At 32.8% G+C, this 144179-nt stretch overlaps 1 protein-coding gene and 1 pseudogene across 1 annotated transcript; one reads left to right on the top strand and one right to left on the bottom strand.

Moving 5' to 3' along the window:
- The first annotated feature begins 24548 nt into the window (after positions 1-24548).
- LOC108203888 (probable alpha,alpha-trehalose-phosphate synthase [UDP-forming] 9) lies at positions 24549-104439 on the top strand (annotated as a pseudogene).
- A 13009-nt stretch (positions 104440-117448) lies between these two features.
- LOC135149528 (uncharacterized) lies at positions 117449-119448 on the bottom strand. The gene is made up of 3 exons (XM_064085256.1): positions 118532-119448; positions 117902-118443; positions 117449-117837 (listed from the first exon to the last, which is right to left on the bottom strand). Exons 1-3 carry the CDS (start codon positions 119446-119448, stop codon positions 117449-117451), a joined length of 1848 nt encoding a protein of 615 aa, XP_063941326.1.
- Positions 119449-144179: the final 24731 nt, after the last annotated feature.

Here is a 144179-nt window from a genome sequence, read left to right as displayed (position 1 = left end):
AGGATGGAGGACTCCAAGTCTCCAAGAATTTGCAGTCTCCACTGAACTTAAACCATATATATATATATATCTATATATATATATAGAGAGAGAGAGAGAGAGAGTTAAGTTCTATGAAGTACATAAAAACATTGGAGTATTGGAGTACAAATCATAATTTTTAGTTTGATCCTATATAATATCTTTGATTATCCAAATTTTGATATAATCTATCATTTATGAGTTGTCTTGCACATAATTGTCAATTAATCATTAATATCTTTCAACTTTAATAAGTATTAAGATTATTGTTCTGCTTATTAGTTATATTGCAGAACATAGAGTCCTATGATTTATAAAAGTAATTATTCTATCATTTGATCACGATGTTTATGTTGCAGAACATAATGTGCAGGTTGTCAAATATTTACAAATATTATTGGACAAAAAAATTTGAAATTTAGATGACTAGATTACATTTTATCAAACTTTGTACTCCAATACTCCAATTTTTTTGTACTCCATAGAACTTAACTCTATATATATATAACATAATATTGCTCGTATAAATATCTTAGATTTCTTCAAAGACGTATAATGGTCAAAATGTACAACAATGGCCTGCAAAATGGAGGCTTTTTTAATTATTTTTTTTAATATATGAAAAACCCATGGACAAGATTATTTTAGGATAAACTTTTAAGGGAATTTATCAAAATTACCTATATTTGACATTTTAATTGTAGATATACCGTTCTTCAGCTTTTATTGCAAATATACTGTCACTTTATTAAATCAATACAAAAAGTTTGCACAAATACGGTAGTTTGTTAAAGTTGTACAGATGGCTTCCATTTGCTTCTTTTTCACGTTTCACCTCCTCTCCCCATCTCTCCCCGCTTTCTCTTTCTTTCTCTCCATCTCTCTCCTGAATTTCTCTCGATTTCTCTCCATTTTTTTTCTCCATCTTTCAACATGCTGCCCACCACCAGATCCATTCCCTCCCTTTCTTCTTCGCGACAGATCGTTTCCCTTTCTTCTTCGCGGCGCTCAGTCACCGTCAGTGGCCGCAACTCTCCGACCATAGCCTCCAACCATCAATCAATAGCCCACAAATCATGAACACTCATTATCAATCCCCTCCGACGAAACTCCGCCACTGGTACAACACCACACGACATTAATAACCAATGTTTTAAACATTTGTTATTTTATGTGTATTTAATCGGTTGCTTTTAGTTGATTTCATACCTACTTTGAGTTGATTTCATGGTTGCTTTTGTGATATTAGCATTGGCCCCTAGGGGTATTCATTTTCACGATTCGCAACCAGTTGCAACTTATTATGCAACTAACTGTAATTTTTGATAAATATTTTTAAAGTTGCATTTGTGGTTGCATATATGGTTTCTACAGTTGCAGATAAGGTTGCATATGCAACCACGGTATTTTTGCAATTTTTTTTGAAAGATAGTATTTTTGCAATTTGTTTTTAAAAAAATGATAGTATTTTTGCAAAAAAAAATTTTAAGCTTAGGAATTTATGAGAAAAGCCCAACTCTTAATGCACAGTGCCACTTAATTTTGCTAACTTATAAGAATTATAGTCCATCCTAAACCTCCTTCTTTAAGCAACCACAATCCCCTCTTGCTATGAAGAGATTGTTCATGGCACAACCTCTTCTTTCTCTTTTTTGGAGAGTACAATTATTGGGTCACATGACACCAAAAATGTAATGACGAACACAAGAGAGTTTAAGATCGAAGTGACCGAGTGCATTCAATTTCTTATGTCTTATATTGAAATCAATTAAATAATAACATTTTAAAAATTTATTTGAAAGAAAATTTATTTTTAAAATCTAATGAAATTTAATTAACTCCAAAAGTTGAATTTATAGATTATTAAAGCTTTTCTAAAAGGCTTTAAATTACCCAACAAAAATAATACTAGTCATCACAAATAAAATTTAATTTTTAAAAACAAAGTAGGAAAAAAAATAAGATAATGAATGATATGTTAATATTAATAAACACCAAATACACGTGGTAAAAAAATATAGTAAAATTCAATATCCGAACATATAAAAAAAAGAGTGCAAATTTTATAAGAGCCAAAATTGAAAAATAAAATAACTTTTTATCTAAAATATTACTAAGGGAAATCCTCAATTTGTAAAAACAAGTGCACTCAATCAAAATATATTCCAAATATGAAATTTGTAAAATCATATATAATTATTTTTCTAGTTATCAGACTGAATTCGCACTCATTAAAATTTAAATTACTGCACTCACAATCATCGGATCTCATATCTCCGATAATTAAAATTTTCTCAAAATAATTATGCTCTATTCACAAAATCTTGTATCTCAAAATTTAATCACCCAAACTTTTATTCAAATAATAAAAATAACTAAATTATGACTCTATTTACTATAAGAAATTTTTGTTGTTTACAACCAACTAAGAACCTAGATTTTATACAACATTCATAGTCCACCTCTCGTCCAACCATCTCTAATTTATAATTTCGTTTCATTAAAATGTCGTTTGAATCCATCTTTCTACTTTTTTAAGCAATTCATTATCCAACATTGATATACGAGTCTTCTTTTTTCGACAATAAACGGTCGAATATTTTTATTTTCGACCTTCTGCAACTATTCGAAATTAAACATGTCAAAAATAAATAAATAAACCTGTGACTTAAGTACGGTATACCTTGATTCAAGTAATTTGCAGGCTATTACGTGAACTCGTGGGTTTACCCAGTGCGCACCCGAAGGGTAGCGGCTGCGGGTTCCTACGTTAATAAATGAATAAATAAATAAATGATCGAACTTAATTAATTCCGACCGAATTATTAGACCGGGTAATTTCGACCACATACGATCATGATTAGCATTTTGAATTTTTCAGCCCAAAAAATTATTTCAGGCAAAAAATGTAATTTCCCACCCAGAATTAGAAAAAAATGCAAAATTGATTGAACATACATATTAATTTCGACCAATTAGAGTTAAACATACTTGGTCGAATTTAATTGGTCAATCTTTATTTTTGATCGAATTTAATTGAACAATAGCATTAATCATGTGGTCGAAATTAATATATCATTCTTTTTTGTAGTCGAATTTAGATATTCGAATGAAATCGAATCGCCTCCAATAATATCACATAAATCGTTTTGAATTTTTTTTAGAACAATGGTGGGAAAATTTTCACTCGGGAATTAATTCCGAGCGCTATCTTTTCAACCAATATAGTGGGAGGAAAAACTTTCTCCATGAGATATTTTCGACCAGTCATATCCAATCCCCGGTGGAACTTATATATGTTTTGGACCAGTTATTTTTTATCAAAGTTATTTTCAACCTCTTTTAGTCGTAGTTCTTATTTTCGACCATTTATATTATTCCGTATTTATTTTCGATCATTTATATTCGACTGCCTTTATTTTCAAATTTATGTTAATTAATTTGTGTAACTCCTATAATAATGAGTCAAGATTAATTTGTTCATTACTGTGTAGGTTACAAATTATTTAAATTGGGGTTAGAGAATTAATTTATTGGGTTACAATTTTAATTAGCTTGGGGGTTACATTTTTTTCCCCTATAAATTGAGCCCATTGCTTCATTGTTTGACACACAGAACAATATACAACTCTCTCGTATTTTCTTGTATTCATCTTAGAGTTTTAGGTTCTAACTTTCCGCCAGATAAAAGCACTGTTTGTTCAGTTCGGAGGAGGCGGGTTTGTAAGTACTTTCAAAACACATATATTTGTTATATTCTGGAAGACAAAACACATATATTCGTTATATTCGGGAAGACAGAAAGGTAAAACATGCACGTTCCATTACCACAAGGAAGGAGTTTATCTGTTTTAAGTACAACATGGTTTTCACGTGCCTGGGAACTCACAAGGAAGGAGTTTATCTGTTTTAAGTACAACATGGTTTTCACGTGCCTGGGGAACTTGTTTGGTATTTTGGTGTTGATTATTTGATGCGAGGTACTTTCTTATATAATATTTTTACACAATTATTATAATAATCATGTATTCAGACAGCTGATATTGAAGGTTTTGGGCAAGTTGATATTCTGTTGACTTGAAGACGGGGCAAACCTCCTGATCAGTACTGCTATCACAGACAAGAATTGGTAAGGATTTGCTATAAATTGCACTAAAATCTTGACTTCCCTTGTGTTCCTTCTCGTGCTTGTTCTTTATTTAATTTTTGAATCTGTACATAGTATTACAATCTTGCATGTCACTCTCCTCTTACTTGTAATTTTTGTTTATAATAATCTTAATATTATTTATGAGTATTTAATTATATTTCAGATTTTCACAACTATTTACTTACACGCTAATGTTTATTCCCTTAAATTTGTTAATTCTTTCTATAATTTTAGTGATTTTAAATTAGTTTAGTTTATTATATAAAAAAAAACTGGAGACATTTTTTTGCCAAAGACACTTATTAACTAGCCGTTTATTATTTGTTACTGTCATTATAAGATAATAAAAAGTCCTTTCCTAACGCCAGCATGCTTTCGTTCATGTAAAGCCCGATATCCGTGCATCAGATACATCTAAGTGTAGCCTTGTCTTCTTTCTCTTTTCTTCTTTTTCTGGAAATCGTCACTGCGTCAATAACATTACTCACTAATGATTACTTACTATTCCAAATCATCTGATTACAAATGCACCATAACCACTCAACATATCACCTAAATATTTTTATCATGACGTCTTCCAATTTTATCTAAAAAAATTTGGAAGTAAGAATTAAAACACAACATCACTTTCTCAAATTTGTTAACACCATGCCTCTCCCTGAAAACTTGAGCACAAAGGACATGAAATTAATAAATGAAGAAATTGTCTCGTTATCTTTCTTACAAATTGGACACAATTCCTCAAATGGTACTCTTTTTCTAAAACAGCTTCACCATTTACAAGAATACACTATGTAGTTGCCTCCAAATAAAGTTCTTCGTTTTTGATGGTATTTTTAAACTCCATATTTTCTTTAAAAATTTAGGATATGCTAAATATAATCAATTATTTTTTTTCTCAAATACCTAAAAATCTACATCTTTCTCGGTTATTTTTTTCAACTTTTTTCCTTTATAGTTTTACTCTACACTAACCCTTATATAATATGTCAAAGTAAAGAAGGTGGAGAAAATAAAGAAATTAAGATTTATTTTGTATAATTCTAGGTGAATAAGAAGGTGAGAATTATTGGGAAATTAATACGCATCTTCTATATGTGTAACTAATCCCAAAAAACAGATATGGGGTCACTTACCATCGACTTACCTAGTGTTGGATCGATCTAACAGGATGGTCCGCTGTTTGAGGTTTACTTCTAAAGGTTCCCATAAAAAATTTAAAAAATCAAATTTCGTCAAACATGCAAGTAAGCATATGTGGTCGTCTCTGCTGATGAACATGATGCTGGAAAAATAGTATCATAACTATTCGTGCAAATGTGTAACATGTGTTCGACCTCACGTATATAGACCATGGGTATTCAACTTTTTTTCTATTCTAAACATTTTGATACTTGTATGTTGTAAAATGATGTACGAGAGACCTTTACCTTATTACTAACCGGAGTTCATGTAAAATGAATTTAATTAATATTTTTATGGGGATTTTTGCATTCTTTATATATTATATGAAAATACTATAATCTTGGAATAAGTTTAATTATTATTTAAATACATACAGAGTAAAGTGAATTATATGTACTTGCACTTTAAGCACAACACCATTTACAATATCAACTTTTAATAAGTGTCACATGCAATACTCAAGTTTCGAAATTTTTACAAAGTGTGTCTCTCCGTTAATTTAGGCCAACAACCTTAATTTTATTAAGGACTTTTCCTACAATTCTCGTTTTAATAGTTATATTGAACCAAATCAACTTAAATCACGGTCACTTCTTTACATCATTTCATCAAACAGATGATGTGCTATTTAATCATTGTTCAAATCAAATTAAAAAGCTAATTAAGGTTAGTAATCCTCTGGAATTTGCATAAATATATACTCATTGAATATCTATGCAGAAACAAGTGAAGGAATCAAAACATGCCTAATCAAAATGGGATTTTATACAATACAATATCCTTTAGAACTTTTTTTATGAGGGAGTGCATTCAGTTGAATCACCATTTTTCATGCACGGGAAATTAGCTGAGTTTGGTAATCTTATTATGTTGAGCCTCATGGTCTGTCTTTTCATGTTGGAAAGGTGGATCGGGTCTTGCTACAGTAATGAAATTGAGTCAAACTAGTTAAATGTCAAGAACAGAATGTTGACCCCAAATTCAGTAAAACCCGCTGGCGGAAATCTATTAGGATATACATATTCCCAAATTAATTTAAAATCCTTAAAAATGCAAAGAGCTAAGCATGGTTTGCACGGGTACGTCCAAAGTCAACAACACGAAGAGCAAAATTTACTTCTTGATGGTGATCCGCTAAACCCGAGGTAAATATCAAAGATATATTCTTGACGGGGAAATGAAAATCAGTGAAGTTTATCCAGCACCTCATATGATATTTTAAAAAATTGGCTGCTCCTAATGTTGGTCACATAGACGAAAGGTCTCCGTCAGCTCAAGAAGGTGGATTCGGTGGTTGAAGAAGCTTGCAAAATTAAGGTTTCAAACAGTAATGCCATCAAAATTGGGGTGTAGCTTTCATTACTGAGGTCAAGTTACGAGATAACCCGTAACTTTATAACGACGTTAGAGTGATATATAAACGGAACAACAACAATCTATGATGGGTTCTGAACTACAATCACTAAAAAAAACCAGGACAAAACCGACCGACCTAAAAAAAGTGTCAACTCTTAAAACCGACCGGCAATATTCGGTCGGTTATACGACACCACGACGTCGTTTTGCCTTGCTGGCAAGACCCGACATATATTAACCGACCGTCGGCGGCACGGTCGGTTTTTACTGCTGACGTGTCCGGGTTATAACCGACCAGGGGCGACGGTCGGGTAGGTATTTCGGCAAATTACATTAAGTGTTAAAATAAATTATAAGACGCCGGCGTTTTAACACAGAAAAACAAACCCCGACCGACGGCGGTCGGTTTTAAACGTATGATATACATATAAATTTTTATTTAATTGGAAATGAATTTTATCTACTCGTCACAGCAGAGGGTTATGGACGTCCGTTTTATTTTTTTTAAAACACATAATCGACCGGGTGACCGATCAAATTTTAAATTATATATTACATGTGGTGTTTTTTAAAGTGAATAGTGCAAGTGGGTGTCCAGCTTAAAGTGCAGGTACATAAAATACACTATACTCATAAATATATAATTTAGACCATTGTATTTTCATTTATGGAGATTTTTTAACTATAACTTATTTTTTAATTCAATGGTCGTAACTTCAATATACAAAGAATGTTTTGTGCAAACTAAATAACTAATAACATTTAACCTTTTCCGTAAAATTAATCAAATATGGCATTATTTAAATGAGTGTTATTGAGTGTAATAAATACAACTAACATAAGTAAAAGTAACATAAGTATATATTAATTTCTTTGAAAAAACTAATTATGGTATTATGTAAGCAAATTAATAACTACACTTAATAATCCGAGTGTAATAAATATATTAAATAGTAACATTTTGTAATTATGAGTTAAGTAGGCGTGTATTCGACATTTGACAATTATTTGTCTTCTTCTTATATCCTTAAATGTCTTTATGTATATATAAGGTGATAAGTAGTAAGCAGATATAAAGAAACATCATCAATAATATAATCATTGTGGGAATTGCCTTTCTCGATGATATCATATGGTATTTTCGACATACTCGTAGTACACCTTTATTTTTTTATCGTTAATGAAAGGTATATGTTTAGCCTATTTGTAATTAAAGAGGTACCAGCTCAACTCTGATAAGAAAGCAAGTAAATAGCAAGTACTGATGAAGGAATTCGTACGAAGAACGTCAAGTAATTTATTGAAATTATATGTCTGAAGAATTTCAGGATGCTGCTGCACACCAGTACTGGAAGAAGTTCATTAATATGTTCAAGCCTCAGTGTACAAATAATCTTTTGTAGCACGTCCAGAAGGTATAAAGTTTTAATACTTTATTTATTCAGAAGATTCCATACTATTGTTACTTATGAAGAAGAACTACGAAGACATAGACTCGACGAACAAGCCTCGTTTCAAATGTTTATTTGATAAAGAATATTTAATTCAGCTAGATACAGATGAACCAGACAGTACATTTGTGTGTCAGCTACTCAGATTAAGTGTTCTGCATCAACTACAAGTGGGCGTTCGATCAAGACAAATATCTACAAAGTTTAATCAAGCCTGAAGTCTGCTGCTGATGAAAGAAATACAATTTTATAAGTATTTATTTAATTATCTCACTAATCAAAATAATTAAATTAGTTGTATAATTTATTTATTAAATTGATTCACCTTCGAATTAATTTAATTTATGAATTTATATATTTAATATAATTAAGTGAGCAATTATCTAATATTTATATAATTGTTTTAAACTGATATTGCATTAAAAGACTCGGTGTTGACATTATCAGATAATGTCATACCGTGCCCTTGTATGCGACATTCCTTGAAATGACTTGAAAAAATCATTCTGATGACATTTCAGTGTATATTTCATTCGGTTATGACTTTCTAATAAAAGTCATACCGCTTGCATTCATCAGACTTACACTGGTATGACATAATAATGTCATACCGTGTCTCTGATTCAGGCATTCTCTGATTGTGTGTATGACTTGCTTATAAATGAATTAAAAGTCATGCAAAGCTCAACCGAATGACTTTCTTTGGTTATGTCATGCCAAATGAAGAGTAGTGACCAAGAAATTAAGTAGTGACCAAGGAAATTAAGTCATACCGCCCCTGGCAGTATGACATTCCATTTAAATGTCATTCCTTCTTTGTTTTATGGCATGGCTTTGTGTAATAATGTCATATCTTCCATTGTAATGTCATTCCTAAGCTAGAAGTCATTCCTTTCTTTGTCATACCTAGATCCAAGTGATTTGCCTATAAATATGGCTTCACTTCTTCATTTGTAGGTGTTCAAGCATTGTAAAAGCTTTCAAGTTGTTTGTAACTTGCAATTGTATATGCACAGTTTACTGTTGCTTTGATCACTCGGTTGTTTTAATCACTAAACTAGGATACATCCTGTCGAATTTATTCTACGAACTTTAGTGGACATTAAAACGAACTTATTAATTATATAACGACCTTAAAACATTGTTATATTAATTAATTAAAATCTGATTAACAAGTTTAATTCAAATCTGATTATTCCGCCGCGATTTTTAGTGACGATTGTATTCAACCCCCCCTTCTACAATCGTTTCAGGACCTAACAATTGGCATCAGAGCGGTTGATACAATTTTTCGGTATCAGATCCTATACACACTCTATAACGTCCAAATATTTTTTATTCGAATTAATTTTATTCCAAAAATTAATTCTGATTTAAAATATTTTTCTTTCAAAATCCAAATCTCATCCAAACACTATTCACTTCAAATCCTTAAACATGAGTACACAGAAAATCAGTAGCATCAAAATCCCACCGTTCAGCAAGGAACACTTTAGCCTATGGAAGAGGCACATGTTATTATTCCTCCGCACGGCCAACAGAAAATATATCGGGATATTAAACAAGGGTGTTTCTATTCCGATGAAAGTCATATTAGCACATGAAGAAGATGGTGTGTTAATACCTCATCAGACTATTCCGAAAGAACTTCATGAGTACACAGATGAAGAGGGTGAACAGATGAACTTAGATGACGCTCTTCAACTAATTTTGGTGGAATCTCTAGATCCAGTAATGTACAATGCTGTTGTTAATTGTACAAACGCCAAGCAAATCTGGGATACGTTAGAGATCATCAATGAAGGCTCAGATGAAGTTAGAGAAAACAAGAAAGAGATACTGATGGCTCAGTATGAACAGTTTGGTTCCAATCCCGGAGAAGGGATTTCAGAAGTGTTTATCAGACTTAATAATCTGATTAATAATCTAAATTTAAATGGGAAATACTACGACAAGAAAGAGGTCAACATGAAATTCCTCTTACACTTCCTAAACATCTGGAACACAGAATCACTGCCATCAGGGAAAGCAGAGATCTGAATGAGATATCTCTGGAGAGACTCTACGGAGTGTTGAAAACTTATGAACTTGAACAAGTTTAAAGTAAACAGAGATATGGCTGGGGTAAAACACTGAACCATTCGAGAGCTCTAGTTGTTGAGTCACCTGTACCGGAAGAGAAGAAGGATGTTGTTGTTCCTTCTAAAACCACTCAGGAATTTGTTGTACCTGAGATGGGTCAGACTGCTTCTTCCAGTGGTGACGAAGAGTTCTATACAATGGAAGAGCTAGAACAGTTAGAAGATCAATCTCTATCACTGTTTGCCAAGAAGTTTGGAAACATGAGATTCAGAAAGAACCCCTCCTACAAGTACAAACCTACTGTCAACAGGTTTCAAAAAGGAGGTTATTCATCTTCTACGAGCAAAGGAGGATACAAGACTGGGATGGTGGATAGAAGCAAGTTCAAATGCTTTAACTGTGGTGAACCAGGACACTTTGCAACTGAATGCAAACAACCCAAGGTTCAAGGAAAGAGAAAAGATTCCTACGACGAGCTGAAGCAGAAGTATGATGCACTAGTGAGAAAGCATCAGGGTACTTCTGGAAATCAAAGTTTTAAAAGCAAGTCTTATCTGGCAGAAGGGAAAAGCTGGGATGATACAGATAGTGATGAAGAGGAGCAGCTAGGGAATGTTGCTCTTATGGCTAATGCTGGATCATCTTCACCTCCTCCTGCTGGAAGCTTTCAGGTAGATCCTACATGCCCCAAACTTTTTATGCAATTAGGACTCGAAAGAGATGATGCTATTAAAAAGTTGAAAGCTACCAATCTTAAAATTGATACACTAGTCTTAGATAATCATGCTTATAAAATGAATGAGATGAACGTATTAAAACCTAAAATTGAACAACTGACATTGGATTTAGGATTACAAGTTGCTAAAGTCAGAGTTCTAGAAAAAGGTGAGATTGCTTTAAGACTTCAGCTAGACGAAGAGAAAGTGAAATATAAAGCCTTCAAGGATGCCTCCACTATAGTCAAAGAACTTAATGATAAACAAGAGATCAAGAGAACTGTTGGAATAGGTTTTGATTATAACAAATCTGTAGGAAAGGCTAGTAACATTACTCCCTTTAAGAAGAGTGCTGAGGAGAGAGGAATTCCTTTTGTTTTGAAAGATTCCCCTCAACCCCTGTTCAAATCCTCAGAAGCTGAACCTCTGTTAGAAACTCCTGTTGTCATTAAATATGAACTTAAACAGGAAGACCTTAAAATGAAAGAGAGTAATGAAAAGAGAGATGAGATCCTGACATCACTGAAACCAATCAAAGTGAAAGGCAATGTTAGGTTGCCTAAAGCTGGTTTAGGTGTCAACTCTGAGAGAACTAAATTCAACAAGCCTAATAACTTTGTGAATAGTAAGAACAAGAACAATAGATGTCATTCTACTGAGAACTTTAAATCTGTTAACAAGGTTAGAATAGAATCTATTCATGTTCCTACTTCTGTGACTGATATTCCTGTTGTTCCTGTTTTTGATGCATGTAATAAATGTTGTGGTGTTGATAATTGCATGACTTGTGCTTTCAATATGATGTCTGCTTATTTTAGAAATTTGCATGCTAAAAATGAAAACACATCACCTAGGCAACACACAAACAATAAGCATGCTAGATCAAAGACTGCTAGTCCTCCTCGTGTTAGGAAGGAGACTTATGTTCCAAAGCCTAAAACCAAGGTTTATAAGGCTGTTGTTAAGGAAGTAAGTTCAGTCAAAGCAGAACCAAGTATCAGTCCAAGAGGCTCTGTTGTATTACCTGATAGAAATCAATTCTTTAAGTTTGCTGGACCCAATCAAGTATGGGTCCCAAAGAAGGTTTAATCAAGTTGTCTTTTGCAGGGTGCCAGTGGAATTGTACGAGTTACTTGGGTGTTGACAGTGGAGCGTCAATGCACATGACTGGCAACAGATCCCTGCTGGAAGACATAAGAGAAGGAGTTGGCCCAACAGTTAGTTTTGCTGATAATAGCAAAGGTCGTACTGTGGGATATGGCAAGTACAAAATTGGAAGGATCATCATAGAAGATATTGCAATAGTTGAAGGACTTCAACATAATCTCCTGAGTGTCAGTCAATTTTGTGACAAGGGATATTATGTTCATTTTGAAAAGGAGATATGTATCATTAAACATATCAAGGATAAGCGTCCTTCACTATGTGGCATAAGAAAAGGCAATATATTCGTAGCTGATTTGTCTTCAGGACCAGGAAACGAAGTTCACTGTTTCTACGCCAAAGCGTCTGCTGAAGATAGTTGGTTATGGCATAAGAAGCTCTCACGCCTCAACTTCAAAACCATGAACTCTCTAGTCAAGAGAGATCTAGTGAGAGGTTTGCCTTCCCTGGAATTCTCAACTGATGATCTCTGTGAAGCTTGTCAGAAAGGAAAAGCAAAGAGAGCATCTCACAAAGGCAAGACCATCAATACCATTACAAGTCCACTTCACTTACTACATATGGATTTGTTTGGCCCCGTGAATGTTGCATCAATTGATGGAGGAAGATATGCCTTGGTTATTGTGGATGACTTCTCAAAATTTACTTGGGTTTACTTCCTGGCTTCTAAGGATGAAACCCCGATGACAGTGATTGATCATATTAAGTCAGTTGAATTGGATCAAGGTGTGCCAGTGAAGCTTGTAAGGTCAGATAATGGCACGAAATTCAAGAATCAAACTCTAATCAACTTTTACTCTGAAAAGGGAATTAGAAGGCAGTATTCAGCACCAAGGACTCCACAGCAGAATGGAGTCGTCGAAAGAAAGAATCGTACACTGATTGAAGCTGCAAGGGCTATGATTGCTGAATCAAAGTTTCCACTATACTTTTGGGCTGAAGTTGTGTCTACTGCCTGCTATACCCAGAATAGAACTTTGATCAACAAGGATCATATGAAAACTCCATTTCATCTGTATAAAAACAAGAAACCATATGTCAAACATCTTCATGTCTTTGGAGCCAAGTGTTATGTTCTCAAGGATGGTGAAGAGAACTTGAACAAGTTTGAGCCAAAGGCATCTGAAGCAATTTTTGTTGGTTATACAAATAATGCTTATAGAGTTTTTGTAATTGATACTCTGTCAGTGAAAGTTAGTGTCAATGTAACATTTGATGACACTAAACTCCCAAGTTTACAATCTGCTGATCCATATGAATCTCTGAAGTTTGACAACTATCCAGATTCTGATTCAGATGATGATGTGCCACCTGAGGTTGCAACAGGTAATGACAACAATGATAATGATCCAGGCAATGGTCGAGGAAATGGCAATAATGCTGGAGATTCCACTGATGCTAGTGGTGGATCATCAAGTCAACCTGGCAACAACTCAGGGGGAGCTGGTGGATCAACTAGTCATACACATCAGCCTAATGATAATACTGCTGAATCATCAAGGACACAACTTCCAAGAGAAAGGATTTGGAGCAGAGATCATCCTTTTGATCTGATTATTGGTGATCCTGATGTTGGTGTAAGGACTAGAAGTGTTACATCTAACGAATGTTTATTTTCTGGATTTCTATCTCAACTAGAACCAAAGAAAATAGATGAAGCACTTGCTGATCCTGATTGGGTTCTTGCCATGCAAGAAGAACTCAATCAATTTGAGAGACAAGAAGTCTGGGCCCTGGTTCCAAGACCAAAAGGAAAGTCTACAATTGGAGCTAGATGGGTCTTCCGTAACAAGTTAGATGGTGATGGCATTGTTGTGAGAAACAAAGCCAGACTGGTTGCAAAAGGTTATTCTCAGGAAGAAGGAATTGATTATGATGAAACCTATGCTCCAGTTGCTCGTCTTGAAGCCATCAGAATATTCCTTGCATTTGCTGCACACTCCAACTTCAAAGTTTATCAGATGGATGTGAAAAGTGCATTTCTGAATGGAAAGCTGGAAGAAGAAGTATATCTGGAACAGCCCCTGGCTTTGAAAATCCAAAATTTGCTGATTTTGTGTAGTTCCTATTCAAAGCTGTCTATGGACTCAAGCAGTCACCAAGGACATGGTATGACACCCTCTCTGAATTTTTAATTGAAAATAAATTTACTAGAGGTGTCATAGACAAAACTCTCTTTTACAAATTGCATGATAATGATATGATATTTGTTCAAATATATGTTGATGATATTATATTTGGTTCTACTAACGATAACTTGTGCAAGAGATTTGCTAAGTTAATGCAGAGTAATTATGAAATGAGTATGATGGGTGAGCTATCCTACTTTCTTGGTCTTCAAGTAAGCCAAAAGGAAGATGGGATCTTTATTTGCCAGTCTAAGTATGTCAGAGATCTTCTAAGAAAGTACAATCTAGAAGACTGTTCACCGGCAAAGACACCCATGGCCACTGCCACTAAGCTTGACCTGGATAAATCTGGTAAGAAAGTTGATATCTCAAGCTATCGAGGTATGATTGGCTCATTACTCTATCTCACTGCTAGTAGACCAGATATTATGTTTGCAACATGTTTGTGTGCTAGGTTTCAGGCTGATCCTAAAGAATCACATCTTATAGCTGTCAAAAGAATCTTTAGATATCTTAAGGGTACACCTGGTTTAGGTATTTGGTACCCTAAGAATACTGGTTTTGACTTAACCGGCTATACAGATTCTGATTATGCTGGTTGCAGGATTGATAGAAAGAGTACGTCTGGAAGTTGTCAATTTCCAGGACGTCGATTGGTTTCCTGGTACAGCAAGAAGCAACACTCAGTGTCCACTTTTACTGCTGAAGCTGAGTACATAGCTGCTGGAAGTTGCTGTGCTCAGATTCTCTGGATTAGGAATCAATTAAATGATTATGGTATTTCTGTCGACAAAATTCCAATATTTTGTGACAACACCAGTGCCATAGCCATTTCAAACAGTCCAGTGCAACACTCCAGGACCAAGCACATAGATATCAGGTATCATTTCATTCGAGAACATGTCATGAATGGTACTGTGGTGTTACATTTTGTACCCATGGCTGATCAGATTGCCGACATCTTCACGAAACCACTTGATGAATCCACTTTCTCTAAGTTGGTTTGTGAACTAGGGATGTTAAATATGCCATGATTCTCTTTGTATATATTTTATATGTATTTTATATATTATTATATAGTTTTGTGAATTTTCTGTGTAATTATATCTATTTTATTAGATTTTATATAATTGTTTGTAAATTATCTGATAATTTTCTGTGTAATTATGCATGTTCATATGTGTCTCTATAATTTTCTAAGTGCTGCATACTCCCTTGTAATATTCTCTATGCATTTAGATAATTATATGTATTTATTTTGTATTTTTCAATATTAATTAAGCATAAATATTTGATTTTAAGTTAATTCATTTTAATGAATTAAAGTTAAATTCATAAGTATTTATATTTAATTAAAGTTGAAATTTACAAAACATATGTGTAATATATTATATATTATGTGTATTAGATTTTTGATTATATGTGCAAAAGGTTTTAATTGTTTTTAATAATCAAAAATCCTAATATTCTATTTTATTTTAGTATAATTCTGCTTTAAGAGCTCGGTATGACTTTTTCAGTTAAAGTCATACCGCATCTGGCTTCCCTGGTACGCTCGTGAACTCAGTATGACTTTCCTTAAGAAAGTCATATCGTTTTCTTTCACCTTCCCCCCGTTTACACATCGGTATGACATTATTTAGAAAAGCCATACCGAGAGCACGAGAATGACTTTCTCAAGTGCTCGGTATGACTTTCCCTAATAAAGTCATACCGACTTCTAAACTAATATGACTTATCATATCAAAGTCATACCTCATTCTTATCATCTTCTCCGCATATACACAATACACACACTCGACCTCCATTGCTGTAGCTTCGTTTTTTCAAGTTTTTGGATCAAAAACTTGCTGGTTACTCTCAATCAAGTCTAAACACTTGCTGGTTACTTATTTTATCCCAAATTAAGTCGAATTGCTGTCGGATTTTCACTGAGTTTCTAACCCTGTTCGCGAGTTGGACTGAGTCGAACGAGTTGCACGATTTTTCACCGATTCTGGACGATTCTGACCGAGTTTGTGACCGTTTTGTGCTCCTGTGACTCTAAATCGTTGGTTCTAATGAGTTTGTGGTGGATTGATTTTATTGATTTCAAAACCCTTGTTCTTGGATTTCGAATTTTAGGGTTTTTGGAGCATAATTGGGGATTTTTGGACAATTTGGAGATTAAGGCCTTGTTTGGAGTTTAACTAAGCCATTTTAAGATTAATTAAGTTTTAATTCGAATTTACACAATTAATTCGAATTATTAATTAATTAATTATTTGATTTTTATTATTAATTGAAATTTGTGAGAAATTTGAAAATTAATATTTTATTTGAAAAATTCTCACTTAATTCAATTTTTTATTTTAAAAAATGGCCGGTCGCTTTGTTATCGAGGAGACTAATTTAAAAGGATTCTTCGACCCGGAAGCAAGTCTGGCTCGTTTTAGACCATGGGTCCATTTTCTGAATAGCCAGTCGCTCGTCAGCACGGCTATTACAGCTCATGTAGAACTCCAGATACAGCCAATTCAGGACTTCTACTCGACAGCCCTGAACACTACTTTATTGGATAATTATCGAGTTTCTGGAGATATACATGGATGACGTACCATTCATATCAACTCTAAGGATGTGAATAGGATACTGGGATTCCCGAGTGAGAATTTTGCTTAACTCCCTACTGAAGATGAGGTCACCCAATTCTTTCAGACAATATTATATCAGGCTGAAATAAACTTACCTAGGATGTTGAAAAGCAATTTGAAGCCCGAGTGGGACCTTTTCTTCGACACTTTGGCTAGAGTGTTTGCTCCTACCACTCGTAAAAACTTCAATGTTATAACTTCCTTGCTTCAGAAGATTGGATTCTGCATTGCTTTTAATCGTCCGATCAACTTTGGTAAGCTCATACTTCAATCCATTCTTACCAAGTTGGGACCACTAAGGAATAGATCTGTTGAGCAGAATGCCAAAGGCTCATGCTTTTATCCTCGATTTATCATGCTGTTTCTGAATGATAAGTTGACTAACGCTGAGAAGGAACATTACTCCAACTCTCCTGTGGCACCAGTTCCTCGTGCCTGTTCCAAGTTGATGACTAGTTGGACAATAAGAACAAATTTGCAGCTGTTCCACTAATCACCACTCCTCACATGCTACAGATGTTCAACACTCCACTGCAGCCCTATCAACTTCCTGTGGCTCCTCCACCTCAACCTCAGCAACAACAGCAACAGCAACAGCAACCACAAGAACCTCAACCCCTGCAAATTCAACAACCTGCACAACAACATCAACAACAAGTTCTACAACAACAACAATAGCAGCATTCAACTCAACAATCTCAAGAAGCACAGTCTTCACACCATTCATCCAACCAATCACCATATCACTCCCCTACTCATCAACAACAACAACCTATCCATTCATTTGAAGATCAAACTTTGGACTATGATCTCTTCGAGAATCAACCATCTTCATCTGAACCGCTCCCATACCAAACACAATCCCAAATCATACCATAAACACAATCTACCTCACAACCCCTTCACTCTGACTCTCCTATCAACCAGGAGCTGCAGTCCTTCCGTCAGGACCTACAGGTAGCTCAGGTACTTTCTAACTTATCATCTAATTTTAATGTTGATACGTCAGATTATGGTTGTGATCTTGTTTGTGACCTTGATTTTGGTTTCCAGCCTACCAGCAATGAACCTGACAACACACAGGTTCATAACCTAGCTGATGATTCACTTCAACAAACTCTCGTTTCTCCAAACACATCAACCAACACTACAATGCAACCTGTTCGTAAAGTTGCAAGGAAACGGAGTACGAGTAGTTTACTGAGTCAACCCACAGCTCTGTCTCCCTCCAAGAAGCAAAGGGTGGAAGCCTTGGAGACACCTGTAGCCTCATCTTTGCCTTCCCAACAAGGCTCAGATTTTGAAATGGCAGATAAACAGTCTCTGGACCCATTCTCTCTACAGGATGAGGCCATTGAAATTGACCGTCCGACCGCGGTAACTTGTACAGAGTCAAGCACTGCGCTAGCACTCACGCTAGTGCAAGCCCAGACAGATACACAGGTTACTATGTTTACTGAGTGCACAGATTTTCAAAATCAATGTATTATATATGAAAACTTTGCTGATCACACTTTCTTTTCTGATCAGGCGGAACTTGGCAGCGTGCAAGTTAATCTGCCCTCACAGGCTTCCGGAGTACAATTTGTTCCTCCACTACCTTTGAACCCATCTCAGGGGACATTGGTAGTATATACAGGTACAACAGGAAGAGTGAATGAACAGAGTGATGTAAGGCAAACACCGAGCGATACGCATGCACGTGAGGCTAGTGAAACAGCTTTGAGTGTACGTGAGGTGAGTGCACACACTGACCCTGCTCTGTTTGAGGAACAAATGGCAAAGCTAAGAGCTGAGCTTGCCAGAATGATAGCTGAGAATGAAAAGTTGAAGGGTGCACAGTTGGTGACCCTAGCAGAAAAAGCTGAGGAGAGGCCATCCAGCTCTTACAGGGATGAGCTTAAAGAGGAAATCCATGAGTTAGCTGTTGAGATGAGATCCAATCATGAGCTTTACATGTCTAAATTTGAGACCATCGACAGCAAATTAGATCAACTCCTCAGAAACTCCAACAAGTCTGATGATCAACCTTCCGGAGAGGATCCCTCAACTAAGGGGGAGAATAGAGAAGACAAAGTTGACAGGGATGATAGAGGCAATAGCTCAAATCAAAGCAACAAGGGAAATACCACTTCTGGATCTGCCCCTGACAAAGAATCTGATAAATTTAAAGGCAAAGAACCGTTACATCAGTCCGACAATGTCTTCAACTCTGATAGTTATGATGACTATCCAAATGATATTGATGATGATGACATCTTCGATGCTACCTATCGTCAGGCAGAAGAAGAAGGTAAATTTGATGAGAGTTATTTGTTTCAGGATGAAGAACCTGTTGACCTAGAGCATGAGGAGAATGTCCGGAAGTTTAAAGCTGAAAATGAAGCTAGGAAGCGTAAGCTTCGAGATTTCCAAAAACTTCTAGAGGACAAGTTGATCACAGAAGAGCAAATCAAGATCGAGAAACAGAAAATCTATGATGTTGCGTGCAAGCAGAAGAATCTTGATATTAAACGAAAGTCGGAAAAAGCTGGGACATTGCAAAGAGGATATTCAATGGACCTCAAAGGGAACCTTTCAATGACAAGAAGTTCTTATCTCTGATCTATGATCTTCGAGAGGTAAACCCTGAAGAGGATGTTTTTATGCATGCCTTTGCTTTGGAATTGAATTATTTGACTGTGGGAGTCAACAATCTGTTAGAAGAATGGGAGCTAATTGTCTATACACAGAGGAATGGTTCCTTCAGACTATCTGTCGAATCTTTGAAATCATTCTCTGTATCTGAGCTCTGGGTGCTTCGGAACAAGGTAAAGCGCAGCTCCAACCTGAACGAACTCCTTCGTGACAAACTGCTGGAATGTGCTGTATTCAACAGTCCTCCGGTTGTCAGGAATCCGTACTGTGTTAAGTTCGTTCACAAGGAGATCTTCAGCACTGTCTATCTCAACGAAGAAGCCTTGCCAAAGTATCCCGCTAAGCAACTTGCTCTTGCCTCCACTCTCTTAAGAACCAAGGGCTTCGCTTCTAAAGCTAAGTCTGATGCTGATGATGTGATTCTTGCTTACTACACTCGAAAGAATGTTGCTCAGTACTTTCGAAGGATGAAAAATGTTACAAAATCTCAGCCATCAGACTTCCGCGAAGACCCTGTGGAATTAGAAGTACTACACCAACTGGCTCTGGCAAGGGAACGAAAGAAGCGTGGTGAATCCACTACATCTGAAGTGCCAACCAGGGAAGAACCGTCAACTCCTATCCTTCACACTTCTGATATCGAAGAAGGAGAAGTTGATCTTTAGATTCATTAGGGATTTGTAATATATGTTCAATAAGAACATCCTTTTGTAATCTAATGTAATATTTTGAATTCTGGTGAATGTTTAATGAAATACCAGAAACTTTTTGCTAATTACAATTCATGTATAATCCTTTGTCTTATCAGTTAGTTGAGTTATCCTCTCGATAATTTGCATGTTATGTTAACAAACAAATAGGGGGAGATTGAAAGGCATATGTTTAGCCTATTTGTAATTAAAGAGGTACCAACTCAACTCTGATAAGAAAGCAAGGTAAATAGCAAGTACTGATGAAGGAATCCGTACGAAGAACGTCAAGTGATTTATTGAAATTATATATCTGGAGAATTTTAGGATGCTGCTGCACACCACTGGAAGAAGTTCATTAATATGTTCAAGCCTCAGTGTACAGATAATCTTGTGTAGCACGTCCAGAAGTCCAGAAGGTATAAAGTTTTAATACTTTATTTATTCAGAAGATTCCATACTATTGTTACTTATGAAGAAGAACTACGACGACATAGACTCGACGAACAAGCCTCGTTTCAAATGTTTATTTGATAAAGAATATTTAATTCAGCTAGATACAGATGAACCAGACAGTATATTTGTGTGTCAGCTACTCAGATTAAGTGTTCTGCATCAACTACAAGTGGCCGTTCGATCAAGACAAATATCTACAAAGTTTAATCAAGCCTGAAGTCTCTGCTGATGAAGAAATACAATTTTATAAGTATTTATTTAATTATCTCACTAATCAAGATAATTAAATTAGTTGTATAATTTATTTATTAAATTGATTCACCTTCGAATTAATTTAATTTATGAATTTATATAATTAATATAATTAAGTGAGCAATTATCTAATATTTATATAATTGTTTTAAACTGATTTTTGCATTAAAAGACTCGGTCTGACATTATCAGATAATGTCATACTGTGCCCTTGTATGCGACATTCCTTGAACTGACTTGAAAAAGTCATTCTGATGACATTTCAGTGTATATTTCATTCGGTATGACTTTCTGATTAAAAGTCATACCGCTTGCATTCATCAGACTTACACTGGTATGATGTGTATGACTTGCTTATAAATGACTTAAAAAGTCATACAAAGCTCAACCGAATGACTTTCTTTGGTTATGTCATGCCAAATGAAGAGTAGTGACCAAGAAATTAAGTCATACCGCCCCTGGCAGTATGACATTCCATTTAAATGTCATTCCTTCTTTGTTTTATGGCATGACTTTGTGTAATAATGTCATATCTTCCATTGTAATGTCATTCCTAAGCTAGAAAGTCATTCCTTTCTTTGTCATACCTAGATCCAAGTGATTTGCCTATAAATATGGCTTCACTTCTTCATTTGTAGGTGTTCAAGCATTGTAAAAGCTTTCAAGTTGTTTGTAACTTGCAATTGTTATATCCACAGTTTTCTGTGCTTTGATCACTCGGTTGTTTTAATCACTAAACTAGAATACATCCTGTCGAATTTATTCTACGAACTTTAGTGGACATTAAAACGAACCTTATTAATTATATAACGACTTAAAACATTGTTATATTAATTATTTAAAATCTGATTAACAAGTTTAATTCAAATCAGATTATTCCCGCGATTTTTAGTGACGATTGTATTCAACCCCCCTTCTACAATCGTTTCAGGACCTAACAGTTAATCTCAATATAAATATATTCAATATTATTGCTCTTGTGAAGACAAAAAATTTCCAATACTCACAGTAATGCAAATCAACAATCTTTGATATTCTTAGTTGCAGAAATCAAATAAGACAATGTATTGAAAAATAGTATCAATGCAAAAATTTGAAAGGACAATAGTGCCATTAAAATTATTCAAATATCTCAATCTACATAATAAATGGGTTAAATATCAAAGTGTTCACTGAAGTGGAGGTCATATATCATTTTGCTCACTGATCTTAACGACATATCATTTCAATCATTAAAGTCACAATAAATATCAATCAAGTACCTCCAAATTATAGTTCAAGGAGTAAAAATATTATTTATAAAGTTTAACACTTTATTTTTGAATACTAACAGAACCAAGTACAAGGTTATAACTTCTAGTATTTATAATAATATATTTAGATTTTATATAGTTTATTTACTATTTATTTTTAGTATATATTTATTTTTTCTTTTAATTATAAATAAATAGTAAACAAAATTGATAAAATCTAAATATATTGTTATAATTACTAGAAGTCATAACCTTTTACTTTGATTATGGTAACATTCAAGAACAATGTGTAACTCTATAAATAATATTTTTACTTCTTGAACTAAAATTTTGAAGTACTTGATTGATATTTGTCATGACTTTAATGATTGAAATGATATTCTGTTAGGATCAGTGAGCCAAGTGATATATGACCTCCACTTCAGTGACGGCTTTAATATTTAACCCTATACTAAATAAATTAGTTTAATAATATTTAAAGATGATTGAATATAATTTGTTTACATATATAATTATGAAAATTAAAATAAAAAGACTCGTAAATAATACAATACAATAGTTTACTTCACTCAAACTAAAACAGAAAACATAAGATAAGAGGACAAGATGTAAGTTATCTAATAAGATTTTTTAAGTAAACTCAAAAGTCTCTATAGTATAAAGATTATGACGTTAAACATTAAATATAACTAAAAGAGCAAAGAGGTTTGATTCCCTTTGTCTAACCATCACTTTTTAGTTATGTGTCTATGGATTCTAATCTTATTAATAATGATGACCATGCATAAAAATTTACACTAATCATATCTCCCGACTAGTTAAAAATAGTTGTTAGTATGTGCACATGAGCACACACTAGAAAGACTCTTAAAAATAACATTATTCTAGATTCTGTTATGCATTCTATTGTGAATTTATAATATTTCTTATTAATAATTTGGATGAGTTTGGATGTTAGATTTACTATATTAAGTTTAATTGGCGTTTAACTATAGTATTATAATCTTAACAAATCATTTTTTATGAAAGATAAAGTGTTATGATAGTGTTCTATATTGTTATTTTTAAAGTATTCTTTGTGGAATGCAATCCATATATACACACACATATCCACACACATTTACTTTACGTGTACATTAAATTAATATATGATATTTGTGTGTATCAATCGATTACTTTTTAGTTGGCAAGGACATTTAAATTTTGTTCACATTTGTATCATGTCACTCGAGACGGAATACGTAATCGAAAACGATAACAATATGTCACAAAATTGACTTTTTATAACCATTATGTTTGTGAATTTGTTGAAATTAAACCTTATTTTCAAATGTACACTTTTAAAATGTTCAGATTCAAATGAATATACATATTTAATTATTTATATATTTGATTTTCACGGGAAAAAAATCTCATGTATATAATAGATATGGATTAGATTTAAGAGGATTAAAATAGTTTGTTTCAAGTGCAAAGTATACACAATAAATGAGAAATTTCTTCCCATTCTATCTGTTACATGCGTCACTATTTAGTTGAGAGTCTTACAGCTCAAATCTACATTTAATTCTCTCTACAGCTGAAATCCTAATTATCTCTACAGCTGAAATCTACCTTGGCTTTTAATTCTTTCTACAACTGAAATCTACATTGGCTTTTAATTCTCTCTACAACTGAAATCTACATTGGCTTTTAATTCTCTCTACAACTGAAATCTACCTTGGTTTTTAATGCTCTCGGCTTTTCATCACAATCTATAGTATTTTCAAACTCACATCACTTTAGCAGAATCGTAATAAACTCGAAAACTAAGGGCAACTAGACTAAGCAAGCAGCTCAGAAAGTGTATAAAAGGACCCCCACCCCCTCAAGTTCTAACCAACGAAAACACATTTTATACTTTAAGATATTTGATATACCTCTAGCTAGTTCAGCTATTTAAATACCGGTGTACAATATTAAACTAGTGGTTTTCTAGCTTGTTTAAGCGGCTGAGATTTAGTGATCATGATCATATTATTACAAATTTTTATGATTCGATTATTGAATTCATAACTATTGATTATGTTTACATGATTGATCATGTTTCCTTATAAGTATATATATATATATATATATATATATATATATATATATATATATATATATATATATATCAATTGTATCTGCAAGAAGTTGTGATTATAAGTATAGAGCATATCATCATCAATTATCATGGCCTATAGTATAATAATCTTGTCTGTTTTCAATTATCTGTGGAGTAATTTCTCTTCAAGCCATTAGATTTACTTGTCTAACTTTGGGGAGCTCTTGTGTTTTCTTTTACAGAATATAATCAGATCAGATTATATTTTTGTTTGAAAATAAATCGAACATGGATACAAGTTCATGTATGAATTTTACAAACTTGGCTTTCGGGGACCTGAACAGGACTAATCCTTGTATCAAATATGTGGATTCAGATGGTACCTCATCTACAACTGTCAGAATTATCATCTTGTCAAACATGTTGCCCCTTCATGCACAGAAGGATGGGAAAACAGAGGGCTTTAGCTTTATATACGATGAATCACCTCTATGGCAACTAAAAGATGGATTTTCACCTGATACAATGGTTTTTTATGTTGGTTCACTAAATGCCGATATAGATGTTAATGTACAGGAGGAGGTTGTTGAGAGACTGATGGATGATTTCAATTGCGTTCACACTTTTCTTGCGAATGAACTCTTCTCTGAATTCTATCATGATTTCTGCAAGCACCATCTATGGCCTATATTCCATTACATGCTCCCAATGTGCGGAAAGCATGGTGACCAATTTGATCAGGGACTGTGGCAGGCTTATATCTCTGCAAATAAAATATTAGCAAACAAAGAATTAGAAGTGGCAAATCCCGAGATTAATTATATTTTGATTCATGACTATCACCTCATGGCGGTCCTTGTGTTCTTGAGAAATAAGCGCTACAGGGCCAAACTCGGATTCTTTCTCCAAAGTCCATTCCTTGCATCTGCAGAGATCTATCGAACACTTCCTGTAAGTGCAGACATTCTGAGGATTTTGTTGAACTGCGATCTCATCGGGTTTCATACTTTCGATTTAGCTTGCCACCACTGGACTATGAGTCCAAACGAGGACAAATTGGGCTGGATTATAGTGGTCGCACGGTGTATATCAAGATTCTGCCTTTAGGAATTCATTTGGGAAAAGTTGAAAATGTTCTGAATATTCCTTCTACATCAATGAAAGTCATGGAAATTGAAGGGAAGTTCAAGGGGAAGCATGTAATTCTTGCCGTAGACGACATGAACTTATTCAAGGCAATTAGTCTGAAGTTATTAGCATTTGAACAACTATTGAGGAAGTATGAAACTTGCGGGATATTGTGGTTCTTGTTCAAATTATCAATCCTGAAAGAAGCTCAGGAGAAGACATGGAGGAAGTGAGAAGGGAGACGTATGGAACTGCTAACAGGATTAATCAGATTAACAACTGTGCTAATTATTTATGAATATGTTGGATGTTCTCCATCTCCGAGTGGAGCAATCAGAATAAATTCATGGGATATTAGTTCTTTAGCTGAGGCTATGCGTTCTGCGGTCTCCATGGATGATTCTTTAAGGCAATTAAGACATGAGCAGAACTATAGTTACGTTCAGTCTCATGATGTGGCATATTGTGCTCGCAGTTTCCTGCATAGCATCACGAGAGCATGTCTTGATCACTATAATTATCAATGCTGGGGTTTGGGCTTCAGTTTCACATTCAAAGTTGCTGCCCTCTCCCTAGGTTTTCAAAAATTATTTTCTAAAAGCATAGTTCCTGCATATAACAGGACAAATAGGAGGGCAATATTTCTAGACTTTGATGGCACCCTTGTTCCTCATTCCTCGACCAAGAAAAATCTCAGTAGTGAACTTGTCACTACTCTTAATTAACACTATGTGTGATGATCCTAAGAACACTGTGTTTATCGTTAGTGGAAGAGGTATAAGTTCCTTAACCGAGTGGCTGGCTCCATGTGAAGGTCTAGGACTAGCTACTGAACACGGGTACTTCATATGGTATTTTTCTTCAAAAACTTCTTAGAGACCTTTTCTAGTGGCACTTCTAATTAAATTGCCTTTGGTTTGCACGTGGAAGAAAACTTCTGAATGGCAATCCAGTTTGGTTGTGGATCTCGAGTGGAAGGTGGCAGTGGAGCGTATAATGAATCTGTATGCAGAAGCCACGGATGGTTCCACCATCGAAGTCAAAGAAAGTGTTTTGGTTTGGCACCTTCAAGATGCAGATCATGATTTTGGATCCTTGTAGGCAAAGGATTTACCGGATCATTTGAAACACGTCATTGCTAATGAACATGCAGTAGTTGCAAAAGGAAAAAATATTGTTGAGGTTAAACCACAGGTATATGTCTCTCGTCTCCCTCTTTCGGTCTTCCCTGTGCATTGTACAGTAATTTACTTAACTAGCAACCTAATATATTTAGGATGCAAGCAAAGGCTTGGTCACAGAAAAGGTAATCGCGACAATGGTTGGCAATGGCGAGATCCCTGATTTCATCCTCTGCATTGGAGATGACAGATTAGATGAAGACATGTACGACGGTACTTTGAAAATTGTTTCATCTGTGGTGGTCCCTGCTGTTCCGGAAATCTTTTTCTGCACTGTGGAGCAAAAGCCTAGCAAGGCCAAGTACTTTGTTGATGATACTTTTGAAGTTCAGAAGCTACTCCAGTGGTTTGCTAATGTTTCGAGTACGCAGCCAAGCTCCGCTGTAAATCCGCCAAGTATTCCTTGACAACTGACAAGCATAGTGTTCGTGAACATTGGTATAGGAGCATATATAAATGTAATATAGCAAGTTCTTTTTTGTATAGTCAGCATCAGATCTACTACTATGTATTAATGCTTGTAAATTTGTATTTGGCCGAAAGCAGAACATGTAAATGTATAGCCCACTTTAAATGGATATTTTAAAAAACAGTCCCAGCATAATAAAGATATTGTATATTAAACCTCATTGAATTAATAATCTTGTTAAATTAATAAAATTTATCATTTTTGAGACTATTAACTCTCAGATAATTTACTATATTATATAGGTATACTTACACAAGTTTCATGTTATATTTACTATACGAATTGAGGATGTTATATATCTTTTTCCCATTTAAGAATGGGACTGCATAAGAAATGCTTGTTCAGGAAGTAAAAAAAGTTTGGATTTCTAATGCCAACATTAGAACCTTGAGCAATGTCGTACAAGCAAATCTTATTCACGTTTACAAATGCTGGAGAAAGGTCTCTAAATACAAACAATACTTCAGAGTTCAGATATTCGAAGTAAGAGTGACAATATAATATGGTATACTGCATTAGAGAAGCTTGTCGCCTTTACTCTCAATGCTCATGACAGTACTGGAACTGTTCCTGACTAGTGAGGCAGCGTCATTGATTCTGTCTGCTTAAAGAAATGAATTAAATTACATTGTATCTTTTTTTTTCGACCTGGCCAATATTGTTATATGAACTATCACCTAGTTGTTCAGTCCTATAAGTCTAATCTAACAACATAGTTAAACCGGGCAATATAGGCCCAAAACCATATATCCAGTCCAAACCAAACCATTTTTTAAAATTTGGTCCAACAAAAAAATCACACATTTTATTTGGATATGGTTGGTTTTGAAATCATGTTTTTTTATCCAAAATGTGGACCCAATATATGATAACCATATTTAAAAAAAAACACTTTCATACCCCGTATAATTCAATTCATTGCTTACCACTACACTCGTACAATTAAATTCGATCTCTCTTACTTCTCTGCTGGATCCCTGCCTCCACCGACCATATCATCACCGCCGAGAAACGTCTTCTCTCTCTTATCAAGTACTCCCTCCCTCCCTCCCTCTCTCTGATTTTCGTGTCTTATCTCTTTCATTATTCATGTTTTATTGTCTCCTTGTTTTACTTGCGGATCAGTTCTGTATAGATACGCTTACGCGATTTGAATTGATTTTCATAGTGTGCCTAATCTGCTTAATGCTATCCTCTAAATCGATTATATTATGCTTAGGACAGATTTAAGCACTTGTTAATTCAAGTTAGGGCACTTATTATGGAAGCAGAGAAACAATTGAGTATCATGTGTGTATGTATTTTTCTTATTTGGGTAGTCTAATTCTAATGTGTATATTTATATTTTCGTGTTTCTTATTGGTTTAATGTAGATTTAAAGTTGTAATGGAAGAAGAACAAAGTTCGACCTCTAATAGACCTCCAAAAAGATATAAGAAATCTACATCAATAATTTGAGAATTATTTCATAAGTTTGTAGAGAATGGAACACAAAAGTCTAGATGTAAAAAATGTGATCAAGTTTATATAAGTGAACATGGTACCTCAAATATGCGAAAGCATATGATGTCAAAACTTGATCAAATTTTTTACATCTAGACTTTTCCATGTTTTGACATCATATGCTTTCACATATTTGAGGTACCATGTTCACTTATACAAATTGATCACATTTTTTACGTCTAGACTTTAGTGTTCCATTCTCCACAAACTTATCAAATAATTCCCGAATTATTGATGTAGATTTCTTATATCTTTTTGTAGGTCTATTAGAGGTCGAACTTTGTTCTTCGTCCATTACAACTTTAAATCTACATTAAACCAACAAGAAACACAAAAATACAAAAATATAAATATACACATTAGAATTAGACTACCCAAATAAGAAAAATACATAAACACATGATAATCAATTTGATGTAATTATCACATGATACTCAATTGTTTCTCTGCTGCCTTGTTTAAATAATAAGTGCCCTAACTTGAATTAGCAAGTGCTTAAATCTGTCCTAAACATAATATAATCGATTTAGAGAATAGCATTAAGCAGATTAGACACACTATGAAAATCAATTCAAATTGCGTAAGCATATCTATACAGAACAGATCCGCAAATAAAACAAGGAGACAATATAAACATGAATAATGAAAGAACTAAAACACGAAAATGAGAGAGAGAGAGAGGGAGAGAGAGAGAGAGAGAAGGAGGGAGGGAGGGAAGGAGAGAGAGAGGGAGAAGGAGGGAGGGAGAGAGAAGACGTCTCTCGGCGGCGATGATGTGGTCGGTGGAGGCACGGATCCAGCGGAGAAGCAGGAGAGATCGAATTGAATTGTACGAGTGTAGTGGTAAGCAACGGATTGAATTGTACAGGTAATGAAAGTCTTTTTTTTTTAAAAAAATATGGTTATCATATATTGTATCCATTTTTTGGTCCATATTTTGGATAAAAAACATGATTTCAAAACCAACCATATCCAAATAAAATGTGTGATTTTTTTGTTGGACCAAATTTTAAAAAATGGTTTGGTTTGGACTAGATATATGGTTTTGGGCCTATATTGCCACGTCTACTTATCAGCAAGTAAATCATATGTTCAAAGAACAAATAATAGTGCAAGTCAGTCGATTTGGCATGTTCGTCTTGGCTATCAACTGCTTCAACAAATTTCTACAAAAATCTAGTTGACGGCGTTCCTTAATTACTTCAGTAATTTAAACATAAATGCAGTGTGTGCTGGTTGTCATACGAGAAATCAAAAAGGCTTCCATTCCCAAAATCAACTAACAAGCTTCCGATGTACTTGAGCTGATTCATTCGGACTTGATGAGGCCTACCAGAACAATAAATTACAGTGGGTGTCGATATGCAATGATCTCGGTGGATGACTGCTCTCGTTTTACTTGGATTTATTTTTTAAAACATAAAAACGAAGCATTCTCTAGATTTCTTGACTTTAAGCAAAGAGTAGAGCATAAGTTTGGCCGGAATATCAAGTGTCTGCGTACTGATAACAGGGGCGAGTACGTGTTGGAAGAATTTCTTGCATATTGTGAGAAAGAAAGAATTCAATGACAATTGACATGTCAAAATACGCCTCAGCTACTTAAATACCGGTGTACAATATATATTAAACTTGTGTTCTAGCTTGTTTATGCGGATGAAGTTTAGTGATCATCATGTCATTATGAATTTATGACTTGATTATTGAAGTCATAACTATTAATCATGTTTTCCTCTGTTTTGTTTTGTAGGAGGTTGCTGATTATCGCTCAGGTGAGTTGAAATTGTTTATCTTGTGGAGTGACTGGAGTCTATTTGTTTTTGCAGGAAGTTTAATATTTTCAGTTAAATTTGCGTTGAGATTGTTTGTTACATGTATTCATAGATTACGGTTCAATCACTTGCAATTTGCACTATTAAGTACTTTTATGAAGTACTTTTATGACGGTCCTTGTGTTCTTGATAATTAAGCTCATGGAACTGTTTCTGACTAGTTGAGACAGCGCCACTGATTCTGTCTGCTTGAAGAATTGAATTAAATTACATTGTATCTTTTTTTTCAATCCGGCCAATATTGCTATATGAACTACCACCTAGTTGTTCAGTCCTATAAATCTGATCCAACAATGTAGTAGATATATCTCATAATTTCGAGTCTCGGTTAAAACTAACCAAGTCTTGGAACTGATCAGCATATATTATATTGTGCCTCCTCTTTAAGTCATTATCTATCACAGAAACATAAATCAGAGATTGCATCTCCAGCTTTATATTCCTTTTCTAAATATTTTAAACGCATGTCCTAGCTTTTTCTTTGGGGAGGTTCAAACTCAATTCGAACCCTTACTAGAACAAGGAGTAACCGAACCATCTAACATAAAATACAACGAGACTAAACACCTAAGATGGTAAAAAAGTAGATTTAAAGCAACTACTAAAACATAGCAATTACTGCATCCAACCCGTACATCATACAATAATTTTATTTATAAAAAAAGCTAAAGAATTTCTCCTTCTTTGCTTACACAATCTACGTTAATTACGGCTTATTCTATGACATTTTTCGTCCTCCTTTTGCCCTCCAAGTACCGGTTGTGGAGCTTCAATTAATCCGTACGGAGTAGCACATCCGTGCCCGGAATCTTTCGTGGCCTTCCCCAGCCTCGTTTTGCACTCTAATTAAATGCCATTTGTAGAGCAAAACCTGATCCTTGGGGAGTGGAAACATTCGTGTCCTAATTCTTTTGTGGTCTTTCTCTAACTTAAGTTTTGCACTTATAAGTGCAATTGTGGTGCATCAATTGATCATTAGGTAACATCAACATCCTCATCATGGAAAATAGACAAAGTATGCACATACATAATTCCTCCCACATGCTCCAATTGTTTTATACTTTTAAGTGTCGTCTGTGGTGCATCTTCCTCCCATGTGCTCCAAGGACTTCTTGTGCGGCGTTCTCCTGTCTCATTTTGTATTTCTTGACACTAATTGTTTAATATTTTTCTATGGTGATGCTTCATCAACAACCCGGTGTGTGCCATAACACTCTGAGTGTTGTGCCATTCCCAGCACCACAATTATTACTAAATGATGGATAGTGGATCCTTAATTGTTGGGTTTGTATGGCCATGGATCTTTTCATTCAGACCACTATATAGACAATTGTTTTGTTTCCTACCGAGCCTATTGTGCATAATTTATTATGTACAAGGGATGCGAATTTTAATATATAATTTCAAGAAGTTCAAAAATATTATCTTATAAAAGAATCCTTGGGTGTATTTTTCTTTTTAAGATATACATGTTTATTTTAGTTCTTTATTTCTATTTTAAACATATTCTATTTATCATCAGTTTTATAAATTCTACTTCATTACTCTCTCATATACCTACTCCATGAACTTACGTTCATTGTAAAGGAATTTTCAAGTTGTCTCTCATATATATACTCCATCAATTTACATTGGCGGTAAAAGAATTTTCTAAGTTTTTTTCTTGTTTTGTTGCAAGTTGATTAGTTCCATATATGTCCAGGGTTATTATTAAAAACCATTTATTAAGGTAGGCTTGTCCATGTATGCAGCTGTTTGGATCTTTTGGAGTCTTAAAAATTTTATTATTAAAAAAATATCGATTATTAAAAAAAATATCCTTCTGTCAGGAGTTGTGAGAATGTTAGGTGGATATCATAGTTTAGCTCAAGACATTTTTGTTCCACTCATATTAATAATAATTAGTCATTTATTTGTCTATATCCTTTGCCAAAGAATTGGGACAAAATTTGGGGGGTAACATTACTCTTAGTATATGCATTATTCTTATAACAAAAAGTACATTAATTGATGTATTCACAACACCCAAAAACATATTGACCATATTTATTAACACTAATATAATATTCTTATATTCACATTTTAATTTTTCTTTTTCCATTCCTCGAGAATTTTCTTGACAACTTATTCACAATTGCTTCCAGTTTATGGTGAAAAGTAGTTTCATATTCTTTTCAAGGAATCATGAAGAAAAGAAACTTTTTTCAAGGGATAACCTTTTGTATTTAAAAGGAAAAATCACATGGTCATATTCTAGTGCATTCATCATAAAAGTTACAATCTTCAATGTCCTAACATCACAACATGACCTAACATTTACTTAACTCATTATATATCATATCATACAAATAATTAAAAAAAATTCAGATTTTAGACATGTTCCGAACCTTAAAGAAGTTCAAACTTTCAAATTAATACAATTTTAATAAATAATAGGGATGACCACTTGTTACTTTTTTAAAAGAAAAATATTTAATTAATTGAATAAAGGATAAAACAAACTCAATTCAAACCCTTACTAGAACAAAGATTAATCAAACGAGGCTAACATAAAATGTAATGAGACTAAACACCTAAGACCGCAATAAATTAGATTTAAGGCAACTACTAAAATCTATCAATTACTACATCCAACCAGTACATCAAACAATAAGTTTACTTGAAAAATAAGCTAAAACTTTCTCCTTGTTTGCTTACACAACCTACGTTATTTACACCTTTCTCTATGACATTTTGCTGCCTCTTTCGACCTCTGGAGTATCATTTATGGAGTTTCAATTAATCCCTATGGTGGCCTTCTCCTGCATCATTTTGCACTCTAATTAAATACCACTTATAGAGCAAAACCTCATTCCTTAGGAAGTGGAAAAATTCATGCCCTGATGCTTTCATGGTCGTTCCGATACTTGTTTTACACTTTTAACTGCTATCTATGGTGCATCATATTAAACATTGGGCAACAACATCCCAGTCATGGTAGACAGTCAAAGTGTGAAGGTATATAACTTCCACCCACCTGCTCCAAGGCTTCTTATGCCGCCTTCCCCAGCCTCATCTTGTACATCTTTGGCTCTAGTTGTTCAATAATTATTTTCTATGGTGGTGCTTCATCAACAACCTACTATGTGCCATAACACTATGAGTGTGTCTCAATGTGTAGAACCTGTTGCACAGGTGATGTTGTAGCCAGGCCATTCCCAGCACCATAATTATTACTAATCATTTGAAACTTCACATAATTGTCGTGTTCATCACCAACAGTAGTACGAATCAACGGAATAGACGTTAGCACAAGTTGCTCCGGAATCCGAGTCATTTTTGTTCTATTAGGTCTCCAATTGTAGAGTCATTGTGTGAATCAGAGCAATAATATACAATAAATTGTTATAAATTTCTCTCATTTCAATTTTGGTTGTAAGTACTAGGCACCAACCCTCCTACATGCTCGTAGGTATTGGTAGTATGGTTAAGTGAAAGATGCATCAAAAATAAAATTTTAAATTTTGTGGGTAAACCACACTACCATGGCCACGTTTTTGTTTTCAAGACCCCAGAGTGAAGTCATAATAAGGCCAGGAAGTTCCCATCATAGTTACCATAAAATGAGCGCATTGTTAGAAGGAGAATTTTTGGTAGCATTCATAAAAGGTTTTCATTGTTAGAGATCTTGAAAAAATCATCATGGGGCTCAATTAGTCAATTATAACGTTATCTATTCTAATCATTTTATTGGGATAATACATTAAAGATTCAAATCCTTGAACATAAGGAATAATCTGTAGACAATCCTGCATTAATAATAATATCATCACTAACAATAAGTAAGGAAAGAAAATATTCATAAGAATGACAAACACATACACACATAAACAAAATAAAATAAATTTTTAGATTACTTTCATTCCGGAGCACAAACAATAATCTATCTTGGATGGTGAATCAACCGGGAATAATTTGAGAAAGATGAATTATGAATTGGCTTATGTGTGGGGTCATGGTAATTATATACACATAAAAATATAAATCTTGTAGGTAGTCTAGCGCATGTTAGTTTAAGTTTTGCAAAAAGTCATGCAATTCAAAATTTAAATTATCTGTTATTTTAATATCTTCAATAAAATGATAAATTGTATGTATTTATCTGAAGAATTTAGATGATATTTTTACAAAATTATTATGAAAAAAATATTAATATTTTGATGATATATTATGTCTATGATTAGTTTGCTAATTCTTGTATAAAAACAATCATCAACTAGAATCATCAAAGCTACTCATAGACCTAAGATATATCATCTAAATGTCAATATCCCTGCTCATAATAATTTTTCTAAAGGATCATCTAAATTATTCATATAAATTCATATATTTTTACCATTCTACAAAAGATATCTAGATAACAAAAATTTAAATTTAAATTTCACCACCATGTGCAACATTTATTATTCACACGGATATAAAGTTTCATGCCATATAAAATTATCATGACCCCTCACATAACTCAATTCATAATTCATGTTTCTCAAATCATTCCAATTTGATTTAAAGCTGAAGATAGAAAAATGTGTGTGCTCGAGAATGAAGGTAATCTCTAAATTTATTTTATTTTATTTATGTGTGTATGTGTGTGTATGTTATGCTTGTGAATATAATTAACTTTCCTTACTTATTGTTAATGATGATATTGTTATTATTGTAGGATTGTATCTTTAATATACTATCCTGATAAAATGATTAGAAAAGAAAGCCATGTACTTCAGATTAATCCCAACATAGATTATTTCAAGATCTCTGACAGTCTCCTTCTAACCGGCCCTCATTTTTATACGGAAATTATTGTGGGAACTTGTTGGGGTTGTGTTATTATGAATTTCTCCAGCGTCTTGCACACAAAAACACAAAAACCATGGTTAATGTGGCTTACTTATAAACTTATAGAAATTTTTTTGATGTGTCTTTCACTTGCCATACTCTCAAACCTATGACCAGATCTAGTTTTTGTTACTTACAACCAGAATCAAAATGAGAGAAATTTATAAAAATTTATTTTATATTATTTCTCTTATTCAAAGGTTGACTCCACAAATAGGCGATCTAAAAGAACACAAGTCACTCAGGACTCATCAAAACTTGCAATAAAATCTATTCCGCTCATTCATACAACTGTTGGTGTTGGTCATTATGATCATATGCAAGATCTTTTGTTTCAAAAGTTAGTAACAATAATGGTGATAGGAATGGCTTGGCTACCACATCACATGCGCAACAATTTCGACCTATTAAGATGCACTCAGAGTGTCAAGGCATAAAGCGGGTTGTTGATGAAGTACCACCCTAGGAAACTAATATTGAACAACTGGCATTAAGATCGAGGTACAAAATGAAGTAGGGGAAGACCGGGAAAGAAGCCCTTGAAGCGGGTGGGAAGAAGTTATCTGCACACCTTGTTTATCTCCCGTGATCGGGATGTTGTTGCCTAAGGATCAATTAATGCACCACAAAAAGCCTCTAAAAGTGTAAAACAAGTTAAGGAAATATGGTGAAAGAAAGTGGACACGAATGTTTCCACTCCCCACGGATCAGTTGTTGCTCTACAAGTGGCACTTAAGAGTGCAAAATTAGGCATGGGAAGGCCACTAAAGAATCTGGGCTCAAATGTTCGCTACTTTGCATGGATTAATTGAAACTCCAAAAAACGTACTTAGGAGGGCAAAAGGAGGGGGAAATGCCATAGAAGAAATCGTAATAACATAGATTTTGAAGCAAACATGTTCTAAACCTTCGAGAAGCTCAAACTTTTAAAATTATACAAACTTAAAAATATTAGGGTATAACACCATGTTATTTTTTCAAAAGCAAATATTTTCTTAATTAGAAAAAGGATAAAGCAAACTCAATTTAAACCTTTATTAGAACAAGGAGTAACCGCACCAGACTAGCATCAAATGCAATATGACTAAATACCTAAGACCCTATTAAATTAGATTTAAAGTGACTACCAAATTTAAGCAATTACTCCATCCTCGTACACCATACTATAAGTTCATTAACAAATAAGCTAAAACTTTCTCCTTGTTTACTTACACTACCTACGTTAGTTACAGCTTCTTTTATGACATTTTTATACCTCTTTTTTCCCTTCCCAGTACCAGTTATGGAGCTTCAATTAATCCATACGAGTAGCACATTCGTGCCCATATTCTTTGGCGGTCATCCCCTACCTTATTTTGCACTCTAATTACGTGCCACTTGTAGAGAAAAACCTCATCTTTGGAGAGTAGAAACATTCGTGCCCCAATTCTTTCTTGCTCTTACGCTAACTCATTTTACACTTTTAAGTGCCATTTTTGGTGAATCAATTAATTATTAGGTAGCAACAACATCATGATCATAGGAGATAGAGAAGGTATTCACGTAAATGACTTCTTCCCACCTATTCCAAGGGCTTCTCTTGTGGCCTTCCCATATACCATTTTGTACCTTTTGGAGCTAGTTGTTCAATAATAGTTTCCTGGGGTGGTGCTTCATCAACAACCCACTATGTGCCATAACACTCTCAGTGTGTCTCAATGTCTCTCATGGCACAGAGCAGGTTGTTGAGGAAGCACCATCCTAGGAAACTATTATTGAACAAGTGGCACAAGAGATAGAAAATGAAGCAAAGGAAGGCCACAAAAGAAGCCCTTAAAGCTGGTGGGAAGAGGTTATGTGCACACCTTGTTTATCTCCCATGATCACGATGTTGTTGTTGCCTATAGATCAATTAATGCACCACAAAAAGCCTTTAAAAGTGTAAAACAACTCACGGGAATACCTTGAAAGAATGAGGGCACGAATATTTCCACTCAATGATAGGCGGTTTCTCTACAAGTGGCACTAAAGAGTGCAAAAACAGGCTGGGGAAGGCCACCAAAGAATCTAGGCACGGATATTGCTACTCCGCAAGGATTAACTGAAACTCCACAAATGTTATAGGGAATTAAGGACAAAATAAGTCAATAAAATGTCATAGAAGAAGCGTTAATAACATAGTTTGTGGAAAGAAACAAGGAACAAGACTTTACTTATTTATTTAAAGAAACGTATAGTATGGTGTACTTCATTGATGCAATAATTGTTAAGTTTTAGTGGTTCGAATCTAATATATATTCTTAGGTGTTTAGTCTCATTTCATTTTATTCTATTGGTATGGTTTAGTCATTCCTTGTTCAAGTAAGGGTTTGAATTGAGTATATTTTATCCTTTAAAATAATTAATATGTTCTTTGAAAAATAACCTCGGATTGTTCATATATTATTTTTTAAGATTCTATTAATTTAAAAGTGGGAACTTCATTAAGGTTTGGGACATGCTTAAAATCTAAACATTTAATTAATTGAATTATATGATATAATGAGTTAAGTGTTAACTCATGTTGTGATGTTTAGACATTGAAGAAAGTAAATGATGCATGCACTAGAAAAAATAAGGATGTGATTATTGATTTGAAATACAAAACACTATTCCTTGACAAAAGTACTTCTCTTGAGGGATTTCTGTAAAAAGATAAAGCTACTTTTTACGGCAAAGGTGGAAGCAATTGTGAATGAGCTATCAAGATAATTCTCATGCAAAATAAAAAATAAAATGAGAAAACAACATATTTGTGTTAATTAATATGATCAGTATGTTTTTGCTTGATGTGATACAGTAATGTACCTTTTTCGTATAAGAATATCACATTCAAACATTGATATTTGGATTCATTTCTTTTTCTATTCTAACTCCCTAATTCTTCCATGAACCTCTTTACATTTTGTAAGCTAACAATAAATTCAATAAAGACATTATTCTATATTTGTTTGGGGCTGGGTAAAGGGTGATCCACATCCTTCTTAGAGCAATTTCTTCATTACTTTCCTCCATTTATAGTTTTAGAATAGTAGTAGATGGAATATGATAGGAGGCTTGAGGTTACAATGATTTATTAGAAATTTTTTTACATAATTGACATAAATTAATAATAAATATGGGCGTTAACATACATGAATAACGGATGTTTTATAGCAACTACATGAATGAGACTATAGCAAAATATAAATTCAAGATTTAAATAATTAAGATGGAAACATGATTACAATGCATGAACCTCACTATAATTGAAATTTGACAAGGAACTAAAAAAATGTCGAGAATAACATAATAGATAAAACAAATAAACTAAAAATAATCACTGATATATATATATGATACATGCTAACACAATTCCAATAACATAGTACATCAAAAATCAAGTAAATATTAGAATAGGCATAGTAAGTGTATATACCATGTGGTTAGCCACATTATTCAGGCTCGAAAGTTTAATTCCACAAACAAGTCCTCGTGAAAATCCTCTATATAAGCATAACAATCAATAAGACATATTATTTGCTAAAAAAATATCTAATATTATTTGTCCATCTTCTTTGTCCAATACATATATTATACAAGTTTCAGTGTTAATATTTATTAGCCCACACAATTTTCATCATTTACCATGCAAATTATGTTGACTTTAAATGAAAACGTACTAGTATTGTTGTATAACCAATGCATGACAATGATAAAAACATGTCACATTTAATATTTCTTAATATGTGTGAGTTGTGTAAATTGGACTATTAAAATGAGCAGGAGGGAGTATGTGTTAAGTGGGTTGGAAGGAGAAGAACATATCTATTCATTAAAAATATTACATAATGTAATATCATATAATCATGAACCCTATCATTTTCTCTCATAATTAGTATAATTCCAACTCACTAAAATCATGTATAAAAACAAATTAACTAGTTAAAAAAGAAGAGTTAATGAAAAAACATCAATAAAAGACTTATATAAAAACCATCTTTCGGAGCTCCCTCTAATATGAAACAATAACCATATTTATTGAAAAGTAAAACCAAGTCAAATCCATACAATGCTTAATAATAAGATGATATACATCACAAGATAGATAAAATAATCCTACCTACGTTATTTACACCTTCTTCTATGACATATTTCTGCTTCTTTTGCCCTTTGGAGTATCATTTATGGAGTTTCAATTATTCCATATGGTGTAGGACATCGGTGTCAAGATTCTTATGTGGCCTAGCCTGCATCATTTTGCACTCTAATTAAATGCCACTTATAGAGCAAAACCTCATTCCTTAGGGAGTGGAAAAATTCATGCCCGGATTCTTTCATGGTCATCCCCTCACTTGTTTTACACTTTTAAGTGCCATATGTGGTGGATCATATTAATCATTGGGCAACAACATCCCAGTCATAGTAGAGAGACAAAGTGTGAAGGTATATAACTTCCACCCACCTGCTCCAAAGGCTTGTTATGCCGCCTTCCCTAGCCTCATCTTGTACATATTGGCTCTAGTTGTTCAATAATAATTTTCTAGGATGGTGCTTCATCAACAACCTACTATGTGCCATAACACTCTGAGTGTGTCGAACGTGTTGCACAGGTGATGTTGTAGCCAGGCCATTCCCAGCATCATAATTATTACTAATCATTTGAAACTTCACATAATTGTCGTGTTCATCACCAACAGTAGTACGAATCAACAGAACAGATGTTAGCACAAGTTTCTCCAGGATCCCCATCGAGTAATTTTGGTTCTATTAGGTCTCCAATTCTAGAGTCATTGTGTGAATCAAGCAATAATATACAATAAATTGTTATAAATTTCTCTCATTTCAATTTTGGTTGTAAGTACTAGGCACCAACCCTCCTACATGCTCGCAGGTATTGGTAGTATGGTTAAGTGAAAGATGCATCAAATAATAAGGTCAGGAAGTTCCTATCATAGTTACCATAAAATGAGTGCATTGTTAGAAGAAGAATTCTTGGTAGCATTCATAAAAGGTTTTAATTGTTAGAGATCTTGAAAAAATCATCATGGGGCTCCATTAGTCAAGTATAACTTATCTATTCTAATCATTTTATTGGGATAATACATTAAACATTCAAATCCTTGAACATAGGGAATAATTTCTAGACAATCCTGCAATAATAATAATATCATCAATAACAATAAGTAAGGAAAGAAAATATTCATAAGAATGAAAAACACATACACACATACACATAAACAAAATAAAATAAATTTTTAGATTACTCTCATTCTGGAGCACAAACAATAATCTATCTTGGATGGTGAATCAACGGGAATAATTTGAGAAAGATGAATTATGAATTGGCTTATGTGTGGGGTCATGGTAATTATATACACATAAAAATATAGATCTTGTAGTCTAGTGATACTTCATGCCCATGTTAGTTTAAGTTTTGCAAAAAGGTCATGCAATTCAAAATTTAAATTATCGGTTATTTTAATATCTTCAATAAAATGATAAAATGTATGTATTTATCTGAAGAATTTAGATGATATTTTTACAAAATTATTATGAAAAAAAGATATTAATATTTTAATGATATCTTATGTATATGACTAGTTTTGATAATTCTTGTATAAAAACAATCATCAATTAGAATCAAGCTACTCATAGACCTACGATATATCATCTTAATCTCGACATCCATGTTCATAATAATTTTTCTAAAGTATCATCTAAATTATTCATATAAATTCATATATTTTTATCATTCTACAAAAGATATCTAGATAACAAATAATTTAAATTTGAATTTCACCACCATGTGCAAAATTTATTATTAACATGGCTATAAAGTTTCATGCCACTATAATTTTTATATGTACAAAATTATCATGACCCCTCACATAACTCAATTCATAATTCATGTTTCTCAAATCATTCCAATTTGATTTAACGCTGAAGATAGAAAATTGTGTGTGCTCGAGAATGAAGGTAATCTATAAATTTATTTTATTTTATTTATGTGTGTATGTGTGTGTATGTTATGCTTGTGAATATAATTACCTTTACTTACTTATTGTTAATGATGATATTGTTATTATTGTAGGATTGTATCTTTAATATACTATCCTGATAAAATGATTAGAAAAGAAAACAGATTAATCCCAATATAGATTATTTCAAGATCTCTGACAATTAGAACCTTTTATAAATGCTACCAATAAGTCTCCTTCTAACAAGCACTCATTTATACGGAAATTATTGTGGGAACTTGTTGGCCTCGTGTTAATTAAGATTGTATTAATTTAAAAGTGGGAACTTCATTAAGGTTTGGGACATGTTTAAAATCTAAACATTTAATTAGTTGAACTATATGATATAATGAGTTAAGTAAGTGTTAACTCATGTTGTGATGTTTAGACATTGAAGAATGTAAATGATACAGGCACTAGAAAAAATAAGGATGTGATTATTGATTTGAAATAACAAACACTATTCCTTGACAAAAGTTCTTCTCGATTTGAAATAACAAACACTATTCCTTGACAAAAGTTCTTCTCGCGAGGGATTTCTGTAAAAAGATAAAGCTACTTTTTACGGCAAAGGTGGAAGCAATTGTGAATGAGCTATCAAGAAAATTCTCATGCAAAATAAAAATTAAAATGAGAAAACAACATATTTGTGTTAATTAATATGAACAGTATGTTTTTACTTGATGTGATACAGTAATGTACTTTTTTCTTATAAGAATAACACATTCAAACATTGATATTTGGATTCATTTTTTTTTCTATTCTAACTCCCTAATTCTTCCATGAACCGCTTTACATTTTGTAAGCCAACAAGAAATTCAATAAAGACATTATTCTATATTTGTTTGGGGATGGATAAAGGGTGATCCACATCCTTCTTAGAGCAGTTTTTCATTACTTTCCTGCATTTATAGTTTAAGAATAGAAGTAGATGGTATATGATAGGAGGCTTGAGGTTACAATGATTTATGACATAAATTAATAATAAATATGGGCGTTAACATACATGAATAAAGGATGTTTTAAAGCAACTACATGAATGAGACTATAGCAAAATATAAATTCAAGATTTAAATAATTAAGATGGAAACATGATTACAATGCATGAACCTCACTATAATTGAAATTTGACAAGGAACTAAAAAAATGTCGAGAATAACATAATAGATAAAACAAATAAACTAAAAATAATCACTGATATATATATATGATACATGCTAACACAATTCCAATAACATAGTACATCAAAAATCAAGTAAATATTAGAATAGGCATAGTAAGTGTATATACCATGTGGTTAGCCACATTATTCAGGCTCGAAAGTTTAATTCCACAAACAAGTCCTCGTGAAAATCCTCTATATAAGCATAACAATCAATAAGACATATTATTTGCTAAAAAAATATCTAATATTATTTGTCCATCTACTTTGTCCAATACATATATTATACAAGTTTCAGTGTTAATATTTATTAGCCCACACAATTTTCATCATTTACCATGCAAATTATGTTGACTTTAAATGAAAACGTACTAGTATTGTTGTATAACCAATGCATGACAATGATAAAAACATGTCACATTTAATATTTCTTAATATGTGTGAGTTGTGTAAATTGGACTATTAAAATGAGCAGGAGGGAGTATGTGTTAAGTGGGTTGGAAGGAGAAGAACATATCTATTCATTAAAATATTACATAATGTAATATCATATAATCATGAACCCTATCATTTTCTCTCATAATTAGTATAATTCCAACTCACTAAAATCATGTATAAAAACAAATTAACTAGTTAAAAAAGAAGAGTTAATGAAAAAACATCAATAAAAGACTTATATAAAAACCATCTTTCGGAGCTCCCTCTAATATGAAACAATAACCATATTTATTGAAAAGTAAAACCAAGTCAAATCCATACAATGCTTAATAATAAGATGATATACATCACAAGATAGATAAAATAATCCTACCTACGTTATTTACACCTTCTTCTATGACATATTTCTGCTTCTTTTGCCCTTTGGAGTATCATTTATGGAGTTTCAATTATTCCATATGGTGTAGGACATCGGTGTCAAGATTCTTCTGTGGCCTAGCCTGCATCATTTTGCACTCTAATTAAATGCCACTTATAGAGCAAAACCTCATTCCTTAGGGAGTGGAAAAATTCATGCCCGGATTCTTTCATGGTCATCCCCTCACTTGTTTTACACTTTTAAGTGCCATATGTGGTGGATCATATTAATCATTGGGCAACAACATCCCAGTCATAGTAGAGAGACAAAGTGTGAAGGTATATAACTTCCACCCACCTGCTCCAAAGGCTTGTTATGCCGCCTTCCCTAGCCTCATCTTGTACATATTGGCTCTAGTTGTTCAATAATAATTTTCTAGGATGGTGCTTCATCAACAACCTACTATGTGCCATAACACTCTGAGTGTGTCGAACGTGTTGCACAGGTGATGTTGTAGCCAGGCCATTCCCAGCATCATAATTATTACTAATCATTTGAAACTTCACATAATTGTCGTGTTCATCACCAACAGTAGTACGAATCAACAGAACAGATGTTAGCACAAGTTTCTCCAGGATCCCCATGGAGTAATTTTGGTTCTATTAGGTCTCCAATTCTAGAGTCATTGTGTGAATCAAGCAATAATATACAATAAATTGTTATAAATTTCTCTCATTTCAATTTTGGTTGTAAGTACTAGGCACCAACCCTCCTACATGCTCGCAGGTATTGGTAGTATGGTTAAGTGAAAGATGCATCAAATAATAAGGTCAGGAAGTTCCTATCATAGTTACCATAAAATGAGTGCATTGTTAGAAGAAGAATTCTTGGTAGCATTCATAAAAGGTTTTAATTGTTAGAGATCTTGAAAAAATCATCATGGGGCTCCATTAGTCAAGTATAACTTATCTATTCTAATCATTTTATTGGGATAATACATTAAACATTCAAATCCTTGAACATAGGGAATAATTTCTAGACAATCCTGCAATAATAATAATATCATCAATAACAATAAGTAAGGAAAGAAAATATTCATAAGAATGAAAAACACATACACACATACACATAAACAAAATAAAATAAATTTTTAGATTACTCTCATTCTGGAGCACAAACAATAATCTATCTTGGATGGTGAATCAACGGGAATAATTTGAGAAAGATGAATTATGAATTGGCTTATGTGTGGGGTCATGGTAATTATATACACATAAAAATATAGATCTTGTAGTCTAGTGATACTTCATGCCCATGTTAGTTTAAGTTTTGCAAAAAGGTCATGCAATTCAAAATTTAAATTATCGGTTATTTTAATATCTTCAATAAAATGATAAAATGTATGTATTTATCTGAAGAATTTAGATGATATTTTTACAAAATTATTATGAAAAAAAGATATTAATATTTTAATGATATCTTATGTATATGACTAGTTTTGATAATTCTTGTATAAAAACAATCATCAATTAGAATCAAGCTACTCATAGACCTACGATATATCATCTTAATCTCGACATCCATGTTCATAATAATTTTTCTAAAGTATCATCTAAATTATTCATATAAATTCATATATTTTTATCATTCTACAAAAGATATCTAGATAACAAATAATTTAAATTTGAATTTCACCACCATGTGCAAAATTTATTATTAACATGGCTATAAAGTTTCATGCCACTATAATTTTTATATGTACAAAATTATCATGACCCCTCACATAACTCAATTCATAATTCATGTTTCTCAAATCATTCCAATTTGATTTAACGCTGAAGATAGAAAATTGTGTGTGCTCGAGAATGAAGGTAATCTATAAATTTATTTTATTTTATTTATGTGTGTATGTGTGTGTATGTTATGCTTGTGAATATAATTACCTTTACTTACTTATTGTTAATGATGATATTGTTATTATTGTAGGATTGTATCTTTAATATACTATCCTGATAAAATGATTAGAAAAGAAAACAGATTAATCCCAATATAGATTATTTCAAGATCTCTGACAATTAGAACCTTTTATAAATGCTACCAATAAGTCTCCTTCTAACAAGCACTCATTTATACGGAAATTATTGTGGGAACTTGTTGGCCTCGTGTTAATTAAGATTGTATTAATTTAAAAGTGGGAACTTCATTAAGGTTTGGGACATGTTTAAAATCTAAACATTTAATTAGTTGAACTATATGATATAATGAGTTAAGTAAGTGTTAACTCATGTTGTGATGTTTAGACATTGAAGAATGTAAATGATACCGGCACTAGAAAAAATAAGGATGTGATTATTGATTTGAAATAACAAACACTATTCCTTGACAAAAGTTCTTCTCGCGAGGGATTTCTGTAAAAAGATAAAGCTACTTTTTACGGCAAAGGTGGAAGCAATTGTGAATGAGCTATCAAGAAAATTCTCATGCAAAATAAAAATTAAAATGAGAAAACAACATATTTGTGTTAATTAATATGAACAGTATGTTTTTACTTGATGTGATACAGTAATGTACTTTTTTCTTATAAGAATAACACATTCAAACATTGATATTTGGATTCATTTTTTTTTCTATTCTAACTCCCTAATTCTTCCATGAACCGCTTTACATTTTGTAAGCCAACAAGAAATTCAATAAAGACATTATTCTATATTTGTTTGGGGATGGATAAAGGGTGATCCACATCCTTCTTAGAGCAGTTTTTTCATTACTTTCCTGCATTTATAGTTTAAGAATAGAAGTAGATGGTATATGATAGGAGGCTTGAGGTTACAATGATTTATGACATAAATTAATAATAAATATGGGCGTTAACATACATGAATAAAGGATGTTTTAAAGCAACTACATGAATGAGACTATAGCAAAATATAAATTCAAGATTTAAATAATTAAGATGGAAACATGATTACAATGCATGAACCTCACTATAATTGAAATTTGACAAGGAACTAAAAAAATGTCGAGAATAACATAATAGATAAAACAAATAAACTAAAAATAATCACTGATATATATATATGATACATGCTAACACAATTCCAATAACATAGTACATCAAAAATCAAGTAAATATTAGAATAGGCATAGTAAGTGTATATACCATGTGGTTAGCCACATTATTCAGGCTCGAAAGTTTAATTCCACAAACAAGTCCTCGTGAAAATCCTCTATATAAGCATAACAATCAATAAGACATATTATTTGCTAAAAAAATATCTAATATTATTTGTCCATCTACTTTGTCCAATACATATATTATACAAGTTTCAGTGTTAATATTTATTAGCCCACACAATTTTCATCATTTACCATGCAAATTATGTTGACTTTAAATGAAAACGTACTAGTATTGTTGTATAACCAATGCATGACAATGATAAAAACATGTCACATTTAATATTTCTTAATATGTGTGAGTTGTGTAAATTGGACTATTAAAATGAGCAGGAGGGAGTATGTGTTAAGTGGGTTGGAAGGAGAAGAACATATCTATTCATTAAAAATATTACATAATGTAATATCATATAATCATGAACCCTATCATTTTCTCTCATAATTAGTATAATTCCAACTCACTAAAATCATGTATAAAAACAAATTAACTAGTTAAAAAAGAAGAGTTAATGAAAAACATCAATAAAGACTTATATAAAAACCATCTTTCGGAGCTCCCTCTAATATGAAACAATAACCATATTTATTGAAAAGTAAAACCAAGTCAAATCCATACAATGCTTAATAATAAGATGATATACATCACAAGATAGATAAAATAATCCTACCTACGTTATTTACACCTTCTTCTATGACATATTTCTGCTTCTTTTGCCCTTTGGAGTATCATTTATGGAGTTTCAATTATTCCATATGGTGTAGGACATCGGTGTCAAGATTCTTCTGTGGCCTAGCCTGCATCATTTTGCACTCTAATTAAATGCCACTTATAGAGCAAAACCTCATTCCTTAGGGAGTGGAAAAATTCATGCCCGGATTCTTTCATGGTCATCCCCTCACTTGTTTTACACTTTTAAGTGCCATATGTGGTGGATCATATTAATCATTGGGCAACAACATCCCAGTCATAGTAGAGAGACAAAGTGTGAAGGTATATAACTTCCACCCACCTGCTCCAAAGGCTTGTTATGCCGCCTTCCCTAGCCTCATCTTGTACATATTGGCTCTAGTTGTTCAATAATAATTTTCTAGGATGGTGCTTCATCAACAACCTACTATGTGCCATAACACTCTGAGTGTGTCGAACGTGTTGCACAGGTGATGTTGTAGCCAGGCCATTCCCAGCATCATAATTATTACTAATCATTTGAAACTTCACATAATTGTCGTGTTCATCACCAACAGTAGTACGATCAACAGAACAGATGTTAGCACAAGTTTCTCCAGGATCCCATGGAGTAATTTTGGTTCTATTAGGTCTCCAATTCTAGAGTCATTGTGTGAATCAAGCAATAATATACAATAAATTGTTATAAATTTCTCTCATTTCAATTTTGGTTGTAAGTACTAGGCACCAACCCTCCTACATGCTCGCAGGTATTGGTAGTATGGTTAAGTGAAAGATGCATCAAATAATAAGGTCAGGAAGTTCCTATCATAGTTACCATAAAATGAGTGCATTGTTAGAAGAAGAATTCTTGGTAGCATTCATAAAAGGTTTTAATTGTTAGAGATCTTGAAAAAATCATCATGGGGCTCCATTAGTCAAGTATAACTTATCTATTCTAATCATTTATTGGGATAATACATTAAACATTCAAATCCTTGAACATAGGGATAATTTCTAGACAATCCTGCAATAATAATAATATCATCAATAACAATAAGTAAGGAAAGAAAATATTCATAAGAATGAAAAACACATACACACATACACATAAACAAAATAAAATAAATTTTTAGATTACTCTCATTCTGGAGCACAAACAATAATCTATCTTGGATGGTGAATCACGGGAATAATTTGAGAAAGATGAATTATGAATTGGCTTATGTGTGGGGTCATGGTAATTATATACACATAAAAATATAGATCTTGTAGTCTAGTGATACTTCATGCCCATGTTAGTTTAAGTTTTGCAAAAGGTCATGCAATTCAAAATTTAAATTATCGGTTATTTTAATATCTTCAATAAAATGATAAAATGTATGTATTTATCTGAAGAATTTAGATGATATTTTTACAAAATTATTATGAAAAAAAGATATTAATATTTTAATGATATCTTATGATATGACTAGTTTTGATAATTCTTGTATAAAAACAATCATCAATTAGAATCAAGCTACTCATAGACCTACGATATATCATCTTAATCTCGACATCCATGTTCATAATAATTTTTCTAAAGTATCATCTAAATTATTCATATAAATTCATATATTTTTATCATTCTACAAAGATATCTAGATAACAAATAATTTAAATTTGAATTTCACCACCATGTGCAAAATTTATTATTAACATGGCTATAAAGTTTCATGCCACTATAATTTTTATATGTACAAAATTATCATGACCCCTCACATAACTCAATTCATAATTCATGTTTCTCAAATCATTCCAATTTGATTTAACGCTGAAGATAGAAAATTGTGTGTGCTCGAGAATGAAGGTAATCTATAAATTTATTTTATTTTTTATGTGTGTATGTGTGTGTGTTTATGCTTGTGAATATAATTACCTTTACTTACTTATTGTTAATGATGATATTGTTATTATTGTAGGATTGTATCTTTAATATACTATCCTGATAAAATGATTAGAAAAGAAAACAGATTAATCCCATATATAGATATTTCAAGATCTCTGACAATTAGAACCTTTTATAAATGCTACCAATAAGTCTCCTTCTAACAAGCACTCATTTATACGGAAATTATTGTGGGAACTTGTTGGCCTCGTGTTAATTAAGATTGTATTAATTTAAAAGTGGGAACTTCATTAAGGTTTGGGACATGTTTAAAATCTAAACATTTAATTAGTTGAACTATATGATATAATGAGTTAAGTAAGTGTTAACTCATGTTGTGATGTTTAGACATTGAAGAATGTAAATGATACAGGCACTAGAAAAAATAAGGATGTGATTATTGATTTGAAATAACAAACACTATTCCTTGACAAAAGTTCTTCTCGCGAGGGATTTCTGTAAAAAGATAAAGCTACTTTTTACGGCAAAGGTGGAAGCAAATTGTGAATGAGCTATCAAGAAAATTCTCATGCAAAATAAAAATTAAAATGAGAAAACAACATATTTGTGTTAATTAATATGAACAGTATGTTTTTACTTGATGTGATACAGTAATGTACTTTTTTCTTATAAGAATAACACATTCAAACATTGATATTTGGATTCATTTTTTTTTCTATTCTAACTCCCTAATTCTTCCATGAACCGCTTTACATTTTGTAAGCCAACAAGAAATTCAATAAAGACATTATTCTATATTTGTTTGGGGATGGATAAAGGGTGATCCACATCCTTCTTAGAGCAGTTTTTTCATTACTTTCCTGCATTTATAGTTTAAGAATAGAAGTAGATGGTATATGATAGGAGGCTTGAGGTTACAATGATTTATGACATAAATTAATAATAAATATGGGCGTTAACATACATGAATAAAGGATGTTTAAAGCAACTACATGAATGAGACTATAGCCAAATATAAATTCAAGATTTAAATAATTAAGATGGAAACATGATTACAATGCATGAACCTCACTATAATTGAAATTTGACAAGGAACTAAAAAATGTCGAGAATAACATAATAGATAAAACAAAAAAACTAAAAATAATCACTGATATATATATATGATAAATGCCAATAGAAGAAATCGTATAACATAGATTTTGAAGCAAAACTGTGCTAAACCTTCGAGAAGCTCAAACTTTTTAAATTATACAACTTAAAAAATATTGGGGAATACACATGTTTTTTTTCAAAAGCAATATTTTTTAATTAGAAAAAGGAGAAAGCAAACTCAATTTTAAACCTTGATTAGACAGGAGTAACCGCACCCAGACTAGCTCAAATGCATATGACTAAATACCTAAGACCTATTTAAATAGATTTAAGTGACTACCAAATTTAAGCAATTACTCCATCCTCGTACACCATACTATAAGTTGCATTAACAAATAAGCTAAAACGTTCTCATTGTTTTTTACTTACACTACTACGGTAGTTACAAACAGCTGCTTTTGATGACATTTTTATACCTCTTTTTTTCCCTTCCCCATACCAGTTTATGGAGCTTCAAATTTAATCCATACGAGTACACAGTCGTGCCCATATGCTTTTGGGCGGTCATCCCCTACCTTATTTTGGCACTCGAATTCGTGCCACTTGTAGAGAAAAACCTCATCTTTGGAGAGTAGAAACAGTCGTGCCCCATCGTTCTGCGCTTACGCTAACTCATTTTACACTTTTAAGTGCCATTTTTTGGTGAATCAATATTATTAGGTACAACAACATCATGATCATAGGAGTAGAGAAGGTATTCACGTAAATGACGTCTGCCCACCTAGTTCCAAGGGCTTCTCTTTGGCCTTCCAGATACATTTTGTACCTTTTGGAGCTAGTTGTGCAAGAATAGTTCCTGGGGTGGTGTTCACACAACAACCCCACTAGTGCCATAACACTCTCATGTGTCTCAATGTCTCTCATGGCACAGAAGCAAGGTGTTGAGGAGCACCATCCTAAGGAAACTATTATTGAACAGTGGCACAAGAGATAGAAAATGAGCAAAGGAAGCCACAAAAGAAGCCCTTAAAGCTGGTGGGAAGAGTTTAGGTGTCACACCGTGTTTATCTCCCATGATCACGATTTGTGTTGTTGCCTATAGATCAATTAATGCACCACAAAAAGCCTTTTAGTGTAAAACAACTCACGGGAATACCTTGAAAGAATGAGGGCACGAAATTTCCATCAATGATATGGCGGTTTTCTCTACAAGTGGCACTAAGAGTGCAAAAACAGGCGGGGAAGGGCACCAAAGAATCTAGGCACGGATAAAAAAAAATTTGGCTACTCCGCAAGGATTAACTGAACTCCAACAAATGTTAGAGGGAATTAAGGACAAAAATAAGTCAATAAAAGGGCATAGAAGAAGCGTAAGAACTGTTTGTGGAAAGAAACAAGGAACAAGACGTTACGTATTTATTTAAAGAAACGTAATAGTATGGTGTCTTCATTGAGCAATAATTTTTAAGTTTTAGTGGTTCGAAGCTAAGATATATTCTTAGTGTTATAGTCTCATTTCATTTTATTCTATGGTATGGTTTAGTCATTCCTGTTCAAGTAAGGGTTTGAATTGAAGTAATATTTTATCCTTTAAAATTAATTAAATATGTTTCTTTGAAAATACCTCGGATGTTCATATATTTATTTTTTAAGAGTCATTATTTAAAGGGGGAACTTCCATTCAGGTTTGGGAATGCTTAATCTAAACATTTATTAATTGAATTTATGAGATAATGGTTAAGTGTTCACTCATGTTGGATGTTTAGAATTGAAGAAAGTAAATAGGCATGCCACTAGAAAAATAAGGATTGATTATGGATTTGAAATACAAAACACTATTCCTTGACAAAGTACTTCTCTTGAGGGATTTCTGTAAAAGATAAAGCTACTTTTTACGGCAAAGGTGGAAGCAATGGGATGAGCTATCAAGATAATTCTCATGAAAAAGAAAAAATAAAATGAGAAAACAACATATTTGTGTTAATTAATATGATAAGTAGGGTTTGTGCGTGATGTGATACAGTAATGTTAACTTTTGCGTATAAGAATATCAACAGGCAAACATGGATATTTGGAATTCTTTCTTTTTCTATTCGAACTCCACTAATTCTTCCATGAACCTCGTTACATTTTGTAGCTAAAATAAATTCAATAAAGACAGTATTCTATATTTGTTTGGGCTGGGTTAAAGGGTGATCCCATCCTTCTTAGAGCAATTTCTTCATTACGTTTCTCCATTTATTTAAGTTGTTTTGTTTTAGAATAGTAGTAGAGAATATGGATAGGAGCTTGAGGTACAATATTTATTAGAAATTTTTGTACATAATTGACATAATTAAATATAAATATGGGCGTTAACAGACATGAAATAACGGATGTTTTATAGCAACTACATGATGAGACTAAGCAAAATAGAAATTCAAGATTTAAATAATTAGATGGAAACAGATTACAATGCATGAACCGCACTATAATTGAAGTTGCAAGGAACTAAAAAAATGTCGAGAAATAACATAATAGAGAAAACAAATAAACTAAAAATAATCACTGATTATATAATGAGACATGCTAACACAAGTCCAATAACATAGTACATCAAAAATCAAGTAAATATTAGAATAGGCATAGTAAGTGTAATACCAGTGGTTAGCACATTATTCAGGCTCGAAAAGTTAATTCCACAAACAAGTCCTCGTGAAAATCCATCTATATAAGCATAACAATCATAAGGACATATTATTATGCTTTAAAAAAATTATCTAATATTATTTTCCATCTTCTTTGTCCATACATATATTATACATTTTCAGTGTTAATATTTATTAGCCACCAATTTTTTCATCATTTCCATGCAATTATTTACTTTAAATGAAAAACGTACTAGTAATTGTTGTATAACCAATGGCAATGACAAGGATAAAAACATGTCACATTTAATATTTCTTAATATGTGTGAGTTTGTGTAATGGACGTTAAAATGAGCAGGAGGGAGTATGTGTAAGTGTGGGGGGGGGGGTGGGGGGGGGGGTTGGAAGGGAAGAACATAGATATTCGTAAAAATATTAACATAATGTAATATCATATATCAGGAACCCTATCATGTCGCTCATAATTAGTATAATCCAACTCACTAAAATCATGTAAATAAAAAACAAGTAACTAGTAAAAAAGAAGAGTTAATGAAAAAACATCAATAAAAGACTTATTAAAAACCATCTTTCGGAGCTCCTCAATATGAAACAATAACCATATTATGGAAAAGTAAAACCAAGTCGAAATCCATACAATGCTTATAATAAGATGATATACATCACAAGATAAGATAAAATAATCCTACCTACGTTATTTACACCGTCTTCTATGACATATGTCTTGCTTCGTTTTGCCCTGGAGTATCAGTTATGGAGTTTCAATTAATTCAATATGGTGTAGGACATGGTGTCAAGATTCTTATGTGGCCTAGCCTGCATCATTTGCACTCTAATTAAATGCCACTTATAAAAAGAGGCAAAACCTCCGTCCTTAGGGAGTGGAAAAATTCATGCCCGGAATTCTTTCATGGTCATACCCCACGTTTTTACACTTTTAAGTGCCATATGTGGTGGATCAATTAATCATTGGCAACCAACATCCCAGTCATAGTAGAGAGACAAAGTGTGGGAAGGTAATATAACTTCCACCCCACCTGCTCCAAAGGCTTGGTTATGCCGCCTTCCCTAGCCTCATACTTGTACATATTGGCTCTAGGTGTTCAATAATAATTTTTCTAGGATGGTGCTTCAGCAAACACCGACTATGTGGCCTAACCCTGAGTGTGTCGAACGTGTTGCACAGGTGGATGGTTTTAGCCAGGCCATTCCGGCATCATGACGATTTAACTAATCATTTGAAACTTCACATAAGTGTCGTGTTCATCACCAACAGTAGTACGAAGCACAGAAAGATGTTAGCACAAGTTTCTCCAGATCCCCATCGATATTTTGTGGTTCTATTAGGTCTCGCAATTCTAGAGTCAGTGTTGAATAAGCAATAATATACAATAAATTGTTATAAATTGCTCTCATTTCAATTTGGTTGTAAGTACTAGGCACCAACCTCTACTGCTCGCAGGGATTGGTAGTATGGTTAAGGAAGATGCATCAATAAGAAGGTCAGGAAGTTCCTATCATATTTACCATAAAATTGAGTGCATTGTTAAGAAGAAGAATTCTTGTAGCATTCATAAAAGGTTTTAATTGTTTTAGAGATTGAAAAAATCATCATGGGGCTCCATTAGTCAGTATAACTTATCTATTCTAATCCATTTTATTGGGATAATACATTAAACATCAAATCCTTGAACAGAGGAATAATTTCTAGACAATCCTGCAATAATAATAAATCATCAAGAACATAAGTAGGAAAGAAAAATATTCATAAGAATGAAAAACACATACCACATACACATAAACAAAATAAAAGAAATTTTTAGATTACGCCTCAGTCTGGAGCCAAACAATAATCTATCTTGGATGGTGAATCAACGGGAAATAATTTGGAAAGATGAATTATTGAAGGGCGTATGTTGTGGTCATGTAATTATATACACAATAAAAATTAGAATCATTGTAGTCGAGTGATACTTCATGCCCATGTTAGTTAAGTTTTGCAAAAAGGGCATGCAATTCAAAATTTAAATATCGTTATTTGAATATCTTCAATAAATGATAAAATGTATGTATTTATCTGAAGAATTTAATATTGTTTACAAAATTTATAAAAAAGATATTCGATTTTTAATGATAGCGTATGGTTATGACTAGTTTTGATAATTCGTGTATAAAAACAATCATCAATTAGAATCAAGCTACTCATAGACATACGAATATATGCATCTTATCTCACAATCCAGGTTCATATAATTTTTCTAAGTACATCTAAATTATTCAATAAATTCATATATGTTTTATCATTCTACAAAGATATCTAGATAAAAAATAATTTAAATTTGAATTTCACCACCATGTGCAAATTTATTATTACATGGCTATAAAGTTTCATGCCACTATATTTTTATTGTACAAATTATCATGACCCCTCACATAACGCAATTCATATTCAATGTTTCCCTAAATCATTCGCAAGTTGATTTAACGGCTAAGATAGAAAAATTTGTTGGCTCGAGATGAAGGAATCTATAATTTATTTTATTTTATTTTGTGTGTATGTTGGGTGTATGTTTATGCTTGTGAATAATTACCTTTACTTACGTATTGTTAATGATGATATGTTATATTGTCGGATTTATCTTTAATATATTATCCTATAAAATGATTAGAACAGAAAACCGCTTAATCCCAATATAGATTATGTCAAGATCTCTGACAATAGAACCTTTTTAGACATTCTACCAATAAGTCTCCTTCTAACAAGCACTCAGTTATACGGAAATTATTGGTGGGAACTTGTTTGGCCTCGTGTTATTAAGATTGTATTAATTTAAAAGTGGGGAACGTCATAAGGTTTGGGACTGTTTAAAATCGAACAGTTAATTAGTTGAACTATATGATATAATAGTTAAGTAAGTGTTAACTCATGTTGTGATGTTTTAGACATTGAAGAATGTAAATGATACAGGCACTAGAAAAAATAAGGATGTGGATTATTGATTTAAATAACAAACACTATTCCGTGACAAAAGTTCTTCTCGATTTGAAATAACAAACACTATTCATTGACAAAATTTCTTCTTCGCGAGGGATGGCGGTAAAAAGATAAAGCTAACGTTTTTACGGCAAAGGATGGAAGGCAAGTGTGAATGAGCTATCAAGAAATTCCTGCAAAATAAAATAAAATGAGAAAACAACATATTTGTGTTATTAATATGAACGTATGTTTTTTACTTGATGTGGGAATACTAATTACTTTTTTCTTATAAGAATAACACATTCAAACATTGATATTTGATTCATTTTTTTTTCTATTCTAACTCCCTAATTCTTCCATGAAACGCTTTACATGTTGTAAGCCAACAAGAAATTCAATAAAGACATGATTCTATATTTGTTTGGGGATGGTAAAGGGTGATCCACATCCGTCTTAAGGCAGTTTTTTCATTACTTTCCTGCATGTATAAGTTTAAGAATAGAAGTAGATGGTATATGATAAGGGAGGCTTGAGGTTTACAATGAGTTATGACATAAATTAATATAAATATGGGCGTAACATACATGAATAAAGGATGTGTTTAAAGCAACTACATGAATGAGACTATGCAAAATATAAATTCAGATTTAAATATTAAGATGGGAAAACATGATTACAATGCATGAACCTCACTATAAGTGAAAATTTTTGACAAGGAACTAAAAAAATGTCGAAATCACATAATAGATAAAACAAATTAAAACTAAAAATAATCACTGATATATATATATGATAAATGCTAACACAATGCAATAACATAGTACAACAAAAATCAAGTAAATATTAGAATAGGCATAGTAAGTGTTATACCATGTGGTTAGCCACATTTTCAGGCTCCGAAAGTTTAATTCCACAAACAAGTCCTCGTGAAAATCCTCTAGATAAGCATAACAATCAATAAGAACTATTATTGCTAAAAAAATAGCGAATAGATTTGTCCCATCTACTTTGTCCCAATACATATATTATACAAGTTTTTGCAGTGTTAATATTTATTTAAGCCCACACAATTTTCATCATTGACCATTTGCAAAATTAGGTTGACTTATGAAAACGTACTAGTATTGTTGTATAACAATGCATGACCAATGAGAAAAACATGTCACATTTAATATTTCTTAATTATGGTGTGGTTGTGTAAATTGGACTATTAAATGAGGCAGGAGGGAGTATGGTGTTAAGTGGGTTGGAAGGAGAAAACATATCTATGCATTAAAATATTACATATGTAATAATCAGAGAATTCATGAACCCTAGCATTTTTTCCTATCATAATTAGTATAAGTCCAACTCACTAAAATCATGTATAAAACAAATGAAACTTAAAAAAGTTAAAAAAGAAGAGTTAATGAAAAAAACATCAATAGAAAGACTTATATAAAAAACATCTTTTAGAGCTCCCTCTAATATGAAACAATACCATATTTATTGAAAGTAAAACCAAGTCAATCCATACATGCTTATAAATAAGATGATATACATCACAAGATAGAGAAAATAGCCTACCACGGTATTTACACCTGCTTCTATGACATATTTCTGCTTTCTTTTGCCCGTTGGAGTAGCATTTATGGATTTTTCAATTATTCCATATGGTGTAGGACATAGGTGGCAAGATTCTTCTGGGCCTAGCACTGCATCATTTTGGCACTCTAATTAAATGCCACTTATGAGCAAAACCTCATTCCTTAAGGGAGTGGAAAAAATTCATGCCGCGGATTCTTTCAGGTTCCATCCCCTCCACTTGTTTTTTACACTTTTAAGTGCCATATGTGGGTGGATCATATTATCATTGGGCAACAACATCCCAGTCATAGTAGAGAGACAAAGTGTGAAGGTATAATAACTTCACCCACCTGCTCAAAGGCTTGTTAGGCCGGCCCTTCCCTAGCCTCCATCGGACATCTTGGCTCTAGTTGTTCAATAATATTTTCTAGAGGTGCTTCAGCCACAACCTACTATGTGCCAGAACACTCTGAGGTGTGTCGAACGTGGTGCCAGGGATTGTTGTAGCCAGGCATTCCCGCATCAGATTATTCGATGCAGTTGAAACTTCACATAATGCGTGTTCATCACCAACAGTAGTACGAATCAACAGAACAGATGTTGACAATTTCTCCAGGATCCCATGGAGTAAGTTTTTGGTCTATTAGGTCCGACCAATTTCTAAGAGTTCATTGGTGTGAATCAAGCAATAATAATACAATAAATTGTTATAAATTTCTCGCATTTCAATTTTGGTTTTAAGTATAGGCACCAACCTCCCTACATGGCTCGCAGGTATTGGTAGTAATGGGTTAAGTGGAAGATGCATCAATAATAAGGTCAGGAAGTTCCTAGCAATAGTTACAAGAAAAGAGTGCATTGTTAGAAGAAGAATTCTTGTAGCATGCATAAAAGGTTTTAATTGTTAGAGATCTTGAAAAATCAGCAGGGGCTCATTAGTCAAGTATAACTTCTAAGTCTAATCATTTTTATGGGATAAATAAATTAAACATTAAATCCTTGACATAGGGAATAATTTCTAGACAATCCTGCAATAATATAATATCATCATACAATAAGTAAGGAAATAAAATAGTCATAAGAATGAAAAACACATACACACATACACAGAAACAAATAAAAATAAATTTTTAATTACTCGCATGCGGGAGCACAAACAATAATCTATCTTGGATGGTGATCAACGGAATAATTTGAGAAAGAGGAATTATGATTGGCTTAAGGTGGGGGGTCATGGTAATTAGATACACATAAAAATATAGATCTTGTAGGCTAGTGATACTTCATGCCATGTTAGTTTAAGTTTTGCAAAAAGGTCATGCAATTTCAAAATTTAAATATCGGTTATTTTAAAAATAGCTTCAATAAAATGATAAAATGTATGTATTTAGCTGAGAATTTAGATGATATTTTTAGCAAAATTATATGAAAAAAAGATATTAAGAGTTTAATGAGATCTTATGTATATGACGAGTTTTGATAATTCTTGTATAAAACAATCATCAATTGAATCAAGCTACCATAGACCTACGATATATCATCTTAATCTCACATCCATGTTCATAATAATTTTTCTAAAGTATCATCGAAAGTATTCATATAATGCATATATTTTTTATCATGCTACATAGAGACTAGATACCAATAATTTAAGTTGAATTGCACCACCATGTGCAAAATGTATTATTAACATGGCTTATAAGTTCAATGCCACTATAAGTTTTATATGTACAAAATGATCATGACCCCTCCATAACTCAATTCATAATTCATGTTTCTCAATCATTTCCAATTTGATTAACGCTGAATATAGAAATTGTGTTGCGCGAGAATGAAGGTAATCTAAAATTGATTTTATTTATTTATGTGGTATGTGTGGGTATGTTATTGCTGTGAATATAATTACCTGTACTTACTTATTGTTAATGATGATATGGGTTATTAGTTGTAGGATTGTATCGTTAATATACTATCCTGAGAAATGATTAGAAAAAGAAACAATTTAATCCACTATAGATTATTTCAAGAATCTCTGACAATTAGAACGTTTTATAAATGCTACAAATAAGTCTCCTTCTAACAAGCACTCATTTTATACGGAAATTATTGGGAAACTTGTTGGCCTCCGTGTTAATTAAGATTGTATTAATTTAAAAGTGGGAACTTCATTAAGGTTGGGACATGGTTTAAATCTAAACATTTTTGTTTAAATGAGGTTGAACTAATGATATAATGATTAAGTAATGTGTTAACTCATGTTGTGATGTTTAGCATTGAAGAATGGAAATGATTACCGGCACTAAAAAAAAAGGATGTGATTATTGATTTGACATAACAAACACTATTCCTTACAAAAGTTCTTCTCGCGAGGGATTTCTTGTAAAAAGATAAACTACTTTTTACGGCAAAGGTGAAGCAATTGTGAATGAGCTATCAAGAAAATCTCATGGCAAATAAAAAATTAAAATGAGAAAACAACATATTTGTGTTAATTATAGAACGTATGTTTTTTACTGGATTGATACGTAAGGTCTTTTTTCTTATAAGAATAACAAATTCAAACATTGATATTTGGATTCAGTTTTTTTTCTATTCGAACGCCCTAATTCTTCCATGAACCCGCTTTTACATTTTGTAAGCCAAAAGAATTCAATAAGACATTATTTCTATATTTGTTGGGGATGATAAAGGGTGATCCACATCTTCTTAGAGCAGTTTTGTCATTACTTTCCGGCATTTATAGTTTAAGAATAGAAGTAGATGGGATAATGATAGGAAGGCTTGAGGTTACAATGATTTATGACATAATTTAATAATAAAGAGGGGCGTAACATACCTGAATAAAGGATGTTTTAAGCAACTACATGAATGAGCTATAGCAAAATATAAAATTCAAGATTTTAAATAAAGTAAGATGGAAACATGATTACAAGGCATGACCTCACTAGAATTGAATTTGACAAGGGAACAATAAAAAATGGCGAGAATAACATAAGAGATAAAACAAATAAACTAAAATAAGCACTGATTATATATTATGATACATGCTAACACAATTCCAATAACAAGTAAATCAAAAATCAAGTAAATATTAGAAATAGGCAGGAGTAAGTGTATATACCATGTGGGTTTAGCCACATATTCAGGCTCGAAGTTTTAATTCCACAAACAAGTCCTCGTGGAAAATCCTCTATATAAGCATAACAATCAAGAAGACATATTATTTGCTAAAAATATCTAATATTATTTGTCAATCTACTTTGTCCAAGCATTATTATACAGTTTTCAGTGTTGAATATTTAGTAGCCCCACACAAGTTTCATCATTTACCAGGCAAATATGTAGACTTTAAGGAAAAGTATAGTATTGTTGTATAACCAATGCAATGACAATGATAAAAACATGTACATTTTAAGATTTCTTAATATGTGTGAGTTGTGGTAAATGGACTATTAAAATGAGCAGGAGGGAGTATGTGTTTAAGTGGGTTTTGGAATGAGAAGAACATATCTATTCATTAAAAATATTACATAATGTAATATCATATAATCATGAACCCGATCTTGTTCTCTCGAATTAGTATAAGTCCAACTCACTAAAATCATGGATAAAACAAATGAACTAGTTAAAAAAGAAGAGTTAATGAAAAACATCAATAAAAACGTATATTAAAACCATCTTTCGGAGGCGCCTCTAATATGAAACAAGAACCATATTTATTGAAAAGTAAAACCAGTCAAATCCATACAATGCTTATAATAAGAGGATATACGATCACAAGATAGATAAAATAATCCTACCTACTGTTATTTACACCTTCTTCTATGACATATGGTCCTGCTTGCTTTTGCCCTTTGGAGTATCATTTAATGGATGTCAATTATTCCATATGGTCTAGGACATCGGTGTCAAGATTCTTCTGTGGCCGAGCCTGCATCATTGTGCACTCTAATTAAATCCACTTAGAGAGCAAAACCGCATTCCGTAGGATGGAAAAAATTCCACCCCCCCCCCATGCGCCCGGATTCTTTCATGGGCATCCATCAACTTGTTTTACACTTTTAAGTGCCAATATTTGGTGGATCATATTAATCATTGGGCAACAACATCCCCAGTCATAGTAGAGAGACAAAGTGTGAAGGATATAAATTCCACCCACCTGCTCAAAGGCTTTTTATTCCGCCTTCCCTAGCCTCATCTTGTACTATTGGCTCTAGTTGTTCAATAATAAGTTTCTAGGATGGTGCTTCATCAACAACCTACTATGGGCCATAACACGTCTGAGTGGGTCGAACGTGTTGCACAGGTGATGTTTTGTAGCCAGGCATTCCCAGCATCATAGTTACTAATCATTTGAAACTTCCACCATAATTGTCGTGTTCATCACCAACAGTAGTACAATCAACATAACAGAGTTAGCACAATTTTCTCCAGGATCCCCATGGAGTAATTTTGGGTTCTATTAGGTCCTCCAATTCGAGTCTTGTGTGAATCAAGCAATAATATACAATAAATTGGTTATAATTTCTCTCATTTCAATTTTGTTGTACGTACTAGGCACCAACCCTCCTACATGCTCGCAGGGTATTGGTAGTAATGGTTAAGTGAAAGATGCATCAAATAATAAGGTCAGAAGTTTCCTATCATAGTTACCATAAAAATGAGTGCATTGGTAGAAGAAGAATTCTTGGTAGCATGCATTAAAAGGTTTTAATTGTTAGAGATCTTTGAAAAATCATCATGGGGCGACCATTAGTCAAGTATACTTATCTATTCAAATCATTTTAGTGGGAATAATACATTAAACATTCAAATCCTTGAACATAGGGAAGAATTTCTAGACAATCCTGCAATAATAATAATAAAGCATACATACAATAAGTAAGGAAAAGAAAATATTCAATAACCATGAAACACAACACCTACACATAAACAAAAATAAAAAAATTTTTAGATTACTCTCATTCTGAGCACAAACAATAATCTATTCTTGGATGGTGAATCAACCGGGAATAATTTGAGAAAGATGAATTATGGAATTGGCTTATGTGGGTCATGGTAAGTATATACACATAAAAAGATAGATCTTGTATTCTAGTGATACTTCATGCCATTAGTTTAAGTTTTGCAAAAAGGTCATGCAATTCAAATTTACATTTATCGGTTATTTGAATATCTTCAATAAATGATAAAATTATGTATTTAATCTGAAGATTTAGATATATTTTTTACAAAATATTATGAAAAAAAAGATATTAATATTTGAATGATATCTATGTATATGAACTTTTGATAATTCTTGTATAAAAAACAATCATCAATTAAGAATCAAGTACTCATAGACCTACGATATCATCTAATCTCGACATCCCTGTTTCATATAAGTTTTTCTAAGTATCATCTAAAATTATTCATAGAAATTCAGATCTTTATCATTCTACAAAGATATCATAGATAACAAATAATTTAAATTTTGAATTTCACCAACATGTGCCAAATTTATTATTAAAAATGGCTATAAAGTTTCATGCCACTAGAATTTTTAGTATGTACAAATTACATGAACCTCCATACTCAATTCATAATTCATGTTCGCAAATCATTCCATTTGATTTTAACGCTGAAGATAGAAAATTGTGTGTGCTCGAGAATGAAGGTAATCTAGAAAATTTATTTTATTTTATTTATGTGTGTATGGTGTGTAGGTTATGCGTGTGAAGATAATACCTTTACTTACTTATTGTTAATGAGGATATTGTTATTATTGTGGATTTGTATCTTTATATCTATCCTGATAAAATGATTAGAAAAAGAAAACAGATTAATCCCAATATAGATTATTGCAAGATCTTCTGACAATTAGAACATTTATAAATGCGACCACTAAGTCTCCTTCTAACAAGCACTCATTATACGGAAATTATTGTGGAACCTTGTTGCCTCGTGTTAATTAAGATTGTATTATTTAAAAGGGGGAACTTCATTAAGGTTTGGGACATGTTTAAAAATCTAAAATTTTAATTAGTTTTGTTGAAACTATAGGATATAATGAGTTTAAGTAAGTGTTAACTAATGTTTTTGTGAGTTTAGACATTGAAAAAAGGAAAAAATGTAAATGATACAGGCACTAGAAAAATAGGGATGTGGATTATTGATTTGAAATACAAACACTATTCCTGACAAAAATTTCTTCTCGCGAGGATGTCTGTAAAAAAGATAAACTACGTTTTACGGGCAAGGTGGAAAGCAAGTGTGAATTAGCTTATCAAGAAAATTCTCATGCAAAATAAAAATTAAAATGAGAAACACCATATTTTGTGTTAATTACTTAACAGTATGTTTTTACTTGAGTGATAACAGTAATGTATTTTTTCTTATAAGAATAACACATTCAACCTTGATTTTGGATTCCATTTTTTTTTCTAATTCTAACTCCCTAATTCTTCCATGAACCGCTTTACATTTTTGTAAGCCAACAAGAAATTCAATAAAGACATTATCTATATTGGTTTTGGGGATGGATAAAGGGTGGTCCACATCCTTCTAGAGCAGTTTTTTCATACTGTTCTGCATTTATAGTTTTAAGAATAGAAGTAGATGGTAATATGATAGAGGCTTGAGGGTAAAATGATTTATGACAGAAATTAATAATAAAGATGGGCGTTAACATACATGAAAAAGGATGTTTTAAAGCAAACTACATGATGGACTATAGCAAATATAAATTCAAGATGTAATAATGAAGATGGAAAAAAAACATGATTCAATGCATGAACCTCACTATAATTGAAATTTGACAGGAACTAAAAAAATGTCGAGAATAACATAATAGATAAAACAAATAAACAAAAAACTCACTGATATATAATAGGATACATGCGAACACAATTCCAATAACATAGTACATCAAAATCAAGTAATATTAGAATAGCATGTAAGTTGTATATCCATGGTGGTTAGCCACATGATTCAAGGCTCGAAAGTTTAATTCCACAAACAAGTCCTCGGGAAAATCCTCTAGATAAGGCAAACATCAATAAGACATATTATTTGCTAAAAAATATCTAAGATTATTTTTTGTCCATCTACTTTGTCCAATCAGAGATTATACAAGTTGCAGTGTTATATTATTTGCCCACACAATTGTTCATCATTTACCATGCAAATTAGGTTGACTTTAAATGAAAACGTACTAGTTTGTTGTATAACCAATGCATGACATGATAAAAACAGGTCCACAATTTAATATTTCTTAAATTGTGTGAGTTGTGTAAATTGGGACGATTAGAAATGACAGGAGGAGTATGTGTTTAAGTGGGTTGGAAGGAGAAGAACATATCTATTCATTAAAAATATTACAAATGTATATCAATATAATCATGAACCCTATCATTTTCTCTCAAAGTAGTATAATTTCCAACTCCACTAAAATATGTTAAAAACAAATTAACTAGTAAAAAAGAAGAGTAATGAAAAAACATCAATAAAAGACTTTATATAAAAACCAGCTTTACGAGCTCCCTCTAATATGAAACATAACAAGATTTATTGAAAAGGAAAACCAAGTCAAATCCATACAAATGCTTAATAATAAGATGATATACATCACAAGATAGATAAAATAATCCTACCTACGTTATTTACACCTCTTCTATGAACATTTTCTGCTTCTTTTGCCTTTGGAGTTCATGTATGGAGTTCAATTTTTCCATATGGTGTAGGACATCGGTGTCAAGATCTCGTGGCCTACCGCTCATTTTGCACTCTAATTAAATGCACTAGAGAGGCAAAACCTCATTCCTTAGGGAAGTGGAAAATTCATGCACGGATTCGTTCAGGGTCATCCCCGCCACTTTTTTCACTTTTAAGTGCCAATGTGGTGGATCATATTAATCATTGGGCAACAACATCCCAGTCATAGTAGAGAGACAAAGTGTGAAGGTATATACTTCCACCCACCTGCGACAAAGGCTTGTTATGCAGCCTTCCCTAGCCTCATCTTGTACATATTGGCTCTAGTTTGTCAATAATAATTTTCTAGGATGGTGCTTCATCACAACCTACTATGTGCCATACACTCTGAGGTGTGTCGAACGTGTTGCACAGGTGATTGTTGTAGCCAGCCATCCCAGCATCATAATTATTAATAATCATTTGAAACTTCACATAATTGGCGTGTTCATACCACAGTAGTACGAATTTCAACAGCACAGATGTTAGCAACAAGTTTCTCCAGATCCCCATCGAGTAATTTATGGTTCTATTAGTCTCGCATTCTAGAGTCATTGTGTGAATCAAGCAATAATATACAATAAATGTTATAATTTCTCCTCATTTTCAATTTTGGGGTTGAAGTATAGGCACCAACCATCCTACATGCTCGCAGGTATTGGTAGTATGGGTTTTAAGTGAAAGATGCATCAAATAATAAAAGGTCAGGAAGTGCCTAGCATAGTTTTACCAGAAAATGAGTGCATTGTGTAGAAGAAGAATTCTTGGGTAGCATTCATAAAAGGTTTTAATTGTTAGAGATCTTGAAAAAATCATCATGGGGGCTCCATTAGTCAAGTATAACTTATCTATTCGAATCATTTTATTGGGATAATACATTAACATTCAAATCTTGAACATAGGGAATAATTTCTAGACAATCCTGGCAATAATAATAATATCAATCATAACATAAGTAAGGAAAGAAAATATTCATAAGAATAAAAACACATACACACATACACTAAACAAAATAAAATAATTTTAGATTACTCTCAGTCTGGAGCACAAACAATAATCTATCTTGGATGGTGAATCAACGGGAATAATTTTGAGAAAGATGAATTAATGAATTGGCTTATGGGTGGGGTCCATGGTATTATATACACATAAAAATATAGATCTTGTAGCTAGTGATACTTCATGCCCATGTTGTTTCAGTTTTGCAAAAAGGTCATGGCAATTCAGAATTTAAATTATCTGTTATTTTAATATTTCAATAAATGATAAAATGTATGTATTTATTCTGAAGGAATTTAGATGATTTTTTACAAAATTATTATAAAAAAAGATATGAAGATTGTAATGATATCTTATGTATAGGACTAGTTTTGATAATTCTTGTATAAAAACAATCATCAATGAGAAGCAAGCTACTCATAGAACTACGATATACATCTTAATCTCGACATCCATGTTCATAATAATTTTTCTAAGTAATCATCTAAATTATTCATATAAATTCATATATTTTTAATCATTCTACAAAAGATATCTAGATAACAAATAATTTAAATTTTAATTTCACATCCATGTGCAAAATTTATTAGTACATGGCTATAAGTTGCATGCCACTATAATTTTGATATGTACAAAATATCAGAACCCTCAACATACTCAATCATAATTCATGTTTCTCAATCATTCAATTTGATTTAACGCTGAAAAGAAGAAAATTGTGTGTGCTCGAGAATGAGGTAATCTAGAAATTTATTTTATTTTATTTATGTGTGTATGTGTGTGGATGTTATGCTTGTGATAGAATACCTTTACTTCTTATTGTTAATATGATATTGGTTATTATTTTGTAGGATTGTAATCTTTTTATATACGATCCTGAGTAAAATGATTGAAAAGAAAACAGATTAATCCCAAATAAGATTATTTCAAGATCTCTGACAATTTAGAACCTTTTATAAATGCTACCAATAAGTCTCTTCTAACAACACTCAGTTATACGGAAATTATTGTGGGAACGTTTGGCCTCGTTGTAATTAAGATTGTATTAATTTAAAAGTGGGACCTTCATGAAGGTTTGGGGACATGTTAAATCTAAACATTTCATTAGTTGAACATATGATATATGAGTTAAGTAAGTGTTAACTCAGTTGTGATGTTTAGACATTGAAGAATGTAAATGAGACAGGCACTAGAAAAAATAGGATGTGATTTATTGATTTGAAATAACAACATATTCTTGACAAAAGTTTTATTCTCGCGAGGATTTCTGTAAAAAGATAAAGCTACTTTTTTACGCAAAGGTGGAAGCAATTGTGAATGAGCTATCAAGAAAATTCGCAATGCAAAATAAAAATTAAAATAGAAACACTATTTGTGTTTTAATTAATAGAACAGGATGTTTTTACATATGAGGTGAGACAGTAATTACTTTTTTCTTAAAGAATAACACATTAAACATTGATATTTGGGATTCATTTTTTTTTCTATTCTAACTCCCCAGAATTCTTCAGGAACCCTTTACATGTTGTAAGCCAACAGAAATCAATAAAGACTTATTCTATAATTTTTTGGGGAGGGATAAGGGTGAGCCACATCCTTCTTGAGCAGTTTTTTCATACTTTTCCTGGCATTTATAGTTAGAATAGAAGAGATGGTATATGATAGGAGGCTTGAAGGTTACAAATGATTTATGACATAAAGTAAGAATAATATGGCGTTAACATACATGAATAAAGGATGTTGTGAAAGCAACTACATGAAATGAGACTAGAGCAAAATATAAATTCAAAGAGTTAAATAATTAAGATGGAAACAATGCTTTAAAATGCATGAACCCTCACTATAATTGAAGGTGACAAGGAACTAAAAAAATGTCGAGAAGAACTAATAGATAAAACAAATAAACAAAAATAACACGATATATATATAGATACATGCTAAACACAATGCCATAACATAGTACATCAAAAATCAAGTAAAGATTAGAAATAGGCATAGTAAGTGTATATACCGATGTGGTTAGCGAGCATGTATTCGGATCGAAAGTTTAATTCCACAAACAAGTCCTCGTGAAAATCCGCTATATAAGCATACAAGCAATAAGACATATTATTTGCTTAAAAAATATCTAATATTAGTTGTCATGTCTTTGTCCAATACATAGATTAGACAAGTTGTTCAGTGTTAATATTTATTAGCCGCACACAGTTTGCATCTTTACCATGCAAATTATGTGTGACCTTTAAATAAAACGTACTAGTATTGTTGTATAACAAATGCATGACATGATAAAACATGTCACATGTTAAGTAGTTCTTAATATGTGTGAGTTGTGTAAATTGGACGATTAAAATGAGCAAGGAGGGAGTAGTGTTAATGGGTTTGAAGGAGAAGAACATATCGATTCATTAAAAATATTACATAATGTAATATCATATAATCAATGAACCCTATCAGTTTCTCTCATAATTAGTATAATTCCCAACTCACTAAAATCATGTATAAAAACAATGAACGAGTTAAAAAAGAAGAGTTAATGAAAAAACATCAATAAAAGACGTATATAAAAACCATCTTTCGAGCTCCTCTAATATGAAACAATAACCATATTATTGAAAAGTAAAACCAATCAAATCCATACAATGCTTAATAATAAGATGGAGATACATCACAAGAATAGATAAAATAATCCTACCTACGTTATTTACACCTTCTTCTATGACATATTTCTCTTCTTTTGCCCTTTGAGTATCATTTAGGGGAGTTTTCAATTATTCCATATGGTGTGGAACATCGGTGTCAAGATGCTTCTGTGGCCTAGCCTGCATCAGTTTGCACTCTAATTAAAATGCCACTTATAGAGCAAAACATCATTCCTTAGGGAGTGGAAATTTCATGCCCGGATTCTTTCATGTCATCCCCTCACTTGTTTTACAACTTTTAAGTGCCATATGTGTGGATCATATTAATGCATTTGGGCAACAACATCCCAGTCATAGTAGAGAACAAAGTGTGAAGGTATATAACTTCCACCCACCTCTCCAAAGGCTTGTTATGCCGCCTTCCCTAGGCCTCATCTTGTACATATGGCTCTAGTTGTTTCAATAAATAATTTTCTAGGATGGTGCCTTCATCAACAACCTACTATGTGCCATAAACGCTGCGTGGTGTCGAACGTGTTGCACAGGTGATGTTGTGTGACAGGCCATTCCAGTGCATCATAATTATTACTAATCCATTTGAAACTTCACATAATTGTCCGTGTAATCATTTGAAACTTCACATAATTTCGTGTTCATCACCAACAGTAGTACGAATCAACGGAATAGACGTTAGCACAAGTTGCTCCGGAATCCGAGTCATTTTTGTTCTATTAGGTCTCCAATTGTAGAGTCATTGTGTGAATCAGAGCAATAATATACAATAAATTGTTATAAATTTCTCTCATTTCAATTTTGGTTGTAAGTACTAGGCACCAACCCTCCTACATGCTCGTAGGTATTGGTAGTATGGTTAAGTGAAAGATGCATCAAAAATAAAATTTTAAATTTTGTGGGTAAACCACACTACCATGGCCACGTTTTTGTTTTCAAGACCCCAGAGTGAAGTCATAATAAGGCCAGGAAGTTCCCATCATAGTTACCATAAAATGAGCGCATTGTTAGAAGGAGAATTTTTGGTAGCATTCATAAAAGGTTTTCATTGTTAGAGATCTTGAAAAAATCATCATGGGGCTCAATTAGTCAATTATAACGTTATCTATTCTAATCATTTTATTGGGATAATACATTAAAGATTCAAATCCTTGAACATAAGGAATAATCTGTAGACAATCCTGCATTAATAATAATATCATCACTAACAATAAGTAAGGAAAGAAAATATTCATAAGAATGACAAACACATACACACATAAACAAAATAAAATAAATTTTTAGATTACTTTCATTCCGGAGCACAAACAATAATCTATCTTGGATGGTGAATCAACCGGGAATAATTTGAGAAAGATGAATTATGAATTGGCTTATGTGTGGGGTCATGGTAATATATACACATAAAAATATAAATCTTGTAGGTAGTCTAGCGCATGTTAGTTTAAGTTTTGCAAAAAGTCATGCAATTCAAAATTTAAATTATCTGTTATTTTAATATCTTCAATAAAATGATAAATTGTATGTATTTATCTGAAGAATTTAGATGATATTTTTACAAAATTATTATGAAAAAAATATTAATATTTTGATGATATATTATGTCTATGATTAGTTTGCTAATTCTTGTATAAAAACAATCATCAACTAGAATCATCAAAGCTACTCATAGACCTAAGATATATCATCTAAATGTCAATATCCCTGCTCATAATAATTTTTCTAAAGGATCATCTAAATTATTCATATAAATTCATATATTTTTACCATTCTACAAAAGATATCTAGATAACAAAAATTTAAATTTAAATTTCACCACCATGTGCAACATTTATTATTCACACGGATATAAAGTTTCATGCCATATAAAATTATCATGACCCCTCACATAACTCAATTCATAATTCATGTTTCTCAAATCATTCCAATTTGATTTAAAGCTGAAGATAGAAAAATGTGTGTGCTCGAGAATGAAGGTAATCTCTAAATTTATTTTATTTATTTATGTGTGTATGTGTGTGTATGTTATGCTTGTGAATATAATTAACTTTCCTTACTTATTGTTAATGATGATATTGTTATTATTGTAGGATTGTATCTTTAATATACTATCCTGATAAAATGATTAGAAAAGAAAGCCATGTACTTCAGATTAATCCCAACATAGATTATTTCAAGATCTCTGACAGTCTTCCTTCTAACCGGCCCTCATTTTTATACGGAAATTATTGTGGGAACTTGTTGGGGTTGTGTTATTATGAATTTCTCCAGCGTCTTGCACACAAAACACAAAAACCATGGTTAATGTGGCTTACTTATAAACTTATAGAAATTTTTTGATGTGTCTTTCACTTGCCATACTCTCAAACCTATGACCAGATCTAGTTTTTGTTACTTACAACCAGAATCAAAATGAGAGAAATTTATAAAATTTATTTTATATTATTTCTCTTATTCAAAGGTTGACTCCACAAATAGGCGATCTAAAAGAACACAAGTCACTCAGGACTCATCAAAACTTGCAATAAAATCTATTCCGCTCATTCATACAACTGTTGGTGTTGGTCATTATGATCATATGCAAGATCTTTTGTTTCAAAAGTTAGTAACAATAATGGTGATAGGAATGGCTTGGCTACCACATCACATGCGCAATTTCGACCTATTAAGATGCACTCAGAGTGTCAAGGCATAAAGCGGTTGTTGATGAAGTACCACCCTAGGAAACTAATATTGAACAACTGGCATTAAGATCGAGGTACAAAATGAAGTAGGGGAAGACCGGGAAAGAAGCCCTTGAAGCGGGTGGGAAGAAGTTATCTGCACACTTGTTTATCTCCCGTGATCGGGATGTTGTTGCCTAAGGATCAATTAATGCACCACAAAAGCCTCTAAAAGTGTAAAACAAGTTAAGGAAATATGGTGAAAGAAAGTGGACACGAATGTTTCCACTCCCCACGGATCAGTTGTTGCTCTACAAGTGGCACTTAAGAGTGCAAAATTAGGCATGGGAAGGCCACTAAAGAATCTGGGCTCAAATGTTCGCTACTTTGCATGGATTAATTGAAACTCCAAAAAACGTACTTAGGAGGGCAAAAGGAGGGGAAATGCCATAGAAGAATCGTAATAACATAGATTTTGAAGCAAACATGTTCTAAACCTTCGAGAAGCTCAAACTTTTAAAATTATACAACTTAAAAATATTAGGGTATAACACCATGTTATTTTTTCAAAAGCAAATATTTTCTTAATTAGAAAAAGGATAAAGCAAACTCAATTTAAACCTTTATTAGAAAGGAGTAACCGCACCAGACTAGCATCAAATGCAATATGACTAAATACCTAAGACCTATTAAATTAGATTTAAAGTGACTACCAAATTAAGCAATTACTCCATCTCGTACACCATACTATAAGTTCATTAACAATAAGCTAAAACTTTCTCCTTGTTTACTTACACTACCTACGTTAGTTACAGCTTCTTTTATGACATTTTTATACCTCTTTTTTCCCTTCCCAGTACCAGTTATGGAGCTTCAATTAATCCATACGAGTAGCACATTCGTGCCCATATTCTTGGCGGTCATCCCCTACCTTATTTTGCACTCTAATTACGTGCCACTTGTAGAGAAAAACCTCATCTTTGGAGAGTAGAAACATTCGTGCCCCAATTCTTTCTTGCTCTTACGCTAACTCATTTTACACTTTAAGTGCCATTTTTGGTGAATCAATTAATTATTAGGTAGCAACAACATCATGATCATAGGAGATAGAGAAGGTATTCACGTAAATGACTTCTTCCCACCTATTCCAAGGGCTTCTCTTGTGGCCTTCCCATATACCATTTTGTACCTTTTGGAGCTAGTTGTTCAATAATAGTTTCCTGGGGTGGTGCTTCATCAACAACCCACTATGTGCCATAACACTCTCAGTGTGTCTCAATGTCTCTCATGGCACAGAGCAGGTGTTGAGGAAGCACCATCCTAGGAAAACTATATTGAACAAGTGGCACAAGAGATAGAAAATGAAGCAAAGGAAGGCCACAAAAGAAGCCCTTAAAGCTGGTGGGAAGAGGTTATGTGCACACCTTGTTTATCTCCCATGATCACGATGTTGTTGTTGCCTATAGATCAATTAATGCACCACAAAAAGCCTTTAAAAGTGTAAAACAACTCACGGGAATACCTTGAAAGAATGAGGGCACGAATATTTCCACTCAATGATAGGCGGTTTCTCTACAAGTGGCACTAAAGAGTGCAAAAACAGGCTGGGGAAGGCCACCAAAGAATCTAGGCACGGATATTGCTACTCCGCAAGGATTAACTGAAACTCCACAAATGTTATAGGGAATTAAGGACAAAATAAGTCAATAAAATGTCATAGAAGAAGCGTTAATAACATAGTTTGTGGAAAGAAACAAGGAACAAGACTTTACTTATTTATTTAAAGAAACGTTATAGTATGGTGTACTTCATTGATGCAATAATTGTTAAGTTTAGTGGTTCGAATCTAATATATATTCTTAGTGTTTAGTCTCATTTCATTTTATTCTATTGGTATGGTTTAGTCATTCCTGTTCAAGTAAGGGTTTGAATTGAGTATATTTTATCCTTTAAAATAATTAATATGTTCTTTGAAAAATAACCTCGGATGTTCATATATTATTTTTTAAGATTCTATTAATTTAAAAGTGGGAACTTCATTAGGTTTGGGACATGCTTAAATCTAAACATTTAATTAATTGAATTATATGATATAATGAGTTAAGTGTTAACTCATGTTGTGATGTTTAGACATTGAAGAAAGTAAATGATGCATGCACTAGAAAAATAAGGATGTGATTATTGATTTGAAATACAAAACACTATTCCTTGACAAAAGTACTTCTCTTGAGGGATTCTGTAAAAGATAAAGCTACTTTTTACGGCAAAGGTGGAAGCAATTGTGAATGAGCTATCAAGATAATTCTCATGCAAAATAAAAAATAAAATGAGAAAACAACATATTGTGTTAATTAATATGATCAGTATGTTTTTGCTTGATGTGATACAGTAATGTACCTTTTTCGTATAAGAATATCACATTCAAACATTGATATTTGGATTCATTTCTTTTTCTATTCTAACTCCCTAATTCTTCCATGAACCTCTTTACATTTTGTAAGCTAACAATAAATTCAATAAAGACATTATTCTATATTTGTTTGGGGCTGGGTTAAAGGGTGATCCACATCCTTCTTAGAGCAATTTCTTCATTACTTTCCTCCATTTATAGTTTTAGAATAGTAGTAGATGGAATATGATAGGAGGCTTGAGGTTACAATGATTTATTAGAAATTTTTTTACATAATTGACATAAATTAATAATAAATATGGGCGTTAACATACATGAATAACGGATGTTTTATAGCAACTACATGAATGAGACTATAGCAAAATATAAATTCAAGATTTAAATAATTAAGATGGAAACATGATTACATGCATGAACCTCACTATAATTGAAATTTGACAAGGAACTAAAAAAATGTCGAGAATAACATAATAGATAAAACAAATAAACTAAAAATAATCACTGATATATATATATGATACATGCTAACACAATTCCAATAACATAGTACATCAAAAATCAAGTAAATATTAGAATAGGCATAGTAAGTGTATATACCATGTGGTTAGCCACATTATTCAGGCTCGAAAGTTTAATTCCACAAACAAGTCCTCGTGAAAATCCTCTATATAAGCATAACAATCAATAAGACATATTATTTGCTAAAAAATATCTAATATTATTTGTCCATCTTCTTTGTCCAATACATATATTATACAAGTTTCAGTGTTAATATTTATTAGCCCACACAATTTTCATCATTTACCATGCAAATTATGTTGACTTTAAATGAAAACGTACTAGTATTGTTGTATAACCAATGCATGACAATGATAAAAACATGTCACATTTAATATTTCTTAATATGTGTGAGTTGTGTAAATTGGACTATTAAAATGAGCAGGAGGGAGTATGTGTTAAGTGGGTTGGAAGGAGAAGAACATATCTATTCATTAAAAATATTACATAATGTAATATCATATAATCATGAACCCTATCATTTTCTCTCATAATTAGTATAATTCCAACTCACTAAAATCATGTATAAAAACAAATTAACTAGTTAAAAAGAAGAGTTAATGAAAAAACATCAATAAAAGACTTATATAAAAACCATCTTTCGGAGCTCCCTCTAATATGAAACAATAACCATATTTATTGAAAAGTAAAACCAAGTCAAATCCATACAATGCTTAATAATAAGATGATATACATCACAAGATAGATAAAATAATCCTACCTACGTTATTTACACCTTCTTCTATGACATATTTCTGCTTCTTTTGCCCTTTGGAGTATCATTTATGGAGTTTCAATTATTCCATATGGTGTAGGACATCGGTGTCAAGATTCTTATGTGGCCTAGCCTGCATCATTTTGCACTCTAATTAAATGCCACTTATAGAGCAAAACCTCATTCCTTAGGGAGTGGAAAAATTCATGCCCGGATTCTTTCATGGTCATCCCCTCACTTGTTTTACACTTTTAAGTGCCATATGTGGTGGATCATATTAATCATTGGGCAACAACATCCCAGTCATAGTAGAGAGACAAAGTGTGAAGGTATATAACTTCCACCCACCTGCTCCAAAGGCTTGTTATGCCGCCTTCCCTAGCCTCATCTTGTACATATTGGCTCTAGTTGTTCAATAATAATTTTCTAGGATGGTGCTTCATCAACAACCTACTATGTGCCATAACACTCTGAGTGTGTCGAACGTGTTGCACAGGTGATGTTGTAGCCAGGCCATTCCCAGCATCATAATTATTACTAATCATTTGAAACTTCACATAATTGTCGTGTTCATCACCAACAGTAGTACGAATCAACAGAACAGATGTTAGCACAAGTTTCTCCAGGATCCCCATCGAGTAATTTTGGTTCTATTAGGTCTCCAATTCTAGAGTCATTGTGTGAATCAAGCAATAATATACAATAAATTGTTATAAATTTCTCTCATTTCAATTTTGGTTGTAAGTACTAGGCACCAACCCTCCTACATGCTCGCAGGTATTGGTAGTATGGTTAAGTGAAAGATGCATCAAATAATAAGGTCAGGAAGTTCCTATCATAGTTACCATAAAATGAGTGCATTGTTAGAAGAAGAATTCTTGGTAGCATTCATAAAAGGTTTTAATTGTTAGAGATCTTGAAAAAATCATCATGGGGCTCCATTAGTCAAGTATAACTTATCTATTCTAATCATTTTATTGGGATAATACATTAAACATTCAAATCCTTGAACATAGGGAATAATTTCTAGACAATCCTGCAATAATAATAATATCATCAATAACAATAAGTAAGGAAAGAAAATATTCATAAGAATGAAAAACACATACACACATACACATAAACAAAATAAAATAAATTTTTAGATTACTCTCATTCTGGAGCACAAACAATAATCTATCTTGGATGGTGAATCAACGGGAATAATTTGAGAAAGATGAATTATGAATTGGCTTATGTGTGGGGTCATGGTAATTATATACACATAAAAATATAGATCTTGTAGTCTAGTGATACTTCATGCCCATGTTAGTTTAAGTTTGCAAAAAGGTCATGCAATTCAAATTTAAATTATCGGTTATTTTAATATCTTCAATAAAATGATAAAATGTATGTATTTATCTGAAGAATTAGATGATATTTTTACAAAATTATTATGAAAAAAGATATTAATATTTTAATGATATCTTATGTATATGACTAGTTTTGATAATTCTTGTATAAAAACAATCATCAATTAGAATCAAGCTACTCATAGACCTACGATATATCATCTTAATCTCGACATCCATGTTCATAATAATTTTTCTAAAGTATCATCTAAATTATTCATATAAATTCATATATTTTTATCATTCTACAAAAGATATCTAGATACAAATAATTTAAATTTGAATTTCACCACCATGTGCAAAATTTATTATTAACATGGCTATAAAGTTTCATGCCACTATAATTTTTATATGTACAAATTATCATGACCCCTCACATAACTCAATTCATAATTCATGTTTCTCAAATCATTCCAATTTGATTTAACGCTGAAGATAGAAAATTGTGTGTGCTCGAGAATGAAGGTAATCTATAAATTTATTTTATTTTATTTATGTGTGTATGTGTGTGTATGTTATGCTTGTGAATATAATTACCTTTACTTACTTATTGTTAATGATGATATTGTTATTATTGTAGGATTGTATCTTTAATATACTATCCTGATAAAATGATTAGAAAAGAAAACAGATTAATCCCAATATAGATTATTTCAAGATCTCTGACAATTAGAACCTTTTATAAATGCTACCAATAAGTCTCCTTCTAACAAGCACTCATTATACGGAAATTATTGTGGGAACTTGTTGGCCTCGTGTTAATTAAGATTGTATTAATTTAAAAGTGGGAACTTCATTAAGGTTTGGGACATGTTTAAAATCTAAACATTTAATTAGTTGAACTATATGATATAATGAGTTAAGTAAGTGTTAACTCATGTTGTGATGTTTAGACATTGAAGAATGTAAATGATACAGGCACTAGAAAAAATAAGGATGTGATTATTGATTTGAAATAACAAACACTATTCCTTGACAAAAGTTCTTCTCGATTTGAAATAACAAACACTATTCCTTGACAAAAGTTCTTCTCGCGAGGGATTTCTGTAAAAAGATAAAGCTACTTTTTACGGCAAAGGTGGAAGCAATTGTGAATGAGCTATCAAGAAAATTCTCATGCAAAATAAAAATTAAAATGAGAAAACAACATATTTGTGTTAATTAATATGAACAGTATGTTTTTACTTGATGTGATACAGTAATGTACTTTTTTCTTATAAGAATAACACATTCAAACATTGATATTTGGATTCATTTTTTTTTCTATTCTAACTCCCTAATTCTTCCATGAACCGCTTTACATTTTGTAAGCCAACAAGAAATTCAATAAAGACATTATTCTATATTTGTTTGGGGATGGATAAAGGGTGATCCACATCCTTCTTAGAGCAGTTTTTTCATTACTTTCCTGCATTTATAGTTTAAGAATAGAAGTAGATGGTATATGATAGGAGGCTTGAGGTTACAATGATTTATGACATAAATTAATAATAAATATGGGCGTTAACATACATGAATAAAGGATGTTTTAAAGCAACTACATGAATGAGACTATAGCAAAATATAAATTCAAGATTTAAATAATTAAGATGGAAACATGATTACAATGCATGAACCTCACTATAATTGAAATTTGACAAGGAACTAAAAAAATGTCGAGAATAACATAATAGATAAAACAAATAAACTAAAAATAATCACTGATATATATATATGATACATGCTAACACAATTCCAATAACATAGTACATCAAAAATCAAGTAAATATTAGAATAGGCATAGTAAGTGTATATACCATGTGGTTAGCCACATTATTCAGGCTCGAAAGTTTAATTCCACAAACAAGTCCTCGTGAAAATCCTCTATATAAGCATAACAATCAATAAGACATATTATTTGCTAAAAAAATATCTAATATTATTTGTCCATCTACTTTGTCCAATACATATATTATACAAGTTTCAGTGTTAATATTTATTAGCCCACACAATTTTCATCATTTACCATGCAAATTATGTTGACTTTAAATGAAAACGTACTAGTATTGTTGTATAACCAATGCATGACAATGATAAAAACATGTCACATTTAATATTTCTTAATATGTGTGAGTTGTGTAAATTGGACTATTAAAATGAGCAGGAGGGAGTATGTGTTAAGTGGGTTGGAAGGAGAAGAACATATCTATTCATTAAAAATATTACATAATGTAATATCATATAATCATGAACCCTATCATTTTCTCTCATAATTAGTATAATTCCAACTCACTAAAATCATGTATAAAAACAAATTAACTAGTTAAAAAGAAGAGTTAATGAAAAAACATCAATAAAAGACTTATATAAAAACCATCTTTCGGAGCTCCCTCTAATATGAAACAATAACCATATTTATTGAAAAGTAAAACCAAGTCAAATCCATACAATGCTTAATAATAAGATGATATACATCACAAGATAGATAAAATAATCCTACCTACGTTATTTACACCTTCTTCTATGACATATTTCTGCTTCTTTTGCCCTTTGGAGTATCATTTATGGAGTTTCAATTATTCCATATGGTGTAGGACATCGGTGTCAAGATTCTTCTGTGGCCTAGCCTGCATCATTTTGCACTCTAATTAAATGCCACTTATAGAGCAAAACCTCATTCCTTAGGGAGTGGAAAAATTCATGCCCGGATTCTTTCATGGTCATCCCCTCACTTGTTTTACACTTTTAAGTGCCATATGTGGTGGATCATATTAATCATTGGGCAACAACATCCCAGTCATAGTAGAGAGACAAAGTGTGAAGGTATATAACTTCCACCCACCTGCTCCAAAGGCTTGTTATGCCGCCTTCCCTAGCCTCATCTTGTACATATTGGCTCTAGTTGTTCAATAATAATTTTCTAGGATGGTGCTTCATCAACAACCTACTATGTGCCATAACACTCTGAGTGTGTCGAACGTGTTGCACAGGTGATGTTGTAGCCAGGCCATTCCCAGCATCATAATTATTACTAATCATTTGAAACTTCACATAATTGTCGTGTTCATCACCAACAGTAGTACGAATCAACAGAACAGATGTTAGCACAAGTTTCTCCAGGATCCCCATGGAGTAATTTTGGTTCTATTAGGTCTCCAATTCTAGAGTCATTGTGTGAATCAAGCAATAATATACAATAAATTGTTATAAATTTCTCTCATTTCAATTTTGGTTGTAAGTACTAGGCACCAACCCTCCTACATGCTCGCAGGTATTGGTAGTATGGTTAAGTGAAAGATGCATCAAATAATAAGGTCAGGAAGTTCCTATCATAGTTACCATAAAATGAGTGCATTGTTAGAAGAAGAATTCTTGGTAGCATTCATAAAAGGTTTTAATTGTTAGAGATCTTGAAAAATCATCATGGGGCTCCATTAGTCAAGTATAACTTATCTATTCTAATCATTTTATTGGGATAATACATTAAACATTCAAATCCTTGAACATAGGGAATAATTTCTAGACAATCCTGCAATAATAATAATATCATCAATAACAATAAGTAAGGAAAGAAAATATTCATAAGAATGAAAAACACATACACACATACACATAAACAAAATAAAATAAATTTTTAGATTACTCTCATTCTGGAGCACAAACAATAATCTATCTTGGATGGTGAATCAACGGGAATAATTTGAGAAAGATGAATTATGAATTGGCTTATGTGTGGGGTCATGGTAATTATATACACATAAAAATATAGATCTTGTAGTCTAGTGATACTTCATGCCCATGTTAGTTTAAGTTTTGCAAAAAGGTCATGCAATTCAAAATTTAAATTATCGGTTATTTTAATATCTTCAATAAAATGATAAAATGTATGTATTTATCTGAAGAATTTAGATGATATTTTTACAAAATTATTATGAAAAAAAGATATTAATATTTTAATGATATCTTATGTATATGACTAGTTTTGATAATTCTTGTATAAAAACAATCATCAATTAGAATCAAGCTACTCATAGACCTACGATATATCATCTTAATCTCGACATCCATGTTCATAATAATTTTTCTAAAGTATCATCTAAATTATTCATATAAATTCATATATTTTTATCATTCTACAAAAGATATCTAGATAACAAATAATTTAAATTTGAATTTCACCACCATGTGCAAAATTTATTATTAACATGGCTATAAAGTTTCATGCCACTATAATTTTTATATGTACAAAATTATCATGACCCCTCACATAACTCAATTCATAATTCATGTTTCTCAAATCATTCCAATTTGATTTAACGCTGAAGATAGAAAATTGTGTGTGCTCGAGAATGAAGGTAATCTATAAATTTATTTTATTTTATTTATGTGTGTATGTGTGTGTATGTTATGCTTGTGAATATAATTACCTTTACTTACTTATTGTTAATGATGATATTGTTATTATTGTAGGATTGTATCTTTAATATACTATCCTGATAAAATGATTAGAAAAGAAAACAGATTAATCCCAATATAGATTATTTCAAGATCTCTGACAATTAGAACCTTTTATAAATGCTACCAATAAGTCTCCTTCTAACAAGCACTCATTTATACGGAAATTATTGTGGGAACTTGTTGGCCTCGTGTTAATTAAGATTGTATTAATTTAAAAGTGGGAACTTCATTAAGGTTTGGGACATGTTTAAAATCTAAACATTTAATTAGTTGAACTATATGATATAATGAGTTAAGTAAGTGTTAACTCATGTTGTGATGTTTAGACATTGAAGAATGTAAATGATACCGGCACTAGAAAAAATAAGGATGTGATTATTGATTTGAAATAACAAACACTATTCCTTGACAAAAGTTCTTCTCGCGAGGGATTTCTGTAAAAAGATAAAGCTACTTTTTACGGCAAAGGTGGAAGCAATTGTGAATGAGCTATCAAGAAAATTCTCATGCAAAATAAAAATTAAAATGAGAAAACAACATATTTGTGTTAATTAATATGAACAGTATGTTTTTACTTGATGTGATACAGTAATGTACTTTTTTCTTATAAGAATAACACATTCAAACATTGATATTTGGATTCATTTTTTTTTCTATTCTAACTCCCTAATTCTTCCATGAACCGCTTTACATTTTGTAAGCCAACAAGAAATTCAATAAAGACATTATTCTATATTTGTTTGGGGATGGATAAAGGGTGATCCACATCCTTCTTAGAGCAGTTTTTTCATTACTTTCCTGCATTTATAGTTTAAGAATAGAAGTAGATGGTATATGATAGGAGGCTTGAGGTTACAATGATTTATGACATAAATTAATAATAAATATGGGCGTTAACATACATGAATAAAGGATGTTTTAAAGCAACTACATGAATGAGACTATAGCAAAATATAAATTCAAGATTTAAATAATTAAGATGGAAACATGATTACAATGCATGAACCTCACTATAATTGAAATTTGACAAGGAACTAAAAAAATGTCGAGAATAACATAATAGATAAAACAAATAAACTAAAAATAATCACTGATATATATATATGATACATGCTAACACAATTCCAATAACATAGTACATCAAAAATCAAGTAAATATTAGAATAGGCATAGTAAGTGTATATACCATGTGGTTAGCCACATTATTCAGGCTCGAAAGTTTAATTCCACAAACAAGTCCTCGTGAAAATCCTCTATATAAGCATAACAATCAATAAGACATATTATTTGCTAAAAAATATCTAATATTATTTGTCCATCTACTTTGTCCAATACATATATTATACAAGTTTCAGTGTTAATATTTATTAGCCCACACAATTTTCATCATTTACCATGCAAATTATGTTGACTTTAAATGAAAACGTACTAGTATTGTTGTATAACCAATGCATGACAATGATAAAAACATGTCACATTTAATATTTCTTAATATGTGTGAGTTGTGTAAATTGGACTATTAAAATGAGCAGGAGGGAGTATGTGTTAAGTGGGTTGGAAGGAGAAGAACATATCTATTCATTAAAAATATTACATAATGTAATATCATATAATCATGAACCCTATCATTTTCTCTCATAATTAGTATAATTCCAACTCACTAAAATCATGTATAAAAACAAATTAACTAGTTAAAAAAGAAGAGTTAATGAAAAAACATCAATAAAAGACTTATATAAAAACCATCTTTCGGAGCTCCCTCTAATATGAAACAATAACCATATTTATTGAAAAGTAAAACCAAGTCAAATCCATACAATGCTTAATAATAAGATGATATACATCACAAGATAGATAAAATAATCCTACCTACGTTATTTACACCTTCTTCTATGACATATTTCTGCTTCTTTTGCCCTTTGGAGTATCATTTATGGAGTTTCAATTATTCCATATGGTGTAGGACATCGGTGTCAAGATTCTTCTGTGGCCTAGCCTGCATCATTTTGCACTCTAATTAAATGCCACTTATAGAGCAAAACCTCATTCCTTAGGGAGTGGAAAAATTCATGCCCGGATTCTTTCATGGTCATCCCCTCACTTGTTTTACACTTTTAAGTGCCATATGTGGTGGATCATATTAATCATTGGGCAACAACATCCCAGTCATAGTAGAGAGACAAAGTGTGAAGGTATATAACTTCCACCCACCTGCTCCAAAGGCTTGTTATGCCGCCTTCCCTAGCCTCATCTTGTACATATTGGCTCTAGTTGTTCAATAATAATTTTCTAGGATGGTGCTTCATCAACAACCTACTATGTGCCATAACACTCTGAGTGTGTCGAACGTGTTGCACAGGTGATGTTGTAGCCAGGCCATTCCCAGCATCATAATTATTACTAATCATTTGAAACTTCACATAATTGTCGTGTTCATCACCAACAGTAGTACGAATCAACAGAACAGATGTTAGCACAAGTTTCTCCAGGATCCCCATGGAGTAATTTTGGTTCTATTAGGTCTCCAATTCTAGAGTCATTGTGTGAATCAAGCAATAATATACAATAAATTGTTATAAATTTCTCTCATTTCAATTTTGGTTGTAAGTACTAGGCACCAACCCTCCTACATGCTCGCAGGTATTGGTAGTATGGTTAAGTGAAAGATGCATCAAATAATAAGGTCAGGAAGTTCCTATCATAGTTACCATAAAATGAGTGCATTGTTAGAAGAAGAATTCTTGGTAGCATTCATAAAAGGTTTTAATTGTTAGAGATCTTGAAAAAATCATCATGGGGCTCCATTAGTCAAGTATAACTTATCTATTCTAATCATTTTATTGGGATAATACATTAAACATTCAAATCCTTGAACATAGGGAATAATTTCTAGACAATCCTGCAATAATAATAATATCATCAATAACAATAAGTAAGGAAAGAAAATATTCATAAGAATGAAAAACACATACACACATACACATAAACAAAATAAAATAAATTTTTAGATTACTCTCATTCTGGAGCACAAACAATAATCTATCTTGGATGGTGAATCAACGGGAATAATTTGAGAAAGATGAATTATGAATTGGCTTATGTGTGGGGTCATGGTAATTATATACACATAAAAATATAGATCTTGTAGTCTAGTGATACTTCATGCCCATGTTAGTTTAAGTTTTGCAAAAAGGTCATGCAATTCAAAATTTAAATTATCGGTTATTTTAATATCTTCAATAAAATGATAAAATGTATGTATTTATCTGAAGAATTTAGATGATATTTTTACAAAATTATTATGAAAAAAAGATATTAATATTTTAATGATATCTTATGTATATGACTAGTTTTGATAATTCTTGTATAAAAACAATCATCAATTAGAATCAAGCTACTCATAGACCTACGATATATCATCTTAATCTCGACATCCATGTTCATAATAATTTTTCTAAAGTATCATCTAAATTATTCATATAAATTCATATATTTTTATCATTCTACAAAAGATATCTAGATAACAAATAATTTAAATTTGAATTTCACCACCATGTGCAAAATTTATTATTAACATGGCTATAAAGTTTCATGCCACTATAATTTTTATATGTACAAAATTATCATGACCCCTCACATAACTCAATTCATAATTCATGTTTCTCAAATCATTCCAATTTGATTTAACGCTGAAGATAGAAAATTGTGTGTGCTCGAGAATGAAGGTAATCTATAAATTTATTTTATTTTATTTATGTGTGTATGTGTGTGTATGTTATGCTTGTGAATATAATTACCTTTACTTACTTATTGTTAATGATGATATTGTTATTATTGTAGGATTGTATCTTTAATATACTATCCTGATAAAATGATTAGAAAAGAAAACAGATTAATCCCAATATAGATTATTTCAAGATCTCTGACAATTAGAACCTTTTATAAATGCTACCAATAAGTCTCCTTCTAACAAGCACTCATTTATACGGAAATTATTGTGGGAACTTGTTGGCCTCGTGTTAATTAAGATTGTATTAATTTAAAAGTGGGAACTTCATTAAGGTTTGGGACATGTTTAAAATCTAAACATTTAATTAGTTGAACTATATGATATAATGAGTTAAGTAAGTGTTAACTCATGTTGTGATGTTTAGACATTGAAGAATGTAAATGATACAGGCACTAGAAAAAATAAGGATGTGATTATTGATTTGAAATAACAAACACTATTCCTTGACAAAAGTTCTTCTCGCGAGGGATTTCTGTAAAAAGATAAAGCTACTTTTTACGGCAAAGGTGGAAGCAATTGTGAATGAGCTATCAAGAAAATTCTCATGCAAAATAAAAATTAAAATGAGAAAACAACATATTTGTGTTAATTAATATGAACAGTATGTTTTTACTTGATGTGATACAGTAATGTACTTTTTTCTTATAAGAATAACACATTCAAACATTGATATTTGGATTCATTTTTTTTTCTATTCTAACTCCCTAATTCTTCCATGAACCGCTTTACATTTTGTAAGCCAACAAGAAATTCAATAAAGACATTATTCTATATTTGTTTGGGGATGGATAAAGGGTGATCCACATCCTTCTTAGAGCAGTTTTTTCATTACTTTCCTGCATTTATAGTTTAAGAATAGAAGTAGATGGTATATGATAGGAGGCTTGAGGTTACAATGATTTATGACATAAATTAATAATAAATATGGGCGTTAACATACATGAATAAAGGATGTTTTAAAGCAACTACATGAATGAGACTATAGCAAAATATAAATTCAAGATTTAAATAATTAAGATGGAAACATGATTACAATGCATGAACCTCACTATAATTGAAATTTGACAAGGAACTAAAAAAATGTCGAGAATAACATAATAGATAAAACAAATAAACTAAAAATAATCACTGATATATATATATGATACATGCTAACACAATTCCAATAACATAGTACATCAAAAATCAAGTAAATATTAGAATAGGCATAGTAAGTGTATATACCATGTGGTTAGCCACATTATTCAGGCTCGAAAGTTTAATTCCACAAACAAGTCCTCGTGAAAATCCTCTATATAAGCATAACAATCAATAAGACATATTATTTGCTAAAAAAATATCTAATATTATTTGTCCATCTACTTTGTCCAATACATATATTATACAAGTTTCAGTGTTAATATTTATTAGCCCACACAATTTTCATCATTTACCATGCAAATTATGTTGACTTTAAATGAAAACGTACTAGTATTGTTGTATAACCAATGCATGACAATGATAAAAACATGTCACATTTAATATTTCTTAATATGTGTGAGTTGTGTAAATTGGACTATTAGAATGAGCAGGAGGGAGTATGTGTTAAGTGGGTTGGAAGGAGAAGAACATATCTATTCATTAAAAATATTACATAATGTAATATCATATAATCATGAACCCTATCATTTTCTCTCATAATTAGTATAATTCCAACTCACTAAAATCATGTATAAAAACAAATTAACTAGTTAAAAAAGAAGAGTTAATGAAAAAACATCAATAAAAGACTTATATAAAAACCATCTTTCGGAGCTCCCTCTAATATGAAACAATAACCATATTTATTGAAAAGTAAAACCAAGTCAAATCCATACAATGCTTAATAATAAGATGATATACATCACAAGATAGATAAAATAATCCTACCTACGTTATTTACACCTTCTTCTATGACATATTTCTGCTTCTTTTGCCCTTTGGAGTATCATTTATGGAGTTTCAATTATTCCATATGGTGTAGGACATCGGTGTCAAGATTCTTCTGTGGCCTAGCCTGCATCATTTTGCACTCTAATTAAATGCCACTTATAGAGCAAAACCTCATTCCTTAGGGAGTGGAAAAATTCATGCCCGGATTCTTTCATGGTCATCCCCTCACTTGTTTTACACTTTTAAGTGCCATATGTGGTGGATCATATTAATCATTGGGCAACAACATCCCAGTCATAGTAGAGAGACAAAGTGTGAAGGTATATAACTTCCACCCACCTGCTCCAAAGGCTTGTTATGCCGCCTTCCCTAGCCTCATCTTGTACATATTGGCTCTAGTTGTTCAATAATAATTTTCTAGGATGGTGCTTCATCAACAACCTACTATGTGCCATAACACTCTGAGTGTGTCGAACGTGTTGCACAGGTGATGTTGTAGCCAGGCCATTCCCAGCATCATAATTATTACTAATCATTTGAAACTTCACATAATTGTCGTGTTCATCACCAACAGTAGTACGAATCAACAGAACAGATGTTAGCACAAGTTTCTCCAGGATCCCCATCGAGTAATTTTGGTTCTATTAGGTCTCCAATTCTAGAGTCATTGTGTGAATCAAGCAATAATATACAATAAATTGTTATAAATTTCTCTCATTTCAATTTTGGTTGTAAGTACTAGGCACCAACCCTCCTACATGCTCGCAGGTATTGGTAGTATGGTTAAGTGAAAGATGCATCAAATAATAAGGTCAGGAAGTTCCTATCATAGTTACCATAAAATGAGTGCATTGTTAGAAGAAGAATTCTTGGTAGCATTCATAAAAGGTTTTAATTGTTAGAGATCTTGAAAAAATCATCATGGGGCTCCATTAGTCAAGTATAACTTATCTATTCTAATCATTTTATTGGGATAATACATTAAACATTCAAATCCTTGAACATAGGGAATAATTTCTAGACAATCCTGCAATAATAATAATATCATCAATAACAATAAGTAAGGAAAGAAAATATTCATAAGAATGAAAAACACATACACACATACACATAAACAAAATAAAATAAATTTTTAGATTACTCTCATTCTGGAGCACAAACAATAATCTATCTTGGATGGTGAATCAACGGGAATAATTTGAGAAAGATGAATTATGAATTGGCTTATGTGTGGGGTCATGGTAATTATATACACATAAAAATATAGATCTTGTAGTCTAGTGATACTTCATGCCCATGTTAGTTTAAGTTTTGCAAAAAGGTCATGCAATTCAAAATTTAAATTATCTGTTATTTTAATATCTTCAATAAAATGATAAAATGTATGTATTTATCTGAAGAATTTAGATGATATTTTTACAAAATTATTATGAAAAAAAGATATTAATATTTTAATGATATCTTATGTATATGACTAGTTTTGATAATTCTTGTATAAAAACAATCATCAATTAGAATCAAGCTACTCATAGACCTACGATATATCATCTTAATCTCGACATCCATGTTCATAATAATTTTTCTAAAGTATCATCTAAATTATTCATATAAATTCATATATTTTTATCATTCTACAAAAGATATCTAGATAACAAATAATTTAAATTTGAATTTCACCACCATGTGCAAAATTTATTATTAACATGGCTATAAAGTTTCATGCCACTATAATTTTTATATGTACAAAATTATCATGACCCCTCACATAACTCAATTCATAATTCATGTTTCTCAAATCATTCCAATTTGATTTAACGCTGAAGATAGAAAATTGTGTGTGCTCGAGAATGAAGGTAATCTATAAATTTATTTTATTTTATTTATGTGTGTATGTGTGTGTATGTTATGCTTGTGAATATAATTACCTTTACTTACTTATTGTTAATGATGATATTGTTATTATTGTAGGATTGTATCTTTAATATACTATCCTGATAAAATGATTAGAAAAGAAAACAGATTAATCCCAATATAGATTATTTCAAGATCTCTGACAATTAGAACCTTTTATAAATGCTACCAATAAGTCTCCTTCTAACAAGCACTCATTTATACGGAAATTATTGTGGGAACTTGTTGGCCTCGTGTTAATTAAGATTGTATTAATTTAAAAGTGGGAACTTCATTAAGGTTTGGGACATGTTTAAAATCTAAACATTTAATTAGTTGAACTATATGATATAATGAGTTAAGTAAGTGTTAACTCATGTTGTGATGTTTAGACATTGAAGAATGTAAATGATACAGGCACTAGAAAAAATAAGGATGTGATTATTGATTTGAAATAACAAACACTATTCCTTGACAAAAGTTCTTCTCGCGAGGGATTTCTGTAAAAAGATAAAGCTACTTTTTACGGCAAAGGTGGAAGCAATTGTGAATGAGCTATCAAGAAAATTCTCATGCAAAATAAAAATTAAAATGAGAAAACAACATATTTGTGTTAATTAATATGAACAGTATGTTTTTACTTGATGTGATACAGTAATGTACTTTTTTCTTATAAGAATAACACATTCAAACATTGATATTTGGATTCATTTTTTTTTCTATTCTAACTCCCTAATTCTTCCATGAACCGCTTTACATTTTGTAAGCCAACAAGAAATTCAATAAAGACATTATTCTATATTTGTTTGGGGATGGATAAAGGGTGATCCACATCCTTCTTAGAGCAGTTTTTTCATTACTTTCCTGCATTTATAGTTTAAGAATAGAAGTAGATGGTATATGATAGGAGGCTTGAGGTTACAATGATTTATGACATAAATTAATAATAAATATGGGCGTTAACATACATGAATAAAGGATGTTTTAAAGCAACTACATGAATGAGACTATAGCAAAATATAAATTCAAGATTTAAATAATTAAGATGGAAACATGATTACAATGCATGAACCTCACTATAATTGAAATTTGACAAGGAACTAAAAAAATGTCGAGAATAACATAATAGATAAAACAAATAAACTAAAAATAATCACTGATATATATATATGATACATGCTAACACAATTCCAATAACATAGTACATCAAAAATCAAGTAAATATTAGAATAGGCATAGTAAGTGTATATACCATGTGGTTAGCCACATTATTCAGGCTCGAAAGTTTAATTCCACAAACAAGTCCTCGTGAAAATCCTCTATATAAGCATAACAATCAATAAGACATATTATTTGCTAAAAAAATATCTAATATTATTTGTCCATCTTCTTTGTCCAATACATATATTATACAAGTTTCAGTGTTAATATTTATTAGCCCACACAATTTTCATCATTTACCATGCAAATTATGTTGACTTTAAATGAAAACGTACTAGTATTGTTGTATAACCAATGCATGACAATGATAAAAACATGTCACATTTAATATTTCTTAATATGTGTGAGTTGTGTAAATTGGACTATTAAAATGAGCAGGAGGGAGTATGTGTTAAGTGGGTTGGAAGGAGAAGAACATATCTATTCATTAAAAATATTACATAATGTAATATCATATAATCATGAACCCTATCATTTTCTCTCATAATTAGTATAATTCCAACTCACTAAAATCATGTATAAAAACAAATTAACTAGTTAAAAAAGAAGAGTTAATGAAAAAACATCAATAAAAGACTTATATAAAAACCATCTTTCGGAGCTCCCTCTAATATGAAACAATAACCATATTTATTGAAAAGTAAAACCAAGTCAAATCCATACAATGCTTAATAATAAGATGATATACATCACAAGATAGATAAAATAATCCTACCTACGTTATTTACACCTTCTTCTATGACATATTTCTGCTTCTTTTGCCCTTTGGAGTATCATTTATGGAGTTTCAATTATTCCATATGGTGTAGGACATCGGTGTCAAGATTCTTCTGTGGCCTAGCCTGCATCATTTTGCACTCTAATTAAATGCCACTTATAGAGCAAAACCTCATTCCTTAGGGAGTGGAAAAATTCATGCCCGGATTCTTTCATGGTCATCCCCTCACTTGTTTTACACTTTTAAGTGCCATATGTGGTGGATCATATTAATCATTGGGCAACAACATCCCAGTCATAGTAGAGAGACAAAGTGTGAAGGTATATAACTTCCACCCACCTGCTCCAAAGGCTTGTTATGCCGCCTTCCCTAGCCTCATCTTGTACATATTGGCTCTAGTTGTTCAATAATAATTTTCTAGGATGGTGCTTCATCAACAACCTACTATGTGCCATAACACTCTGAGTGTGTCGAACGTGTTGCACAGGTGATGTTGTAGCCAGGCCATTCCCAGCATCATAATTATTACTAATCATTTGAAACTTCACATAATTGTCGTGTTCATCACCAACAGTAGTACGAATCAACAGAACAGATGTTAGCACAAGTTTCTCCAGGATCCCCATCGAGTAATTTTGGTTCTATTAGGTCTCCAATTCTAGAGTCATTGTGTGAATCAAGCAATAATATACAATAAATTGTTATAAATTTCTCTCATTTCAATTTTGGTTGTAAGTACTAGGCACCAACCCTCCTACATGCTCGCAGGTATTGGTAGTATGGTTAAGTGAAAGATGCATCAAATAATAAGGTCAGGAAGTTCCTATCATAGTTACCATAAAATGAGTGCATTGTTAGAAGAAGAATTCTTGGTAGCATTCATAAAAGGTTTTAATTGTTAGAGATCTTGAAAAAATCATCATGGGGCTCCATTAGTCAAGTATAACTTATCTATTCTAATCATTTTATTGGGATAATACATTAAACATTCAAATCCTTGAACATAGGGAATAATTTCTAGACAATCCTGCAATAATAATAATATCATCAATAACAATAAGTAAGGAAAGAAAATATTCATAAGAATGAAAAACACATACACACATACACATAAACAAAATAAAATAAATTTTTAGATTACTCTCATTCTGGAGCACAAACAATAATCTATCTTGGATGGTGAATCAACGGGAATAATTTGAGAAAGATGAATTATGAATTGGCTTATGTGTGGGGTCATGGTAATTATATACACATAAAAATATAGATCTTGTAGTCTAGTGATACTTCATGCCCATGTTAGTTTAAGTTTTGCAAAAAGGTCATGCAATTCAAAATTTAAATTATCTGTTATTTTAATATCTTCAATAAAATGATAAAATGTATGTATTTATCTGAAGAATTTAGATGATATTTTTACAAAATTATTATGAAAAAAAGATATTAATATTTTAATGATATCTTATGTATATTACTAGTTTTGATAATTCTTGTATAAAAACAATCATCAATTAGAATCAAGCTACTCATAGACCTACGATATATCATCTTAATCTCGACATCCATGTTCATAATAATTTTTCTAAAGTATCATCTAAATTATTCATATAAATTCATATATTTTTATCATTCTACAAAAGATATCTAGATAACAAATAATTTAAATTTGAATTTCACCACCATGTGCAAAATTTATTATTAACATGGCTATAAAGTTTCATGCCACTATAATTTTTATATGTACAAAATTATCATGACCCCTCACATAACTCAATTCATAATTCATGTTTCTCAAATCATTCCAATTTGATTTAACGCTGAAGATAGAAAATTGTGTGTGCTCGAGAATGAAGGTAATCTATAAATTTATTTTATTTTATTTATGTGTGTATGTGTGTGTATGTTATGCTTGTGAATATAATTACCTTTACTTACTTATTGTTAATGATGATATTGTTATTATTGTAGGATTGTATCTTTAATATACTATCCTGATAAAATGATTAGAAAAGAAAACAGATTAATCCCAATATAGATTATTTCAAGATCTCTGACAATTAGAACCTTTTATAAATGCTACCAATAAGTCTCCTTCTAACAAGCACTCATTTATACGGAAATTATTGTGGGAACTTGTTGGCCTCGTGTTAATTAAGATTGTATTAATTTAAAAGTGGGAACTTCATTAAGGTTTGGGACATGTTTAAAATCTAAACATTTAATTAGTTGAACTATATGATATAATGAGTTAAGTAAGTGTTAACTCATGTTGTGATGTTTAGACATTGAAGAATGTAAATGATACAGGCACTAGAAAAAATAAGGATGTGATTATTGATTTGAAATAACAAACACTATTCCTTGACAAAAGTTCTTCTCGCGAGGGATTTCTGTAAAAAGATAAAGCTACTTTTTACGGCAAAGGTGGAAGCAATTGTGAATGAGCTATCAAGAAAATTCTCATGCAAAATAAAAATTAAAATGAGAAAACAACATATTTGTGTTAATTAATATGAACAATATGTTTTTACTTGATGTGATACAGTAATGTACTTTTTTCTTATAAGAATAACACATTCAAACATTGATATTTGGATTCATTTTTTTTTCTATTCTAACTCCCTAATTCTTCCATGAACCGCTTTACATTTTGTAAGCCAACAAGAAATTCAATAAAGACATTATTCTATATTTGTTTGGGGATGGATAAAGGGTGATCCACATCCTTCTTAGAGCAGTTTTTTCATTACTTTCCTGCATTTATAGTTTAAGAATAGAAGTAGATGGTATATGATAGGAGGCTTGAGGTTACAATGATTTATGACATAAATTAATAATAAATATGGGCGTTAACATACATGAATAAAGGATGTTTTAAAGCAACTACATGAATGAGACTATAGCAAAATATAAATTCAAGATTTAAATAATTAAGATGGAAACATGATTACAATGCATGAACCTCACTATAATTGAAATTTGACAAGGAACTAAAAAAATGTCGAGAATAACATAATAGATAAAACAAATAAACTAAAAATAATCACTGATATATATATATGATACATGCTAACACAATTCCAATAACATAGTACATCAAAAATCAAGTAAATATTAGAATAGGCATAGTAAGTGTATATACCATGTGGTTAGCCACATTATTCAGGCTCGAAAGTTTAATTCCACAAACAAGTCCTCGTGAAAATCCTCTATATAAGCATAACAATCAATAAGACATATTATTTGCTAAAAAAATATCTAATATTATTTGTCCATCTACTTTGTCCAATACATATATTATACAAGTTTCAGTGTTAATATTTATTAGCCCACACAATTTTCATCATTTACCATGCAAATTATGTTGACTTTAAATGAAAACGTACTAGTATTGTTGTATAACCAATGCATGACAATGATAAAAACATGTCACATTTAATATTTCTTAATATGTGTGAGTTGTGTAAATTGGACTATTAGAATGAGCAGGAGGGAGTATGTGTTAAGTGGGTTGGAAGGAGAAGAACATATCTATTCATTAAAAATATTACATAATGTAATATCATATAATCATGAACCCTATCATTTTCTCTCATAATTAGTATAATTCCAACTCACTAAAATCATGTATAAAAACAAATTAACTAGTTAAAAAAGAAGAGTTAATGAAAAAACATCAATAAAAGACTTATATAAAAACCATCTTTCGGAGCTCCCTCTAATATGAAACAATAACCATATTTATTGAAAAGTAAAACCAAGTCAAATCCATACAATGCTTAATAATAAGATGATATACATCACAAGATAGATAAAATAATCCTACCTACGTTATTTACACCTTCTTCTATGACATATTTCTGCTTCTTTTGCCCTTTGGAGTATCATTTATGGAGTTTCAATTATTCCATATGGTGTAGGACATCGGTGTCAAGATTCTTCTGTGGCCTAGCCTGCATCATTTTGCACTCTAATTAAATGCCACTTATAGAGCAAAACCTCATTCCTTAGGGAGTGGAAAAATTCATGCCCGGATTCTTTCATGGTCATCCCCTCACTTGTTTTACACTTTTAAGTGCCATATGTGGTGGATCATATTAATCATTGGGCAACAACATCCCAGTCATAGTAGAGAGACAAAGTGTGAAGGTATATAACTTCCACCCACCTGCTCCAAAGGCTTGTTATGCCGCCTTCCCTAGCCTCATCTTGTACATATTGGCTCTAGTTGTTCAATAATAATTTTCTAGGATGGTGCTTCATCAACAACCTACTATGTGCCATAACACTCTGAGTGTGTCGAACGTGTTGCACAGGTGATGTTGTAGCCAGGCCATTCCCAGCATCATAATTATTACTAATCATTTGAAACTTCACATAATTGTCGTGTTCATCACCAACAGTAGTACGAATCAACAGAACAGATGTTAGCACAAGTTTCTCCAGGATCCCCATCGAGTAATTTTGGTTCTATTAGGTCTCCAATTCTAGAGTCATTGTGTGAATCAAGCAATAATATACAATAAATTGTTATAAATTTCTCTCATTTCAATTTTGGTTGTAAGTACTAGGCACCAACCCTCCTACATGCTCGCAGGTATTGGTAGTATGGTTAAGTGAAAGATGCATCAAATAATAAGGTCAGGAAGTTCCTATCATAGTTACCATAAAATGAGTGCATTGTTAGAAGAAGAATTCTTGGTAGCATTCATAAAAGGTTTTAATTGTTAGAGATCTTGAAAAAATCATCATGGGGCTCCATTAGTCAAGTATAACTTATCTATTCTAATCATTTTATTGGGATAATACATTAAACATTCAAATCCTTGAACATAGGGAATAATTTCTAGACAATCCTGCAATAATAATAATATCATCAATAACAATAAGTAAGGAAAGAAAATATTCATAAGAATGAAAAACACATACACACATACACATAAACAAAATAAAATAAATTTTTAGATTACTCTCATTCTGGAGCACAAACAATAATCTATCTTGGATGGTGAATCAACGGGAATAATTTGAGAAAGATGAATTATGAATTGGCTTATGTGTGGGGTCATGGTAATTATATACACATAAAAATATAGATCTTGTAGTCTAGTGATACTTCATGCCCATGTTAGTTTAAGTTTTGCAAAAAGGTCATGCAATTCAAAATTTAAATTATCTGTTATTTTAATATCTTCAATAAAATGATAAAATGTATGTATTTATCTGAAGAATTTAGATGATATTTTTACAAAATTATTATGAAAAAAAGATATTAATATTTTAATGATATCTTATGTATATGACTAGTTTTGATAATTCTTGTATAAAAACAATCATCAATTAGAATCAAGCTACTCATAGACCTACGATATATCATCTTAATCTCGACATCCATGTTCATAATAATTTTTCTAAAGTATCATCTAAATTATTCATATAAATTCATATATTTTTATCATTCTACAAAAGATATCTAGATAACAAATAATTTAAATTTGAATTTCACCACCATGTGCAAAATTTATTATTAACATGGCTATAAAGTTTCATGCCACTATAATTTTTATATGTACAAAATTATCATGACCCCTCACATAACTCAATTCATAATTCATGTTTCTCAAATCATTCCAATTTGATTTAACGCTGAAGATAGAAAATTGTGTGTGCTCGAGAATGAAGGTAATCTATAAATTTATTTTATTTTATTTATGTGTGTATGTGTGTGTATGTTATGCTTGTGAATATAATTACCTTTACTTACTTATTGTTAATGATGATATTGTTATTATTGTAGGATTGTATCTTTAATATACTATCCTGATAAAATGATTAGAAAAGAAAACAGATTAATCCCAATATAGATTATTTCAAGATCTCTGACAATTAGAACCTTTTATAAATGCTACCAATAAGTCTCCTTCTAACAAGCACTCATTTATACGGAAATTATTGTGGGAACTTGTTGGCCTCGTGTTAATTAAGATTGTATTAATTTAAAAGTGGGAACTTCATTAAGGTTTGGGACATGTTTAAAATCTAAACATTTAATTAGTTGAACTATATGATATAATGAGTTAAGTAAGTGTTAACTCATGTTGTGATGTTTAGACATTGAAGAATGTAAATGATACAGGCACTAGAAAAAATAAGGATGTGATTATTGATTTGAAATAACAAACACTATTCCTTGACAAAAGTTCTTCTCGCGAGGGATTTCTGTAAAAAGATAAAGCTACTTTTTACGGCAAAGGTGGAAGCAATTGTGAATGAGCTATCAAGAAAATTCTCATGCAAAATAAAAATTAAAATGAGAAAACAACATATTTGTGTTAATTAATATGAACAGTATGTTTTTACTTGATGTGATACAGTAATGTACTTTTTTCTTATAAGAATAACACATTCAAACATTGATATTTGGATTCATTTTTTTTTCTATTCTAACTCCCTAATTCTTCCATGAACCGCTTTACATTTTGTAAGCCAACAAGAAATTCAATAAAGACATTATTCTATATTTGTTTGGGGATGGATAAAGGGTGATCCACATCCTTCTTAGAGCAGTTTTTTCATTACTTTCCTGCATTTATAGTTTAAGAATAGAAGTAGATGGTATATGATAGGAGGCTTGAGGTTACAATGATTTATGACATAAATTAATAATAAATATGGGCGTTAACATACATGAATAAAGGATGTTTTAAAGCAACTACATGAATGAGACTATAGCAAAATATAAATTCAAGATTTAAATAATTAAGATGGAAACATGATTACAATGCATGAACCTCACTATAATTGAAATTTGACAAGGAACTAAAAAAATGTCGAGAATAACATAATAGATAAAACAAATAAACTAAAAATAATCACTGATATATATATATGATACATGCTAACACAATTCCAATAACATAGTACATCAAAAATCAAGTAAATATTAGAATAGGCATAGTAAGTGTATATACCATGTGGTTAACCACAATATTCAGGCCAGAAAGTTTAATTCCACACACAAGTCCTCGTGAAAATCCTGTATATAAGCATAACAATCATGAACCCTATCACTTTCTCTCATAATTAGTATAATTCCAACTCACTAAAATTATGTACAAAAACAAATCAACTAGTTAAGAGTTAATGAAAAAACATCAATAAAAGACTTATATAACAACCATCTTTCGGAGAAATTCACCCTCTAATATGAAACAATAATCATATTTATAGAAAAGTAAAACCAGTCAAATCCAAATATGCTTAATAATAAGATGATATACATCAGAAGATAGATAAAATAATCTTACCTTCCTTTTATCGAAAGAGTGAGCAATTGCTTCAAATTTATTTTGAAAGGAGGCTCTGCACAAATCCTTCTTATTATTATTGGTTTCGCCGCCTTCTAATATGAAGTACAAACCCTAATGAAGGGTGTTGTATTCTCCGCCCAAGTGTTTAATATCTAGAGCGCAATATGCCTGGTTTGGCCGCCCTTCTAATATGAAATACATACCCTAATGAGGGGGTTGTTATGTTCTCGGCCCAAGGTAGATTCTATTGGGCCACAACTAATATCTAGAGTGCATTATTCATGTGCACGTCTCTGAAATTCACAGACAAACATAATGATTAGATTGGGCCGTTCAAGGTTATTTATTTAAAAACACGTACTAATTACGTGTTATGACCTTACAACTAAATTATCTTCATCGTTTTTAGTAATTAAAATTTATGACATCATAGTTTAAAGATTATTCAAATGAAAACTTGTTAAAGAGGTAAATGGATTTCATGCATAGTTAGAATTGATTTTTTTACAAAATTGATTTTTTCTTTGAATTAAAAATTATAAAATATAGTATTTATATCAAAAGTTTATAATCATATTGTTATATTTTTATAAATTTTAATCAAATAAAAATAAATCGTAATAAATTTTCATAAATAATGTTGGATGAAACTCAAAACTTAGTGAAGAATATATAAAAAAATAATAAGATATATAAATATAGGTGATGAAGGTATAGAATAATGTGTATGAATGAAATTTTATAATTTTAAAAGATGGGTAATTGGGTACGGCCAAAATTGTATTTATATATATATATATATATATATATATATAGGGGGCTTCTCCTTGAGGATCCAATTAAAAAGTAACCTAGTAACTCTTCTAAGAGTTAAAAAAGACACGGCGCCAAAGACGGATGCATGAGCCAAAAAAGACACGGCGTTAAAACACTTAAAACGGGAACACACGTGCTTGTCTTCAAAACTAATAAGTTCTGTAAACACTTATCACAAGTTCTGTAGACACGTATTTATAAAAATAAAAAAAGAAGAATTGAATAAAAAAATACCGAATACCACAAATACATTGTCCTGTATTATTTTATACTTTTACATTTCCATGACATGTTTATTTTCTGATTTATAATATTTCACATTTTTTATTTGGTTATATAAATTAATTTGTTAGTATTTTAAATAAAAAAATATTTATATTTATATTGTGAATATAATTTTTTAAATAAAGTAGTTAAGGCTAAAAAACAAAGAACATAATTTTTTTAATTTTAAAATTTACATATTAAATATAAGAAATAAGAATAAATGTGTACCATTTTTGTATAAAAATTAAGAACAAAAAAAATCAATACAATGTCCTGTATTTTGTTGTATATTTGGTATTTTATAAAAAAAATCAAAACAATGTCCTGTATTTTTTTGTCCTGTATTTTGTTATATATTTGATATTTTATAAGAAAAACCAATACAATGTCCTGTATTTTTTTATCCTGTATTTTGTCTTCAAACCTAAAGTTCTGTAAACAGGTACTACAAGTTCTGTACACAAGTATGAAATAAATATATTCAAAATAAAAATTAAAGAATAAAAAATATGCACAATACAACTAATATAGTGTCCTGTACTTTCTTATACTGTATTTTTCTCAAATGTTTATTCATAATTTGTAATTTATTATGTTTTATGTTTTGTTATATAAATATGTTGTAATTTTATTAAATAGATAACATATTTTTATATATTTTATAAACATAATTTTTAAAATAGTGTCTTTAAAATTATTTAAAATACAGAACATAAGTTTTTCAGATATACAAATTTAAAATAAACGAGCACCACTTTTGTTTAAAATATTAAAAAATAAGAAAAACGTAAAAAAAAAAATAACAAATACAATGTCCTGTATTTCTAATACAATTTTTTTTCTCCCATTTTCTGTTTTTATTTATGTATAATTTTTTTAGCATGTTAGGTATTTTTTTTTCAATACAATTCTTTATGTATTTTTAATATAGGTAGTATAATACACACTCAGAAACCAAAAATATGCATCACAAAAAATATAATATAAAAAATAAAAAAAATTAAGAATATGAAATATATAACCATGATAAAAAAAAAAACTACGTGACTAAGTACTTAACGTTTAACGTTTATACATGTGCTTACTTAACGTTTATACATGCAACGTGCGTGAGAATTAGGTTTGCAGTTACAGGCTTCCAACATACATGCATATATTCTACGGTGTAGATTAAAAGTTACTAAGTTACTAGTTACTCGCTGAACTATACCCTATATATATATATATATATATATATATATATATATATGATCAAATAAAAACTTTTTTAAGTTACAAACTTACAAACTTTTTTTTATTCTCCCATCGTGTTAATCCTTAGTTATAGAAAGTATTCATGTTGAAAATTCTTTAAAAAACATCACAATTTTTAAAAATAGCGCATAAATAAATCGCGCATTCAACACATTTGTAAGTGGGGTTCAACATCGGATGTTGAACACTAATTATCATTATGTTGAATATATCTATAAAGATACTTAAACTATACCTCGGGGTTTGGGTGGGGTTTAGAAACATAAATATTAGTTATATAATACGTTTAACTTAGTTTTTACATTCAAAAATTAGTTTATGTACTTTTCCAACACAATTTTAACCGATATTCAACAAAATATGTTAAAAAAATGTTGAACTCAAATTATATATCTGTTGAACGCAGAAAATTTGTAAGTTTGTAAGTTTGTACCAGAAATATATATATAGTCAAGTTCTATGGAGTACAAAAAATATTGGAGTATTGGAGTACAAGATTGATACAGTATAATCTCGTCATTTAAATCAACAACCCGCCGATTATGTTCGGCAGCATAAACATTGTAACCAAAAGATGGAACGATTACTTTTATAATCGTAGGACACTATGTTCTGCAATATAACTTATAAGCAGAACAATAATTTTAATGCTTGTTAAACTTGAAAGATATTAATGATTCATTGATAATTATGTTTAATATTAATTATAAATGATAAATTATATATAAATTTGGATAATCAGAGATATTAAACTAAAAAATTTATGATTTGTACTTCAATACTCCAATGATTTTATGTACTCAATAAAACTTAACTCTCTCTATATATATATATATATGGGAGAGTTCTGGTACAAACTTAAAAACTTACAAACTTTTTTTGTTCAACACATATATAACTTGAGTTCAAAATTTTTGAAGATATTTTGGTAAACATCGATTAAAATTGTGTTGTAGAAGTACATAAACTAATTTTTTAATGTAAGAACTAAGTTAAACGTATTATATAATCAATATATATCTTTCTAGACCCTACCTAGTTTAAGCATCTCTTTAAATATATTCAGCACAATGATAATAAATGTTGTACACCCTTGAACCTCAGTTACAAATGTGTTGAATGAACGATTTATCTATGCGTTATTTTTAAAATTACGATGTTTTTTCAATAATTTTCAACATAGATACTTTCTATAACTAAGGATTAACAGGTTGGGAGAATTAAAAAAATTCAAAAAAAAGTTTGTAAGTTTGTAACTTAATAAAATTTTTATTTGATCCTATCCCTATATATATATATATATATATATATATATATATATATATATATATATATATATATATATATATATATATATATATATATATATATATATATATATATATATATATATATATATATATATATATATATATATATATATATATATATAACATAATATTGCTCGTATAAATCTCTTAGATTTCTTCAAAGAAGTATAACGGTCAAAATGTACAACAATGTCCTCCATATCTTTTTCAAGAAAGGACTGAATAAGGCGCTAAATGGAGGCTTTTTTAATTATTTTTTTAATATATCAAAAACCCCATGGACAAGATTATTTTAGGATAACCATTTAATGCACTGTGCCACTCAATTTTGCTAACTTATAACAATTATAGTCCATCCTAAACCTCCTTCTTTAAGCAACCACAATCCCCTTTTGCTATGAAGACATTGTTCATGGCACAACTTCTTCTTTCTCTGTTTTGGGGAGTACAATTATTGGGTCACATGACACCAAAAATGTAACGACGAACACAAGAGAGTTTAAGATCGAAGTGACCGAGTGCGTTCAATTTCTTATGTCTTATAATTGAAATCAATTAAATAATAATATTTTAAAATTTTATTTGAAAGAAAACTTATTTTTAAAATCTAATTAATTTTAATTAACTCCAAAAGTTGAATTTATAGATTATTAAAAAATTTATAAAAGGCTTAAAATTAAGTATACCCAACAAAAATAATACTAGTCGGCACAAATAAAATTTAATTTTTAAAAACAAAGTAGGAAAAAATAGTAAGATAATGAATGATATGTTAATATTAATAAACATCAAATACACGTGGAAAAAAATATTATAGTAAAATATAATATCCGAAGATATAAAAAAAAGTGAGTGCAAACTTTATAAGAGCCAAAATTGGAAAATAAAATAATTTTTTATCTAATAATATTACTAAGGGAAATCCTCAATTTATAAAAAACAAGCTGCACTCAATCAAAATCTATTCCAAATATGAAATTCGTGAAATCATATATAATTATTTTTCTGGTTATCCGACTGAATTTGCACTCATTAAAATTTAAATTACTGCACTCACAATCATCGAATCTCATATCTCCGATAGTTAATTAAAATTTTCTCAAAATAATTATGCTCTATTCACAAAATCTTGCATCTCAAAATTTAATCACCCAAACTTTTATTCAAATAATAAAAATAACTAAATTATGACTATAATTTCTATAAGAAAGTTTTGTTGTTTACAACTTGCTAAGAACCTAGATTTAATACAACATTTATAGTCCACCTCTCGTCCAACCATCTCTAATTTATAATTTCATTTCATTAGAATGTCATTTGAATCCATCTTTCTATTTTATTAAGCAATTCATTATCCAACATTGATATAAGAGTCTTTTTTTTCGACAATAACGGTCAAATATTTTTACTTTCGACCTTTCTGCAACTATTCGAAATTAAACATGTTAAAAATAAATAAATGATCGAACTTAATTAATTCTGATCAAAATATTAGACCAGGTAATTTCGACCATGAACGATCACGATTAGCATTTTGAATTTTTCAACCCAAAAAATTATTTCAGGCAAAAAAAGTAATTTCCCACCCAGAATTAGAAAAAATGCAAAATTGATTGAACATACATATTAATTTCGACCAATTAGAGTCGAACATACTTGGTCGAATTTAATTGGTCTATCTTTATTTTTGATCGAATTTAATTGAACAATAGCATGAATCATATGGTCGAAATTAATATATCATTCCCTTTTTGTAGTTGAATTTAGATATTCGAATGAAATCGAATCGCCTCCAATAATATCACATAAATCATTTTGAATTTTTTTTTAGAACAATGGTTGGAAAATTTCCACCCAGGAGTTAATTTCGGGCGCTATATTTTCAACCAATATAGTGGGGGGAAAAACTTTCTCCATGAGATATTTTCGACCAGTCATATCCGGTCCCCGGTGGAACTTATATATGTTTTGGACCAGTTATTTTTCATTAAAGTTATTTTCAGCCTCTTTTAGTCATAGTTCTTATTTTCGACCATTTATATTCTTCCATCTTTATTTTTGACCATTTATATTCGACTGCCTTTATTTTCGAACTTCTGTTAATTAATTTTGTGTGACTCCTATAATAATGAGTCAAGATTAATTTGTTCATTACTGTGTAGATTACAAATTATTTAAATTGGGGTACGGTTAGAGAATTAATTTATTGGGTTACAATTTCAATTAGCTTGGGGGTTACATTTTTTTACCCCTATAAATTGAGTCCATTGCTTCATTGTTTGACACACAGAAATTGTATTCATCATAGAGTTTTAGGTTCTAGCTTTCCGTGAGATAAAAGCACTGTTTGTTCAGTTCGTAGGAGGCGGGTTTTGGAAGACATAAAGGTAAAACGTGCACGTTCAATTACCAGCTTACCTGTTTTAAGTACAACATAGTTTTCACGTGCCTCACTTGTTTGGTATTTTCGTGTTGATTATTTGATGGGTTTTGGAAGACATAAAGGTAAAACGTGCACGTTCAATTACCAGCTTACCTGTTTTAAGTACAACATAGTTTTCACATGCCTCACTTGTTTGGTATTTTGGTGTTGATTATTTGATGCGAGGTACTTTCTTATATAATATTCTTACACAATTATTATAACTATCATGTATACCAAGATTCGACTCACTCAGGAGATGCCTAGCACACTTGCCCTTAGTAGTTGACGGACAGTCCATAACCCGATATTTGAGATCCCCCAGTAATGGGGTAGTTCCTCGTAAAGAAAAAAAGAAGAGAGATTCCAGTTTTAATTCGACCTAAATCATGTTTTGATAGATTTTCTACCTTACTTCATATTATGTTTATGGAGAAATAAAATTGTGAAAGAAGCATCACGAGAGTTACGGCTCACTGACAAGGTGGAAATATATATATGAACAAGTTTATGGTATAAATAATGTTCATAAAATTATAGGAAAATATTATATTGAATGTTTCGTCTGCAACTATTGATTTTACTACTTCTGTGCTATTCGAATGTTGCAGTCTGTGGACAAAACAGGCGGATATAGGACACTGGCTGCACATACAAAATCAGATAAATCTCCGGAGGGACTGCGTGACAAAGTCACAGCTGATGATGTCAATGTTGGGCAGAAGCAAGTCAGATAAAACAGGGAATTGGATTGGTGATGAATCGCGGAAAGTATGCTTCCATCCACTGTTCTCTAAAGTTGACGAGTCTATGATCTGTGTTCCAGTGTTGGCAAGGAAGCTTGCGCAGATTCAGGCTACAATCATATCAAGTACTTGCTTGAAATTGTCAGAAAAGTTACTTGTAAGTTAAATGATAACTTTTCAGAGCTTAATAATTAAGTTTCTGAATGAAAAAATTCAAGACATATACCATACTTGTGGTGATCCACAGAGTATATGGAAATGTGGAGTAAGTTCAAGACATCACCTGATACTTTTAAGGGGAGTTTTGATGGTGATTTTTCGGACAGCTGATATTGAAGGTTTTGGGCAAGTTGATATTCTGTTGGCTTGAAGATGGGGCTAACCTCTTGAGTAATGCTATCACAGACAAGAGTTGGTAAGGATTTGCTATAAATTGCACTAAAATCTTGACTTCCCTTGTGTTCCTTCTCGTGCTTCTTCTTTATTTAATTTTTGAATCTGTACATGGTATTAAAATCTTGCATATGTCACTCTTTTCTTACTTGATTAAATTTGAATTTTAGTTTATATTATATATTCGAAATTTTAGTTTATATAATGTTTTCGTATAAATTATATTTGGAATTGCGTTTTATTGAGTGTAATCTTTATTTTATACTTAATCTATTGTTAATTTGAATTTGATAAGTTTTAAGAGAGTTTAATTTTATTATATTTCACAATTAATATATACATGTTATAATAAGTACGTAAAAAATATTAAATGTAATTTATTACTATTTAATAATTATATTAACATATAATCAATCAATTAACTAAACATATAATAAAACCAAACCAAACCAAACATACTCAGTGAGCAGCGTCTGAGGAGGGTAAGATGTACGCAGCCTTGCCCCTACCCTTAAAGTAGAGAGGCTGTTTCCGTGAAGACCCCCGGCTTAGTGCACAACAAATAAAATAGTGTGTGCTATAATAAGAATATAATACCTTAGCCCATGGCCTTCTTCACATGGGACTTACCCAAACATTTTTGATTGGCGCTAACGCATCTGGTAATGCCTGAGCTGAACCCTCCCTTTAAACATAAACCATAACCCTCATAATCTCTGTGAGCCACGAGACCTAGTCTCAACTACTCTAATACGCCGTCTCCAATCATTCTTATCTAATGTCATATCACCCGTGAGATTTAAGGCTCCCATGTCCAAACTTAATTGATCAGCCCATGTCCGACGAGGCCGACCCCTCTTTCTCTTACCCCGAACCGATATGTGTTCTACTCTCCTAACCGGTGCTGAGTTACATTTACGCCGAACATGTCCATACCAACGTAAACGTCCCTCCCTTATCTTCTTAGAGATAGACTCAACACCTAAAAGACGTCGAAAAGTATCATTCGGTATATGATCTGTCATGGTGTTACCACAGATCCGACGCAACATACGCATTTCCGCTGTCTCTAGCCTACGTTCCTGAGCCTTTCTCAATGGCCAGCACTCGGAACCATATAATAATGATGGTTTGATTGCTACACGATAGAATTTACCATTCAACTTCAAAGGTACATTCTTATCACACAACACCCTTGTAGCAGCCCACCAACGAAGCCATCCTGTCGAAATACGATGTGTAACATCCGCAGAAATATCGCCATTACTCTGAATGATAGAACCCAAGTATTTAAAGGTATTAGTTTGTGGTACACGACCCTCCGCAATACATACAGCAACATCCGCCTCATGAATCTCCTCACTGAAATTGGCCCAGAGATACTCGGTTTTAGAACGGCTCAGACGCAATATATAACCCTCCAACGACATATGCCACTGTTCCAATTTCACATTAACCTCACTTCGAGACTCGGCGATTAACACAATATCATCAGCAAAAAGCATACACCAAGGCACCGGAGCTTGAATGTCACGGGTAATCACATCCAAAACAATTATAAAAAGCAAAGGGCTTAATACCGAACCTTGATGAAGACCCACCTCAACTAGAAAATACTGAGTATCCCCAACGGGTGTCCTAACACACATCCCCACTGCTGAATACATATCCTGTATGGTCCGAATATACACCTCCGGCACTCCTCGCGCCGCTAAACATCTCCAAAGAACGACCCGTGGTACACTATCATAAGTCTTTTCAAGATCTATAAACACCATATGAAGATCCTTACGACACTCTCGATATTTCTCCATAAGACAGCGAATGAGATAAATCGCCTCAATGGTGGACCTCCCAGGTATAAAACCAAATTGATTCACTGAAATGGTAACAATTCTTCGAATCCTGCACTCAATAACTCGTTCCCAAAGTTTCATCGTATGACTAAGCAGCTTAATACCATGATAATTACTACAACTTTGAGCATCACCTTTATTTTTATAGATGGGTACAACAACACTTAATCGCCACTCACTCGGCATCCTGGATGTCCGAAATATAACATTAAAAAGAGCTGTTAACCATCGCAACTGCCTGTTTAGCCATTCTTTTTTCAAGTTTAAATAACTCCCGCTTTATATGCCGATCTGGCCCTTCTGGACACGACATGAATTCCAAAAAGCATTCTTTCTTAAATTGCACTTTGGCTTGTACATCATCATTCCACCACCAAGATTCTCTCTGCTCCTTTACATTCCCTGAAGCCACTCCCAACGTCCTCCGTGCCACACCTCGAATTAAATCAGCCATACGTATCCACATTTGATCCACATCATCTTCCAACCTAAAAAAACCCTCAAACATGTCCTTAAATTTTGCTACTTTCGATCCATGTAAATTACGCCACAGAATTCGAGGTGTAACAACTCTCAATCCCTCCATAGGTGGGCCATCCAAAGACAAATCCATGACTAAAAGACGGTGCTGTGAAGCACAAGCTTCCACTGGAAAAACCTTACAATATGAACAAAATCTGAAATCTCTACTGCGAATAAGAAGATAATCAATTTGAGTGGCATGTCCCCCACTCCTAAAAGTAATTAGATTGTTATCACGCTTGCGGAAACAAGAGTTAACAATCACTAAATCATGTGCTGTTGCAAATTCCAAAAGCGTCGAACCATTTTCATTTCTAACACCATAACCAAACCCACCATGAACACCTTGATACCCATCTGCTCTCGCACCAATATGACCATTAAAATCACCACCAACAAATAAAAATTGATCTAGAGTAATACTCCGAACCAAATCATCCAAACCACCCCAAAAAGTCATGGATTCAATAGTGTTGGCCTAAGTGGCCTAAATTTGGACCGTAATTCAGGCCCCCGTTGAGAAGATTTAGGCTAGAATTGGTCAAAATTTGGATTTTTAAGCCACTGTCGGATTTGTCCTTATATTTGTAAAGTTTTCAAATGTGCCTAACTTTTTATCCCAATTGTGTCTATAATTTTAGTGATGTTCAATTAGTTATAATTTATTGCGTATAAAAAACACATTAAAAATGTAGACATTTTTTGGTTAGAGACATTTATTAACTTGGGTCATGTTTTAGAGAACCCTTATAACCATTACTTTATTTCTACTATTAGTTAGGGAGCAGAACTGCACCTTAAAAAAAATATCTTATTTATCTATTATATTTGGATTCATGACTATCACCTCATGGCGGTCCTTGTGTTCTTGAGAAATAAGCGCTACAGGGCCAAACTCGGATTCTTTCTCCATAGTCCAGTCCTTGCATCAGAGATCTATCGAACACTTCATGTAAGTGCTAACATTCTGAGGATTTTGTTGAACTATGATCTCATCGGGTTTCATACTTTCGATTTTGCTCGCCACATCTTCTCATGTTGTAGTATAATGCTAGGACTGGACTGTGAGTCCAAACGAGGACAAATTGGGCTGGATTATAGTGCTCGCACGGTGTATATCAAGATTCTGCCTATAGGAATTCATTTGGAAAAAGTTGAAAATGTTCTGAATATTCCTTCTACATCAGTGAAAGTCAAGGAATTCTAAGGGAAGTTCAAGGGGAACCATGTAATTGTTGGCGTAGACGACATGAACTTATTCAAGGCAATTAGTCTGAAGTTATTAGCATCTGAACAGCTATTGAGGAAGTATGAAAACTTGCGGGATATTGTGGTTCTTGTTCAAATTATCAATCCTGAAAGAAGCTCAGGAGAAGACATTGAGGAAGTGAGATGGGAGACGTATGGAACTGCTAACAGGATTAATCAGATTTATGGTTCTTGTGGTCATCAACTAGTGATTCTAATTGATCGACCAGTTGATCAATGTGAAAAGAGTGCCTACTATGATGCCTCGGAATGTTGCATAATAAATGATGTAAGAGATGGAATGAATCTAGTCCCGAACATGCATCTCGTTTGCAGGCAGGGCTCTACAACTATGGATGAAGCTAGGGGAATTATGTCATATTCTCCTCGAAACAAGTGTGCTAATCATTTATGAATATGTTGGTTGTTCTCCATCTCTGCGTGGAACAATTGGAATAAATCCATGGGGTATTAGTTTTGTAGCTGAGGCTATGCGTTCTACGATCTCCATGGATGATTTTTTAAGGCAATTAAGACATGAGCAGAACTATAGCTATGTTTAGTCTCTTGATGTGGCGTATTGGGCTCGCAGTTTCGTCCATAGCATGGAGAGAGAATGTCTTGATCACTATAATTATCAATGCTGGGGTATGGGCTTCAGTTTCATATTTAAGGTTGCTACCTTCTCCCTATGTTTTCAAAAATTGTTTGAAAGCATAGTTCCTGCGTACAACTAGACAAATAGGAGGGCTATATTTCTAGACTTTGTTGGCATCCTTGTTCCCCATTCCTCGACCAAGAAAAACCTTAGTAGTGAAGCTGAAACTGCTCTTATCACTCTGTGTGATGATCCTAAGAACACTGTGTGTATCGTTAGTGGAAGTGGTAGAAGTTCCTTAACCGAGTGGCTGGCTCCATGTGAAGGTCTAGGACTAGCTGCTGAACATGGGTACTTCATAAGGTATTTTCCTTCACAAACTTCTTAGAGACCTTTTCTAGTGGCACTTCTTGTCTTTGGTTTGCAGGTGGAAGAAAACTTCTGAATGGCAATCTAGTTTGGTTGTGGATCTCGAGTGGAAGGCAACAGTGGAGCGTATAATAAATTCGTATACAGAAGTCACGGATGGTTCCACCATCGAAGTCAAAGAAAGTGCTTTGGTTTGGCACCGTCAAGATGCAGATCATGATTTTGAATCCTTGCAGGCAAAGGAATTGTCGGATCATTGTAAACACGTCATTGCTAACGAACCTGCAGTAGTTAGAAAGGGAAAAAATATTGTTGAGCTTAAACCACAGGTATGTGTCTCTCGTCTCCCTCTTTCGGTCTTCGCTGTGCATTGTACAGTAATTTACATAACTAGCAACCTAAAATATTTAGGATGCAAGCAAAGGCTTGGTCACAGAAAAGGTAATCGCGACAATGGTTAGCAATGGTGAGATCCCAGATTTCATCCTCTGCATTGGAGACATGTACGACGGTACTTTGCAAATTGTTTCATCTGTGGTGGTCCCTGCTGTTCCGGAAATCTTTTTCTGCACTGTGGAGCAAAAGCCTAGCAAGGCCAAGTACTTTGTTGACGATACTTTTGAAGTTCAGAAGCTACTCCAGTGGCTTGCTAATGTTTCGAGTACGCAGCCAAGCTCCGCTGAAAATCCGCCAAGTATTCCTTGACAACTGACAAGCATAGTGTTCGTGAACATTGGTATAGGAGCATATATAAATGTAATATAGCAAGTTCTTTTTTGTAAAGTCAGCATCAGACCTACTACTATGTACTAATGCTTGTAAATTTGTATTTGGCCAAAAACAGAACTGGTAAAAATGTATAGACCACTTCAAATGGATATTTTAAAAAAACAGTCCCAGCATAATAAAGATATTGTATATTAAACCTCATTGAATTAATAATCTTGTTAAATTAATAACATTTATCATTTTTGAGACTATATACGCCATAGATGGCCAATTGTAATGCCCAAGTCATGTTACAATAGGGCCAAAATCCGTTACAATAGAGCTACTGTAACACTAATGGGCGTTACGTTTGCGAACGTTACAATTGGCCCCTATTGTAACACAAACTGGAATCAACTGTAACAGCCAAAAAACGTTACAGCAGCGCCCTACTGTAACATAATAAGGGGATGCTGTAACGGTAAACCACTGATACAATAGCACATTCCACCGGTCAAGCTAGCATGTGGGTCCCACATATGCCACGTCAGCATGTGGATCCCACGGAGGCCAGGTCAGCATGCGGGACCCACAGAAGCCACGTCAGCATGTGGGTCCCACAAAGCCACGTCAGCATGTGGGACCCTCACCTGCCACGTCAGCATGTGGGACCCACAGAGGCCACGTCAGCATGTGGGTCCCACTCAGCCACGTAAGCTTGTGGGACCCACACCCACCACGTCAGCACGTGGGACCCACATGCTGACGTGGGACCCACATGCTTGTTGGTCCCGCACTACCACGTCAGCATGTGGGTCCCACAAAGCCGCGTCAGCGTGGTGGGGCCTCCGCTGCCACGTCAGCCTGTGGGTCCCAAATAGCCACGTCAGCATGTTGGTGGGTCCATCACTCTCCACGTCAGCGTGTGGGTCCTACACGTGGACTGCCACGTCACCATTTGTGTGCCTATTGTAACAGTAAAAAAGTGCTTTCGGAACACTAAGTGGACTAACTGTAACACAAACATTAATCAACTGTAACGTTAAAATGAGCTATTGTAACACATATTTGAAAATTTTCTGCAATGCCTGCATTGTTTTTGGAGCATTCCCATTAAAAATATAAATAATGCAACAAACAATCCAACAAACATCCATCCAAACTTCCCACCATACATCCACCTAAACTACAAATACCAAACTCCAAAAGAACAAATATCCAACCATCCTCCAACATAATACAATCCCATCCAAACCATTTAAGAAACGCAACATCAAAACAATCTGACAACAAAATGAAGGACGACAAATTTATATTAACTAAGTTTTACGTAGAAACAGTTATATTAAAGAGTCGGTGGTGCCACGGGTGGTGCCAGGAGCGGTTCCAGAAGCGGTGCCAGGAGTGATTGGAGTGCCAAATTCATCTCCATCACTAGAAACAGTTGCACAAAAGTCATGAGTAATGTCAACTTTCAGACCCGGATTTGCCTCTCCGAGTTTCTTCAGCAACCAGGCCATGTTATGTTGAACTTTTGTATTGACCTTCGCTTCCATCTCACTCTCTAGCTGAGCAATCTTTGTGTGCAGCTCCTCGACTGTAGATTGTGTAACCGGATCAACTGGAGTTTCTGTCGAAGCTGCTGTTTTACCTTGCCTTCCCACCAACCAATCTGGCCGGTTCTTTTTCTTTTTGGGAACGAGCTCAGCTGCATCATTTCCTTCTTTCGTTATCTTTTCAACAGACTCCTACAAGAGAAAGTTTTGTCAAGTGTACAGAGGTAGAGGTAAAATGAGTTCAAATATATATACTTTAGAAGATAATTTACTTACAATTTTTTTCTTAATTGCTTTTGGACTTAACTTGTACTCGTGTCCAGGCTTGCGCTTGCGACTTTCTACAAAGATTTTAGCCTCTGATGGGGACCTCTGATTTGGGTCATCTTCTTTCTGTCAAGTAACAGAAACAACACTTCACTCGTAACTAGACAATGAATTAGACAAGCTTGGTACGGGAACATTGAAGGTAGACAAAAAATCGAAGTAATCGGAACATACACTTCACTCGTGAACTTTTCAAACTAATTAAACTAAAATTGAATTTAACAACTGTGAATTTGGGCATTACATAATTTGAGTGCATTTTTAAAAATATAATTAAAAAACTGCCAAACTCAAAGCTAAACTCAAATTAGCGTACCAAGTCCAAACTGCTATTTAATCCAATAAAAATTTAAATGCAGAAGATTTAGAGTGCCTAATACACCTTCAAATATTATTGAAGTCTGTGCCTATTATAAACTCATATGGCAATTATCCAAAATTAACATCAAACTGGCGATTATCTACACTCTATAAATTAATATGAGAAAAAGGTACAAGGTACTCAATTTTATTTCTTACAAATTACGGACATCATCAATTAACAAATATTTATGACAAATAATTAAAAGCTATAGAGTACTCAAGTTGTTTATGTTCATACCAGTGTTGTTCTAAGCTCAGCAAGACTCTTGCAACCGAGAGTGTGTGTCTCAACATACATATTGTGACGAGCCTAATTATCCTCAGCCAAAATCTGTTACCAAAACAATGTTATCATATTTTACTTTCCATATCAAATGGCATGCAGCAAATTAATTTCCAAACTATATACTTGCCACCTTATAAATATAACTGAACTCCATCGTCCGCCCATTAGTCCAACAGCATCTTAAAATCCTCGAGCGGAATATGATCCGGCCTGTTTTGAATCCTCTCCTCATCATTGTCAAATTGGGAGTAATGCATCAGCTTGACACGAGACTTGTGTGTTCTCCAGGATGAATTAAGTGTCTTGTACACCCACTTTTCCCCTTCTGGTGCAATATCAAACCTCTCCTATAATGTGTCAACATAGAACTTGAATGAGTTGGTGCACAGATATGAGAAAAGTAAGTAAAGTTGAGGTTATAGAGGTCACCAAAGTATATTCCAACATTTTCTTCTTCAAATCATCTGGAACAACATGCCAATTAACATAAGTAAGTGACACGTGATCCTTAACTAGAGTCCCCAGGAAATTGCTCAACTCGGATCTAGTTTTCCGCTCTCCAATTGGTTGACCTCGTTTACTCAGTTTAACAAAGATCTTTTCAGCAGCAATCCTAGCATGAACTTTTAACATTTTTGAACGTCCTCTACGTCTTTTAGGTTCTGTTCAGATAGCCATCAAATAAGATAAAATGCAATTACCATATTATTGCTAATAATCCTACTAATTATTAAAAAATGAGATGTACAGAAGAAATAAAGTACAAATGACCATATTACCTGCTTCTACTTCTTCACCTTCACTTCCATTTTGTAAATCGGTATCACCAACATCCTCTCTCCTCATTTCAGCTTCAAGATTCTGCTTTTGACGTTCTCGCAGGGCCATATACGCAGCAGTTGTACCACTTGGTGCAGAATTATCCCCTTGTTTTAACACTTTGCTGCATGTTGGCTTTATAAGTTTTGCACTTTTGGTACTAGCAGCAGCAACTTTTTTGCCTTTGTCGATAGGATCCACCGGATCCTTATCACCGAAATCCTTATCATTTGCTCGCGAACGAGTTCTGGGACCAGGTATTGCTTTCCGTTTCTGGACAAATTTAATTCCCTATGCAGTAAATATTAAACACAAATGAAGAAAAAATGTACATAATAACTAAAACAGATATATACTGTGATATTGTTAATTTAATAAAAAAATAATTAGGGCTGTAAACGAACCGAGTCGAGTCGAGTTTTACCGAGTTCGAGTTCGAGTCGAGCTTTTTTTTACCGAGTCGAGCCAAACTCGATTATCTTATCGATCTTTTTTCTTGGTTCGAACTCGAGTTCGTTAACGACCGAGTCGAGTTCGAGTTCTTAACGAACCGAGTCGAGTCGATACCGAGTCGAGTCGAAACCGAGTCGATCGATAAAAATTTCAACTTTTTTTCTTTTCTTGGCTTTGATTTTGTCTACACACTTAAAAAATATTAAAAATTAAAAGTTTAAAATAAAAAGAACAAAAACCAAAAATCTTATTATTAATCCATTCTTTAAATAATATAAAAAAGATTATTTTTTTAATGTATATAGCTTACCGAGTCGAGTTCGAGTTCGAGTTTAACGAGTCGAACTCGAGTTCGAGTCAAAATCGAGTCGAGTCGAGTCGGACATCTAAAAAGCTCGGATCGACTCGTTAAGCTTATCGAACAGATTTCGTTGTTCGAACTCGAGCTCGTTAACGAGTCGAGCCGAACCGAGTCGAGTTTCTTACCGAGTCGAGTCGAGTTTCTTAACGACCAGCTCGGTTCGCTTACAGCTCTAAAAATAATCATTTAGAAATTTTAAGACATAATTATTGCATGCAAATTGTGTCTAGCCTAATACAAATGAATAAGCGTTTACAAAACAAACTTAAAATTAACAACACAAAACATTTAAAATTTCTCAAAAAAGAAAGCATTAACAACACTTTTTTATCTATATTCTTGATTACTAATTAAGTTAAGAGGCCTCTACCAACAAATGAAGAAAAAATGTACATAATAAGTGCAAAATCAAATGCAACCCCTTACACAAAATTACCCAATAGGTTCATATAATTTCACAAACAGCTAATTAATAATAAAATAAACACAGATAAAGAATAAGTGTACATAATAAGTATAAAATATTACCTCTGAAGTGTCATCACTTTCATCTCCCGTCTCATTTTCCACAACATATTCAGGATCATCCCGATCCTTCTTTTCCTTTATACTCTGCTGGACTATCGGCTTAATTGGATTAGCAGCATAATTTCCTAATCCGAGTTCCTTGAACTTTTTTTTGTTTTCTTCCACATTCTGAATTTTACGCAGCTCATACTCATTCACTCGGCCCGACTGCAAGTGTGAAATCAGGAAAATATCAGTTGGTATGTTGGAAAATAGGTGTGAGCTAAGGGAAAATATTACTACCTCAATTGTATCAATTTTTGATAAGTGTAACCTCCTTTTCGCCACCATTGCAGATACAGCGTTGGGGCATACATCTTTCTTCCAAATGAGTTGAGCTTCAAAGATTCTTTGGAGGTGTCTTTGGCAGATTGTTGTTTTCAACCTCTTGCAAATGAGTTGAGCTTCGAAGATTCTTTGGAGGTGTCTTTGGCAGATTGTTGTTTTGAACCTCTTGCAAATGAGTTGAGCTTCGAAGATTCTTTGGAGGTGTCTTTGGCAGATTGTTGTTTTGAACCTCTTGCAAATGAGTTGAGTTTCGAAGATTCTTCTTCGCTAGCTCCTGTAAACGTGGTGATTTTGGAAGCTTGTTCTGTTCAACCTCCTGCAACTGAGGTGACCTTGGAATCCTCTTGCTTTGCCTTTGTTGCTGTAGTTGGTGTGAAGAAACAGAAGTACGCTTGTTCTGTTTGCTTTGTAGATGTTCTGCAGAAATTTGCAAAAAGACACAAATCAGTAAACATGTGTCTCATGAGATTAAACACATAAGCAAGCCTTATTATAAGTAAATATGACTTAGTAATTTGTTATTATATTTAAATTTAAAATTTAAAATAAGAAATGACCTTTAAGTATGTTCTTTCTTGGTCGTACGACTAGAAATGGCACCCCTGGCGCCAGTGGCTTGCATTCTTTGTCAACAACACAATCCACATATATATTTATGTCCCCACCACTTTCGCAGGCATCTACCAGTTGAAGCAAATCTGAATCACACTTCAGAAGCTTCCATTGCTGGGGTTTTCCATTCAGCACATATAATCCTCCAATTTCAGTACAGTTGAGGCAATCCTTGACATTTTCTAGCGCCACTGTATATGAAAATTCATCCACGTCTTGGCGGTTGATAATAATACTCTTCCCCCCTAAATAACTTGTCTTGTTGAATGTGCCATCATAGTTATACCTCACATTCAGCAATTCTCTGCCTTCCTACAGAAATGAACATATATGGATTAAAAGAAGGAGATCAATTATGCGGATAATTTAAAAACTCAACTAGACAACTAAATATAAAGACAGAAGTGATTGTTATTAAGTTAAGGAATGATCAGCAAGAAAGAGAGAATTATGCTACAATTCCACAATTATATATGGAAAACAGTTAACTAATATTGGACCTTAGCAACACAAGTTTAATTAACTATGAGAAACAGTTAGTTAATTCGGAGATCATCACCAATTAAAACATCACCAATAAATTTCATTCTCCTAAATTACATATCAGCAACTAAAACAACTCCTAAATTACATATTACCAAAGAGTTTTTTTTTACTTAAGTTGGTGATACAGGGACTTGTCTTTTAGGGATATCATCCCTGAACCAACTAAATTCACATACTTGATTTTGTAGTTAGAAATCAAAATTAGAATCATGTTTATCAGGAGGGTTGTTTTCTTCTTCCAACAAATCTTGGTCTTCAGCGTCACACCAGACCCTTGGTAGTCTTTTCATAACATATTGAACAAATTTTGCAATTGGATCTTCCACATAGAATACTTGCTGCACTTGTGAAGCAAGAACATAAGGATCAGATTTGTGACGGGACTTGTTAAAATTGACCCTAGTCAGACCAAAGGGATCTTTTTCTTCTTGGTACCAGTAACACTTAAACATAACCACCCTGAATACTCCCCAGTAATCAACTTCAAAAATATCTTCAATAGACCCGTAGTAGTTCACTTCCCCGATAATTGGATTTTTGTCCTTAGAATTTGCAAAACTAGTGGTTTCAGCAGTTAAAAAAACTCCACTGTTTTGTGTGGTGCATCGAGAATCTCTCAAGCAATGCCATTATTTAATAAATGTAAGGACTAGAGAACTTACTCAAGCAAAGCCTCAATTTCCTTATTGCCGCTATTGAACAGAGTGTAGGTATGACATGCTTTCCATTCTGAATCTTCTAATTGGAAAACTTTGCCATCTTTATTCCTTCTTGTTCCAATATGGTACGTCACATTTGTTGGACATCTTCCAAAATCAGTATTTTCTTTTGCTTCTTCACAAAGCAAAAATCTTGAACAAAATGTGATACACTCCTCTGCTAGGTAGCCTTCTGCAATTGAGCCTTCTAGTTTGCTCCTATTACGTACATATGATTTCAGCTTTGCAAGATACCGCTCAATAGGATACATACACCGAAGGTGCACCGGTCCGCCGCATTTAACTTCATTACACAAATGGACAGGTAGGTGCACCATGATGTCAAAGAAGGCAGGTGGGAATATTATCTCAAATTCACAGAGAATTTCAACAATTTCTTCTTTCAACCTCTCAATATCATCCAAGACAATCACCTTGCTCCATAAGCCTCAAATTCACTTAATTTGATCAACGGCTTTGCCACCTCAGGTTTTAGTGATTTCTTTGCAGCAAATTGTAACAAGTAGTGGAGGATAAAATGCGCGTCATGGCTTTTATACCCCACTACTTTTCTCTCGTCTGTGTGCACGTAACGACTTATATTAGCAGCACAGCCATAAGGCAGTTTCATATTCTTCAACAGCTTGCAAAAGACATCTTTCTCCTTATCTGTCATGTCAAAGATGGATGCCATAATCTCGTAAGTCTCTCCATCTGCACCTTTAACAGGGTGAAGTGACTTCCTTATTCCCATTTCTTGTAAATCAAAGCGAGCACCCAAGTGGTCTTTTGACATGCCACCAACATTTAGTAAAGTACCTAATATATTGTCGCATCAAATTAAAAAATATTGACCTCTTTTTGAAAGGAGAGTCGATTTTACGCTTTCTCTTTCCCATTCCCTTGCGTTTCTTCCCAAATTGATTTTCAAACCCAAACAACAATTCTTCGATATCCTTTCCCGTTAATGGATCCGGAATCTGCCTCGTTTCAATCTGCCCATTGAATATTTTCTTGTCAAACCTCCATTTGTGTGAAGGATCGAGATATTTTTTATGATTCATGTAGCACATTTTTCTACTATGTTTCAGATATTCAGAACAAGTTTCGTAGTGACATATTGGACACGCTAGTCTACCCTTTGTGCTCCAACCCAACAACATAGCGTATCCTGGAAAGTCACTAATGGTCCAAAGCACCCTTGCCCGTAAATTAAAGTTATGATCAGTCAAGGCATCATATGTTTGGATGCCGACATCCCATAATTCTTTCAATTCGGCAATCAAAGGCTGCATATAGACATCGATACTATTTCCCGGAGATTCTGGTCCCGATATTAACGTTGAAAGAATCAAATTTTCCTGTTTCATGCAGAGCCAAGGTGGGAGGTTGTAGTTTACAAGTAGAATTGGCCATGTACTATGACTTAAATTCATAGAAGGAAATGGATTAAATCCATCAGCAGCTACACCTAGTGAAATATTTTGAATTTCCAAAAAAAAAATCAGGATACATAGCATCCATTGTCTTCCAAGTTTCGGCGTCCGCCGGATGCCTTAGTTTCCCATCTTCCGTCCTTCCCGCTGCATGCCATGTGTTCAATTTGGAAGATTCCTTGGACATGAACAATCTTTGTAGCCTAGGCTTTAGTGGAAAATATCTCATAACATTTGTTGGCACTTTAGTAACTAACTTCTCTGGATCGTTATTATGGGCAGACCTTTTCTTCTCTTGTATAACCCACCTAGATACCTCACAAATATCACAGACTTGTTTATTTTTATTTGCTTCCCAATACAACATGCAACTATTGGGACAAACATGTATTTTCTCGTAATGAAGGCCCAAGTCCCTAATCATGTCCTTCGCAGCATTGAAGGACAAAGGCATATTTGCTTCGGGGAAAGCATCCTTTATCAACCCCAATAATTCCCCAAAAGCAGAATTGCTAATTCCATTACTACATTTTAAATGGTAAAGCCTGATCATAAAACTTAAACGAGAAAATTTCTTGCAGCCGGGATATAGTGGTTGTTTTCCCTCTTTCAGATGCCGATAAATCTTTTTAGCCTCCGTACCTGGTCCATCGTCTAAATTCTCAAACATCTTCCCCATCGCTTCTAAATTATCACCAAAATCATACCCCGTATCGCAATCCATAAAGTCAGAACCTATATTTGCAGTACTATTTTCGACTTTCTTTTGCGAGACATCATATATCCATTGGACATGTAAAGCGGAAGGCCCTCTGCAAATGAGATGATCATAAATCACATCCTGACGATGCCAATATTGACCATTACATTTCTTGCAGGGGCACTTCATTTCTTCACCTACGGAAAAAAGGGGAAACGCATATTCCACAAATGCTTGAATCCCACTGACATATGCTTCACTGTACCTAGGTAGTCCTATCCAATCAGCCTCCATTCCTAAAAGCTAGTCACACTCTGTTTTTGTCAAAATTAGTGAACAAATAAAGATTTGGCAGCCTGTTCAATTGCAAACCTACATATTATCGTAATATTACAATCAAATACATAGTAACTAACACCTTACAAAAAAAATTCATAGTAACTAACATAGTATCATGATTCAGCCAAACTAACTAACATAGTATCATGATTCAGCCAAACATTAACAATAATACTCAAAATACAAATGAGAATCACTTAAAAATATCAGTTGGTATGTAAACACAGTGTACATAATTACAAGCATGCATAGAGACAGCGAGAGGGGGAGGGGAGAGAGAGCGAGAGAGAGAGTGAGTGAGAGAGAGAGAGAGAGAGAGTGAGAGAGAGAGAGTTGGAGAGAGAGAGGGGGAGCGTAAAATATACCTAATCCCCTTGGTGAGAGCTTAAATCGAGCTTGGCTGCCTTCGAAACCCTAGGTGAAAACTTCTCTTCTTCGAACCCCCAAACTTCGAAACTCTAATTTTGAAGCCCTAATTTTGATTTCTCTGCTTTGAGGCGAGTGAGAGCGTGATAGAATATATTTTTATATATATTCTATACGATTTTATTCTCATATTTTATTATATTTTGTACTGATTCGGATATTTATTTAATATATTTTCATTTTTTATTGTAGGAAATAAAGAATTCCAAGTTGAGAAGGATTTGAAGCTAAAATAGCTATTTTGTAGCTAAATTCTATTAAAATTCGGATTTATTGGGTTCTACCCGATTTCTACACTGTTTGGGACATATCTTGAGTTCCGGGTGTCGGAATTGGACGATCTTACAGCCCACGCGAAGCCCTTGAAATTTCCTTTAATTCAGAAGTGGTCCAAGAAGCAAAGTCCAACTGTAAAGGCCCGAAAACTGGACAGAACAGAAAGCTGCGAATTTTGAGACTAAATCCTACTTGGTTTTGGAGTTTTATCTATATATTAGTTTTAAATATTAAAAAGACTGTATATTATTAGGGAGAGGATTAGTTTTTATCATGGTAGAATATTAGATTAGAATTAGGGTTAGGAGAGAAGGAGGAGACCATGACTTTTCTTGATGTGACAACATTAAAGGTTCAAGGTTTTATCATCTAAATCTCTTTTCTTCTTGTCAGTTTAATTATGTCTTTTGATTGTCTTAGTTATTTTACTTGTTTAATTATTATTGAGTAGTGTGTTCTAGGGCTTAAGGAGAACCCATGTTTGCACTATGATATTGGCATGATTTGATTGATTATGGTAATTCTAATTGATATGTTTTAATATCGATTTGTGTAATCGGCCGATATCATGAATTGATTCTATGCGAATAGGAGTATGATCGAGAGATATACTACTAGAGGCACACATACAATTAGCAGAATTGAATTTGAGTGCGAGAGCATAATTGGATTTCTGAAAGTGTTAATGTTCGAGAGAGATTAACCTTGCTTTAATTACCTGATCAATTGAATTACTAAAAGTGATTATACGTGTAATCATGTTTCGAGAGTGTTGATGCTTGAGAGAGATTAACATACTCTTGTTATTTGACCACTTTAATTGCTTTAGCTTAGAAGCCAATTATTGTGTAAGCATGGAGGACCTGATTGCCCTGAACTTTTAATATATTATTTTCGTGTCTTATTAGTTAGTGTTAATTTAGTTATATTAGTTAGTTAAATATTTTTACTCATCGTTTGCTCTTGAAACAATCGACTTTAACTAAATAAAAATTGATAGCATCTGTCTCCTTGAGGATACGACCCGCATTTGCCAGTCTGCACTACAACAGACACCGTGCGCTTGCGGTTAGTTATAAAATAACACATCAAGTTTTTGGTTCAGCACACACTATGCACTCCGTACTTGCAGTGTAAAAGTTGCATGACTAGTATGTGAGATAGATGAATGCCTTGATTGTTGCATATTCTGAGGATATATATTGACGAGGTTGATGCTTTCATGATTTGTTTTTAGGCATATTCATTTAGTTTGCATTCATAGTAGTTGCATATCCGACGCTTGGTAGAAAATAATGAATTTTGTGGGTAGATTCACTATAAACCCTCACGAGACAAAACTCGTCCTACTAGGGCTGTCTAGGAGTTTAACGGCTTGTTGCATACGCTCAATGCAATCGTGTCATCTACGAAAGTGGTGGTTAGTTGGGACTTAGATTTTATTTCGTTTATTTGCCCGAGGACGTGCAAAAGCTTAGTGTGGGGATGTTTGATAGAATATATTTTTATATATATTCTATATGATTTTATTCTCATATTTTATTATATTTTGTACTGATTCGGATATTTATTTAATATATTTTCATTTTTTATTGTAGGAAATAAAGAATTCCAAGTTGAGAAGGATTTGAAGCTAAAATAGCTATTTTGTAGCTAAATTCTACTAAAATTCGGATTTATTGGGTTCTACCCGATTTCTACACTGTTTGGGACATATCTTGAGTTCCGGGTGTCGGAATTGGACGATCTTACAGCCCACGCGAAGCCCTTGAAATTTCCTTTAATTCAGAAGTGGTCCAAGAAGCAAAGTCCAACTGTAAAGGCCCGAAAACTGGACAGAACAGAAAGCTGCGAATTTTGAGACTAAATCCTACTTGGTTTTGGAGTTTTATTTATATATTAGTTTTAAATATTAAAAAGACTGTATATTATTAGGGAGAGGATTAGTTTTTATCATGGTAGAATATTAGATTAGAATTAGGGTTAGGAGAGAAGGAGGAGACCATGACTTTTCTTGATGTGACAACATTAAAGGTTCAAGGTTTTATCATCTAAATCTCTTTTCTTCTTGTCAGTTTAATTATGTCTTTTGATTGTCTTAGTTATTTTACTTGTTTAATTATTATTGAGTAGTGTGTTCTAGGGCTTAAGGAGAACCCATGTTTGCACTATGATATTGGCATGATTTGATTGATTGTGGTAATTCTAATTGATATGTTTTAATATCGATTTGTGTAATCGGCCGATATCATGAATTGATTCTATGCGAATAGGAGTATGATCGAGAGATATACTACTAGAGGCACACATACAATTAGCAGAATTAAATTTGAGTGCGAGAGCATCATTGGATTTCTGAAAGCGTTAATACTCGAGAGAGATTAGCCTTGCTTTAATTTCCTGATCAATTGAATTACTAAAAGTGATTATTTGTGTAAGCATGTTTCGAGAGTGTTGATGCTTGAGAGAGATTAACAAACTCTAGTTACATGACCGCTTTAATTGCTTTAGCTTAGAGCTAGTTATTGTGTAAGCATGGTGGACCAGATTTCCCTAGGTTTTAATATATTTATTTCGTGTCTATTTAGTTAGTATTAATTTAATTAGTTAAAATATCTTTTATAATCGTTTGCTCTTGAAACAATCGACTTTAACTAAATAAAAATTGATAGCATCTGTCTCCTTGAGGATACGACCCGCATTTGCCAGTCTGCACTACAACAGACACCGTGCGCTTGCGGTTAGTTATAAAATAACACATCAAGTTTTTGGCGCCGCTGCCTGGGAGACGGCTAGTTTTTATTGATTTTATTTGGTTATTTAAATTGTTTCCATTGCCTCTTTGGGACTTTCGTTCCAAGTGAGGTAGATTTTACTGTGTTTCTTGGCTTTGTTGTGTTGTTACAGGTTGTCAATGGAGGGAGTTGATAACTTTGCACGTCTATCTTCCCTGATCGAGGCATATACTCGTGAAAATGCCTCACTGAATGCTACAGAGCCTACTATGCGTCCGATGAGTATTAATGAGATGTCGCAAGTTGCCCCGAAAAGTTAAAACTTCTGTCAATTTTGTGGTGTTCAGGGTCATTATGCTTATGAATGCTCGTACAATGTCTTCAATCCTCAGAATGCTCAATTGGGACCGATGAATGATTATCGAGAAGAATATGAGTACAACCAGTATTCTAATTCTTGTGATCAAGAATGGATGGGTCAACCAAGTTTATCTTACACGGACAATGGTTTTCAAGATTTTTCATATCATGATCAACCGCAGTTTCAACAACAATATTATGAAGAGCAGTATGAGCCACGGCAACAATATCAATATTCTCTATCGGAAAAGCCACAATTTTCTCTAACTGATGTGGCTAAGGAAGCTGAAAAAACTAACGAGATGATGAAAGAACTGATGCAAGAGATCAATGAGCTAAAAACTCAAAATCTAATGATGGAGGTTCAAATTGCACGGTTGGCTAGTTCTTCCACTACATGGCAGACCGAATCCCCCTCACTCTCTCCATCTATTCAACCAGAGATGGACATAAATAATGTCATACTTGCAAGTGATGAAGAGTGTGATAATTTATTGATGTGTGTTGATGATGTGCCTACTAACAAAGAGGAGGATTGTGCCATTTATGATGAAATTGATGATGTTGTTGTTGTAGACCACGTGCTTGATGATGGGGTTAGCGAGGAAAGCAATGCAAAATTGGTTCTTGTGTCCATTCCAACATATGTGCCTAAAATACTAATGCCTACTCGGATGGATGACATGACTAAAATGGATCAATGGTTTGATAATGATAAAATTGCTTTTACTCCAACCTCTACTCTTGTACATGAGAATACATGTTTCAGGGTTGAAGATATGTCAAGAATTGTCCTACGAAATCTTTCTCAAAATCTGGTGGGTGATCCATTCCAAAAGGCTCTTGTACTTCAATTCTCAGAAGATGGGGAAAGTGATACTGATCCTTTATTCATTGATGTGAGAAGCCAAGAAATTCAACTAGCTCCTGAGAAACTGAGGAGTTTTGAAAAGCCGCCACCTGAGCCTTCACCTCGCGTGAATATTCAGGGAGTTCATTTCTCTGGCTGTGAATTTTATCGTTGTTTTATCACAAATTTCTCCAAAATTTTGAAATCTTTTGCTCAATTATTATTTTTTAATGTGACAATTAAATTTAATTATGCTTGTTTGGAGAATATTTGCAGGATCAAAACAACTAATTATATTCATGATATTATTAGTGGTGGCGAGGTTTTGTTCGAGAAGGTGGACACTCCACGTTTATTTCTACGTGGTTTGAAAAGGTCAAGCTAGTGACTCTATAAGAGCGCTTTTTGGGAGGCAACCCATGGTCTCTATAAGTTAATTATATTATATAATATATTTTTGTATTTTTTTTAGGAGCTTAGAATTTTTATTTTCATTTTTTTTACTCCCACGAGATGCCTTGATGAATTTTTATGAAGTGTTTCAGGTAATTTATAGCTGCGAGAATAATTTATTTAAAACACTCGGTGTTTTATTTAAATTTTGAAAGAAGTGTTTTTTTTTAAAAAAAAAAATGTGTGTGAAAAAAATATAGCAGGATCAGTGATCATAAACCAGCGTTTTCTTTTTTCTGGCTGGCGGAGCGTGCAATTGCTACTGTCTTGTGCGGTCCACTGATAGGTTTACTCGCTACAATTTTCACGTGCACAGCTCATTTTCTTTTACTTCCGTCTGTCTGGTCCAGAAGCCCAGTCAGTTACAAGCCCAACTGGTCCAACTTGTCAAATCTGTCCAGACTTCTACTGGGCGCAATTCAGAACTCAGCCCATCCACCAACCCAACTGGTCCAACTTGTCAAATCTGTGGTCCAACTTGTCAAATCTGTCCAGACTTCTACTCGGCTCAATTCAGAACTCAGCCCATCCACCAATCCAGGTCCAACGCTCCTACAACGCGTTTTCTTTATTCTGGCTGGCGGAGCGTGCCATTGCTACTGTCTTGTGCGGTCCACTGATAGGTTTACTCTCCACCAATCCAGGTCCAACACTCCTACAAGCAACCCAGCCCATGAGCACATACACAGAAGCCCAGCATGCCCGCTTGATTTTTGAACCCAGCTGTCCAAGAGTAAATTCACAACCTTATGTCAAAAAGAAATGTGAGTTTGTGCGGTCCACTGATAGGTTTACTCTCCACCAATCCAGGTCCAACGCTCCTACAAGCAACCCAGCCCATCAGCACATACACAGAAGCCCAGCTACATGTCACCTTCCCACCAGTGTGCCAAATGCTGTAATTGCTGAAAATATACATCCACTTCAACAAAGAATTCAGAAGCCAGAATCAATTCACCATCGCTCAACCACATTTCAGGGGAGTTTTCTTTCTAATTAATATTATATAATTATATTAATATATTTTTTATATCTATCATATTTGTTCATTGAGGACAATGAACCACTTTAGTGTGGGGATGGTTTCTCAATGATTAAAAAGAATAAAAAAAAAAATTATATATTATGAAATCCATAAAAAATTAGAAAAAAATTGTATATTGCCATGTCTTAAATTAGGAAATTCATGTTAGTTGCATTTTAATTAGAGCATGTAGTTATTAATTTTGTTTGCATTTTTTTAGTAGTTTTTTTTTATTTCTTTTAGCTTGCATATTTCATGAAAGTAAATAATACCAAGTTAATTTCTCGTGATGATTTTATTTGCATAATTTCTTGGCTAGTAGTCTTGATCATATGTGATGTCTTGCATGCTTAGAAATTGCTTGTGCGGAAATTTTATTTACACTGTAAATGCTTTAGAGGCAAGACTTAGACTAACTTAATTCTTGAGTTTTATCTATGAGTCGAGTGTAGAATTTTGACTATTCCCTTTTGAGCTTAGAGTATGTAATATTTAAATTTGGGAGAGCTGTGGGATGTATATGCCTTTCTAAAAAAAGAAAAAAAAAGGAATATTGCAAATAAAGTATCAGGTACTCCTTTGAGATCAACGCGTGGTAAATTTTGAAAAGAACGATCCATGTACTTGTGCTGGTATTAAGTGCAATTGTATTAGAAATAAATTTTCTTGGTGACTTTTCACAACCCTTGGTTACTAAAGAATTACTTGACTTAAAAAAAATAGAAAAAAAAATGAGATAGCAAAGTCTTATGGTGGTCGTAACTCACTTACCCTGAGAAGCTTCCCGACCTCAGACCGAGCATGAAAAAAAAAAGAATAAAAAAATATATATAGAAAAAAGTAAGAGAGGCATAGAAGTTCTTTTGCGACCCTAAGCTGTAGTTGACTCTAATGTAACGAAGTGTTTAAGCATTATTCTGATTAACGACTCATGGTTAAGACTCTGTTGAAGTTTGTTGGTCTATGTTTTGTTTCACTAGAGGGCATGTTCAGCACACACTATGCACTCCGTACTTGCAGTGTAAAAGTTGCATGACTAGTATGTGAGATAGATGAATGCCTTGATTGTTGCATATTCTGAGGAGATATATTGACGAGGTTGATGCTTTCATGATTTGTTTTTAGGCATATTCATTTAGTTTGCATTCATAGTAGTTGCATATCCGACGCTTGGTAGAAAATAATGAATTTTGTGGGTAGATTCACTATAAACCCTCACGAGACAAAACTCGTCCTACTAGGGCTGCCTAGGGGTTTAACGGCTTGTTGCATACGCTCAATGCAATCGTGTCATCTACGAAAGTGGTGGTTAGTTGGGACTTAGATTTTATTTCGCTTATTTGCCCGAGGACGTGCAAAAGCTTAGTGTGGGGATGTTTGATAGAATATATTTTTATATATATTCTATATGATTTTATTCTCATATTTTATTATATTTTGTACTGATTCGGATATTTATTTAATATATTTTCATTTTTTTTTGTAGGAAATAAAGAATTCCAAGTTGAGAAGGATTTGAAGCTAAAATAGCTATTTTGTAGCTAAATTCTATTAAAATTCGGATTTATTGGGTTCTACCCGATTTCTACACTGTTTGGGACATATCTTGAGTTCCGGGTGTCGGAATTGGACGATCTTACAGCCCACGCGAAGCCCTTGAAATTTCCTTTAATTCAGAAGTGGTCCAAGAAGCAAAGTCCAACTGTAAAGGCCCGAAAACTGGACAGAACAGAAAGCTGCGAATTTTGAGACTAAATCCTACTTGGTTTTGGAGTTTTATCTATATATTAGTTTTAAATATTAAAAAGACTGTATATTATTAGGGAGAGGATTAGTTTTTATCATGGTAGAATATTAGATTAGAATTAGGGTTAGGAGAGAAGGAGGAGACCATGACTTTTCTTGATGTGACAACATTAAAGGTTCAAGGTTTTATCATCTAAATCTCTTTTCTTCTTGTCAGTTTAATTATGTCTTTTGATTGTCTTAGTTATTTTACTTGTTTAATTATTATTGAGTAGTGTGTTCTAGGGCTTAAGGAGAACCCATGTTTGCACTATGATATTGGCATGATTTGATTGATTGTGGTAATTCTAATTGATATGTTTTAATATCGATTTGTGTAATCGGCCGATATCATGAATTGATTCTATGCGAATAGGAGTATGATCGAGAGATATACTACTAGAGGCACACATACAATTAGCAGAATTGAATTTGAGTGCGAGAGCATCATTGGATTTCTGAAAGTGTTAATGTTCGAGAGAGATTAACCTTGCTTTAATTACCTGATCAATTGAATTACTAAAAGTGATTATACGTGTAATCATGTTTCGAGAGTGTTGATGCTTGAGAGAGATTAACATACTCTTGTTATTTGACCACTTTAATTGCTTTAGCTTAGAAGCCAATTATTGTGTAAGCATGGTGGACCTGATTGCCCTGGACTTTTAATATATTATTTTCTTGTCTTATTAGTTAGTGTTAATTTAGTTATATTAGTTAGTTAAATATTTTTACTCATCGTTTGCTCTTGAAACAATCGACTTTAACTAAATAAAATTGATAGCATCTGTCTCCTTCAGGATACGACCCGCATTTGTCAGTCTGCACTACAACAGACACCGTGCGCTTGCGGTTAGTTATAAAATAACACATCAGAGCGCGGGAGTTGCGGGAGTTGAGTGAGGTGAGGTTGAGCGAGGAGAGAGAGAGCGAGGGAGGTGAGGTTGAGCGATGAGGTTAACTGTAATTAGCGATGAGATAGTGGAGAATAACTGTACTTAGCTTCGATTTGGGGGGGAAAACATGCCGCCCATTTTTCGGACACGCATTCATTTTTATTTTTAATATATTTATTTTAATATTTTAACATTCTTTTGATATTTAATATTATGTTTTATAAATTTAATAAGTACAAATAAAGCAATATTTAATATATTCTTATATTTTCAGAAATTTATTTTTTATATTACATTATTATACAATATCGTTTAAAAGATATTTAAAAACATGAAAGTGAAAGTATAACTAGCATTATTGTATTACATTGTCTATTTAGACACGACACAACCCGTGCACTATATTTTTCAATTATTTTTTCCCAACACTAGTAAGAGTATTTAATATCATCCGTACGGTTGGATCGTCTTAAAAGATATTCGAAAAAAACAAACAATCAATCCATGACTATCCCCAATACAAGTATTCTGTGCTACACAACTTACACTACAGAGATACGACACAAACCATGCACTATAATTTTTCATTATTTTTTCCCAACACTAGCAAGGGTATTTAATATCATCCGTACGGTTGGATCGTCTTAAAAGATATTCAAAAAAAACAAACAGTCAATCCATGACTATCCCCAATACAAGTATTATGTGCTACACAACTTACACTACAGAGATACGACACAACCTGTGCACTATATTTTTCGATTATTTTTTCCCAACACTCGGAAGGGTATTTAATATCATCTGTACGGTTGGATCGTCTTAAAAGATATTCAAAAAAAAACAAACAGTCAATCCATAACCATCCCCAATACAAGTATTCTGTGCTACACAACTTACACTATAGAGGTACGACACAACCCGTGCACTATATTTTTCAATTATTTTTTCCCAACACTCGGAAGGGTATTCAAAAAGATATTCAAAAATTTAATCATTTTGACTGTTATAGGATTGCCCAAAATCATTTTTAAAATGTGTTCATAAATATTCAAAGGGCACTTTGATCGTTTTGACTATTATAGAATTGCCCCAAATCATTTTTAAAATTTGTTCAAAAATAACACTTGTGGTACATCAGCAGAAGTGGGACCCACATGTGGGGACCACATGCCACGTCAGCAAATGTGGGTCCCTATATAGTAATAATATCTCTGCGCGGCTCATCTCTAAAACACACATCCCGAGCCTCTTTTTTCATTTTCTCAATTTTATCTTCTTTTTTCATTTTTCCTCTTCTCTCTCTTCTTTCATTTTTCATTTTCATCCCCTCTCTTCGCCTCTATTCCCCTCTTCGCAAATCGAAAACGAAATCGAGGCTCCTAAATCAATAATCTAATCCATGGATTGTTGAAAGCCTTCGAATTCGACAATCGTTAAAAAATATTCAATTTCTATGGTTTACAATTGATTGAATTTAAATCCATGAATTGTTTCTAATTTTGTTCGAGATTTATTGCAGGGGAACTCAGTTGATTAAGAATGGTGAGTCTCGAAGCTTCGTTCGAGATAACGAAGCATGGTGGAAGCGAGTCAACTCAGTTGTTTACTCGAAGCATGGAAGCGAGTCAACTCAGTTGTTGACTGAGTTGACCAGGTGAGTCTCATGTGGTCCAAACCATGAGCCCGGGTGCAAATCTATGGTTTACAATCTTTCATTCGAATTCGAATTCGAATTTATTTTCTGTGGTTTACAATTGATTGAATTTAAATCCATGTACATATTGAGCTTCTTTGGTACTAATTTAAATCCATGTACATATTGATCTTCTTTGAGCTTCTGTGTTAATTCTTTCAGTTTATGTTGTGTTTATGGTGCTAAGTGTGTTTATGGTGCTAATTGTGTTTATTGTGATTATAACAAAAACTATGGTGAATTATGGAAAAAACAAGTGAATTATTCAAAAAGTCTCTGGGAAAGATTTACAAAAAACGAGTTTTAAGGAGGGGCATCAGTTTGAATAAAACGAGTTTTAAGGATTTACAAAAAACGAGCATTTTAAGGATTTACGAAGAAAACGAGTTTTATGGATTTTTAGTCTGTTGGCATTTTAAAGCATTTGTCTGTTGGCAAGAACAAATGGGCAAGAACAAGTGGGCAAGTGGGCTTCATTAAGATCAGCAAACTAGCAACTAGCAACTAGCAACTAGCAACTGAGATTAATCACTACTACACGCTACTGAGATTAATCACTACTAGCAACTTTTTAGTCTAATTGAGTAAACACTACATGTTTTTCAAAAGAATCATTAAGACAAAAACTGAGAAAGAAACAAAACTTCAAAATCAGATGAATACAAACAGAGAAACCAAAAGACCATAAACTAAAATCACCTACTTAAACGAAACCATACACCAAAATAACCATACTTAAACGAAACCACCATAAACCTAAATCAGATACTTAAATCACCATAAACTAAACCATACACTAACATGAAAAAACGAAACCACCATAAACTAAAATCATATGCATACAAACATACTTAAAATCCACCATAATCAACAATACTTAATTAACCATAAACTAAACCATAATTAACCATAAACTAAACCATAAACAATACATCAAAATCCACCATACCATCAACATAAACATACTTAAACATACTTAAAATCCACCATAATCAACAATACTTAAAATCCACCATACCATCAACATACTTAAAGTTCTTAATTAACATAAACATAAACATAAACATACTTAATATCAACCTAGTCCACCAGTCCACCAGCAACCCGCCTCAACGCCCATGACGCAGTCGCTGGACCAGTTGCGATTGCTCCACCATCACTGCTTTGAGATAATCCACGAGCAGCTCCACCATCTTGTTCAGGGTAGCAGTCAACTGGGTGAGTTCCACCATCTGCTCACGGAGGGTCGCCAGGTGACCGTTCAGGTTGCACAAAGATTTCTCCACATTCTCTGTATATATGGGCTGTGTTACCGAGTTCGAGGCAGAGTGATTGCTATGGAAAATAAAAAAATGATTACATGCATAGATTAGTGATTACAAAAATGAAAGAAAACGGAAATGAAAAGAAAAAGAAAACGAAAGTGATTACCTTGAAGACGCCATCAAGAACGCTGGAGATTAAAACAAAAGATGAAGAGACGCTGAGAGGGTTTCTATATAGCTTGAGAGGGTTTCTGAGAGATTAAAACAAAAATGTTGGTGGAGAGGGTTATAAAGGCTGTAAAAAACGCTTAAGCTACCCCTGGTGCATTCACCAATAAAAATTTGATTGCACACGGCATTTTTGGAACACACGGCTGCTTCATTTTTGCATTTTTGCAACGTAAAAAATTAAAACACTGCATTTTTATTTTATTTTTTGATAATATTTAAATACATAAATTAAACCCAATTGGTAAGTTTTTTACAATTTTACAATCTCGATTAAAAAAAGTTTAAAATCTCGATTTTATTGTTTAAAAAAATCTCGATTTTATTGTTTAAAAAAAATCTCGATTTTTTAAACAAAAAAAAATCTCGATTTTTTTGTTCAAAAAAGAAATTAATAAAAATAAAAAAAATCTCGATTTTATTGTTTACAAAAGCTCGATTTTTAAACAAAAATAAAAAACAGAAGTCATATAAGTATATGGGCCAGATTTTAAACAATTGAAACATGGGTAACCGATGAAATGGGCCTGATAAGCATAATTTTTTTGGAGCCCAACAAAGAAAAGATTATGTTATATTTTAGTTATGCATTGACAAACACAAAAGCAATGTTGGTGGAGTGGTTTTTGACTTGTTTTGTTAAGTGAGAGGTCATGGGTTCAATTCCCTTGGCCTTCAAAAATTTCAAAATATTTTTGAAGTACTGCCCAACACTGCCACGTCAGCGTCGTGGGGCCCACCGTTGCCACGTCAACGTCGAAGGACCCTCACGGCCACGTCACCAGAGGTTGGACCCACACAGCCACGTCATCAGTGGTGGGGCCCACATGTGGGACCCACACAGCCATGTTAGCAGTAGTGGGGCCCACCTTGGGACCCACCTGCCACGTCAGTAGAAGCGGGCCCACGTGTGGGACCCACCTGCCACATCAGCAGTAGTGGAGCCCACATGCGGGACCCATCATGGCCACGTCAGCAGTAGTGGAGCCCACACGTGGGACCCGCACTACCACGTCAACAATAGTGGGGCACACATGTGGGATCCACCTGCCATGTCAGCAGCAGTGGGCCAACAAGTGTGGGACCCAAACATGGGACCCACTAATTAAATAATTTTTTAAATAAATAATTAAATTAAATAAATTATTGTAACAGTTGGATGTGGCGTTACACGGTTGCAACACTGTCACGTTTATTTTGACACTGAATTTCGGCTATTGTAATACGTGGTGAGGAGTGTTTCATTATGTCTAAATTTGCCTAGCTATTGTAACACAAGCGTTACAAGGGCGTTGCAATAGGCCATCTATGGCGTATTGTATTAACGCTCAGATAATTTACGATATTGTATAGGTAAACTTACAGAAGTTTCATGTTATATTTACTATACGAATTGAGGATGTTATATATCTTTTCCCATTTAAGAATGGGACTGCATAAGAAATGCTTGTTCAGGAAGTAAAAAAAGTTTGGATTTCTAATGCCAACATTAGAACCTTGAGCAATGTCATACAAGCAAATCTTATTCAGGTTTACAAATGCTGGACAAAGGTCTCTAAATACAAACAATACTTCAGAGATCAGATATCCGAAGTAGGACTGACAATAAAATATGGTATACTGCATTAGAGAAGCTTGTCCCCCTTACTCTCAATGCTCATGACACTTTAAGTCATTATCTAGCACAGAAACATAAATCAGAGATTGCATCTCCAGCTTTATATTCTTTTTCTAAATATATTAAACACATGTCCTAGCTTTGTCTTCGGCGAGGTTTAAACTCAGTTTAAACCCTTATCGGAACAAGGAGTAACTAAACCATGATAACATAAAATACAACGAGACTAAACACCTAAGACGGTAATAAAGTAGATTTAAAGAAACTACTAAAACATAGCAATTAGTGCATCCAACCCGTACATCATACAATAATTTTATTTATAAAATAAGCTAAAGACTTTCCCCTTATTTGCTTACACAATATGCGTTAATTAGGCTTATTCTATGACATTTTCCCGCCTCTTTTTGCCCTCCGAGTACCAGTTGTGGAGCTTCAATTAATCCCTACGGAGTAGCACATCCGTGCCCGGAATCTTTCGTGGCCTTCCCCAACCTCGTTTTGCACTCTAATTAATTGTCATTTGTAGTGCAAAACCTGATCCTTGGGGAGTGGAAACATTCGTGTCCTAATTCTTTTGTGGTCTTCCTCTAACTTGTTTTGCACTTATAAGTGCAATTGTGGTGCATCAATTGATCATTAGGTAACTCATCATGGAAAATAAACAAAGTATTCACATACATAACTTCATCCCACATGCTCCAATTGTTTTATACTTTTAGGTGTCGTCTGTGGTGCATCTTCCTCCCATGTGCTCCAAGGACTTCTTGTGCGGCCTTCTCTTGTCTCATTTTAGGGTGGTGCTTCATCAACAACCGGGTCTTAGGTGTCTAGTCTCATTTCATTTTATTCTATTAGTATGGTTTAGTCCTTCCTTGTTCTAGTAAGGGTTTGAATTGAGTATATTTTATCCTTTTAAATAATTAAATATGTTCTTTGAAAAATAACCTCGGATTGTTCATATTATATTTTAAGATTCTATTAATTTAAAAGTGGGAACTTCATTAAGGTTTGGAACATGTTTAAAATCTAAACATTTAATTATTTGAGTTATATGATATAATGAGTTAAGTAAGTGTTAACTCATGTTGTGATGTTTAGACATTGAAGAATGTAAATGATGCATGCACTAGAACAATAAGGATGTGATTATTGATTTAAAATGCAAAACACTATTCCTTGACAAAAGTTCTTTTCTTGAGGGATTTCTTGTAAAAAGATAAAGCTACTTTTTACGGCAAAGGTGGAAGCAATTGTGAATGAGCTATGAGGAAAATTCTCATGCAAAAATAAAAATTAAAATGAGAAAACAACATATTTGTGTTAATTTATATGATAAGTATGTTTTTGCTTGATGTGATACTGTAATGTACTTTTTTCTTATAAGAATAACACATTCAAACATTGATATTTGGATTCATTCTTTTTCTATTCTAACTCCCTAATTCTTCCATGAACCTCTTTACATTTTGTAAGCCAACAAGAAATTAAATAAAGACACTATTCTATATTTGTTTGGGGATGGGTAAAGGGTGATCCACATCCTTCTTAGAGCAGTTTCTTCATTACTTTTCTGCATTTATAGTTTAAGAATAGTAGTAGATGGAATATGATAGGAGGCTGGAGGTTACAATGACTTATTAGAAATTTTATTACATAATTGACATAAATTAATTCTCCTCCGTTTCAATTTACATGTCCACTTTGAAGAAATTTTTTTGTTTCAAATTAGTTGTCCACTTCAACTTTCAATGCAAAATCATATTTCCAAAGTCAATTCTACTCCACATATCTCTTGTTTATATTACCTAGATCAATCTCATTCCACATATTATAGTCATTTAATGCATCTAATTTGTAAATATGGGCGTTAACATACATGAATAAAGGATATTTTATAGCAACTACATGAATGAGACTATAGCAAAATATAAATTCAAGATTTAAATAAGACTTAAGATGGAAACATGATTACAATGCATGAGCCTCACTATAATTGAAATTTGACGAGGAAATTAAAAAAAATTGAGAATAACATAATAGATAAAAACAAATAAAATAAAAATAATCAAAAAAATAGTCACTGAAATATGATACATGCTAACACAATTCCAATAACATAGTACATCAAAAATAAAGTAAATATTAGAATAGGCATAGTAAGTGTATATACCATGTGGTTAGCCACATTATTCATGCCAGAATGTTTAATTCCACACAATTTCCATCATTTACAATGCAAATTATGTTGACTTTAAATGAAAAATTACTAGTATTTTTGTATAACCAATGCATGACAATGATAAAAACATGTCACATTTAATATTTCTTAATATGTGTGAGTTGTGTAATGGTTTTCACGTGCCTGGGGAACTTGTTTGGTATTTTGGTGTTGATTATTTGATGCGAGGTACTTTCTTATATAATATTTTTACACAATTATTATTATAATCATGTATTCAGACAGCTGATATTGAAGGTCTTGGGCAAGTTGATATTATGTTGACTTGAAGACGGGGCAAACCTCCTGATCAGTAGTACTGCTATCACAGACAAGAATTGGTAAGGATTTGCTATAAATTGCACTAAAATCTTGACTTCCCTTGTGTTCCTTCTCGTGCTTGTTCTTTATTTAATTTTTGAATATGTACATAGTATTACAATCTTGCATGTCACTCTCCTCTTACTTGTAATTTTTGTTTATAATAATATTTATATTATTTATGAGTATTTAATTATATTTCAGATTTTCACAACTATTTACTTACACGCTAATGTTTATTCCCTTGAATTTGTTAATTCTTTCTATAATTTTAGTGATTTTAAATTAGTTACCAAATAATTAGTTTATTATATAAAAAAAAACTGGAGACATTTTTTTGCCAAAGACACTTATTAACTAGCCGTTTATTATTTGTTACTGTCATTATAAGATAATAAAAAGTTCTTTCCTAATGCCAACATGCTTTTCGTTCATGTAAAGCCCGATATTCGTGCATCAGATACATATAAGTGTAGCCTTGTCTTCTTTCTTCTTTTCTTCGTTTTTCTGAAATCGTCACTGCGTCAATAACATTACTCACTAATGATTACTTACTATTCCAAATCACTGATTACAAATGCACCATAACACTCAACATATCACCTAAATATTTTTATCATCACGTCTTCCAATTTTATCTAAAAAATTTTGGAAGTAAAAATTAAACACAAACGTCACTTTCTCAAATTCGTTAACACCATGCCTCTCCTGAAAACTTGAGCAAAAGGACATGAAATTAATAAATGAAGAAATTGTCTCGTTATCTTTCTTACAAATTGGACACAATTCCTCAAATGGTACTCTTTTTTAAAACAACTTCACCATTACAAGAATACACTATGTAGTTTGCCTCCAAATAAAGTTCTTAGTTTTTGATGGTATTTTTAAACTCCATATTTTCTTTAAAAATTTAGGATATGCTAAATATAATCAATTATTTTTTTCTCAAATACCTAAAAAATCTACATCTTTCTCGGTTATTTTTTTCAACTTTTTTCCTTTATAGTTTTACTCTACACTAACCCTTATATAATATGTCAAAAGTAAAGAAGGTGGAGAAAATAAAGAAATTAAGATTTATTTTGTATAATTCTAGGTGAATAAAAAGGTGAGAGTTATTGGGAAATTAATACGCATCTTCTATATGTGTAACTAATCCCAAAAAACATGATATGGGGTCACTTACCATCGACTTACCTAGTGTTGGATCGATCTAATCGGAAGGTCCGCGTTTGAGGTTTACTTCTAAAGGTTCCCATAAAAAAATTTTAAAAAATCAAATTTCGTTAAACATGCAAGTAAGCATATGTGGTCGTCTCTGCTGATGAACATGATGCTGGAAAAATAGTATCATAACTATTCGTGCAAATGTGTAACATGTGTTCGACCTCACGTATATAGACCATGCGTATTCAGCTTTTTTTCTATTCCTAAACATTTTGATACTTGTATGTTGTAAAATGATGTACGAGAGACCTTTACCTTATTACTAACCGGAGTTCATGTAAAATGAATTTAATTAATATTTTTATGGGGATTTTTGCATTCTTTATATATTATATGAAAATACTATAATCTTGGAATAAGTTTAATTATTATTTAAATACATACAGAGTAAAGTGAATTATATGTACTTGCACTTTAAGCACAACACCATTTACAATATCAACTTTTAATAAGTGTCACATGCAAAACTCAAGTTTCGAAATTTTTACAAAGTGTGTCTCTCCGTTAATTTAGGCCAACAACCTTAATTTTATTAAGGACTTTTCCTACAATTCTCCGTTTTAATAGTTATATTGAACCAAATCAACTTAAATCACGGTCACTTCTTTACATCATTTCATCAAACAGATGATGTGCTATTTAATCATTGTTCAAATCAAATTAAAAGCTAATTAAGGTTAGTAATCCTCTGGAATTTGCATAAATATATACTCATTGAATATCTATGCAGAAACAAGTGAAGATCAGAACATGCCTAATCAAAATGGGATTTTATACAATACAATATCCTTTAGAACTTTTTTTATGAGGGAGTTGCATTCAGTTGAATCACCATTTTTCATGCACGGGAAATTAGATGAGTTTGGTAAATCTTATTATGTTGAGCCTCATGGTCTGTCTTTTCATGTTGGAAATGGTGGATCGGGTCTTGCTACAGTAAATGAAATTGAGTCAAACTAGTTAAATGTCAAGAACAGAATGTTGACCCCAAATTCAGATAAAACTCGCTGGCGGAAATCTATTAGGGTATACATATTCTCAAATTAATTTAAAATCCTTAAAAATGCAAAGAGCTAAGCATGGTTTGCACGGGGTACGTCAAAGTCAACAACCCAAAGAGCAGAATTTACTTCTTGATGGTGATCCGCTAAACCCGAGTAAATCAAGATATATTCTTGACGGGGAATGAAAATCAGTGAAGTTTTATCCAGCACCTCATATGATATTTTAAAAAAATTGGCTGCTCTTAATGTTGGTCACATAGACGAAAGGTCTCCGTCAGCTCAAGAAGGTGGATTCGGTGGTTGAGAAGCTGCAAAATTAAGGTTCAGACAAGTAATGCCATCAAAATTGGGGTGTAGCTTTCATTACTGAGGTCAAGTTACGAGATAACCCGTAACTTTATTAACGACGTTAGAGTGATATAACGGAACAACACAATCTATGATGGGTTCTGAACTACAATCACTAAAAAAAAACAGGACAAAACCGACCGCCTAAAAAAAGTGTCAACTTAAAACCGACCGGCAATATTCGGTCGGTTATACGACAACACGACGTCGTTTTGCCTTGCTGGCAAGACCCGACATATTGAAAGGCATATGGTTAGCCTATTTGTAATTAAAGAGGTACCAACTCAACTCTGATAAGAAAGCAAGGTAAATGGCAAGTACTATTGAAGGAATCCGTACGAAGAACGTCAAGTGATTTATTGAAATTATATGTCTGAAGAATTTCAGGATGCTACTGCACACCACTGGAAGAAGTTCATTAATATGTTCAAGCCTCAGTGTACAAATAATCTTTTGTAGCACGTCCAGAAGTCCAGAAGGTATAAAGTTTTAATACTTTATTTATTCAGAAGATTCCATACTATTGTTACTTATGAAGAAGATCTACGAAGACATAGACTCGACGAACAAGCCTCGTTTCAAATGTTTATTTGATAAAGAATATTTAATTCAGCTAGATACAGATGAACCAGACAGTACATTTGCGTGTCAGCTACTCAGATTAAGTGTTCTACATCAACTACAAGTGGCCATTCGTTCAAGACAAAGATCTACAACGTTCAACAATGCCAGAAGTCTCTACTGTTGAAGAAATATAATTTTATAAGTATTCATTTAATTATTTCACTTATCTAAATAATTAAATTAGTTGTATAATTTATTTATTAAATTGATTCACCTTCGAATTAATTTAATTTATGAATTTATATAATTAATATAATTAAGTGAGTAATTATTGAGTATTTATTCAATTAAAACTAATGTTTTATTGATTAAATGACTCGGCATGACATTCCTAAAGAATGTCATACCGTGTCAATGATTCAGACATTTCTGGCATGACTTTCTAAGTCATACCGAGTCCTGGTATATGGTTTTTAAGTGTGTTATGACATTACTAGACAATGTCATACCGTTTGGCCATAGTAGACATTCACTGGTATGACATAAAAATGTCATACCGTGTCATCTATTCAGACATTGTGCTTGTGCGTGTATGACTTGTATATATATGACTTAAAATGTCATATAAGGCTCAACCGAATGGCTTTCTTTGGTTAAGTCATACCAAATGAAGAGTAGTGACCAAGGAATAAAGTCATACCGCCCCTGGCAGTATGACATTTCATTTAAATGTCATTCCTTCTTTGTTTTATGGCATGGCTTTGTGTAACAATGCCATATCTTCCATTGTAATGTCATTCCTAAGCTAGAAAGTCATTCCTTTCAATGTCATACCTAGATCCAAGTGATTTGCCTATAAATATGGCTTCACTTCTTCATTTGTAAGTGTTCATTGCATTGTAAACTTTCAAGTTGTTTGTAACTTGCTATTCGTTATATCCACAGTAGTCTGTGCTTTGATCACTCGGTTGTTTTAATCACTAAACTAGAATACATCCTGTCAAATTTATTCTACGAACTTTAGTGGACATTAAAACGAACCATATTAATTATATAACGACTTAAAACATTGTTATATTAATTAATTAAAATCCGATTAACAAGTTTAATTCAAATCAGATTATTCTGCCGCGATTTTTTAGTGACGATTGTATTCAACCCCCCCCCCCTTCTACAATCGTTTCAGGACCTAACAATTGGCATCAGAGCGGTTGATACCATTTTCCGTATCAGATCCTATACACACTCTGTAACGTCCAAATATTTTTTATTCGAATTAATTTTATTCCAAAAATTAATTTTGATTTAAAATATTTTTCTTTCAAAAATCCATTTCTCATCCAAACACTATTCATTTTAAATCCTTAAAAAATGAGTACACAAAAGATCAGTAGCATTAAAATCCCACCGTTCAGCAAGGAACACTTTGGCCTATGGAAGAGGCATATGTTATTGTTCCTCCGCACCGCCAACAGAAAATATATCGGGATATTAAACAAGGGTGTTTCTACTCCGATGAATGTCATATTAGCACACGAAGAAGATGGTGTGTTAATACCTCATCAGACTACTCCGAAAGAACTTTATGAGTACACAGATGAAGAGAGTGAACAGATGAACTTAGATGACACTCTTCAACTGATTTTGGTTGAATCTCTAGATGCAGTGATGTACAATGCTGTTGTAAATTGTACGAACGCCAAGCAAATCTGGGATACGTTAGAGATTATCAATGAAGGCTCAGAAGAAGTTAGGGAAAACAAGAAGGAAATACTGATGGCTCAGTATGAACAGTTTGGTTCCAATCCCGGTGAAGGGATTTCAGAAGTGTTTATCAGACTTAATCATTTGATAAATAATTTGAATCTGAATGGGAAATACTATGACACTAAAGAGGTCAACATGAAGTTTCTCTTAACACTTCCTGAACATCTGGAACACAGAATCACTGCCATCAGGGAAAACAGAGATCTGAATGAGATTTCTCTGGAAAGACTCTACGGAGTTTTGAAAACTTATGAACTGGAACAAGTTCAGAGTAAACAGAGATATGGCTGGGGTAAAACACAGAACCATTCGAGAGCTCTAGTTGATGAGTCACCTGCACCGGAAGAAAATAAGGATGTTGTTGTTCCTTCTAAGACTACTCAGGAATTTGTTGTACCTGAGATGGGTCAAACTGCTTCTTCCAGTGGTGACGAAGAGTTCTATACAATGGAAGAGCTTGAACAGTTAGAAGATCAATCTCTATCACTGTTTGCCAAGAAGTTTGGAAACATGAGATTCAGGAAGAATCCCTCATACAAGTACAAACCTACTGTTAACAGGTTTCAAAATGGAGGTTACTCATCTTCTACAAGCAAAGGAGGATACAAGACTGGGATGGTGGATAGAAGCAAGTTCAAATGCTTCAACTCTGGTGAACCTGGACACTTTGCAACTGAATGCAAACAACCTAAGGTTCAAGGAAAAAGAAAGATTCGTACGATGAGCTGAAGCAGAAGTATGATGCACTAGTGAGAAAGCATCAGGGTACTTCTGGAAGTCAAAGTTTCAAAAGCAAGTCTTATCTGGAAGAAGGGAAAAGTTGGGATGATACAAACAGTGATGAAGAAGAGCAGATAGGGAATGTTGCTCTCATGGCTAATGTTGGATCATCTTCACCTCCTCCTGCTAGAAGCTTTCAGGTAGATCCTACATGCCCTAAACTTTTATGCAATTAGGACTTGAAAGAGATGATGCTATTAAGAAGATGAAAGCTGCCAATCTTAAAATTGATACATTAGTCTTAGAAATTCATGCTTATAAGATGAATGAGATGAAAGTATTAAAACCTAAAATAGAACAATTGACTATGGATTTAGGATTACAATGTGCTAAAGTCAAAGTTCTAGAGAAAGGTGAGATTGCTTTAAGACTTCAGCTAGACGAAGAGAAAGTTAAGTGTAAAGCCTTTAAAGATGCCTCCATGATAGTCAAAGAACTTAATGATAAACAAGAGATCAAGAGAACAGTTGTAATAGGTTTTGACTATAACAAATCTGTAGGTAAGGCTAGTAACATTACTCCCTTTAAGAAGAGTGCTGAGGAAAGAGGGATTCCTTTTGTTTTAAAAGATTCCCCTAAACCTTTGTTTAAATCCTCAGAAGCTGAACCTCTGTTAGAGACTCCTGTTGTCATTAGATATGAACTCAAACAGGAAGACCTTAAAATGAAAGAGAGTAATGAGAAGAGAGATGAGATCCTGACATCACTGAAACCAATCAAAGTGAAAGGCAATGTTAGGTTGCCTAAAGCTGGTTTAGGTGTCAACTCTGAGAGAACTAAATTCAACAAGCCTAATAATTTTGTTAATAGTAAGAACAAGAACAATAGATGTCATTCTACTGAGAACTTTAAATCTGATAACAAGATTAGAGTAGAATCTATTGATGTTCCTACTACTATGACTGATACTCCTGTTGTTCCTACTTTTGATGCATGTCATAAATCTTGTAGTGTTGATAATTGTATGACGACTTGTGCTTTCAATTTGATGTCTGCTTATTTTAAAAATTTGCATGCTAAAAATGAAAACAAATCACCTAGACAACACACAATCAACAAGCATGCTAGATCAAAGACTGCTAGTCCTCCTCGTGTTAGGAAGGAGACTTATGTTCCAAAGCCTAAAACCAAGGTTTATAAGGTTGTTGTTAAGGAAGTAAGTTCAGTCAAATCTGAACCAAGTATCAGTCCAAGAGGCTCTGTTGTATTACCTGATAGAAATCAATTCTTTAAGTTTGCTGGACCCAATCAAGTGTGGGTCCCAAAGATGGTTTAATCAAGTTGTCTTTTCAAGGTGCCAGTGGAATTGTACGAGTTACTTGGGTGCTTGACAGTGGAGCGTCAATGCACATGACTGGCAATAGATCCCTGCTAGAAGACATAAGAGAAGGAGCTTGCCCAACAGTAAGTTTTGCTGATAATAGCAAAGGTCGTACTGTGGGATATGGCAAGTACAAAATTGGAAGAATCATCATAGAGGATGTTGCTTTAGTTGAAGGACTTCAACATAATCTCCTGAGTGTCAGTCAATTTTGTGACAAGGGATATTATGTTCATTTTGAAAAGGAGATATGTATCATCAAACATATCAAGGATAAGCGTCCTTCACTATGTGGCCTAAGGAAAGGCAACATATACGTAGCTGATTTGTCTTCAGGACCAGGAAACGAAGTTCACTGTTTCTACGCTAAAGCGTCTGCTGAAGATAGTTGGTTATGGCATAAGAAGCTCTCACACCTCAACTTCAAAACCATGAACTCTCTAGTCAAGAGAGATCTAGTGAGAGGTTTGCCTTCCCTGGAATTCTCAACTGATGATCTCTGTGAAGCTTGTCAGAAAGGAAAAGCGAAGAGAGCATCTCACAAAGGCAAGACCATCAATACCATTACAAATCCACTTCACTTACTGCATATGGATTTGTTTGGCCCCGTGAATGTTGCATCTATTGATGTTGGAAGATATGCCTTAGTCATTGTGGATGACTTCTCGAAATTTACTTGGGTTTACTTTCTAGCTTCTAAGGATGAAACCCCGATGACAGTGATTGATCATATTAAGTTAGTTGAATTGGATAAAGGTGTGCCAGTCAAAGCTGTAAGGTCAGACAATGGCACAGAATTCAAGAATCAAACTCTAATCAACTGATTGAAGCTGCAAGGACTATGATTGCTGAATCAAAGCTTCCACTGTACTTTTGGGCTGAAGCTGTGTCTACTGCCTGCTATACCCAGAATAGAACTTTGATCAACAAGGATCATATGAAAACTCCATTTCATCTGTATAACAATAAGAAACCTTATGTCAAACATCTTCATGTCTTTGGAGCCAAGTGTTATGTTCTCAAGGATGGTGAAGAGAACTTGAACAAGTTTGAGCCAAAGGCATCTGAAGCAATTTTTGTTGGTTATACAAATAATGCTTATAGAGTTTTTGTAATTGATACTCTGTCAGTGAAAGTTAGTGTCAATGTAACATTTGATGACACTAAACTACCAAGTTTACAATCTGCTGATCCATCTGAATCTCTGAAGTTTGACAACTATCCAGATTCTGATTCAGATGATGATGTGCCACCTGAGGTTGCAACAGGTGATGACAACAATGATAATGATCCAGGCAATGGTGGAGGAAATGGCAATAATGCTGGAGATTCCACTGATGCTAGTGGTGGATCATCAAGTCATCCTGGCAACAACTCAGGGGGAGCTGGTGGATCAACTAGTCATACACATCACCTTACTGACAATACAGCTGAATCATCAAGGACACAACTTCCAAGGGAAAGGATTTGGAGCAGAGATCATCCCTTTGATCTTATTATTGGTGATCCTGATGCTGGTGTAAG

The sequence above is a fragment of the Daucus carota genome, chromosome 9, assembly GCF_001625215.2.
Source record: "Daucus carota subsp. sativus chromosome 9, DH1 v3.0, whole genome shotgun sequence".
NCBI classification, from domain to species: Eukaryota; Viridiplantae; Streptophyta; class Magnoliopsida; order Apiales; family Apiaceae; genus Daucus; species Daucus carota.
This window is presented reverse-complemented; position numbering and strand designations above follow the sequence as displayed.

Excerpts from the sequence above, each read along its gene's own strand:
- LOC135149528 (XM_064085256.1), bottom strand. The coding sequence starts at position 119,448 with ATGGAGGCTGATTGGATAGGACTACCTAGGTACAGTGAAGCATATGTC. Across the intron at positions 118,444-118,531 it reads TGGAAGACAATGGATGCTAT|TCATAGTACATGGCCAATTC; the intron begins GTATCCTGATTT and ends TATGAATTTAAG. Across the intron at positions 117,838-117,901 it reads GGGAATGGGAAAGAGAAAGC|GTACTTTACTAAATGTTGGT; the intron begins GTAAAATCGACT and ends ACAATATATTAG.